Raw genomic sequence first — 144179 nt, 5'->3', positions numbered from 1 at the left:
CAACAACCATCCAAAGAGTATATATGGTGTTTGCCTTAAAAAAAAAAAAAAGTCTTTTTTTTTAAAAAATAGTAATACTAGGTTATAGAAATAAAAATTAGAGGAGAAATAGAAGACTTAACAATTAAAAAAAAGCTCGGAAAAAAAAGAAAAAAAAAGCAAAAGGCAAAAAAAAAAAAAAGAATGATTTTAAAAATATTAAAAAATTAAAAATATATCTGGCTCTTCTCTGATGTTATGGGCCGTGTGGGCTCACTTCCAAGGTGGTTCCCTCTGTTTAACTTCTTCTGTTTGCTGGTTTTTAGGCTCACTAGTTCAGTCGCGCTGTGGGGAGGGGGGATGCTGCATACAAATAGCACTGTCGTGTGTACACAGTATCTCTGCCCCGCTTGACCTGTCCTTTCTCGCGGCGCACAAACCGCTCCGGCTCTACGATGCTCAGCCGGGACCCGTCTGGGGCCGGCCCTAGGCTGCGTGCACTTCCCCGGTCCAAGCCGCTCAGGTTCGGCCCTCAGGCAGCCCTCAGAGGCACAAATGCGGCTGGGACTGCGCTTTGTGCCCTTCCCAGGTCCGAGTAGCTCAGGAGTTTGGCGAGCGCGATCGCCGGGGCTTGTCACCTTTTCCGCCGCTACCGCTCAGCTCTCTGGGTGGACCGCTGGCGCACCCCGTGAGGCAGACTGTGACTGTCCAGCACCCCCAGAAGTCTTAGCAAAGGAGCCTGCTTGCAGTTAGGTAAGTAAAGTCTCTCCGGGTCTGCAATTGCCCCTTTCCAGTCCTTATGGCTCTGGCTGCCTGTCCCCGGCGGGGAATGGTCTGCAGCCGGCTTTTTCCGCTCCGTCCTTTGTTCTGTGCTCAGTCCTGGCGGTGTCTTATGTTCGAGCTTTTCGCGTGGTAGCTATCCCACAGTCTGGTTTGCTAGCCCAAGTTAGATCGTTCTGGTTGCGCGTGGGGCGTTCCTGCCCGATTCTTACAAAGCTCTGCAGCCCGCGCCTCCCGCGCGTCCCTGCCCTGCCCCCACTTCCCAATGGCGGATGCAGGCGTCTGTGCTGCTTTTCCGCTGGGGGAGTTACTGGTGGGCTTGTAATCTCTTGGTTTTAATTATTTATCTATTTTTCCTTCCTGTTATGTTGCCCTCTGTGTTTCCAAGGCTCGCCACAGACTCGGCAGGGAGAGTGTTTCCTGGTGTTTGGAAACCTCTCTTCTTAAAAATTCCCTTCCCGGGACGGGCTTCCCTTCCCGGGACGGAGCTCCCTCCCCACCTCCTTTGTCTCCTTTTTCGTCTTTTATATTTTTTCCTACCTGTTTTTGAAGACAATGGTCTGCTTTTCTGGTTGCCTGATGTCCTCTGCCAGCCTACAGAAGTTGTTTTGTGGAGTTTGCTCGGCGTTGAAATGTTCTTTTGAGGAATTTGTGAGGGAGAACGTGATCTTCCCGTCCTATTCCTCCGCCATCTTTTTCTGTCTCTATTCCTTCTTTCTTAAACCGTCCTTTGTATTTGGCTCTCATGATACTACACTCTTCTGGTTTTCTCTCTGCTTCTTTGTCCATTCCTTCTCATTCTCTTTCATAGGCTGGTCTTCTTCAATTTCCACTTAAAGGTGCCTCAGTGTGTGAGGATACTTTGGACTACAAGCAACAGAAAACCCATGAAAAAATTTAAAAAATAAGGAGTTTCAGAATTCAGGTGATTTAAGGGTTGCTTAATTTAGTGGCTCAATTAAGTAGCTGAAGTCCCAGATTCTTTTATATATTTCTTCTTCTCTGCCATCCTTAGTTTGTTAACTTTGTCCTTGGACTAACTCCTTTCATGATTGCAAGGCAGCTGCTGCAATTCCAGATATAATGATCAAAGGAAGAGGAGGTTTCTTTTCCTGTAACTCATAGAAAGCTGTCCCAGAAATCCCAGGCAAATTTCTTATATCTTATTGGCCAGAGTTGCCCATGCCTAAACCACTCCCTGGAAAACTAACTATGATTAGCTCAGCTCAATGGTTATAAAGCTTCACTGCACATTTGGATCACCTAACAAGTTTTTAAAAATTCTAATATGCCCCAATCCAATTAAATTCCAGTCTCTGGGGATGGATCCAATAATTTATACACACACATAGATATATTCATAGTAGCTTTATGGAGATATAAAATTTAAAGTGAACAATTGAGTGATTCCTAGTAGAATATTTACAGAGTTCTGCAACCATCACCATGGTCAATTTTACAACATTTTTATCACCTCCGAAAGCTCTCATTAATAGTCATTCCCCATTTCCCCTAAGCTGTCAGTCCTAGGCAATCACTAATCTTTCTTTCTATGTAGATTTGTCTATTCTGGACATTTCATAAAAATGAAGTTATTCAACATGTGGGCTTTTGTAATTGGCTTCTTCACATAGCATAACATTTTCAAGATTCATCCATGTTGTAGCATATATCAATACTTCATTCCTTTCTACGATTGAATAATATTAACATTGTATGGAATGCTACATTTTATTTATTCATCAGTTAATGGACAGTTGGGTTGTTTCTGCTTTTTGGTTATTATGTATGATTCTATGAACATTTGTGTATGAGCTTTCATGTGGACATATTTTTCATTTCTCTTGGGTGTATACCCAGGAGTAGAATTGGTGGGTCATGTGATATCTCTAGTCCTAACCTTTTGAGGAACTTTCAGACTGTTTTCCAAAGTGCCTGAACCAGTTAGTATTTCCTCCAGCAATATACGAGTGCTCTGAATTTCTCTACCTCCTTGTCAATAATTATGTCTTTTTTATTGTAGTCATCCTGCTGCTGCTGCTAAGTCGCTTCAGTCGTGTCCGACTCTGTGAGACCCCAGAGACGGCAGCCCACCAGGCTTCCCTGTCCCTCGGATTCGCCAGACAAGAACACTGGAGTGGGTTGCCATTTCCTTCTCCAATGCGCGAAAGTGAAAGTGAAGTTGCTCAGTCGTGTCCGATTCCTAGCGGCTGTAAAGTGATATTTCTTTGTGGTTTTGTTTTGCATTTCCCCGGTGGCTAATGATATTGAGCAGCTTTTCATGTATTTATAGACCATTTTTATGTCTTCTTTGGAGAAATGTCTGTTTACATCAGATTTTTCTCATTTTAAGATTGGGTGGTTTTCTTTTCATTGAGTTGTAAAGGTTCTTTATATATTTTAGATACAAGTCTCTTATCATATATATGACTTGCAAATATTTTCTCCTATATTGTCAGTTGTCTCTTCACTTTCTTGTTGATATCCTTTGAAACATAAAGATTTTTAATCTTGATGAAGTCCAATTTGATCCATTTCTTCTGCCGCATGTGCTTTGGTGTCATATCAAAGAAAGCTTTGTAAAATCTGAGGTCATAAAGATTTATTCTTTTATTTTCTTCTAATAGTTTTTATCATTTTGGCTCTTATAATTATGTCTATGGTTCATCTTCAGTTATTTTTTACATATGGTATAAGGAAGAGGTCCAATTTAACTCTTGGCATGTGGGTATCCAGTTGTCCTGGGCCCGTTTGTTGAAGAGACTATCTTTTCCTCATTGAATTGTTTTGTCATCCTATACCAAATCAATTGACTGTAAACGAGATGATTTATTTCTGGGCTTTCAAGTCTATCCTTTTCATCTTTATGTCTGTCCTTTTACAAGTACCACACTGTCTGATTACTATAACTTTGTAGTAAGTTTTGAAATCAGGGATGTGAGTCCTCCAACTTCTTTTTTTTTTTTTTTTACATTTTGACCACACCTGGCAGCATGTGGGAATCTTAGTTCCAGACCAGGGATCAAACCCACACCTACCCTGTGGTGGAAGTGACAAGTCTTAACTACTGGGCTACCAGTGAAGTCCCCCAAGTTTTTTTTTTTAAACAAAGATTAGTGACTTCAGGTCATTATATTTCTATATGAAAATTAGGATCAACTTGTCAATTTCTGCAAAAAAAACAACTTTGATTTGACAGGGATTGTGTTGCATCTGTAGATCAGTATGAGAATAGCTTACTCTTTAAAAAAAATTGTTTTAAAAAAAATTTATTTATTTGGCTGCACTGGGTCTTTTAGTTGTGGCATGTGGAATCTTTAGTGTGGCATGGGGGATGAGCTCTTAGTTGCAACAGGTAGGATCTGGTTCCCTGACCAGAGATCGAACCCAGGCCCCTTGCACTGGGAGACCCTGGACCACCAGGGAAGTCCTGAGGGTTGCTTACTGATAACAATATTAAGCCCTCTATCCATGAACATAAGATGTTTTTCCATTTAGTCGGATCTTTAAAAAAATCTATTTTAACAGTGTTTTGTAGTTTTCAGAGTATGAGAACTAGTGCTAGGATGGTGGAGCGTAGGTTGTTGCTAGTAGTAAGATCTTTAGCTTCCCCTCATCCACATGAGTTGCATGGGGGAAAGGAGACTAACAAATGAAAATCTAGATTCTCTTCAGACAGAACAAAAGGTTATACAGTGAGGAGTAGTTCCTTAGGCTTTGACTGGTGCCGTGGGAACCCACACTGAGGAAGGGGAGGTGGGACGTGGTTTATTTTTCACTTTTTTTGCTCCTACTCTTTTGCAGTTTCTGACTTCTCCAGGACAGGGAGGGATGAATGGATGACAGGTCAGTGAGCAAAGGCTGGTGCTGTTTATAGATTTCTCTCGGCTGTGGAATGCCTTCTATAACAGCAGGTGACCAAATATTTTCTGGCACTTTTATGGGTTCTTTGGTACACCTGCGGTGGACCTCCTCACACTTTTCTGTGCCAGAGGTGATCTCTGGGTGACCTTTGGTGATCTCCCCTCACCTTTTCTGTTTTCTTGTTGTGCATCCCCTCTTTTTGGTGAGGTGGGGACTGTCACTCAGAGATCTGTCACTTCTCTCAGACAAGGTTCTTTCAGATAGCTCACACCTGGCTACCTGTACCCAGGTGTCTGTTTGGCCTGGTGAATTCCTGTATTCTTGCCATGCCACGTGGCAGAAGAGCAGTTTTTGACAAGTTCTGACTCCCCTCCCCTTGACTTTCTATCATGGTAGCTCTAGCCAGTCTCCTGCCTTCAGACCTCTCCAGACAGAGAGCAGGCATTAAGCCTAAGACTCCTGGGACACTTATCAGACTCTCCCAGGACTCCCAGGCTCTGCTCTGATAGTAAACAGCTTGGTGCAGGCCTGAGCGTTTCTGTAACTTAGCCAGTATTCATTCAGGGACTGATATGTTAGTCTCTCCTGTTGCAGGCTATCCTGACTTCTGTGAAATTCTCTTTGAACAGGCTTAGGGGAGGGTATAGAGAAGAAGGAAAAGAAATAGCACCTTTGCTAGCGCGTACGCCCTTGTGAGAATTAGGAAAAATATCTTACTCCTCAAGATACTTTACTGCCATCTGCTGGTAAACTGGTGTAGCACTACACAAATCTCCGTTGACTGTGAGGTTAACGGTGCCCCCTGTGGTTGTGCAATACACACTTAGCACAGCTGTAGGGAGTGTTCCCAAGAATAGAAACCTTTGATTCTATGAATTCCTTTCAATGACTTTTTTCTAACGAACATTTTCCCCCTCATATTTACAGTATGAGTGGATAAGGGTTTTATCTTTTCATAATCCTTCAGAGATGTATCTAGCACCTTTCCTCTCAGTGTGGGAGTATTTATTACCCCTTGTTTTCAACTTTATGCCCTTAAAGGAAATTCTGAGAAAACAGAAAAATCTCATTTTATTTCTTGTTATTGTCATTTGTTAGCCAAATGTTAGGCAGGATATGAAGGTGACTTACAAAGAATTCAGAAGATGACCGCTCTTTTGAAGTACAAATATCTATAGTAAGCTCTCTCCCACCTACAGAGTTAGTAGTAACCAGATTTATCCTGGATAATAAAGTGTCAAAGAATCTAGAAAATCTCAGTCATATTTTATAGCCAAGTATATGATAGATATTTGATGAATGAATGAATGAGAAAATGAGTGAATACAGGACCAAATGGAGGCCATCTAAGAATCTAAGAGTTATTTGTTTTCATTCATCAGGGTATTTCTGTGAGAATCTGCCTGTAATTACCTACCACAAACTGGTTTGCTTAAAACAACAGCAATTTAGCTGTCATAGTTCTTGGGCCCAAAGTCCAAAATCAAGGTATTTGCAGGGTTGGTTTCCCCTGGAACCTCTGAGGGAGAGTCTGTTCTGTGCCCCATTCCTATCTTTTATTAGCAACTCTTTATGGTGGCTGGAAATTTTGGAATTCCTTCGCCTGAGGTGTGTAACTCCAATCTCTGCTTGCATCTTCACATGGCTTTTCCCCTGTGTCTCTCTTGTGTCTCAAATCTCCTTCTCTTTTTTCTTGTAAGGACTCAGTGCTTGTATTTAGAGCTTACCCTCAATCTAGGATGATCTTACCCCAAGATTCTTAACTTAATTACATCTGCAAAGACCATATTTCCAGATAAGGTTGCTATATGGGTGTGAGCATAACTGACGGCATCTTGAGGCCCATGCAGTTTCTCCTGTTCCTCTGCTGACTCTACTCAGGACTGTACTGTGTGGTAAATCACTTCCCTGTTGTCAAGACCTTTGTAGTTAATAGATACTGTTTAATAATCATCAGGAGTAGGTGGCTTCTATGCTTCATTAGTTCCCAAACAATGATGAAAACTTGTTGACATGTTCCTGGTGCGCCTAAGACTAGTTACTCATTCAGTCATCTTGACCCTGGAATGCATTTCCTGTTTCCAAGCAGGCATCCCCATTCCCTAGGTTAACTATAAAATTGTCCCAGTGCCCTCTCCACAGTGCAGAGTGCAGCTGCCAATGTTTCAAATCGTTGTCTGGCCAGTCCCATCTTATAAGTTTGTTACTGTTGTTGTTTAGTTGATGTGTCATCTCTGACTCTTTTGCAACCCCATGGACTGTAGCCCAGCCAGGTTTCTCTGACCATGGAATTTCCCAGGCAAGAATGCTGGAGTGGGTTGCCATTTCCTACTCCTGGAGGTCTTCCCAACCCAGCGATCGAACCCAAGTCTCTTGCATCTCCTGCATTGGCAGGCGGATTCTTAACCGTGGTGTCACCTGGGAAGTCACCCTATAAATTACCCAGTGGTATATTGATCCATTCACTATATGGAGCTGTCTGCCTCCTTTTCTGTTCTCAAGACATCCTCTCAGTTTGGTGGGTACTTTTCATTCCCTCCGTCCTCCAATAATTGTATTCACAGGTACTGGGATTAGAACTTGGAAAGCTCATTTTGCAGGCTATTATCCAACACATTGCACCAGTGAAAATCACTCATACAGTGGTCCAGACTTGAGTTATGCAATGCAAGTGAATGAGCTTTTCCACACTTTACAGCAGACAGTAAGATTCTATTTGGCCAGTGCAAGTGTGTCTTTGACTTGATACCCATGTTACCATCAATCATGAGGAACACCACACCCACACTATTGAAGTCATATTAAGTGTCTGGACCTTGCATGGTAACAAGCTAAGGGAAATCACAAATAGAAAATCATCTGTCCTTAATATTCTGAGAAGTACAGTCATCAAATAAATTAAGATGTAAAAAATGACAGTTTCTTTGAGAATAGAGAGAAACAAGAAGCATACTAGAAGATTCCTTCCTTGCTGGCTCAATGGTTTTTCCTAATATTGAAAATTTTTAAGAGTATTCAAATTTCTCAAAAGCCTCTACTACAGAAGTGAAGTGAGAAAAATTCTTCAGCAGATATGTATAACCATTGCCTCTGAATTAGAATGAACCCATCATAATCCATTTTTTTCAGATATGATGCTTTTGGTGAGCATGGAGGCCTTGTTTCTTCTCACTGAATTGCGATTCTAAGCACCTGGCCACTGTTATGCCAAATGAGGATCTGCAAGGGCACCAACTGCTTACTCTACTCATTCAGGTTTGAACCGGAATCCTATTAATCCTTGCACTCCAGTAGGATTCCTCCATGAATAACAACCATTGTTCCTTACTAAATTCCTTCTTTCTGATGAATATCCTTTGTGTTTATGTGAAAATTTTGTCAAATATACACAAAGATACAGGGAACTTTCACAAAACCATCACCAAGATTCTAGAATTATCAATATTTTATTATACATAGATAACCTATCTATTCTCTCTCTATTTGCTGAGATATTTTAAAGAAAATACCCGATATCATGCCATTTTATCCCTACATACTTTGGTATGGATATCTAAACATTAGACACAGTTTCTTATATACAACAGACAATATCAGTATCATAACCAAAGTAATTCTGCAGTATCATTTAATACCCAGTCTATATTCAAATTTCCCTGAGTATTTAAAAAATGTCTCTTTGTGGTTTTGGTTTATTTAAACCAGAATTCAAAAAAGACCCAGACACTAAATTAGATTGTTGTCTCTTTAATCTCTTTAGAGACCTTCTTAGTGGTCCAGTGATTGGGAATCCACTTGCCAATGCAGGGGACACGAGATGGATCCCTCCTCTGGGAGAATCCCACGTGCCGCAGAGCAACTAAGCCTGTAGGCCTCAAATACTGAAGCCACTGCAAGGAGAAGCACATACCACAACTAGAGAGTTGCCCCCTGCTCTCTGCAACTAGAGAAATCTCTTGAGCAGCAATGCAGACCCAACACAGCCAAAATAAAATAATTAATTAATTTAAAACATCTCCTTTAGTTCAGGGTTTCTCGACAATGGCATTATTGATATTTCAGACCAGATAATTCTTATAGGGATGGGAGTGGAGGATGTGTTGTGCATTGTAAGATGTACAACAGCATACTTGATCTCTGCTTCCTAGATTCCAGTAGCATCCCTCACATTGTGACAATCAGTAATTTCTCCAGACATTGTTTACCCACACTGAGGACAAAATCATCTTTGGTTGAGAAAACTGATTTAATAAGTCATCTCCTCCTTCTTCTTCTTTTCAATATGACATTAATTTACAGAATAAATTGGATGAGTTGTTTTGTACACTGTCCCACATTCTGAGTTTGTCTGCTGGCACCTGGGATCATCTACCTTATTACTCTGTCACTTATTCCTGTCTCTGGAAACTAGGGAGGCAAAAAAAAAGTGAAAGTGTGAGTCTCTCAGTTGTGTCCAACTCATTGCAACTGAATGGCCTATAGCCTGCCAGGCTCTTCCATCCATGAAATTCTCCACGTAAGACTCTAAGAGTGGGTAGCCATTTCCTTCTCCAGGGAATCTTCCTGACCCAAGGATGGAATCCAAGTCTCCTGCATTGAAGGCAGGTTCTTTACTGTCTGAGCCATCAGGGAAGCCCAAGGGAGGCAAAGGTAGGCTCAATGTTTCTGGCAGAAATACTTCAGAATTGGTGCCATATACTGGGCTTCATATTGTATCAAATCAGGAGGCCTAACATATCTGATAACTTCCAGATGTTCAAGCTGGTTTTAGAAAAGGCAGAGGAACCAGAGATCAAATTGCCAACATTTGCTGTATCATTGAAAATGCAAGAGAGTTCCAGAAAAACATCTATTTCTGCTTTATTGACTATGCCAAAGCCTTTGACTGTGTGGATCACAATAAACTGTGGAAAATTCTGAAAGAGATGGGAATACCAGACCACCTGACCTACCTCTTGAGAAACCTGTGTGCAGGTCAGGAAGCAACAGTTAGAACTGGACATGGAACAACAGACTGGTTCCAAATAGGAAAAGGAATATGTCAAGGCTGTATATTGTCACCCTGTTTATTTAACTTATATGCAGAGTACATCATTAGAAACGCTGGGCTGGAAGAAGCACAAGCTGGAATCAAGATTGCCAGGAGAAATATCAATAACCTCAGATATGCAGATGACACCACCCTTATGGCAGAAAGTGAAGAGGAGCTAAAAAGCCTGTTGATGAAAGTGAAAGAGGAGAGTGAAAAAGTTGGCTTAAAGCTCAACATTCAGAAAACTAAGATCATGGCATCTGGTCCCATCACTTCATGGGAAATAGATGGGGAAACAGTGGAAACAGTGTCAGACTTTATTTTTTTGGGCTCCAAAATCACTGCAGATCATGACTGCAGCCATGAAATTAAAAGAACTTCTTACTTTCCTTCCTTACTCCTTGGAAGGAAAGTTATGACCAACCTAGATAGCATATTGAAAAGCAGAGACATTACTTTGCCAACAAAGGTCCATCTAGTCAAGGCTATGGTTTTTCCAGTGGTCATGTATGGATGTCAGAGTTGGACTGTGAAGAAAGCTGAGCGCTGAAGAATTGATGCTTTTGGACTGTGGTGTTGGAGAAGACTCTTGAGAGTCCCTTGGACTGCAAGGAGATCCAACCAGTCCATTCTAAAGGAGATTAGTCCTGGGTGTTCATTGGAAGGATTGATGCTGAAGCTGAAACTCCAATACTTTGGCCACCTCATGCGAACAGTTGGCTCATTGGAAAAGACCCTGATGCTGGGAGGGATTGGGGGCAGGAGGAGAAGGGGATGACAGAGGATGAGATGGCTGGATGGCATCACTGACTCAATGGACATGAGTGAGTGAACTCTGGGAGTTGATGATGGACAGGGAGGCCTGGTGTGCTGTGATTCATGGGGTTGCAGAGTCGGACACGACTGAGCAACTGAACTGAACTGAACTGAACATGTCTGATTGTATTAGTGGTGCTAAGATTGATCAGTCCTGGAGAAGGAAATGGCAACCCATTCTGGTATCCTTGTCTGGAAAATCACATGGACAGTGGAGCCTGGTGGGCTGCAGTCCATGGGGTCGCAAAGAGTCGGCCATGACTGAGCAACTAACACTAACACACTAAGACTGATCAGTAGGTTCAGAACGTGACAGTCTGATCCCTTCATTGTAAAGTTCTCCATCAACCTTCTATTTAGGGTTTCGACCATTGAGTAGCTTTGCTTGTATCAACTATTTGATTAGGTTGAAAATTGGAGAATTTTTAATTGTATTTTTGCTTTATATTTATTAACTGAAGTTTTTTGTGAAGAAATTTCTCTAATCCACTATTTGGTTATCGTGAGGCATAGCTCCTTCAGGAATGGCAGGATAAATCTTATTATTTTTAATTGCCAATTTTCAAAATAAGCATTTGTACCCTAGGTTTCTATAATGACCAATGCATGAAAATTGTGTGTGATTGCATCTCTTATTTGATTTTGATTCTGAAAAATTATGAACTTGGGTATTTTTATACATTTAGTATGTTTTAATCTAATGCAGTCAGTATTTTATTTGATGCCCATTTTTTCTCCTATCGGAGAAGGCAATGGCTCCCCACTCCAGTGGCCAAGTTTCCAAGACTTTGCCTGGAAAATCCCATGGATGGAGGAGCCTGGTAGGCTGCAGTCCATGGGGTTGCTAAGAGTTGGACACGACTGAGTGACTTCACTTTCACTTTTCACTTTCATGCATTGGAGAAGGAAATGGCAACCCACTCCAGTGTTCTTGCCTGGAGAATGCCAGGGACAGGGGAGCCTGGTGAGCTGCCATCTATGGGGTAGCACAGAGTTGGACACGACTGAAGCGACTTAGCAACAATAGTTTTCTCCTATATTTGGCCAATGTATTACATTACTATTATTTTTCCTCAGTAGTTTGAAGATATTAATCCATTGTTTTCTAAATTCTACTGTTTTGATGAAGGGTCTATTATCTCTCAGATGACATTCTCTTATAAGTATTTTCTTTTTTCTCTCTGGTAGTTTTTTTATTTTAGTAAAATACATTCTATTTTTTCAACTATTTTATATTTATAGTGGAAAGCCCAGAGTTCCCATATACCCTCTGTCCCCACACACCTATAACTTCTCCTATTGTTTACATCCTACACCATGTGGTATGTTTGTTACAATCGATGAACGACAATATTATCACCCAAAGATCAGAGTTTACATTCGGGTTCATTCTCAGTGTTGAACACTCTATTGGTTTTGGCAACTGTACCCACCATTGTAGTATCATACAGAATAGTTTCACTGTCCTAAAATCCTCTGTGCTTTATCCCTCCTTCCTGACAGGCTACAGTCCATGGGGTCACAAAGAGTTGGACACAACTGAGTGACAGCATGCACACACAGGCTCACAGCAGGATTCCTTGTTACTTCTGCTAAAGTCCATAGTACTTTAGATTTACTTCAGGGGCAGCCTCTTTTTTGCTCCTGGCATTATGTGGGGCCTTAGGTTTCGGCTCCTTTTCTTTTATTAATATTATGATCTTATTTTTAAGGTTTGTGTTTGTTTATTAAAATAATTTTTATTAAAACTTGTGGCAAAAATACACAAAATTTTACTATCTTAACTGTTGTGTACAGTTCTAAAGTTGGGTACAGTACTTAAGTGTACAGTTCAATGTCATTATGTTCACGTTGGTATGCTAACATCGCCACCTCCATCTCTAAAACTTACCTTCCCAAAGTGAAATTCCATCCCGTTAACAATAACTCCCCATTTTTCCTTCCCGTAAGCCCTTGGAAGTGATACTTTTTGTCTTCATGAGCTTGACTATTCTAAGGGATCATACAGTATTGTGTTTTGGTGATTGGTTTATTTCACTTATAATGTCCTCAAGGTTCGTCCATGTGGCAGCATTTCCTTCAGGAATTTCCTTATTTTCAAGGCTGAATAACATTCTGTGTATGTATATATCATTGTGTTTTTCCAGTCTTCCCTCAATGGACACTTGGGTTGCTTCCACTTTTGGCTATTGTGAATAACGCTGCTATGAGCACTGATTTACAATCAGGTTCCTGATCTCTATGACTTAAGATTTAGGGCCCTTTCTTCAAAGATGAACTTACTCTACCCCTTTATCCCCCCTTTGAAATTTCCAGTTTCAAAACCCCTCTAAGTGATTTAGCTTCGGCTTCCACTCATCAGGGCCACTAAGTAAAACTGTACAGATTATGTCCTATACAAGGGCACCTGGGCAAAGTGGTGTACTAGGGGAAAATCAGGCTTGAGCTCCATTCATCGAGACCTACGGCCATGTGGGTGAATCTACTCAGAGGGTGGTCCATTTTCTCATTTATGCAAAGACACCTAAACAGTTAACTGCCTTGGCTCTCACTTCTCTCTTGTCGTGGCTTTTAGTTTCTGCTTCAGTTTTAGCATCCAGAGACTTCCCTCTCTTGCTTTTGAACTTATCTATGTATGATATAGAAGGCAATGGCAGCCCACTCAAGTACTCTTACCTGGAAAATCCCGAGGGCAGAGGAACCTGGTAGGCTGCAGTCCATGGGGTCGCTAAGAGTTGGACATGACTGAGCTACTTCACTTTCACTTTTCACTTTCATGCATTGGAGGAGGAAATGGCAACCCACTCCAGTGTTCTTGCCTGGAGAGTCCCAGGGACGGGGGAGCCTGGTGGGCTGCCGTCTATGGGGTCACACAGAGTTGGACATGACTGAAGTGACTTAGCAGCAGCAGTAGCAGCATGTATGATATTTTATAAGCCTCTTATCCCTATCCATCAGAGGGCAGACAGAATGAAAACCACAATCACTGAAAACTACCAAACTGATCATATGGACACAGCCTTGTCTAACTCAATGAAAATATGAGCCATGCCATGTAGGGCCACCTAAGATGGCCATCCAAGATGGATGGGTCACAGAGGAGAGTTCTGACAAAATATGGTCCTCCAGAGAAGGGAATGACAAACCACTTTGGTTTGCTTGCCTTGAGAACCCCGTGAACAGTATGAAAAGGCAAAAAGTTATGACATTGGAAGATGAACTCCCCAGGTCGGTAGGTGCCCAATATGCTACTGGAGAAGAGACAGAGGCAAAGCAAAAACAACACCCAGTTGTGGATGTGACAGGTAATGGAAGTAAAGTCTGATGCTGTAAAGAGCAATACTGCACAGGAATCTGGAATGTTAGGCCCATGAATCAGGGCAAATTGGAAGTGGTCAAACAGGAGATGGCAAGAGTGAACATCAACATTTTAGGAATTCAGTGAACTAAAATGGACTGGAATGGGTGAATTTAACTCAGATGACCATTATATCTACTACTGTGAGCAAGAATCCCTTTGAAGAAAGGGAGTAGCCATTATAGTCAAGGAAAGAGTCCAAAATGCAGTACTTGGATGAAATCTCAAAAATGACAGAATGCTCTCTGTTTATTTCCAATGCAAACCATTCAATATTACAGTAATCCAAGTCTATGCCCTGGCCAGTAATGTTGAAGAAGCTGAAGTTGAATGGTACTATGAAGACCTACAAGACCTTCTAGAACTAATACCCCCAAAAGATGTCCTTTTCATTATAGGGGACTGGAATGCAAAAGTAGGACGTCAAGAAATATCTGGAGTAACAGGCAAATTTGGCCTTGGAGTACAGAATGAAGCAAGTCAAAGGCTAACAGAGCTTTGCAAAGAGAATGCACTGGTCAAAGCAAACACCCTCTTCCAAAAACACAAGAGAAGACTCTACAAATGGAAATCACCAGATGGTCAATACTGAAATCAGATTGATTATATTCTTTGCAGCCAAAGATGGAGAAGCTCTATACAGTCAGCAAAAACAAGACCTGGAGCTGACTGAACTCCTTACTGCCAAATTCAGACTTAAATTGAAGAAAGTAGAGAAAACCACTATACCATTCAGGTATGACCTAAATCAAATGCCATACAATTATACAGTGAAAGTGACAGAGATTCAAGGGATTAGACCTGAAGAACTATGGAAGGAGGTTCATGACATTGTATAGGAGGTAGTGATTAAGACCATCCTCAAGAAATAGAAATGCAAAATGCCAAAATGGTTGTCTGAGGAGGTCTTACAAATAGCTGAGAAAAGAAAAGAAACTAAAGACAAAGGAGAAAAGGAAAGATATACCCACTTGAATGCAGAGTTCCAAAGAGTAGCAAGGAGAGATAAGAAAGCCTTCCTCAATGATCAGTGAAAAGAAACAGAGGAAAACAACAGAATGGGAAGGACTAGAGATCTCTTCAAGAAAATTAGAGATACCAAGGGAACATTTCATGCAAAGATGAGCACAATAAAGGACAGAAATGGTGTGGACCTAACAGAAGCAGAAGATATTAGGAAGAGGTGCAATAATACGCAGAAGAATTGTACAAAAAAGATCTTCCTGACCCAGATAACCACTATAGTGTGATCACTCACCTAGAGCCAGACATCCTGGAATGCAAAGACAAATGAGATTTAGAAAGCATCACTGTGAACAAAGCTAGTAGAAGTGATGAAATTCCAGTTGAGCTATTTCAAATCCTAAAAGATGATGCTGTGAAAGTGCTGCACTCAATATGCCAGAAAATTTGGAAAATTCAGCAGTGGCAACAGGACTGGAAAAGGTCAGTTTTCATTCCTATCCCAAAGAAGGGCAATGCCAAAGAGTGCTCAAACTACCACACAACTAAACTCATCTCACATGCTAGCAAAGTAATGTTCAAAATTCTCCAAGCCAGGCTTCCATAGTATGTGAACTATGAACTTTCAGATATTCAAGCTGGATTTAGAAAAGGCAGAGGAACCAGCGATCAAATTGCCAACATCCATTGGATCATTGAAAAAGCAAGACAGTTCCAGAAAAACATCTACTTTTGTTTGATTGACTATGTCAAAGCCTTTGACTGTGTGGATTACCAAAAGCTGTGGAAAATTCTGAAAGAGATGGGAATACCAGACCACCTGACCTGCCTCCTGAGAAACCTGTATGCAGGTCAAGAACCAACAGATAGAACTTGTACATGAAACAACAGACTGGTTCCAAATCAGGAAAGGAGGAAGTCAAGGCTGTATATTGTCACCCTGCTTATTTAACTTATATGCAGAGTATATCATGAGAAATGCCGGGCTGGATGAAGCACAAGCTGGAATCAAGATTGCTGGGAGAAATGTCAATAATTTCAGATATGCAGATGACACCACCCTTATGGCAGAAAGCAGAGAAAAACTAAAGAGCCTCTTAATGAAAGTGAAAAAGGAGAGTGAAAAAGTTGGCTTAAAGCTCAACATTTAGAAAACTAAGATCATGGCATCCAATCCCATCACTTCATGGCAAATAGATGGGGAAACAATGGAAACAGTGAGAGACTTTACTTTTTGGGGGCTCCAAAATCACTACAGATGGTGACTGCAGCCATGAAATTAAAAGACGCTTACTCCTTGGAAAAAAAGCTATGAGCAACCTTGACAGCATATTTAAAAAAAGGCAGAGACCTTACTTTACCAACAAAGGGCCGTCTAGTCAAACCTATGGTTTTTCCAGTAGTCATGTATGGATGTGAGAGTTGGACTATAAAGAAAGCTGAGTGCTGAAGAATTTATGCTTTTGAACTGTGGTATTGGAGAAGACTCTTGAGAGTCCCTTAGACTGCAAGGAGATCAGCCAGTCCATCCCAAGGGAAATCAGTCCTGAATATTCATTGGAAGGACTGATGCTGAAGTTGAAACTCCAAGACTTTGGCCACCTGATACAAAGAACAGACTCATTGGAAAAGACCCTGATGCTCAGAAAGATTGAAGGTGGGTTGAGAAGGGGATGACAGAGGATGAGATGGTGGATGGCATCACCAAAGTGATGGACATCAGTTTGAGTAGTTTCCGGGAGTTGGTGATGGACAGGGAAGCCTGGTGTGCTGCAGTCCATGGGGTCGCAAAGAATCAGACACTATTGAGTGACTGAACTGAACTGAACTGATGTATTATACTTAATTTTTTTGTATTGCTATGCATGTTTTATTCCTATATGTTTGGGATAGGAGGAAAGGTGTTTTCATTGGCTGGAAGTTACAATCTTTGTTGTTATTTTAAAATAATGCATTTCTCTGTATACTCTTTATTCTTCCAAATTTAGAGGGGAAGAGGATTATAATAAAGAAACAGGAACAGTTAAATTCTAATCTATTAAATCAAGAGCAAAACGATAAAGTGTCCAGTAATGAAGTGTGGATGTAACGCTGTGAGCATATTTATACTAAGGGAACCTAATGAAATGAAACCTTGCTGCCTATTTAAAAATTCAAGGGAAATATAGTGGGCTGTATTTAGGACATGTTATTTTTTAACTGATATATACACAAAGGGTTTCCCTGGTGGCTCAGAGGTAAAGAATCCACCTGCAATACAGGAGCCACAGGAGATGCGGGTTCTATCCCTGGGTGGGACAGATCCCCTAGAGTAGGGCATGGCAACCTACTCTAGAATTCCTGTTAGGAGAATCCGAAGGACAGAGGAGCCTGGCAGGCTACAGTCCACAGGGTTGCAAAGAGTAGGACACGACTGAAAAAACTTAGCATGCACTCACACGTGTGCACAAAATAGAATTTGTTAATATTTAATTTTCACATACAAACAAAAGGATAAATCCCTCTTAACCCCATAACATAGAGGTTCACTGTGTACTGCTAAGTCACTTCAGTCGTGTCTGACTCTGTGTGACTCCATAGATGGCAGCCCACCAGTCTCCCCCATCCCTGGGATTCTCCAGGCAAGAACACTGGAGTGGGTTGCCATTTCCTTCTCCGATGCATGAACGTGAAAGTGAAAGTGAAGTCGCTCAGCCGTGTCCGACTCTTAGCGACCCCATGCACTGCAGCCTACCAGGCTCCTCCGTCCATGGGATTTTCCAGGCAAGAGTACTGGAGTGGGCTGCCATTGCCTTCTCTGTCACTGTGTACTAGTTATTCTGAATTTGAGTATTTGTAAGTGTAATATTGGCTCTCCCAAGTTTGCTTTCCAATCTCAAGAAACCAGACACTCCTGATTTATACAAAGTTACCGTCCCTGTGGCTCTCCTTGTTCGCCCTCTTGTTATAAAATCTAGCAAGTAGCAGAGGAAGATGTTCTCTGCTGTCTCACTGGCTCTATTCACAGCAAAAGTTGAAGGGTTTTGCCCTCTAGGCAAAAATTCTCTCTCTGTACTTGCTTTACACAATAATCTAGAAAAATGGAGACTTGAATGTTGCTTAACTGTTTGAATGGGATGTGAAGGTACAATCTACAGTTTTAGGATTTTGAACCTGCAAGTGAGGTCAGAAACCAGAAGTCATCAAGTGCCAGTTTTGAGGTCAATGGAGGAGCCTAGAATTTTTTTTTTTTTTTGGTGCATGTTTTCTCTTTTTGTTGGTAGCCACCCACTCCAGTATTCCTGCCTGGAGAATTCCATGAACAGAGGAGTCTTTCAGGCTATAGTCCATGGGGTCACAAAGATTTGGACCCAACTGAACAAATAACATATTTGCACAGGGTATAAGCAGATAACCTATGGCCATAAAAGCTGTCTAGAAGCCTGGTGGTAGAGGTATTTACCTGAATCATATGAGAAAAAAGCCCAGTCTCCCCAGCCAACAAAAGATGGCCTCACTTTTCACCGGCACCTTATTCAACCTTAAGATAATGCCGCTGCTGCTGCTGCTAAGTCGCTTCAGTCATGTCTGACTCTGTGCAACCCCACAGACAGCAGCCCACCAGGCTCCTCCGTCCGTGGGATTTTCCAGGCAAGAGTACTCGAGTGGGTTGCCATTGCCTTCTCTATTAGATAATGCAACTACATTCAATTTTCCATAAGATGGATAATTTCAGAGCAGCAAGGCAGGAGTGAAATTATCTTGATGAATCTCAAAACAGTACTATATGAGAAACCTATATTCATGCTCACAGTGGGGTAACAAAGGTTCGGTTTGCCTGAGATGGATGTAAGCAGAAAGAGGACCAATCAAGAAAGAAGAATGGAATGAGTCATAGGGTACTTTTGGAATATGAAACAGAAATAGTGTACCTCTGTGGTTTTCTGGGGAGTTTGAAGATGCAGAATAGAATTCTCTTAAACTTAGCTCACTATCCTGGTTGCTACCCCTTGTGTTAGTTTCTGAAATAGTCTTGGTGGGGATGGGAGATCAAGACATAAGGTAGCCTGCTACTATTGTTAGCCAGGTTCATAGAAGGACATCTTACATATGTGTCAGAAAGACTGAGGATTTGGGTGGTGATATTTCCATAGGAATTTAGGTCAGCAAATAGGCTTGTGTAGATTACAAGTTAGACTAGGTATTAGCAGTTTTATTGCTAAAGAAATTCCACTAGAAAGAGTCTAGTCCCTTATAGGATTGCTGCTCCATCTAGGCTACTCTTCTCCCTCTGTGAATCCCAGCCCATACCTTTTAGCTGTGAGTCCTCCTCCAATTCCTTCATTTTTCCAGCTCCCACACCTGGTGTCCATCAAAAGCCTGTCTTCCTACTTAGAAGTGATTGCAGAGTGCTGTTTGATTCATTAGAGGTGGGAACAGGAAGATTGTAATGTGTGTTTCTTCATCTCCTACATTCATTCTCCCTACAACATGGATAGAGTGTAAAAGCATGAGACCCAACCACGTTAAAATTTTTTTATGGAAGTATAGTTGATTTAACAATGTTGTGTTAGTTTCAGGTATACATCAAAATGATTCAATTATATATACATATATGTATATACACACACATACATATATTCATTCTTTTTTAAGATTCTTTTCTTATATAGGTTATCACAGAATAATGAGTAGAGTTCCCTGTGCTATACAGTAGGTCCTTGTTGGTTATATATTGTAGTATATGTTCATCTCAAGCTCTTGATTTATCCCACCCCCCAATGTTTCCCCTTTGGTAACCATAAGTTTGTTCTCAGTATCAGTAAGTATGTTTCACTTTTGTGAATAAGTTCGTTTGTATTGTATCATTTTTAAAAATCAGATTCCACATATGAGTGGTATTTTATGATATTTGTCTAACTTACTTCACTTAGTATGATAATCTCTAGGTTCATCCAGTTGGTGCAAATGGCATCATTTCATTCTTTTTATGCCTAAGTAATATTCCATTATGTTTATGTCCCACACCATCTTTATCCATTCTTCTGTTAATGGACATTTAGATTGCTTCCATGTCTTGGCTATTGTAAACAGTGCTGCAATGAATATTGGGGTGCATATATCCAAAATCATTGCAGATGGTGACTGCAGCCATGAAATTAAAAGACACTTACTCCTTGGAAGGAAAGTTATGACCAACCTAGACTGCATATTAAAAAGCAGAGACATTACTTTATCAACAAAGGTCCATCTACTCAAGGCTATGGTTTTTCCAGTGGTCATGTATGGATGTGAGAGTTGGACTATAAAGAAAGCTGAGCACCGAAAAATTGATGCTTTTGAACTGTGGTGTTGGAGAAGACTCTTAAGAGTCCCTTGGACTGCGAGGAGATCCAACCAGTCTATTCTAAAGGAGATCAGTCCTGAGTGTTCATTGGAGGGACGGATGCTGAAGCTGAAACTCCAATACTTTGGCCACCTGATGCAAAGAACTAAATCATTTGAAAAGACCCTGATTCTGGGAAAGATTGAGAGCAGGAGGAGAAGGTGATGACAGAGGATGAGATGGTTGGATGGCATCACCAACTCAATGGACATGAGTTTGGGTAAATTCTGGGAATTGATGATGGACAGGGAGGCCTGGCATGCTGAAGTCCATGGGGTCACAAGGAGCTGGACACGACTGAGTGACTGAACTGAACTGATATTCTTTTGAACCATGTTTTTCTCTGGATATAAGCCCAGGAGTGGAATTTCTGGACCATATGGAAGCTCTATTTTTGGTTTTTAAAGGAACCTCCATACTATTCTCCGTAGTGGCTATACCAGTTTACATTCCCACCGACAGTGTAGTAGGGTGTCCTTCTTCACACCCTCTCCAGCATTTGTATTTTTACCTGTTTTTTGATGATGGCCATCTTGACTGGTATGAAGTGATATCTCTGTAATTTTGATATGTTTTTTTGGCCATTTGTATGTCTTCTTCAGAGAAATGTCTATTTAGAGCTTCTGCCTTTTTTTTTTTTTTGGATTGGGTTGTTATTTTTATTTCTTTGACATAGAGCTGCATGAACTCTTTGTATATTTTGGAGATCAATCTCTTGTTGGTTGCTTCATTTGGAAATATGTTCTCCCATCCTGTGGGTTGTCTTTTCATTTAGTTTGTTGTTTCCTTTGCTGTACAGAAGTCAACTACATTTTAAACAAATATCTTTTCTATATTTTATTGGCCATAGATTATTTACTGGCAATACAATCTATAACAGTGATTTATATTACTTTCCAGTAATTGGTATGAATCATGTACTCTTATTAATCTATTCTCAGCAGTTTATCCTGTATCATAACTTCAGTTTATCACAGTGCCTACTGCAATGCTACCCGATACTCTTCTCCATGAGAATAATTTTCTTCTTTTGGGCTTGCTTTTCTCTTTTCTGTTCAAATTCCCTTGTTATAGTTTCATGGTTTGTTGGAATAATTCTGTCCTTCTACCTTCTTTTCCCAGCTGGGTTCAGAGGGTTGGGGGGCTGTTGAGTTCTATGCTTCCCCACTTCTGGTGGATTTTTTTCTGCTTCTTCTATTCTTCACTCCTTTCCTGCTCTTGTTATCAGTCTGTTTTTTCCTTTCTCTTTCCTCCTCTGCCCAGTCTTACAGTGCCCTCTAAGAAATATGAATAACGGGAAAGTTTCTGTTCTCTGGTATCGATTTCTTCTTTGACTGGATTTTTAGCTTTTGTGTAGTCTCTGAGATTTCTGCTACAGCAACATTCATGGAGGACAGCTGGACATTAGGGAAAGGAGAGGGGAAGGGGTGGGCAAAGAGAGGAGGGAAGGAGAGGGGTCCTGGGAGGAACCCAAACAAGCTAACATGGAGCACTTGGGAGTATATCATAAAAATAGATGGACTTGTACAATATTTTACCAATTACAAATTGCTTTTTACATTTGTTACCTGATTTATCTGGAGTATAGGTATGCTTCATATTTTGAAGAGAACCAAACTGGGGCTATAAATTAAGAATAATATAAACTGTGATGATGCAGCTTGTAATAGCAGAGTTGGAGTTTGAGGCTTCTGACTTCAGCTGTATTTCTCTGTCTATCATTCCATGATGCTAGGAAAGGTGAGTGGGGGTGTACTGACGGAGAATCCCAGTCACTTTACAAAAGGGCATGCTCTTCACCGATTAAAAAACACAGAAACTCGAGACTTAAACCTTAGATTTCCATGATTTGTTTTTCTTGGGGTAATAAGGTAAATTAAAGATTAGGGTGTGTCTGTTACAGGAAGAAGGAGCGAATTATCTTCTGAATTAGAAATAGCTTTTAATAGTCAATAGAAGAATGAGTAAAAGTAAAGAAGAGTAACTGTGCTTAAAGATAAATATAAGATCAACCTTAAAAAATTACTGAGGTATTGACAGAACGTGAGACCTAATTTCTAAGCGGGCGGAAAGCTGTCTTTCTAAAAGCTTTATTGCGGTCCCATGTAGATGCAGAGGAAGAAGGAAATGGCAGCTCACTCCAGTATTCTTGCCTGGAGAATCCTGTGGACAGAGGAGCCTGGTGGGCTGCTGTCCATGGGGTTGCACAGAATTGGACACAACTGAAGTGACTTAGCATGCATGCATGCATTGGAGAAGAAAATGCAACCCACTCTGGTATTCTTGCCTGGAGAATCCCAGGGACAAGGGAGCCTGGTGGGCTGCCATCTATGGGGTCGCACAGACTCAGACACGACTGAAACGACTTAGCTGTAGCAGAAGCAGTGGATGCAGAAAGATGGACATGGAGACCATTCAGGGTCCCTTCCAGCAAAGCAGGGATGATAGACATTAGGGAGACTTTTACCTTTTGTGATTTCGGAATCTTGCAGTCTATTATTCTCTGTCCTTGCTGTGCCTTTGTGAACCGCTTGTTCTACCTGAAAGCTCTGGAATATTCAGGGCAAACATTCTGAGCAAGGACCTCGCTGAGTGTAAGGTCTCTAGAAAACAGACTGCTGTATCATTGCCTTTGGAAAACAATCATTTTAAGATAGTTTTCAGGTAGGTGAAAGACCAGTGCAACAAACCAATAAAAGGCCTCTGTCATCTGATCTTCTGCAGTCGTTCCTGATGAGAACTGTGTTCCTGCTAGGAGTCCGAGCAGATGCTCTGGCCAGGAGGCCTCTATTTTGCTAGAATCTTGCCCCAATTTAAGGATCAGACTGCAGCTCTCCCAAAAAATTTGCTCTGTGATAGGCTGCATTACTTAGAAAATTCCAATAAAGCACCAGAATGTCTGAGACAAAAGAGCTCTTTGTAAATTAAAGAGAAAAATAAAGGACATCAGTATAATCCTATCTTTAAGCCAAATCTGGATAATGTTAAAGTACTTCCAAACATAATAACACCATTTAACTCCTTCTTTGCCGGAAATGCAACAATCTGCACTCTCTCTCTCTCAGTAAAGCAACATCTCTTGAACTTACTATTTAAACTGTGGAAAGGGGAAGAAACAAGTGAGAATAAAAAAGGTAAAGTGGAAACTTGTTCTGATCCTGGTAAAGTCTGACATCTCTGGCCTCACCAGCTCACTTTGTGTGGTGGTTTTAAGTATCAAAATGAGAATATGTATGCAGAGATACATTATCTACTTAAACAATAATTTTGTGTGTGTGTGTGTGTGTCTGTGTGTGTGTGTATCCTTAGTGCCTAGAACTGCAGTGGCACATAGTAGGTGTTCAATAAATACTTGAGCAAAAAGAAAAAGGTAAATTGGGAAGATGGCAAGGAAGTGTCCCACTCTCAAAACACCTAAAAAATGGATAAAAATTTTAATGCCAAGATTTGCCTAAAGAATTTCCTCAAGCCCACTAGGGACCTAGAATGCATTGACCCTGACACCTCTTTCATCCCCCACTCTTCTCCTTGTGTCCTTACTTTCCTCCCTACCCAACTTCCATTTATAGCCCTTGCATAAACCCCCAATTTCTTTGCCTTTTCTCTTTTCTTCCTCCTTTCTCCTTGCCTGGCAAATTCTCAACTCTAATAAAACCAGCTCAGGCTTCCCTGGTGGCTCAGATGGTAAAGAATCTGCCTGGAATGTGGGAAACTTGGGTTTGATCCCTGGGTTGGGAAGATCTCCTGGAGAAGGGAATGGTTACCCACTCCAATATTCTTGCCTGGAGAATCCCATGGACAGAGGAGCCTGGCGGGCTACAGTCCATGGGGTTGCAAAGAGTTGGACATGACTGAGTGACTAACACACACACATTGGCTACTTCACACTTAAAAGTGTTGGGGAGAAACATCAACCATGCCAACTGGACTCAATTTAAATTTGTGGTCATAGACATCCCATGGCCCTCCCTCCATGCTGCCTGCCTATTGTGTTGCATCTTCCTAGATAACTAGTTCATGCTTGCTCCTTTTTACTCTGTGGGTCACTTTGCTTACTATTTCCTTATATGCAAAATTAGAGAAAAATTCCATGTGCTCCCATTACCCTAATCCCTCCACAGCTTGTATCTGTTAAACTCTTGGAAGATGATGCTCAGCATTGAATTCATGCTCTAATTGTCGTTTACTTAAAAGCAGTTACTGGAGGTTAAAATAATCAGAGAGCATCAACATAGCACTGTTCTGGGCACATTCCCTGACAGTAGTGTCCCTTTGCCTTGTATTTCTGTGTCTCTTCTGTCTGAAGTTTCAGTAAGTGAATGCAAGCCCATGTAAACTAGGGACTGAGCATATGATCCTTGCCTGTGCGTGCTAAGTCATGTCTGACTTTTTGCGATCCTATGGACTGTAGCCCGCCAGGCTCCTCTGTCCATGGGATTCTCCAGTCAAGAATACTGACATAGGTTGCCATGCCCTCATCTAAGGGATCTTCCTGACCCAGGGATCGAAGCCGTGTCTCTTATGTCTCCTGTATTGGCAGGCAGGTTCTGTACCACTACCACCACCTGGGAAGCCCGGGGCCTTCATTTCTGTTGAACTGCAGGTAGCCTGTCTTTCTGGTCCAGCACTGGGGGGATGCTAGGGGTACAGGCTGCTTTCAATTCTCACTGGTATGAACCCTGTCCAGTTGCCACACAGAGACCTGCCTCAGGTTTGTGGGTTCATTTCCCAGGGGTGGGGTGCACACCATACAGGCCAGCCCCTGTGTAGTACTGCCCTCCTTTCTGCCACATCTGCCATGTATCCCAGATGAAGAGACAGTGGTAGGACTTAGAAACCAATCTTGGGCATTTTCAAACTAGCTCCTACTGGTTGAGTATCTGTTATGTGCCAGAAGCCTTATGCATAGTAGCTCACTTAATTTGCACAACCATACTCCAAGGTAAGTTTCATTGCCTTCACTGTCTAGATATAAACACCCTGCCCTCTCCAAGGCCCCAGTTTCAGATTTCTGGATAGTACCTTCTCCCTCAAGAATATATTTTTCCCCAGAGACAAGCAACAGGGCTGCCCTGATCCATTTAGATTCATACGAAAAGAAAAGAAGCATTGTCTCCACCTCAAAAGTGACAAAGCAGGCAGACAGAAAGCACAGGCTTGGAAGCTAACAACAATTGTGTTACCAATGAGAACACTTAGCTAGGTCCTCCACTGCGAACATCTGTGCTTAGGTTTACTCAAAGTGCTTTCCACTACCCAGGGAGCTATGAGTTTTACATTTTGTAAAGGGGTTAGTTGGGTCATTTCACCAGGTCAAAAGGTGTCAACAATGAATAGTCAAGTTTTAACCTCTTTCCAAACTCGAAAATTCTCTAGCTTTGAAGCAATAGCTCTTCTAGTTTTTTCCAGTCACCTCCCACCCTTCCCAACTTATAAGTTCTAGGCATCCTACCAAAACAAGCCCATTTAAAAGATTAGAAAACTGAGATTTATATAGACTTGATATCCTCAAGATCAGGTAAGATATATGCTCAAATTTTAGATACAAATTCATATGTTTTCCATCATAGAACACTATAAAATTAAACTGCTATAAACTCACAAAGAATTTGAGAGATATTTCTTAATAAGGTCCCAAGGTTGAACATTCCCCTATGTATTGTGTGTATGTGTGGAAAAGAAACTAGCCTCAAATTTCCATGTGACTATAGCTGGAAGAATAAATATTGATCTCATTTTTTCCTATAATTCTAAATTCTAGATCTTAGGAGTTTAAAGTTGTAAGCAAATTTTAGACATTATTTAGTCCAATCTATCATACATTTTAAGTATAAAGGAAAATCCAGAATTGTCTTATTTAGAACAAAAAAAAAGCACCTTTAGAAAAAAATGTTTTCACATAACACATTATCACCAAATGAATCTATTGAGACAAAAATAATACTAGAATAGGCTGTCTCTGAGGCCACAATATGACTTCCCCTTTTGTGTTAATGGTAAAATTACAGGTTTAAAATATATATGTTAGGATGAAGGTGAAGAAATTTATGTTACAAAGACCATCAAAGTACAATGAAAGTTTCGGCTTTCATACAAGATTTTAATTTGTTTTGTAGATTCTTCTTTGTAGTTAGATTGAAGGTTTAGATTGTCTCATGCGACTCTTTCATAAAAACAGAGGTTTTAGCCAAGCACTGACATGCAAAACAAAAAACAAAAAGTATTTCCCTCCAGGGACTAGCCTGGCTATAGTTTGAGTCGGAAGCTCAGTAATGCATCTATACATCCATGGTAATTAAATCTGACTAGTAACAAACTTAAAGTTAAATTTTAATGATCTTTTGTAGCTGGGCAGTAAATGATATGTAAATGAGTCATGGATACAGACCTTAGTCTGTAGAAAATGTCAAAAAACCCAGTACTGATTGATATATTGTAAAAAGAAATAGGCTGTGGAGATCTGTCTTCTAAATTTACCTCTGCCACCATAAGTAAAGCTCTTTTCTGTGCCTGGTTTAACTTAATTCTTTTAACTCTACAAAGTAAGAAAGACAGATACTACTATCCTCACTATACAGATGTAGAAACTGAGGCTCATAAATGCTAAAATATATGACTGAAATCACGCAGTTTGTAAACAATAGAGCTAGGGTACAGATGTAGCCCTTCAGACACAATTCTGTATAGGCAGACATCATGTCTACCACCTCTAAATGTCCGATATAATAAAGTTGTGTTTAGTCATCACTCAATTACAACCAGACTTTTAAAGCACTTTAAACACCATTCAGCAAGCACAACATGTTCTCTAGCCTGCAGGACTAAATGCTTTTATGATTCCACTGTAGGAGGATCCAATTAAGTGCTAAGTTAATAGCCAACTTTATAGCCAAGCTAATAGAAAAGCCACATTACACTGGCTCCTTCTTGTCAGACCAGCCACTTTTAAGACTTTCTGCTGATTTATATCCCCTGATATTTATTGGAATGTCTAGGTTACTGTTAAAAAAACAAACAAACAAAAAACAAACAAACAAAAAAATGCTCCCCATTGCTCTGTTACATGTTAAGTCACAATTGTAGGCAGAACATTTGTAAGTAAACAATGCAGAGTATTCAGCCAATTCAAGAAATAATGCTAGCTATGTGTCACCAAACTCTTTCCCCAGATACGTGACGCCAGGCATTTGGTAAATCCTAATAAGCCATTTCAGTTTGGTTTCTTCTTGAAGTCAAGCCAAATATTACATGTACATAGCATGTTTTCATATTTTTCAAAGGGCTTTCATGTTCATTATTTTATTTTATCCCAATATGACAGTAATGTGTAGGTTGAAGTTATTCTCTGTGGTCTCCCAAAAGAGCTATTTATTTAGTCTCGGATTTTCTGTCTGTTCTTAACCCACCATAACACTACAAGTGTTAAAGAATGAATAGAGCATGAGGGTCACAAAACTTTTTTGAAGATAATAGAATGAAGAATAGGAGTTTTCCGTAAGCCCACCTTAAGTTGGCAGTGGTTGAAACTAAGGAAGTAACAATAACAAAATAGAGCAACAAATGTTTCAAAAGTTATGAATTAATCTAAAAAATGTAACCTAGGTTCAGTCATTAAATTTGTAAATTGAAAGGATAAAGTTGGTAGGAACTGGCAAAAACACTTTCGTATCAGAAATGCCAATAGCACCTAAGAATTCAGAAGAAGCCCCAAATATAACTTTTTTAAAGATTAAATAAGAAATAATTGAACACAGCTTTACCAAAATCTATGAGTATTCAAAATAAGAGAAGAGAATGGGGAGTGAGGTTAACAGATGTCATGATTTAATCAACGGTCCTTTTTATAATAAAGATCATTTGAAAGTGCTATATTTTCTTTTTACAAAGAAACATATGCTTATATGTACTTAGGAAAAAGCATTTGGAGTGTCAAACACTTTATTAGCAGCAAGTGTCAAGAAGAGAATATTTATATGGATCTTGATCTGATCTCACACAGAGATTTCCACATGTTCTTGAAATATGTATGAAGGGTGTTCTCTTTCATAAGATAGCAAGCTCAGTCTGCTTTAAAAATTCCAGCTGGAGAGCTACTGATCTGCCTGTAAACTGTCCCTTGAGACATTTTAAGTCAGTGTGTTTCAGTCATGGGTCCATCAAAATTTGGCTTCATGCCTCTCTCATAAACTGGATGAGGGAGAAAGAAGAGAGGAGAGAAGTCACAAGATGGAGGATAAAATATTGTTGTATTTCAACTTATCCAGGAGCAGAGTGGGCAGCATTCTAAGTCTAATGTCAGTGATAGCATATTTCAGAATATCTGGGGACTCCTAACCATTTTAAACATGCAAAGTCTCCCAGAAAAAGCCTGATATTTGGTTTCCTGCCACTTTGGGACCATCCTGGCTCTGGGGCTGGAGTTGTTTTCCTCACCTCTTCCCTCTGGGTGCAGTTAAATGGTTGCCTAGTGATTGAGTTGGGAACTGCAGCTTCCCTACAGCACCCCCTCTACCTCCGACCGCAGCCCTGGGAAGTTTTTCAACTGAAACATAGAATAAGAGAAATTTGTCCATAAATCTTTCTCACAGAACCTTAAAGTGTCATATTACCTAACACTGTTACCAAGGGGATAACTGAAACTATATAAACTGAAACATATAAATATAGTTTAAAAAATTATTGTTGTTGTGTTTGTCAAACCCTTGGAATAGGTCACCAACGCAAGTCTGTCATAAAATCAGGAGTGTCAAGCTAGGCAAGACTTAAGTCAGAACCCTTCATTTCAAGAATGAGGAAACTGAGGCTCAGAGAGGTAAACAACAGGAACTTCATGGGGCTGTTATACGTTCATTCACATATTAGCAGATATTGTTCACTGAATTTCCACTTGGACCTAGGTGCTGGGGAAGCAAAGAAGTGTAAGGTCCAAAGAGCACACTGTCTAGAGGGGAGCCAGACCTGAAAGCAAGAAAAAAGTGTGGGAGTGCCATAAGGTACAAAGGACCTTCTCATGTCAAATCCACTGGGGGACACTGGTCCCATATAAGGCTTCACACTTTATTTATTTTTATTTTTTTATTTTTTTAGGCTTCACACTTTAAAAAGCACAGAGGATAAAAAGAAAAGAAAACAAATATGATATATCTGTACAGTGGAATGTTATTTCGCTTTAAAAAGGAAGGAAGTTCTGACACATGCTACAATATAGATGAATCTTGAAGACATTACGCTAAGTGAAGCAAGCCAGTCACAAAAAGACAATTACTGTATGATTCCACTTATATGAAGTACCTAGAGCAGTCATATTCAAAGAGACAAAAAGTAGAATGGTAGCAAGCTGGATTTAGAAAAGGCAGAGGTACCAAAGATCAAATTGCTAACATCCGCTGGATCATAGAAAAAGCTAAAGAGTTCCAGAAAAACATCTACTTCTGCTTTATTGATTATGTCAAAGCCTTTGACTGTGTAGATCACAACAAACTGTGGAAAATTCTTCAAGAGATGGGAATACCAGACCACCTGAACTGCTTCCTGAGAAATCTGTATGCAGGTCAAGAAGCAACAGTTAGAACCGGACATGGAACAGACTGGTTCCAAATTGGGAAAGGAGGACATCAAGGCTGCATATTGTCACCCTGCTTATTTAACTTCTGAGCAGCGTACATCATGTGAAATGCCAGGCTGGATGAAGCACAAGCTGAAATCAGGATTGCTGGGAGAAATATCAACAACCACAGATATGCAGATGATACCATTCTTATGGCAGAAAGCAAAGAAAAACTAAAGAGCCTCTTGACGAAAGTGAAAGAGGAGAGTGAAAAAGTTGGCTTAAAACTCAACATTCAGAAAACGAAGGTCATGGCATCCAGTCCCATCACTTCATGACAAATAGATGGGGAAACAATGGAAACAGTGATAGACTTTATTTTCTTGGGCCCCCAAATCACTGCAGATGGTGACTGCAGCCATGAAATTAAAAGACGCTTGCTCCCTGGAAGAAGTTATGACCAAACTTGACAGCACATTAAAAAAAGTGGCAGAGACATTACCAACAAAGGTCCATCTAGTCAAAGCTATGGTTTTTCCAATAGCCGTGTATGGATGTGAGAGTTGGACTATAAAGAAAGCTGAGCACCAAAAAATTGATGCTTTTGAACTGTGGTGTTGGAGAAGACTCTTGGACTGCAAGGAGATCTTAAAGGAAACCAGTCAATCTTAAAGGAAATCAGTCCCGAATATTCATTGGAAGGACTGAGGCTGAAGCTGAAACTTTAGTACTTCGGCCACCTGATGTGAAGAACTGACTCACTGGAAAAGACCCTGATGCTGGTGGGAAAGACTGAAGGCAGGAGGAGAAGGGGACGACAGAGGATGAGATGGTTGGATGGCATCACTGACTCGATGGACTTGAGTTTGAGCAAGCTCCAGGAGTTGGTGATGGACAGGGAAGCCTGGCTGGTGCAGTCCATGGGGTTGCAAACAGTCGGACACAACTGAGCAACTGAACTGAACTGAAGTGAGAGGAGGGGCAGATAGGGAGTTACTGTTTAATAAACACAGAGTTACAGTTCTGGGAGATGAAAAAGTTCTAGAGATGGATGGTGGTGACAGTTGCACAGTATTGTGAATATAATTAACACTGCTGAACTGTAACACTTAAAAATGGTTATCACTGTAAATTTTGTGTTATATATATTTTTTAACACACTAAAAAAAATAGTACACAGAAAGGAATGAGAGTAAATCAATGATAGATCCACACAATATGACATGAAGCTCTCAAAATGTTGAGCAAAGGAAGGCAGACACAAAAGGATGCAGAGTTTTGTGCTTCCCTCTATACAATCCATGTGTTAAAAGTCACCTCTATGGGATGCAGAGACAGGACAGCATGGGCTTCTAGGGTTCTGGTAATGCTTCTGTTTCCTCACCAAGGAGAGACTTTGCAAAAATTAACTGCACTATATACATATGTAATCTGTGCACTTTTCTGTACATATATTAAACTTCACATTTTTGTTGCTGATTTATGGGATATAGATGAACTGGAGAGGAATCAGTAGGAGAGTGAAGGGATTTAAAACTCTCATAAGAGGAAAGGGTGAACATTTTCAGGATGGTCAAAGGAGCTTGCAATCTTTAAATGCCTGAAAGAGTGGTTGCTCTACCCACATGGGTAGAACTTGGAGGTGGTGGTGGGTGGGAGGTGAAAGTGAAAGTGAAGTCGCTCAGTTGTGCCCGACTCTCTGCAACCCCATGGACCGTAGCCTACCAGGCTCTTCCATCCATGGAATTTTCCAAGCAAGTGTACTGGAGTAGGTTGCCATTTCCTTCTCCAGGGGATCTTCCTGACCCAGGGATAGAACCCAGGTCTCCCACATCGCAGGCAGATGCTTTACCATTGGAGTCTCCAGGGAGGTAGAGGAAGACAAATTCAGCTCATTGTAAAGGATGCTTCAGTGGTTAGAATGGGATCTCTCAGAAGATCACACAGTCAAGTGGAATGAACATTGACTTCCAGGATAACTGCAATGGGTATGAACCCTGGCCTTGCATTTACCTGGACTAACTATGTCATTCTGAGTCTCAGTTTCATATTTGTAAAATGGGTCTAGTACTGACTGCCTTGGAGTAGGAAATGTCAACCCACTCGAATATTCTTGCCTGGGAACGCCCACAGACCGAGGAGCCTGGTGAGCTACAGTCCGACACGACTGAGTGACTGAGCATGCACACATGCTGACTTATTTGCTGGGATATTTTCAGGATTAGTGACAATGTATACAAGCACCTAGCTCAGGGCTTGGTCCATAGGAGGTGCTCAATAACTAATACAAGTTTTTTTTTTTTTTTCAGTAAAACATTGAATAGAACATGGATAACACCTCTGTAAGGTGGTGGATTCTGTTCAGGCATTGATCCTTTTCAGCCCCAAGAATCTATGATTCTTTGCATCTTTCTTTGTAACTTCTCCGAGATCTCACAGCTACTAATTGGCAAGGCTTTCTGTCTCTGAGATCTGTTCACTCCAGTAGCTCCCCCAGGGAAGAGGGTTACTAGGCAATTAGATAACCACTGTCTGCATTAGGTCCTGAGGGATAGGGCCCAGTTCCTTTAAATTCTGAGTGTGCGCTGGAAAAGTTCAAAGAAGGGGAAATCTGGGAAGGTTTTTCACGTGGTGGGTTGTGAACAGACAGGTTGCAGCCTGAAGATATCAAGGGTCTCTGGGGCAGAGATTTTGGGAAAGAGAGAAGGGAAGGAGCAGATGTAGGGGAATTGTTTTTAAAAAGTGAATAAAAGATAAAATCTTAAAACAAGCTTAGCATGCCTAACCATTTTTCATGGTCCAGTTATTACTTGCAAAATTTATAAAGCAAAAAGCACAAATAAGAAATGCTACTTTGAAAACCAGTTTCTTCATTTGTAGGAGAAGCAATATATTCAATCCACAAAGATAAGAAAAACCTGGGTTAGTTTAGCGGTTTAAGCTAAGTTTTCCCAAAGCCTCTTTCTTATTCTGACTCCAGGCTTACTAACCTGTTACATTTCCAAAGGAAATGGCTTGCTGGAGTGGGACTTCTCAGTTTTACTCATGGCTGTCTTCCTGAGCTCTGTTGAGTATTTCTCCCTTGGATTTATGCCCTGGAAACAAGCCGAGTTTTTGTGACAAGAGACCTGAGGAAACAAACACCTAGAAACAGTCTCTCTTTGTCTTAGGTATTACACATTCTAGTCAAACTGACCCTTTGAACTTGTTTATTCTCTGTTGGTGCGCAAATGTTACATCTTGGCCCATATGACTTTCATAGTGAATGATAGATGGTATGAATTTACCTTGCTTAAGTTTTGGCCTTAGCCAAAGGAAAGAAATTCCAGCAGCTTCCTTTTGCAAGTAGCAACTTATTTTAGCGTTTTCCCTCTTCAGACTAAAGCTCTCAGCACAAACCAGCATTACAGCCCCAGCCTACACGAAAACCTCAGATTTTAGTCATATGTCTCAAAAGGATATTACATCATTTCTCAGTTTACCCGTCAGAGACATTTCCTGAAACACAGACACCCGCGGCAAGATTTTGCCCACAGGATTTTGGGGGTGACCTGTAACGAGATCTCACTACTTGGCTATCCCATCGCAGGCTTTCCTCTTTCACCTTGATCAGCAGGCCTGTGCTTTTCACAGGCAGAGGACAAAAAATCAGTTGTCTCTTTTGGATCCCGAGAAGCTCCTGTAGACAGTGTTAGGGTCCTGTAGGAAACCATGGCATACCCAAAACGAGTAATTTGAGGAGAGTATGATAAAAGGACTATTTTCAAAAGTACAGAGAGTTCGAGGGGAAACAACAAAGGACTGGACAGTATCGGTGTTAGTAGCTGTGAGCAGATAAAAAAGAGTAGTTAGTTACAGCAGTGGTTCTCAAACTGTGTATGAATTCATTACCTGGAGGGCTGTACAACGGATTGCTGGGCCTCACCCTGAATTTTCCACTGCAGTAGGTTTGGGGTAGGACTGGAGTATTTTTATTTTTCACAGATTCCTGGGTGATGGCAATGCTGCTGCTCTGGGGAGAAAACTCTGTGGAGAAGGCAGCTGGACTCCAGCTGTGACCTCCATAGAGAGATGCAGCGGACCTGAGGAGACCCAGCAGGGTCTGTGACCAAACTCAACCAGTAGCCAAAAGGCAAAGGGGCCTATTTATTGATGCAGTTCAGTCTGTGACCAAACTCAGAGAAAACTCTGTGGAGAAGGCAGCTGGACTCCAGCTGTGCCCTCCATAGAGAGATGCAGAGGACCTGAGGAGACCCAGCAGACTCTGTGACCAAACTCAACCAGTAGCCAAAAGGCAAAGGGGCCTATTTATTGATGCAGTTCAGAAAGTTCAGCCTCTAGGACACAGATTAGAGCGGAGAGTGGATCTGGAAAAGTAAGTGGAAAATACCAGCACTTCCACTCGATAGTATCTTCAAGTAACTGGTCCTCACTATGTATTTTCATATTACCTTATATTTTTATCATGCTTTCCAGTGTACATGAACATTCACATACCTGATATAAGGTGTTTCACACAGTAACTCTACAGGGTAGGTAGGAATGATATTTATGCTCATTACAAATGTGAAAACTGAGGCTCAAAATAGTAAAGGCTGCACATCTGATAAGAGCTGGGACTTCAGTACAGGTTTTCTGGATCCCAGTTCATGGCTCTTGCCACCACTTCACACCTCAGACACAAGAGGATCGCAGTGATGTCATTCTCCCCCCGGTAAGTGTCTCTGTGTCCTTGCTGTCCCATGCACAGGTCCCTCATGCTGCATTCTCTTTTGGGAAAGGTGGCTCCCTTCCTGACTGCCGAGCCCAGCTCTTGCTCAAGGGCACGTGGTGAATTTAGTCTCCTGCTAAAGTCATTTCTTTGCGTTATTCACTGGTTTTTGAACTCTTCAATGGCAGAGCTACTTAAAGTCTTAATTTGGGGGCTTTGAATATGCCAACAAACGGCATCTCTTAGCCCCTCAGTGTTCAGAACCTTATGAGAAACAGACATGTAAGTCAGACACATAGAGATAAAAATGTCAACTTTAAATAGGGGTAAGGCACAGAGGAAGAGCCCCACAGGTCAGGGCTTACAACCAGACTTCCCAACACTTGCCCCCTAGACCTTCTGAGGAGGCAGGGGTGGGTGCATGTGTGTGCAGGCTCAGGGTTGAAGACATCTGTCTGATGGACAGGCTAGTCTTAGGAGAAGACACAGAAGTGTGCTCATTCCTTCTACGCTGGCCCAGTCAGCTGAGTCCCTCCTGCCTTGGGGAGAACGGAAAGGAACTATCAGGAAGGTTAATGCTCTTCAGAATTTTGAAGAAGTGAAGTTTTTATTTTGTGGAGCTGGGAGAGGGAGAAAATGACCTCCCTTTGCAATAATGCCCTTTGAGGAATATCTTGCTTTTAGCAGAAGGAAGGAGAAGGCAATGGCAACCCACTCCAGTACTCTTGCCTGGCAAATCCCAGGGACGGAGGAGCCTGGTAGGCTGCAGCCCATGGGGTCGCTAGGAGTCGGACACAACTGAGCGACTTCACTTTCACTTTTCACTTTCATGCATTGGAGAAGGAAATGGAAACCCACTCCAGTGTTCTTGCCTGGAGAATCCCAGGGACGGGGAGCCTGGTGGGCTGCCATCTCTGGGGTCACACAGAGTTGGACACGACTGAAGCGACTTAGCAGCAGCAGCAGCAGTAGGATAAAGTGATGTAATTGATTCTTCCATATGACCTAGGTACTGTATTTTTAAAGATTCTACTCTCATTAGTATATTAGTATAGCCTCAGGTCTCAACAGTACTATCATCTCTTCAGAATGCTACTTTTCTTTCCTTGATTCATTTCTGATCTCCTGATTATTTTTTACAATGCTCTGGATCAGAGACTGCTTGAAGATTGAGAAAGTTCCCATGGTTTCCTTCTGAGAAGATCCTGCTTATCGAATCTAGAGTTTATCTCTTTTTCTTGTCCAGGATCTGGTAGACTATTGGGAAAAGATTTCCTGGGAACTGGATTTTTAAAACACGTATCTGTGGGAAAATATTCTCCAAGTACGAAGGGGCTCTGTTTTTGCCTCTACTTATTTCTCAAGCTCCTCAGGGAAAACAAAGTATTACAGGTCAAATCTTTTTACAAGTAAGCTCCACTGGATTGTCCAAATACATGGTATGGATTAGAATTTTGCTTCATTGACTATGACTTAAATTAGGTTAGACATAAACTGTGTTGTGGAGGATTCTTGGTTGAATAAAGATTTTCACTGCAAATGTATTTGTTGTAGAGGAATTTACCTGGTAAACGCAGATCTCTCCAGCTAATGTTTTCACCAGGCTGTTTCAGATTGGGGAAGAGGAGTGGGAAAACACTGCGGACACAGTCTGCTGGCTAGCAGTCAAGGCAGAGGAAAGAAAACACAGGCAGAGGTCTGTGTGAAATGCGAATCTGAGTCACAGAGGGAGAGGAAGAAAATAGTATGTGTCATTCTGAAAAAGTTCCTCTTAGAGCAGTTTCTTTTGGCTGTAACAGTTGCCTCTCCCCCGGAGAGAGTCACAGGGCCTCATCTGGCTCTTCCTGCCCCATTTTCAGACTTAGAAGGAAGCCATCTTCAGGCAAATCCTCCCTTCCTCCCAAGAAAGAAAATAAAAAGAAATTGAGAGTCCTGGTCTCTGAAGAACCTGGGTGGGGTTTTGAATGAAACCAGGAGAGTGCCTTCCCTTAGCTGGGAATGTCCGCAGTCAGGACTGGGACGTGCTCCTCTGGTGCCCCCCTTGGGCATGAGAGTGAACTGTGTACTTCAAGTTTCCCAAATCCCCACTATTGAACCAGTACTCTACCCAGAATGTTCAAGACCTTGCCTCTCAGTGTGGAGCATTTCCTGACCAATATTTGGCCATTTCCAAGGCTTCTCTTTTGAAGTTTTTCTCTGGCCACTCCCTATATGCCCTCCTCAATTATTTGTTTTTCTAACAAATTCTTTCTTTCCATTTGGCATGCATCGCTGGTAACATGCATCTCTGGTAACATGCATCGCTGGGATTCCCTGGTGGCTCAGATGGTAAAGCATCTGGCTGCAATGCGGGAGACCCGGGTTCGATCCCCGGGTCGGGAAGGTCCCCTGGACAAGGAAATGGCAACCCACTCCAGTACTTTTGCCCAGAAAATTCCTTGGATGGAGGAGTCTGGTGGGCCACAGTCCATGGGGTCGCAAAGAGTCGGACACGACTGAGCGACTTCACCTCACTTCACCTCTTCTGGTAACTAAGTCCAAAAAAGATCCTGTCAGTTCAGTTCAGTTGCTCAGTCGTGTCCGACTCTGCGACCCCATAGACTGCACCACGCCAGGCTTCCCTGTCCATCACCAACTCCTGGAGCTTGCTCAAACTCAAGTCCATTGAGTCGGTAATGGCATCCAACCATCTCATCCTCTGTCATCCCCTTCTCCTCTTGCCTTCAGTCCTTCCCAGCATCAGGGTCTTTTCCAGTGAGTCAGTTCTTCACATCAGGTGGCCGAAGTACTGAAGTTTCAGCTTCAGCCTCAGTCCTTCCAATGAATATTCGGGACTGATTTCCTTTAAGATTGACTGGTTTCCTTTAAGATCTCCTTGCAGTCCAAGAGTCTTCTCTAACACCACAGTTCAAAAGCATCAATTTTTTGGTGCTCAGCTTTCTTTATAGTCCAACTCTCACATCCATACACGGCTATTGGAAAAACCATAGCTTTGACTAGATGGACCTTTGTTGGTAATGTCTATGCTTTTTTTTAAAAAAATATGCTGTCGAACTACCTTATGACCCAGCAATCCCACTCTGGGCATACACACCGAGGAAACCAGAATTGAAAGAGACACATGTACCCCAATGTTCATCGCAGCACTGTTTATAATAGCCAGGACATGGAAACAACCTAGATGTCCATCAGCAGATGAATGGATAAGAAAGCTGTGGTACGTATACACAATGGAGTATTACTCAGCCGTTAAAAAGAATACATTTGAATCAGTTCTGATGAGATGGATGAAACTGGAGCCGATTATACAGAGTGAAGTAAGCCAGAAAGAAAAACACCAATACAGTATACTAACACATATATATGGAATTTAGGAAGATGGCAATGACGACCCTGTATGCAAGACAGGGAAAGAGACACAGATGTGTATAACGGACTTTTGGACTCAGAGGGAGAGGGAGAGGGTGGGATGATTTGGGAGAATGACATTCTAACATGTATACTATCATGTAAGAATTGAATTGCCAGTCTATATCTGACGCAGGATGCAGCATGCTTGGGGCTGGTGCATGGGGATGACCCAGAGAGAGGTTCGGGGGAGGGAGGGGGGAGGGGGGTTCATGTTTGGGAACACATGTAAGAATTAAAGATTTTAAAATTTAAAAAATAAAAAACTAAAATAAAAATATGCTGTCAAGTTTGGTCATAACTTTTCTTCCAGGGAGCAAGCGTCTTTTAATTTCATGGCTGCAGTCACCATCTGCAGTGATTTGGGGGCCCAAGAAAATAAAGTCTGTCACTGTTTCCATTGTTTCCCTGTCTATTTGCCATGAAGTGATGGGACTGGATGCCATGACCTTAGTTTTCTGAATGTTGAGTTTTAAGCCAACTTTTTCACTCTCCTCTTTCACTTTCGTCAAGAGGCTCTTTAGTTTTTCTTTGCTTTCTGCCATAAGAATGGTATTATCTGCATATATGAGGTTATTGATATTTCTCCCGGCAATCTTGATTTCAGCTTGTGCTTCATCCAGCCTGGTATTTCGCATGATGTACTCTGCATATAAGTTAGATAAGCAGGGTGACAATATACAGCCTTGATGTCCTCCTTTCCCGACTTGGAACCAGTCTGTTCTATGTCCAGTTCTAACTGTTGCTTCTTGACCTGCATACAGATTTCTCAGGAGGCAGTTCAGGTAGTCTGGTATTCCCATCTCTTGAAGAATTTTCCACAGTTTGTTGTGATCCACATAGTTAAAGGCTTTGGCGTAATCAATAAAGCAGAAGTAGATGTTTTTCTGGAACTCTTTAGCTTTTCCTATGATCCAACAGATGTTGGCAATTTGATCTCTGGCTCCTCTGCCTTTTCTAAATCCAGTTTGAACATCTGGAAATTCACGGTTCAGGTACTTAATGAAACTGTGCACCATGTTGTGTAGGGCCACCCAAGATGGATGGGTCATGGTGGAGAGTTCTGACAGGTGGAGAGTTCTGACAAAATGTGGTCCAGTGGAGAAGGGCATGGCAAACCACTTCAGTATTTTTGCCTTGAGAACCCCATGAATAGTATGAAAAGGCAAAAAAGATCCTGTAGCAAACTGTAAATCAATAAATAAATGAGCATTTCTAAAATCCATTTAAATATTTTATAGTTTTTCGTGATGTAATTTACATACTATAAAATTCACCCATTATAAGTGTACAGTCAATGATTTTTAGTAAATTTATAATGCTGTGCAACCACTGTTACAACCTAGATTTAGAACATTTCCAAAACCCTATAAAGTTCCCTCATGAGTATTTGCAGTCAATTTCATCTCCAGTTTCAGGCAACTACTAACCTGATTTTTGTTGCTGCAGATTTGCATTTTCTGATCATACATAAATGGAATCATACAATATATAGTGTTTTGTAACTGACTTCTTTTACTGAGCATGTTTTTGAGGTTCATCCATGCAGTATGGGCTTCATTTCTTTTTATATATGAAAAGTAGTCCATTGTATGGATTCCATTGTATGTTTTATTTATCTATCATCAATTTATGGACATTTGGGTTGTTTCCAGCTTTGGGCTCTTATGAATAATTTATTCATAAGAGCAATTTATCTACCAGACTATTTTGAACTGAGAATAGTACGATTCTGAATAGATTATGAAATAGAAAGCTCTTTTTAAAGGTTTAGCTGAAAAGAGAATTGGTGGTGGTTAAGCGACTAATTAGAAGTTGTTTTTTTTTAATAATCCAGGACAGAGATGAGATACTAAAACAAGATGGCAGGGGAAATGGAGCAAGAGGATGTTTTAAGCATGTTATCAGGGGTAAGTGGAGGCAATTTAGCTTGAGTGGGAAAGCAGAATTATTGGTGGGAGCTGACAAGGTCTTTTCAGGGAAAATACTGCCAAATGTGAAATACAGAGAACAAGGTGAGAAGAAAACTAAATGGAGTTTAGAAGTTGACAGGGTTGGGGACTGGATGGATGACTAAGAGTCTAGACAGGAGTCTAGCCAAGGATAGAGGGTGAGAAGTGGGCAGTGGGGGTGTGGGGTGTGTGTCCTGGAGTTCTTCTTTCAGGTATTTCCCATGCACATTCCCAGGACAGCATGGAAACCTTGGAACGGGAGATCGTGAACAACTGTTGTCTGTCTTCAACAGTCCCATTGACTGAGGGCAGAAATTTTTGGAAAAATGTTAGATGAAGGAATGATTTTCTGGAGACAAATCCTGAAAAGAAGGGGGCTGAATTGTCTGTGGGCGTGGGGGTGGAATCCAGGGCTTTCAAAGCAAAAGCTAATGTTCATGTACAAAATGTTTCTGAAGAAATAGATCATAACAGTTGCTTCTATGGAGGGGAAGTCGGTGGCTGGGAATGGGAAGTGAACAAGTCTTGTCTTAGAATAACTTTTTGTACATTATGAATTTTGAATAAAGTGAGCTTAGCATCTATTCAAAATAAAAGTTTTAAAAAAAGAAGCTGAGGAAATATACTGGAGAAAAATATTTTATCACCCCCTCACACATTTGTATATATTTTCAGGTGAGACAGCCCTGCTTAGAAAGTTTGTGGTGGGGCTGCCCATATTCTTGTGGAGAATAAACTAGTTTGCCCTCTACTGTCCTAGGACCACCTTATTAAAATGTACTGAGTCACTTCTCTGCCCTATTTTCAGCTCAATGAGAGCCACCTTCCTCCCTGACTGGAAGAAGAGACAGAGGAAATCCAGTTGTTGAGGGTTTAATTGAATAGGTTCAATCCTGTTGATGGTATGTCATTCTGAGTGAAATTACCTGGGACAGAGGTAGAGATGGGAAAAAGAGAAAGAACAACCCATATTTACAGAAAAAAAAAAAAAGTATAGTCTTAAATTACAAGCTAAAAAAGAACATCCACATCCCCTTCATTTCAGGGCAGAACTTGGAGCCAGAGCCTCGGAACAGGAAGCCACGGACAACCTCTTCACCATCAATACCAAGAGAGTACAGGAGAAATGTTCCAGGCCGAGTCTAGATTTAGGGCTGTGATTTCAGTTCTAGCTCTAAGTTTGTATGATCTTAGACAAGCGGCTTCCACAATCTAAGTATCAGTATCCTTTTCTACAAAATTAGTAATTGGATGTGCAGGTGAACTCCAAATATTCTACAGTTCCCACATCTTATAATTTTAAATCTTACGGAGCCTGCCGTATAGTTCTGCAGCTTTTCCTAACAGGCATTTCACTTGTGGGCTTGTGACGTTTGTTTCTTAGCTCTACTTTCAATTTTTAGCTTTGGGAGGTGGAAGCTAGCGGGAGCATAGCAGGAATTGGTGGATATTCAATGATCTTTATGTTTCAGCAACTACTGTTCATAACCTAGTCAACTGGAGATAATTTTGTATTTTTTTCCAAGTTTTTCTCTCTTCTGAGACCTTTTTTGTCTTTTTCCTTTGTAACCATTCACCTTACCTCTAAATTCTTTTGCTCTTCACTAGCCTATACTCATCTATTGACTGAATTATGATTGAATTATAAATATAATGATTACTTCAACAAAATGAGGACCTACTAAGTGTTACATAAGCAGTTTTCAAACATTTTGGTTTCAGGACCCCTCCACATGCTTAGTAATTATGGAGGACCCCCAAAGCTTTTGCTAATATGGGTTACATATATAGTCTTTTACTGAATTAGCAAAGCAAACAGAAAAATTCAAGCTAATAGCTGGCTTTAAAATAGAAACAATAAGGACTTCCCTGGTTATCCAGTGGTTAAGAATCCACCTTGCAATGCAGGGTTTGATCCTTTGGATCCCTGGTTGGGGAACTAAGATCCCAATGCCACGGACCAAGCTAAGCCCTTAGGCCACAACCAGAGAGTCCAGGGTCTGCTATGAAAGATCTTGAGTGACACAAGAAGATTCCCCCATGCCACAAGTAAGATCTGAACAGCCAAATAAAAAAATTAAAAAATTAAAAAATAGCAACAATAAATATATTACATGTTAGCAACATCTAAAAAAGCTATATATTCAAAATGAAAAAAGTGAGAGGAGTGGCTCTGTTTTACAAATTTGCATATCTGTTTATGTCAGGCTGAATATAAGATAGCTGGATAGTCTTATGCCTGGTACTGCATTTAATCCATCACTTTGGGGTTTGTAGTAGTTTCCTAGGGCTGCTGTAACAAATTACCTGTGGCTCAAAACAACAGAAATGCAATCCCATTTGGTTTTAGCAGAAACATTGGAAAAATGCCCTGATGCTGGGAAAGACTGAAGGCAAGAGGAGAAGGGGGTGACAGAGGATGAGATGGTTGATGGCATCACTGACTCAATGGACATGAGTCTGCACAAACTCTGGGAGATAGTGAAGGACAGGGAAGGCTGGTGTGCTGAAGTTCATGGGGTAGCAGAATCGGACGTGACTGAGCGACTGAACAACCACAATGGTTTTGGAGGCCAGAAGTTCAACATCAGTCTCACTGGACAGAAATCAAGGTGTGTGCCAGGAAGTACTCCCTCTGGAAGCTCTGGAGGAAAAGTCATTTCTTGCCTCTACCAGCTTCTTGTGGCTGCTGGTGCTCCTTAACTCATGATGATTTGTTCCAATCTCTGCTTCTATCTTTACATCAAATTTTCCTCTTTCCTGTGTAGTGGCTAATCTCTCTCTGCCTCTCTCTTATAACATTTATGATGGCACTTAGGGCCTCCTGAGATAAACCAGGATAGTTTCTTTCTTGCAAGACCCTTAATCACATCTGTGCAAGTTTTACTCTATAAGGTAGCATTCAGAAAGTCCAAAGATTAGGATATGACCATACCCTTGGCAGACAGTATCAGCCTACCACGGGTTGGTATGTTTGAAGTTTATGAAGAAATCCTAGTCTCACATAGATTATGTAGTTCAGGAAAAAAGAAAGTATTGTAATAGCCTTTTCAAATAACTGCGGATATTCTTCTTTGACACCATACCCAAACTCAACAAGCAGTAGTTTCTTCAAGGTCTGTTGCAATACGGAATTTGAAAATATGTCAGTGAACTTTTCATATAGGGTTACATTAAAATCATTGGTCTATATGCATTTTAGGTAAAATGCACTTAAATTGAATGAGACTTAAATAAAATAAAAATTCTTACTGCTTCATTAAAGATATGCTTCTACTGATGGCTGATTCATGTTGAGGTTTGACAGAAAACAGCAAAATTCTGTAAAGCCATTATCCCTCAATTAAAAAATAAATAGATTTAAAAAAAGATATTCTTTGGTGTAACTGGCTTTTTAAAAAAATATGAGTATTTAGTGGTTAAGAGTACAGTTGGGAGCCTCTGCCTTGATTTGTGCCAAGGTGCCAGCAGTTTTACCTGGTACTAATTTTACACAATTAGTGCAAATATCAGCACAATTGTTCCAGCATAAACTAGGAGATAAAAAAAATTGTATAATGCTTTATTTCAGCATCCCTTTAGTCTAATGCCAGGCATTTATATAAAAGATCTTCAAGGATTAGCTTGTGCTGACACTTGATAGGTACAAGCAAAGCAATGAGTTTAGCTACATCTATAATTACATAATTTTTATCTATCTTGACAGTATAATTCTGCAGATAGGGTATTAAATTAAAAATCTTTATGTCTGCAACTAAATTTATAAACTGCATCTTTGGAAAACATGATTTCTTTGACAGATTTTTCACCTAGCAAGCATTCATTCAGTAATGTGCAGGCTTTATTAGTCTCTCAGCTATTATATGCCCTTCTCCAGCCAGGCCAATACAATAATTTAACCTGTAAAATGCTTCAGCTGGCTATTCATTTCTGGTTTGAAAAGTGGTAACAAAAAAGCTTTGGCTTTTAAAGAGGTTGTCATTTTGATTTTACCTTTTAATTTATTATTATTATTCTTTAAAAATTTTCTCACCTTTCTCAGAAGGCTTTTTTTCTACATTAAAAAAATTATTTTTAACTGGAGGATAATTGCTCCAGAATGCTGTGTTAGTTTCCATTGTACAACAACGTGAATCAGCCATAAGTATATACATATCCCCTCTTGAGCCTCCCTCCCACCACACCGCCCATCTTACCCTAGGCTATCATAGAGCACAGAACTGAGGCCTTGCTACACAGCAGCTTCCTACTAGCTATCCACTTTACACATGGTAGCTCATATACATCAATGCCACTCTCCCAGCTTGTCCCGCCCTCTCCATCCTCCACTGTGTCCACAGGTCCATTCTTCATGAATGAGTCTCCATTCCTGCCCTGCAAATAGGTTCATTAGTATCATTTTTCTAGATTCCACATATATGTGTTAATATGTGATATTTGTTTTTCTAGAGAGGTTATCATTTTTAAAATATTCAATTTCCTTTTCTTTAAACTGAGAATGGCTGGTCTCAAAATGATGCCTCAACCTACCTGGCACCATAACAGTGTTTGAAAATATTCTGTTGACTGAGGTAAACCATTAATATCTCTAAAGTCAAGGAAAAGAAATACGCTTTGGTCACACTTTCCTTTCTTATTTAGAAAGGAAACTAACTAAACTAACTAACACTTAGATTTTTCTCTTTACCTGAGTCGGAATCCTCTGATACTGATGTATCATCTTTTTTAGCATCTATACATGTGGGAGATTGAGAAAGCAGATCTTTTAATTTCTCTCGTGTCAATGAAAGAACCTAAAATTTAAAAAATTACAAATAAAATTTTGTTTTAGAATAAAATATTAAATTCTAAAAAATTAGCTTTAGATAAAATTTAAATATTCAGAAAAGTTTTCAATAAATTAAAAATACTCTTGCAAAACAAAATGTTTTTCCTTGTGTTTTTGCATAAGCACAGTCACAATTTAGGGATTTCAAAATACCATTTATTGGATGATTAATAAGATATAAATAAATGTTGACAAAATTCTTAGAGGAAATGGAAAATGTTATTTGAGCCAACTGAGGATTAAAACCTGGAAGACAGTCTCTCAGAGAGCTCTGAGAACAGTTCTGAAGAGGTACGGGGGAGGCCGGTAGCATATGTGAGTTTGATGAAGGGGTCTGTGCAGTCAAGCACTCATCTTGGTAGAAGGTTACCACTGTTTGTGAGGAACAAATATATTAGTTAATGGTTTTAGTGCTTTTCTAAGTATTGTTGTTGTTGTTGTTCAGTTGCTCAGTTGTGTCCGACTCTTTGCCACCCCAGGGACTGCAGCATGCCAGGCTTCCCTGTCCTTCACACATCTCCTGGAGCTTGCTCAAACTCATGTCTGTTGAGTTTGTGATGTCATTCAACCATCTCATCCTCTGATGTCCCCTTCTCCTCCTGCCTTCAATCTTTCCCAGCATCAGGGTCTTTCCCAATGACTTGTCTCTTCGCATGAGGAGGTCAAAGTATTGGAGTTTCAGCTTCAGTATCAGTCTTTCCAATGAATATTCAGGATTCGTTTTCTTTAGGATTGACTGGTTTGATCTTCTTGCTGTCCAAGGGACTCTATCAAGAGTATTCTCCAGCACCACAGTTTGAAGGCATCGATTGTTCAGTGCTCAGCATTTTTCATTGTTCAGCTCTCACATCCATACATGACTACTGGAAAAACCATAGCTTCAATTATAGGGACCATTGTACGCAAAGTAATGTCTTTGAGTCGTAATATGCTGTCTAGGTTTGTCATAGCTTTTCTTCCAAGGAGCAAGTGTCTTTTAATTTCATGGCTGCCGTCACCATCTGCAGTGATTTTGGAGCCCAAGAAAATAAAGTCTGTCACTGTTTCCATTGTTTACCCATCTATTTGCCATGAAGTGATGGGTCTGGATGCCATGATCTTATTTTTTGAATGTTTTAAGCCAGCTTTCTCACTCTCCTCTTGCACCTTCATCAAGAGGCTCTTTAGTTCCTCTTCACTTGCTGCCATAAGGGTGGTGTCATTTGCATATCTGAGGTTATTGATATTTCTCCCTGCAATCTTGATTCTAGCTTGTGCTTCATTCAGCCCAGCAGCTCGCATGATGTACTTTGCATAGAAGTTAAATAAGCAGGGTGACAATATATAGTCTTGACGTACCCCTTTCCCAATTTTCTTACTTTTAAGTATAAGAAGATGTAAGAAACCAGGTTCATAAACTTTTTTTCCTACAAATATTTATCTGAGAGCTGGTTCTGTCATGTTTCCAGAGCACAGAGCGCCTCATCCTGATCTTTGCCTTGAATTCCTTTCAGGGTATATTTTAGGTCAGAATCTGCCATGGCTAATGAACCTGCTTTTTGAAGAACTGGATGGTGAGCAACATCTTTTATTTTACAATATCTTCCTTTTGTCTTAATTTTGACTAAGGTTTGGGAGTAATTTTGCGATCAATTTTTTCCATGGTGCTAGGAATGCTCATTCCCAGGTCAGGCACAGATTCCATTGATAGCCTCTCACTGTGTGCTATTGTTGGACTAGGCATTGTTCAGTTCAGTTCAGTTCAGTCGCTCAGTCATGTCCGACTCTTTGCGACCCCATGAATCGCAGCACACCAGGCCTCCCTGTCCATCACCAACTCCCGGAGTTCACTCAGACTCACGTCCATTGAGTCGGTGATGCCATCCAGCCATCTCATCCTCTGTCGTCCCCTTCTCCTCCTGCCCCCAGTCCCTCCCAGCATCAGGGCCTTTTCCAATGAGTTAACTCTTCACATGAGGTGGCCAAAGTACTGGAGTTTCAGCTTCAGCATCATTCCTTCCAAAGAACATCCAGGGTTGATCTCCTTTAGAATGGACTGGTTGGATCTCCTTGCAGTCCAAGGGACTCTCAAGAGTCTTCTCCAAAACCACAGTTCAAAAGCATCAATTCTTCCGCACTCAGCTTTCTTCACAGTCCAGCTCTCACATCCATACATGACCAATGGAAAAACCATATCCTTGACTAGACGGACCTTTGTTGGCAAAGTAATGTCTCTGCTTTTCAATATGCTATCTAGTTAACAGTAATCAAAAGCCTCTGGACTGCATGTCTTACTAGTCTGTTATGGTTCAGGAAATGGTTCCCTCTTGTTATTTCTTCCCATATCTAGAATTACACTACTAAGATGATTGATCTTATAGGACTACATATTTGACCAATTGTTTTAAATAATGTAATCATCATTCAAAAGACAAAGATCATGTCATCCGGTCCCATCACTTCATGGCAAATAGACGGTGAAAAAAATGGAAACAGTGACAGGCTTTATTTTCTTGGGCTCCAAAATCACTGCAGATGGTGACTGCAGTCATGAAATTAAATGATGCTCGCTTCCTGGAAGAAAAACTATGGCCAACCTAGATAGCATATTAAAAAGCAGAGACATTACTTTGCCTACAAAGGTCCATATAGCCAAAGCTATGGTTTTTCCAGTATTCATGCATGGATGTAAGAGTTGGACCATAAAGAAAGCTGAGGGCTGAAGAATTGATGTTTTTGACTGTGGTGTTGAAGAAGACTCTTGAGAGTCCTTCGGACAGCAAGGAGGTCAAACCAGTCAATCCTAAAGGAAATCAGTCCTGAATATTCATTGGAGGGACTGATGCTGAGGCTGAAGCTCCAATACTTTGGCCACCGGATGCAAAGAGTCAACTCACTGGAAAAGATCCTGATGCTGGGAAAGACTGTGGGCAAGAGAAGGCTATAACAGAGGACAAGATGGTTGGATGCCATCACCGACTCAATGGACATGAGTTTGAGCAAGTTCTGGGAGATGGTGAGGGACAGGGAAGCCTGGCATGCTGCAGTCTATGGGGTCGCAAAGAGTTGGACCTGACTGAGCGAGTGAACAATAACGGTTATCATGAATTTTTTCTGAGGCTTGGCCACACAGTTGATAATGCAAAAAAAGTCAATGAGAATACAATTAATATAGTTAGTACCATTCTGAATAAATATTTAAGCTAAGAAATTCTACTAGGTGTGACCCAGAATCTCCCCTAGTCATCTCACCCGTCTGTTTTACACCATCGGCTATTTGTAAGGGAAATGATACACTGGCATTGTACATAAAGTTCACTAAAGTTGTCTACTGGTACAAGGTGAATGGTGGAGCATTGTGACCCCTTACAAGATTGAGAAAGCAAGATTATCTTCTAAGAGTTACATAACTAGCGCCCCCCCAAAAAAAGAAAAGAAAAATTGATGTTTATGGTGGAGTAGGTATTTCTGCCATTGGGGAAGTCTGGTTAAGGCACAACGCAATTGCACAATGCACACTAGAGGGGAGGGACCGACCCAAATAGGCACAGAAAAATGTTAAATTTTCTGTCTAAATTGTATCTTGTCTTGCCTTAAAATATGGATTTTTATTGCATCACGAAGATAGCTTATAAGAACCCACTAGAAGTACTGAGGATAAAACGAGCTAATCTCTGAAAACACACTGATCTACCAACATATCCTAAACCGTAGCTGAATCTGTAAAATACAAGAGGAGTATTCAAACACGCATTTCACCAACAAGTAGAGGCTGTAAATCATCTACCCTCTGGAAAAAGTCTCTATACACTCTGGAGAGGATAAGCATGAAAACAGCAAATAACATTAAAGTAATGTTGTGGCTATAGTTTTGACTTCCTGGATCCTCTCTTAGGATCCTCAGAAGTCATCAAACCACATTCTCAAAACCACTGTACTGGATTCTGTTCCAAACCGAAGTTGGGAATAACAGCAATGAATAAGACATCCTCAGTACAGGGAGATAAATATTGATGTAGTGGCAGCTGTCATCCGTTTTAAAACAGAAAATAACAGAATATTGCGAGACGACAGGTCGGGGGCGGTGGTGGCGGTGGCCACCTGACCACTTCCCCTTGCTGGCTGCCTCCCCAGATCCTAGAAGAGGGGCGGAAGGATAGGGACACTGGCCAAGAGTCCCTGTACGCGGCGTGGGCTGAACCCGGCAGGATGAATCCATAGGACAGCCGCGCTGTCATTCAACTCCACCAGGGTCCCTGGCACCGGCAGGACCGGGGCGGCGCGTGATGCCGCGGTCCCTCGTCGCCCCTCAGCGTGCGGCGGCGGGAGGTGTAGGGATTGCCGGTGGTCCCCAGGCAGTGAGCGGTGGCCAAGAGAGGGCCAGGAATGTCCACCTCCCTGTGGTGTCCCAAGCAGCGCGGAGGTGCCTAAAGGGAAAGCGAGGCTTTGGCGGGCGAAGTATGAAGGAAGGACGGTGGCAGCGGTTACCTTAGGAGGAGCCAGAGATGCGCGAGACTCTGGCGTTGCCATCGAAACCGGGAGAGTCCGGCCCTTCTCAGTTCAGCTCAGTTGCTCAGTCGTGTCCGGCTGTTTGCAACCCCATGAACTGCAGCACACCAGGCTTTCCTGTCCATCACCAACTCCCGGAGTTTACTCAAATTCATGTCCATCGAGTCGGGATGCCATCCAGCCATCTCATCCTCTGTCATCCCCTTCTCCTCCTGCCTTCAACCTTTCCCAGAATTAGGGTCTTTTCCAATTAGCCATTTCTCTGCATCAGATGGCCAAAGTATTGGAGTTTCAGCTTCAGCGTCAGTCCTTCCAATGAATATTCAGGACTGATATCCTTTAGGATGGATTGGTTGGATATCCTTGTAGTCCGAGGGACTCTCAGAATCTTCTCTCAGAATCTTCTCCACCACAAGACGACAGCATCCGCGAAGGCTTGGAGCGCAGCCTTTCGCTCGCGGACTCTCGCGCCCTCTAGCGGCGACTCTCTAGAAAAACACTGTATTTGTCCGCGCGGGACGCGAATAAAGATTTCTTCTTCAAACAAACAGGAAGTGCCTACGGAGGCCGGGCCGGCGGCGGGTCAGGGGACGGGCATGAGGCCGGGCGGCGACCGGATCGCGGGCGGCGGCGATGAGCGACATAGTGGAGAAAACACTGACGGCGCTGCCGGGACTCTTCCTACAGAACCAGTCGGTTGGCGGGCCTACAGCCTCCAAAGCGTCCTTCTCCTCCCGGCTGGGCGGCCTGGTCCGCGGCATCACCGCGCTCACCTCCAAGCACGTAGGTGTCCGCCGGGCCGGGAGGTCAGGGGCGCCTGAGGGAGGCCCCCTCTCAGGGAGGCTTTGGTCCCGCGGTGGACCCCTGGAACTGGCTCTCCGGCGGATTTGTCTGTCGGTCCTGGCTTCTCTCCGGAAGCGTCACTTGGGCTGCCCGGACAGACAACTAGGAGGCCAGGTTCCACAGTTGGCCCTGACGTTGACTCATTATTATCTGGGGCGAAGTCTTTACAATTTGAGCCTCCGTGTGTTTCTCGAACGTTGAAGTGTCAAAGTACAGATACATATTTCATAGATTGTTTCGAGGGTTAGAAGAGACACCAACCAGTTGAAAATACCAGGTGCCATGGAAGTGTCAGCGTTATTCTAAAAAGTTTCTTTCTAATTCGGATTCTTGCTCTCTCCCAGTTCTTTAGTGTATGCTAGATAACATACATTAGAACAGACCCTGCCATCTGAACCTGCTGTTGAATATGTTTGGGGAGCTCGAGGTTCTTAGGTTAGACCTCTGGATTGGGGAAAGAAAAAGCGTAATTCTTCCCAATCTCAGTATTTGCTGAGTAAGTTTCTGCCTCTGATGGGCATTGAAAACGAGCATTTATAATGGAAATTTTTAAGTTCCCACAAACTTTCTGTAGTTGCATGGGTTGTGTAAGATGCTGATAAAAAGCGTCAACGATTTTGTATCTTAAAAAATCATGTGGTATAGCATAATTTATTTGTTTAGAAAATACTTATGGAACAAGCTATGTGTTAAACCCTAAGGAAATAGTCTAAAGCACATTTCCTTTTTCCAAAGAATTGGTCCTTCATCTTGGGTTTAAGCAGTATATGGTGAAATATGTGTCAGGAGAGAAGGAAGGAGAAAGACAGGAGGTTTTTCTTCAAAGTGCTCTGAGGGTTTAAAAACTGTTTTTAAACTGTTTTAAAACTGTTTTTAAACTGATATAGTGGAGAGGATCTGTTTCACATTCAGAAATCACAGAAAACAATTATTTGTGGACTTAATATTGTTTAACATTTTGTCCTTTGCTAATTTTTATGAGATGGTAAATGAAATAAAATATTTTTGGTTTTAAATTGCAGTTTGAAACTGTGTATAAGGTATCTAAATGTGGCAGTACTTCACTAGTATTTTTTGGTTAGTTACTTAATGGGCATCTGCTAGTTCATTGTGTAACTTAGAGATAGCATTGTATTGGGCAAAATTTGGACCAATTTTCAAGTGCTTAAGGAGGTGAAATACAATGCAGACAAGTAGCCATATTTGTGAATTTATTCTGTGTGTGTGAGAAAGAGATGGAAGGGTAGGGAAAGGATGCAAGCAATAAAGGGGAAAAGGTAGGGAAGAAGAATATAGTTTAAGGGAAAAGTATGGGCTTTTGTTTGTCTTCTTACCCTGTTTCTCCATTCCATGAAGAAGAAGGTGTGAGAACCTTATTCTGGGCCACTACATGAAGAATTTCTTTTCTACTTATTCTCCAGTGTTAATTAAAAAAAACAAAAAACAAAAAACCCACAACATTTTCTGCTAAACCGTCCTTAAGGGGACAGTAACTGAGTGAAGAAAAGAGGAGTGGTGAGTTAGCATGAAAATATTTATTCTTTCCAGGAATGATTCTGAGGGTTTAGGCAAATCTGAAGCACATACTTTTTATAACTCTCCTTTAAAATAATGTTTCTTTTTCATTTATAATATTGTGAGTTGTATTTTTCCCTTTTAAAAATACTGTTACAGTTTAAAAAGACAGTTATTCATGAGTCAAATATTTTCACTTTTTTAGGAAGAAGAGAAATTAATCCAGCAGGAACTGAATAATCTGAAAGCAACTGTTTCTGCTCCTACTACAACCCTGGTAAGTCTACATAGTCAATGTCAGCGTGTTTGCGATTTGAAATCTGGTCTACTATTGACTCAGTAGTGGCATTAACTGATGAGTTGCTAAAATCTAATATATCACAGTCAAAATCAGTTATGGATGATAATAAGTCAGACGTTAACTTTGGCCTTTTGTTGCTGACTGACTGCACCAGACAAAAACTTGCTTGACTGATGTCAGTTCAGTGCCAACATGATGATAGTTATGTAAATGTGGTAATACTCCTGGGACCCCATAACCCCATAAACAGTAAGATGGGACCCCATCTTACTGTTTCAATGTTGTGCACTGAAAGAAGGTTGCTGCTGCTGCTGCTGCTAAGTCACTTCAGTCGTGTCTGACTCTCTGCAACCCCATAGACGGCAGCCCACCAGGCTCCCCCATCCCTGGGATTCTCCAGGCAAGAAAACTGGAGTGGGTTGCCATTTCCTTCTCCAATGCATGAAACTGAAAAGTGAAATTGAAGTCGCTCAGTTGTGTCTGACTCTTAGTGACCCCATGGACTGCAGCCTACCAGGCTCTTCCATCCATGGGATTTTCCAGGCAAGAGTACTGGAATGGGGTGCCATTGCCTTAGGACACGTAATTTAAAATAGTATTTTAATACTATTAAAATACATAATATTTAATATATATTAAATATAAGTATAGATAATATACATTATATAATAAATAATATATAAAATATAATACTATTAAAATAATAGTTTTTTAAAAGGCTCATTTATTATTATTATTATTTTTTAATTTTACTTTACAATACTGTATTGATTTTGCCATACATTGACATGAATCCACCACGGGTGTACATGAGTTCCAATCCTGAACCTCTCTCCCACCTCTCTCCCCATATCATCTCCCTGGGTCATCCCAGTGTACAAGCCCCAAGCATCCTGTATCCTGTATCGAACCTAGACTGGCGATTCATTTCTTACATGATCGTATACATGTTTCAGTGCCATTCTCCCAAATCATCCCACCCTCTCCCTCTCCCACAGAGTCCAAAAGACTGTTTTGTACATCTGTGTCTCTTTTGCTGTCTCGCATAGAGGGTTACCATTACCATCTTTCTAAATTCCATATATATGTTTTAGTATACTGTATTGGTGTTTTTCTTTCTGGCTTACTTCACTCTGTATAATTGGCTCCAGTTTCATCCACCTCATTAGAACAGATTCAAATGTATTCTTTTTAATGGCTGAGTAATACTCCATTGTGTATATGTACTACAGCTTATATTTAATATATACTAAATATAAATATAGATAATATACATTATATAATATTAAAATAAATAATATATAAAATATAATACTATTAAAATAATAGTATTTTAATACAGACCTTATAGACCTGAACTGATACATTGTAAAACTCTCTTATTTTGCATTTCTACATCTTGGAGTATAGGTTGACTGACAAAGTAGAAAAATGATTTTCTACTGTAAAACTGAGTATATTGCATAATAGCTAAATCAAGATCTAGTTTAAAAAAAATTGATTCCCTATAATTTGATTTTCAAGCAGCATTCATTCAGCAATTAAGCAGTGGCCACTGTGAGACTGTCCCTACATAGTTAGATTAAGGCCTAGGTTTCTTTTTCTTTTAATTTTTACGTGGTTTTAGATAATGAGATTTTATAAGCAACATTTATTTAGCAAAGATTTAGTGGGTGCTTTCTTTGTGTAAGTTGCTGTGGCATACACTTCTAATAAAAATACTAGGGTGATCATTTTACGTGTACACATGATCATGTGTGTGAATAACACTTGTAAAGTCTGAGAGAATATATGTATTTCCTTTTCTGGTTATAATAATAGGACGGTGAATGCTGCTGCTGGATTCGTGGTCTCCAAAGGAGAAGATTTAACTCCAGGACCAAAGATAGTCACAGTCACTCAGAACCTTGTATAGATTTTATTTAAAGTGAAAGTGACAGAAAAAGCTTCTGACATAGACATCAGAAGGGGGCAGGAGAGTACCTGCCTCACTAGTTTAAGCAGTACTTTATATACTTCTCAACCAGCTGCTGAGACTAGACAACAAATACCTCAAGGCTGTGAGAATTTCGCCTAGACCCTTTCCAGTAACATACATCCTGGGATGACATCAGCACGAGATTAGCCAGAAGGAATAGGTTAACCCAGAGCTCAAGGCTGTGGAAGTTTTACCAAGGCCTTCTCCCATAACATTCACCCAAAGCTCAAAAAAAAGGCATGTCCTTGAACAAGAGATGCTGCTGCTTATGAAACCTACTTGTCTAAGGCAAAAGAATGTGAGAAAGAAAGAATGTTTACTTATTCCTTAAAGGGGGCTTACTTAGGTTTGGACTCTTTGTTAACCTGCCTAAGTTACTCTTCCAGGTGGACAAATGAAACTCAAAGCATAATTAATGTGATACAGTATTCAATGTCAGTCTCTCACTCGTGTCTGACTCTTTTGTGACCTCATGGACTGTAGCCCCCAAGCTTCTCTGTCTATGGGATTTCCCAGGCAAGAATACTGGAGTGGGTAGCCATTTTCTTCTCCAGGGGATCTTGCATCCAAGGATCAAACCCAAGTCTCCTGCATTGCAGACAGATTCTTTACTGCCCAAGCTATCAGGGAGGCCTCCAATGTGATATATCTGTATGTATACACGTATATATATATGTGTGTGTGTATAGATATGTATATGTTTATATGTGTATGAATAAAATCATTGTGATACTTGAAAGATATGTTAAGCAATGACTTCTGTTTTTAAGCAGTGACTTCTCTCTTTTTACTTGATTTCCATTTTCTATAGTTGGCATTATTAAGTACAATTTTTCATCTTATTCAGTATAAACCTGGTGTTCACAGAATTTAGATAAGTAGATAGAAGTTAGGGAGCCACAGTTTGAAGGAAGATTTTATAATAATTATGGCCAGTCACTCTGAGTGTACGTTATAGAATAATCTACCCTTGAGGTGGTCATGTAGAAGTTAGATTACAGTTTGTTAAAGAAATTCTGAAGTTAATTTCTACATTGGAGAATGCATTTTCTTCTCCAAAAATAAGAGAATAATAGTCTATGCAATAGAATTTTACTTAAAGTTCCTAATGACTTTTGAGAACCTATGAGATAAAATGTTACAAGATCAAGGTTGATATTTAAGGGCTTAAATGAACACTTTCACTCCTCGTTGATACAGAATTTTGCTTATATATATATATATATATATATATATATATATTTTACTGTGATGGGTCTTAGTTGCAGCATGCAGAATCTTTAGTTGTGACTTGTGGGATCTAGCTCTCTGACCAGAAACTGAAGCCAGGCCGCCTGCATTGGGAATGCAGTCTTAGCTACTGGTCCGCAAGGGAGGTCCTGATACAGAAGTTTTTGAAGAAGCTTCCAGTATCTTTTACACATGTTTTCTCAGTTGTCATTGTTCAGTTGCTCAGTCATGTCCAACTCTTTGTGACCCTAGGGACTGCAGCATGCCTGGGTTCCCTGACCTTCACCATCTCTCAGAGCTTGCACAAACTCGTCCGTTGAGTTGGTGATGCCATCTAACCATGTCATCCTCTGATATCCCCTTCTTCCTGCCTTCAATCTTTCCCAGAATTTGGGTCTTTTCCAGTGAGTTGGCTCTTCGCATCAGGTGACTGAAGTGTTGGAGCTTTGGCATCAGTCCTTCTGGTGAATATTCAGGATTGATTTCCTTTAGGATTGACTGGTTTGATCTCCCTGTAGTCCAAGGTACTTTTAAGAGTCTTCTCCAATACATCAGTTCAAAAGCATCAGTTTCTTGGCACTCAGCCTTCTTTATGGTCCAACTCTCACATCCATACAGGACTACTGGAAAAACCATAGCCTTGACTAAATGGACCTTCGTCGGCCAAGTAATATCTCTGCTTTAATTTGCTGACTGGGTCTGTCATAACTTTTCTTCCAAGGAGCGAGCATCTTTTAATTCCACGAGTGCAGTCACCATCCATAGGGATTTTGGAGCCCAAGAAAATATAGTCTGTCACTTTTCATTGTTTCCCCAGCTATTTGCCATGAAGTGATGCAACTAGATGCCATGATGTTATTTTTTTTGAATGTTGAGTTTTAAGCCAGCTTTTTCACTCTCATCTTTCACCTTCATCGAGAAGCTCTTTAGTTCCTCTTCGCTTTCTGCCATAAAGGTGGTGTTAATCTGCATATCTGAGGTTGTTAATATTTCTCCTTGTAATCTTGATTTTAGCTTCTGCATCATCCAGCCTGGCATTTTGCATGATTTCCTCTGCGTATAAGTTAAATAAGCAGGGTGACAATATATAGCATTGATGTACTCCTTTCCCAATTTGGAGCCAATTTTTCTCAGTATTTAGTAGTTAATGTGGTAATGAATTAACATTTATTACTTTAAACCCAAGTGACCTAAATTAAATCATTAAATATTATTCCCTTTAGATTTTCCTGTGATTTATTTTTAAACTTTGCATATTTAAATGTGTATGTGTATGTCTCTCTATATATAATATATATGAAATATTAAATGTTTTCCTTAGTTTAAAACATTTTATTTTACTATTTCTTCTTAAGCATTTTGTGATTTAGGAATTCTATAATTCTGTTATATATTAGGATTAATTGATGAAAGTGAAAGAGGAGAGTGAAAAAGTTGGCTTAAAGCTCAACATTCAGAAAACTAAGATCATGGCATCTGGTCCCATTACTTCATGGGAAACAGATGGGCAAACAGTGTCAGACTTTATTTTTCTGGGCTCCAAAATCACTGCAGATGGTGACTGCAGCCATGAAATTAAAAGATGCTTACTCCTTGGAAGAAAAGTTACGACCAACCTAGATAGCATATTAAAAAGCAGAGACATTACTTTGCCAACAAAGGCCTGTCTAGTCAAGGCTATGATTTTTCCAGTGGTCACGTATGGATGTGAGAGTTGGGCTGTGAAGAAAGCTGAGTGCCGAAGAATTGATGGTTTTGAACTGTGGTTTTGGAGAAGACTCTTGAGAGTCCCTTGGACTGCAAGGAGATCCAACCAGTCCATTCTGAAGGAGATCAGTCCTGGGTGTTCTTTGGAAGGAATGATGCTGAAGCTGCAATTCCAATACTTTGGCCACCTGATGCTAAGAACGGACTCGCTGGAAAAGACTCTGATGCAGGGAGGGATTGGGGGCAGGAGGAAAAGGGGACGACAGAGGATGAGATGGCTGGATGGCATCACCGACTCGATGGATGTGAGTTTGAGTGAACTCCAGGAGATGGTGATGGACAGGGAGGCCTGGCGTGCTGCGATTCATGGGGTCGCAAAGAGTCGGACATGACTGAGCGACTGAACTGAACTGAACTGAACTGAATTAAGTTTTAGATACTAAAATAGTCTGAGCTTTACATATTTTAAACACATTTATTTATATTTTTAATTTTTGATTAAAATTTGCTGTCAATATTGAGAATGCAGATATTCTCATACTAATAAATTTATAGAATCTCTTAAAACAAGTTATTAGCTTATGTTGTAAATATTGAAAGACTCAGTTAAGTTTAATATTGGAATGACTCTACCATTAATAGGGCTTCCCTGGGTGGCTCCGACGGTAAAGAATCTGCCTGCAATGCAGGAGAACTGGATTTGATTGCTTGGTTGGGAAGATCCCCTGGAGAAGGGAATAGCAACCCATTCCAGTATTCTTGCCTGGAGAATTCTGTGGCCAGAGGATCCTGGTGGGCTACAGTCTGTGGGGTCGCAAAGAGTCGGACGCAACTGAGCAACTGACACATACACATGCCATTAATAAAGTCATAATAATTGTGAGAGTTGTTGAAAAAGTAATACTTACAATAAATCATTGCATATCCCACAGCATAATAATTCTGAAGATACTCCAGATGCAATTTGGTCTTTTAAGTGTGAAAAATATTTTCATTCCAGAAATTGTTACCAACTTGTGGGGGTTTCATGGATATTTTCATTTGACAAAGTATATTAAATGATGTGCTGCAGTCTAGAAGCCAAGTTAGAGTACTATGAGAGAAATTTTTTCTGAGGACCACGCGTCTCACATTATAACCAAATTTTTCAGGAGGGGGACCTAGAATTAGAAATAGCTATAGTTGATTTATTTTATATTGTTGCCTCTAACGAAATATCGAAATAATTTTACTAAAATGAGTACTGTTGATAGTTAAATTTGGGAGAAACTTGTTTACAAAGTCTGACTTTGGGTGATAATTTACATATGTTGTTTCTTCAGTGCCAGGATTAAAGAATTCTGCTGTTAAATGATTACAAACATACTAAAAGAATCAAAGCATTCGATTTATTTATATGATTACTGGATTTTTTTTTTTCAGAAAATGATGAAGGAATGTATGGTGAGACTTATATATTGTGAAATGCTTGGATATGATGCTTCCTTTGGCTATATACATGCAATCAAGTTGGCACAACAAGGAAATCTTCTAGAAAAAAGAGTAGGTATGTATGCGTTTAAGACTTTTGCACTTTATCTTAAAGTTCTGGCCAGTATATAAAATGAATGATGACTGATACATAGTATGTTTTTAGAACACTGCCTTGTGATTTCCTTACCTTTAAAAGATAATGCTTCAAAAACTTACAACCTATAAATGAAATCAGTTTTCCTGATTCATAGCATTTTTGAGTTACATAGAAGATTAAAAGTTGCCTGTTCTTATGATGGTGGTTAGATGACTTTGTTAAGACTCACTGAACTATCCCCTTAAAAGGGTGACTTTTCTTGTATGTAAATTATACTTCAGTAAAGCTGATTTTAAAAAGTCTATTCAGTTTCAACAGTTTAATGATCAGATATGGTGTTTTATAGAATAAGACTGAAATTGCTGTGAATAATTTTAGATATCTTGCTCTTAGTTTCACAAATGTTAGCTATAAGGATTTCAGGTATCTTTTAAAAATTGTTATCTCTATAATTAGCCTTCAAGGCTATTAGTGAAAGTCCTTTCAAAGACTTAAATCTTGTTTTCTTATAGCTTCAGCTTCATATCAGAAACTTGAGGAAGCCCTTTAGAATAACATAGGAGCAGAACATAGTCTTTCTCACAGAAGCTGATACTGTTGCGTTGCTGGGGACCAGCATGCTTCTTGTGTTGTATGACCCGTGCTGTTCGACGGTGGGGAAGGGTGGAGATGTCTTGGTAAAGGCCCTGAGACTATCCTCACACAGTATTCTACTTGTTGAACCCCACTTCACCAAAAATACTCTTCTGTCTTTCGTTATATTCTTCCCTCCAAGTACAGTGGCCTCTGGCAGCCTCTCTCTCCCTGTCTGTATTTCAAACCAAGTTTTAACTCTTCTGTGATCACTCAGGTGGCTCCTACCATCTGTTTGTCTTTTCCAACCTAACTGTAAAATCTCTGAAAGCAGGAAATTTTGAAAACAATAGATAGTCAATGCTTTGTACATCTGTTGCTGTCTTTTTCTTTTTAGACTTTCATGTAATTTTTTCATTTTCAATTAAATCAATTTACTTATGACTGTGCTGTGCAACTTGCGGGATCTTAGTTCTTTGACCAGGGTTTGAATCCAGACCAGCAGTGAAAGTGCCAAGTCCTAACCACTGGACCACTAGGGAATTCTCTAAGTTTTATTTTTAAAATATGTAAAAATTACTTGTGTTACATGGTCCAAAGTTAAGACCTGATAAAAAGGTATAATCAGACAAATTTCTAATTTGTCAAATTTTTACTTTTATCTCTAGCTCCTGTATGAGGTTTGCCCCTTACTCCATGAGTAACTATTTTCACTAGTTTCTGATTAATCTTTTCATTGCTTCTTTTTGAAAATAAGCAAAAGAGTACACATTTACATATTCTCTCTTACACAAAAAATGGCTTGCTGTAGAGATTATTCTACACCTTGTTTTGATATCTTTGTATTTTTATACAGTTGCATAGTTTTCATTGGGTGGGTGGATATACCACAGTATTTTCAATCAGGTCTCTATTGGTAGATATATGAGTTTGTCTTTTGTTTTTTGCTCTCATAGCCAATGTTGCAGTGAATGACCTTATACCTGTGTTATTTCATAGTTAAAGTGGCTAAGGAGACCCCAGACTCATTGAGATTCATGGTCTTTCTTAGGAAAGTATTTTCTTGCCACCTAGAGAGACATGTATATGGGTATCAGAAGTTCTTTATGTGTGCTAATGACTGGAAGTTTTGTTTTTTAATGTGATGTGTGCTGTGAAAGTTGCTCAGCCGTGTCTGACTCTTTGCAACCCCATGGACTATACAGTCCATGGAATTCTCCAGGCCAGAATACTAGAGTGGATAGTGTTTCCCTTCTCCAGGGGATCTTCCCAACCCAGGGATCAAACCCAGGTCTCCTGCATTGCAAGCGGATTCTTTACCAGCTGAGCCACAAGGGAAGCCCTTGTTTTGTAAGGTAGCATTTAAATCTCTTATGTCTTCATTTTAGTACTTCTGCATCATCTACTCTCCTGAGATTTCTATGGCTAACTTTGGTGCTTTGTCCAATAGATAATGCCTTATTGTTTTTCACATGAATATTGTTGAATAAATAAATCTCAGTATCCACTAAGTCAAGTATTATGTTAGGTGCTTTATCTTGGGAGATGGTATTTCACTTTACAGAGGAGAAAACTGAAGCTCAGAAAGTTCAAGTCAGTTGTCGAAGGTCATAGAGCTTATTAAATGGTGAAGCCAAAATATGAACCCAAGTTTCTATGAGTCAAAGCCTGTATTCTTATCCTATAGCTAGCTCTTAATCATAGCAAGTGTACTTTATAATCATAGTTGTTGTTATTTCTTTTCCTGAAAAAGAAAGTGAAAGTGAAGTCACTCAGTTGTGTCCGATTGTTTACGACCCCATGGAGTGTAGCCTATCAGGCTCCTCTGTCCATGGGATTTTCCAGGCAATAGTACTTGAGTGGGTTGCCATTTCCTTCTCCAAGGGATCTTTCCAACCCAGGTATCAAACCTGAGTCTCCTGAATTGTAGACAGACGCTTTACCGTCTGAGTCACCAGGGAAGTCTTCTTTTCCTGAAGTCTTTTTCATTTTTTGAGTCACAGATTATCTTTTCCCCCTGTTTCTGGATTATCAAAATAGTTTCCCTGTTTTCTCTGGTTGTCAAAATAGGACATTCTTTGACACAGATTTAAGATTTTTTGTAAGGTTTCAAGGTGGTCTTTGGATTAGTTTGTTGATCTTACATTGTGGTACTAGTGACTTAAGTGTGGATAATATCTTTGCTGAACAGATGTAGTCTGATAAGATGCAATCTCTGCTTTATTTATTTTTAAAAATTTATTTATTTTAATTGAATAATTATAGTATTGTGGTGGTTCCTGCCATACAGCAACATGAATCGGCCACAGGTATACATGTGTTCCCCCCTCCTGTAATCACTGCTTTAAATGCTGTCTAGGGTCCTGGTTTGTTTTTTTTTTCTCCATCCTGATTATGGGAGTGATAGCTCTGCTCCTCTGACCTTCAGTGAAGATGCTTGGTTATGAGAATAGGAAATTTCTGACAGTTTTCCCACTTTCCACAACAGGCACAGACAGTATGAATGCTGGGTAGTAATAGGGATAGTTAACCTTAGAATCCCTAATAAAAGGGCTGGAAGAATTGAAAAGAATGAAAAACAACAGGGATGGGAAATAGGGAATCGGGTCTCAAGGGAGACTGAAGAAACAGAATAGCATAAGGGTTAGAAACGTGACCTAACTCCTACCGGCATGGTTGTAGTCCTGCCTCCGCCATTTAGGAGCTGCAGACTTTGGGCAGTTATCCTTCTGGGGCCTCATTTTTATACCGGGGATAAAAATAATATCTATCTCATAGAGTTATTGTAAAGATTCAATAAGCTTGTAATGCATTTGACTCATAAAAACTGTCTAACAAATGTTATCAATATGAAGGGTGACAGGAAAGTGAAATGGGGCATCTAGATTCCATACACATGGTATTTGTCACGGTATTAAAGTACTCAATTTTAAGATGTACTTTTTAATGTTTTGATATTATTAAAAGTGCTTAAGTCAATGAGTAATGTGGTAGTGTTTTTTTCTCAACATCTATTCACTCAATAGTTTATCTTCAAATTGAGAAAAAAAGATATTTTTTGATAGCTTAATGTATGATTTATGTCATATGGTTTGGTATTAAATAGCTCATTCAGTAATACAAATATCTGGTAACTCACTATTTATTAACTATGATAGCTGTTAGTTTTTGGATAATTGTATTTGGCTATAAGACGAAATATTTTTATTGACTGTGTAGAAATTTGCACAGAAGATAGAAGGTATGTATTCCTAATATCATTTATAGGACTTTAAGCTGGTACACATAGCCTTTTTTCCATTTTAGTTATATCCTGTGAAATACCTAATTATGAAAGACTTCAGGATGAACACCTGAAATCTTCCTTACTGAATTTTTTTGAACCTTCTTATTTTACTATTTGTTTTAATATTTACCTGTAACTGCGGTCTTTGACATTCAAACTTTGGAATGTATTATTGCTTTGTTTAGCTTCTTAAGAGTTAATTTTTGACAGGTGGTAATGAGACTTTTTCTCTCAAATTTTAAGGTTATTTGGCTGTATCTTTATTTCTACATGAAAGTCATGAACTATTGCTTCTCCTTGTGAATACAGTTGTAAAGGTACTGTATTGTATGCTGGTTAATATAAATCCTTAAGTTATTCCTTCAGGCATTTGATAGTTTGTATATTTTTGACAGAATGTAGGCTTGCAGCATGAGTTTATTGGAAAGATCTTTTAGATCAGTTTCTGTGTCTATAGAATGAGGATAATAATAGAACTTAACCAAGTTGTGAGGGTTGAGTGAAACACTCTACAAAATAACATTTGGTACTGCTGCTGTTATAGTGGTTTCATTTAAAAAAGCAGAGTTAAGGAAAATAAACTCAAAATGGTCTAAAGATCTACATGTAAGACCTGAAACTGTAAAACTCCTAGAAGAGAATGTAGGTGGAATACTCTGTGACATAAATTGTAGCAACGTTTTCTTGGATCAGTCTCCTAAGGCAGAATAAATAGAAAGCAAAAAATAAACAAATGGGACCCAATTAAACTTAAAAGGTTTTGCACAGCAAAGGAAATAACTGATAAAATGAAAAGGCAGCCTACGAAATGGGAGAAAATATTTGCAAATGATGGGACTGACAGGGCTTGATATTCAAAATATACACTCATACAACTCAATATTAAAAAAGTAAACAACACAGTCACAAAATGAGCAGAAGACTTGAATAGACATTTTTCCAAAGAAGACATGTAAATAGCTAACAGGCAATGAAAAGATGCTCAACGTCACTAATTATTAGAGAAGTAAAATCAAAACCACAGTGAGGTATCACCTCACTGAGAATGGCTATTGTCAAAAAGTTCGTGAAAAATAAATGTTGGCAAGGATGTGGAGAAAAGGGAACCCTTATACATGGTTGGTGGGAATGTAAATTGGTCAGCCACTATGGGAAACAGTATGGAGATTCCTTAAAAAACTAAAAAAGAACTACCATATGATCCGGCAGTTTCACTCCTGGGTTTCTATCTGGACAAAGCGAAGACACTGACTTAAAAAAGGTACATAACCTCAGTGTTCATAGGACTATTTATAGTAGCCAAGACATTGGAAACAACCCAAGTGCCCATCAACAGACAGTTGGATTAAAAAGACTTGGTATATATACATAATAGAATATTATTTAGGTATTAAAAACAGTGAAATACTGCCATTTGTAGCAATGTGGATGAACCTAGAGAATATTGTGCTTAGTGAAATAAGTCACAGGGAAAGACAAATACAGTATGATATCACATATGTATAGTCTAAAAAATAATACAAGTGAATGCATATGCAAAATAGAAACAGACTCACAGACAGAAAATGAACTTGGGGTTACCATAGGGAGAGAGGGGAGGAACAACTTAAGAGTATGGTACTAATAGGTAACAAATTACTGTATATAAAATAGATAAGGAAAGGGATAGCACAGGGAAATATACCCATTTATCATATAATAGCCTACAATGGAGTATAATCTGCAAAAATTTTCTAAATCACTATGCTGTACACCTGAAACTAATACTATATTGTACATCAGCTATACTTCAGTAAAAGAATAAATAAAAATAAAAAAAGCAGAGCTGGAACTAGAATTCAGATCTCCAGACTCTTAGTCAGATGCATTTTCCTTGCTGTTGTCTTTTTTTCTAGGATCTATTTTAAAGGGATATGATAAAAACTGAATAATTGAAGTCTTTTAAACTCTAAAAGTCAATTTAAAGGAGAATAGACTGTAATTGGGTAACTGAAATGTATGATAATAAAAACACAATTTAATTCACATGCAATATTTTTTTCTGTTAAACTTTTAGACAAAATTGGTAATGAAGTATAATTGAATTGTTGAGCTTTTTCATGTTTATCTTGTTTCTTCTGATATGTGAGAGAGTGTGTGTGTGTGTAGTACTTTCTGAGAGTACTCAGAAAGTACTCTAGTAACCTTCAGACAAAATTGGTAATGAAGTATAATTGAATTGTTGAGCTTTTTCATGTTTATCTTGTTTCTTCTGATATGTGAGAGAGTGTGAAGGTTACTAGTGGCTTTAAACCTTTCCAAACTTTCAAAAACGTAGTTTCAGTTTCTATTAAAATAGTTTATAAACTTTGTGCTTATATAAGTATATATAAATGCATACATTTTATAGTATATATTAAAAAGTTAACTTCCTTTTAAATTTCCACTCATATTGCTTTAACAATAAAAATTCATAAAATTTTTTTGTTACTGGTTTAGAAAAGTTTTAAAGGCTGTAATAAGGAAGACTACTTTGATCAGTGTCAGAACAGAAATACAGTTTCCTTTAGAGTGGTTACTTTTGGGCTGTCTTTATCTATTGACTCTTAAGGCAAGTGAAACACTGATATTCCTATAAAATATGAGGTATTCCTAAATGGACAAATTAGTTGAAAACTACAGTATTAAGTATATAGGACCATTGCAATGTTGAGCTCACTGTCCCTAGTTTCAGAATTTGCACTGAATGTTTTCTTTGCTTAATAATTATGTCAGGACTTGCAGAGCACTAACCTAGTAGAAGTATGTATGGCACTTACTATCGTCAGCCAGATTTTCCCTCGAGAAATGATTCCAGCTGTTCTTCCATTGATAGAAGATAAACTTCAACATTCTAAGTAAGTAAATTCTTTTTTGGATAGGTGTCTACACTGTGTATTTCAAAAGAAAAATTTATACTAAAAATTTTATTCTAACTTTGATTTAATGCTACCAGGATAAAGGATATTCTTTGACTGCCAGGTATAATACAAAAATCCCCAATAGCACTGTCTTTATTTTTATGTGAGTTTAGAAAAATGTTAGGCAGCTTTCTAAAGTTAAACTGAGACAGTGAGGCTTACCATCAGGAATCCTTGGCTCTCTTTCCACTTCTGCTGCTAACTATCAGTGGTCCTGTTTTTCCCTTGGCTATATGGGGTTGATTGAAGCTCCTTAGTTCTCACAAAGTTGTTTTATAAAGTGAAATAATGGAAAACATTTGGAAGTGGTTCAGATGCCATGAATACATAGCTTCAATATACTGGAGATGCTTTTATATCAAAACTGCAGCTTTCAAATTCTATTTTATAGCAGGATATGTACAAATGAACCTTAACTTGTAGTATTTTGCTAATTTTGAATGATTCCTTAACTCTCACCTTATTAACTTGATTATTAGTTTTTCCAAACTTGGAATTATTTTGTTTTTGCTCAAGCCCCTTGATTTCATAACCTTTATAGCTAGGAAAATGTTTAGTCACTAGCCATTTTTCCTTTGTGATTGCAGTGCTTTATTGTATGCATATTTTTGTTAAAGATTTTTTTGTTACCTATATAATCTCTTTATTTCTATGCTTTTTTAAGTCAATATTTTTAGTGTTCTAAGATGATAAAATGTTGTCTTATGGTTTGTGTTCTTTAAGAAATCTTGGGCCATGAACCTTCCAGCTAAAAATGATAGCTCTTAGTGAGAATTATGAAGTAAGTTCATAGATTTTTCAGATTTGTTTTATGTTGAATCGGTGTTTAGAACAAATGATGGGCATGGACAGTCAACTACTGGAAATAAAATATTAGCCTTTCTTTATTTAGAAGTTGATCTGATCATAGCTGAGCATACTTTTATGAAATTTTCCCACTGTTTTGTGGTAGCCATACTTACCCTTTGTATGAAATCTTTCTGAGAAAGATTTGAATTTTTTGCTTGTTGCTTCCCATTTACCCTCTCAATTTTTTCCGTATTGCTTCCCATCTACTCTCATTTCAAATCCTGGCCTTTCCTGTCTTGTACTAGTTAGAATTTAGACTTTCTGAAACTGTGCTTTTGCAGTTATGGCCATACCTACTTCTTGCTGTGGAGTAAAGAGCTAAAGACAGAGTTGTGGGCCACAGCTACAGATAGGCCAGTAGAAGTCGCAACGAAGCTGTGAGACAGGGGTTGGACTTGACTTTTGAATCCTTGGTTGTATTTTCACATACCAGACCTATAGCCCAAATCCAGGTTTTTTGATACCTTGTGTTATTGCCACCATTTTGGGCCAGACCAAGGGATTCCTAAGCCTGATGAGGGTTTGTATTCTTTTTCCTCACCTCGTTTATTTACTGTGTCCTGGAACTCATATTGGTTAATACCCAATAGCAACACTTTGGGATGTAGATTCCAGTTACCATAGTAGTAATACTAGTGGCAAATCTGTTGTTATCTGCTTTCTTTTTATGTGAAAAGGATTTTCCATCATGACGTAGTTTACCCAGGAAGATAGTGGGTTGCTTGTTAATGCAGAAGCTGGATGACCATTTGTTAGGAATATTATAAAAGGTATTCTTGAACACAGAGGATTGGATTGAGTAATCTCAATTTTGAGATTCTATGATTTTAGGTAACAGAAATACGTCTTAAGGAATCCTAAAAGTAAATACTTTACTACTGCTGTTGTGAGCACTACCAGCATAATCTGCAGATATGAGCCATGTGGAAACAGGCATGAGAGAGAAAAACAAGAATATAATTCCTTGAAAATGACATTGTGTTCATAGGATAGCAACTCTTTATTTTTGCTTCTTGTGTGCTAGACATTATCTGTTACAAATGAAGTGCACGACTTGTATATACTTTCCTCCTCATTGTAATGAGGTTTTTGAAACATGAGCTAGGCAAGGAGAGGAGTAACATCTTTTAATGTAAGTCCTCCTTATACTCCCCTGCCCCACTTAAGTATTTGGAGTATGTTTACCCATGATATAGAAAAAGAAATAAAAAGCTAAATGTTAAGGAGACTTTAATGTTAATGAAGAGACTGTTTGATATTACTAGCTGAAATTACCTCTTACTCATTTAAACTTACTATTTATTCTCTTCCCAATCTTTATAGAGATATGGCTTTCAGAAATGGAATTTGGGAATTAAGAAATTTGTTTATCTTTCTTGCTTTGTTTTGGTTTCAAAAGTAATATGTACTTGTTATCAAAAAATGTTGTAACTAAAGAAATATATAACATGGAGACTTAAAGTCTCTTGAGTTCTTACCTCCTAGAGATAGCCATATTTCATAATTTGGTAAATTAGAATAAAAATTAATAATAAATGGGTAATTCTCTCTCTTTTTTTTAGATTAAAGTAATAGCTGGTATTTTGAATCATCTGGTCCGTAATCTTTTCACCCTAAATGTCTGGTATTTCCAGATGGTTTATTTAGATTTTATTTTTTATCTTTAGGGAGATTATACGAAGAAAAGCTGTTCTGGCATTATATAAATTTTATCTCATTGCTCCTAATCAAGTACAGCATATCCATGTTAAGTTTCGGAAAGCACTTTGTGACAGAGATGTTGGGGTCATGGCTGCTTCCTTGCACATATACCTTAGGATGATTAAGGTAAGTTGATATTTTGAGAAGTTACTGAGTAGCTATCATTAGAAAAATATAACTATGTAATTAAAAGAAAACTCATATTTTTCAGTAAACTGTGTAAGTCACATTTAAGTTTGTATTATTGACTCTTTAATAGTAATTTTTGCATGTTGTTAATAGCATGAGTTGCAGACACATTATAGATTTAGTTTTCTTTTTTAAATGCCTGAAATTTTTTCATGTTATGAAAGAAGCATGGAAAAATGGTAGCTCTGGAAGGTGGTTGAAATTTGCAGATTTGTGGATTTTCAAGAAGTGGCTGCTTTTTATACAGCTTCATGGGATACTTACAACAGCTTATAAAAGTGAGGAGAGCTGGTGGGGAATGTGTAAGGCACAATCTGCAGAAGCAGTCCCTAATTGTTTTGGCACCAGAGACCAGTTTCGTGGAGGACAATTTTTGCATGGGTTGGGGAGGGGGAGGGTGATTTGGGGGATGAGTCAAGCACATTATGTTTATTTTGCTCTTTATTCCCATTATTATTACATCAGCTCTACCTCAGATCATCAGGCATTAGATCTCAGAGTTGGAGACTCCTTGTCTATTGTGTTGATTCCATACATTGATTCTGTGTTAGAGGAGGAAAGAGGATTAAATATTATAGTAAAAATTTTTTTCTAAATGGCGATATGGGTTTATACTAACTCAGCCCCAGTGTATTGCCTGAAACCTTTTGTGTCTGAAAGTATATATTTGTGAGAGATTTCATCATACCTCATAATGCTATTGAAATAAATTTAAAATTATACAAACTGAAAGTTGTCTTTACTTTTAAGCATTGCATGTTCCAAGTAGTATGGTATAAATAGATAATTGATATTAAATCTTATTTTCCTCTAACATTTATTAAACTCTGAGAGAGCTATTATTTCCCTTCTAAAATTTTGTCCCTGATACATATAAAAATTACAGTGAAGAGTCTAACATTCATTTTGAGAATATGTATTTAATTTCCCTAATTCAGGCAGATGGTTACTAGACCATAGTTGTGATCAATTTGTAATGTATATAATGTTGAATCACTGTTGTACACCTGAAACTAGTATAATATTGTGAGTCAACTATACTTCATTAAACAATATAAGATGAAAAAATTTCCCAAGTCCGAGAGAGTAGTCTGATAGATAATCAAGGCACGCTCATTCAGAATCACAGCTATGTTTAAATAATATAGAGTTAATTAATTTTTAATAAGCAGGCTTGCTGATTTGGGGAGTTTTGAATGTTCGAGTAATGTTAGTTGTGCTCTTCCACCCAGAACATAATTTAGTTCAATTACATGGGAAGTCTTTTGCAAACAAAATTGAGAGATTGCAAATAGGCCTTGATTTTCATCTAAAGTAGAAGAGATTACTTTTTTTTTCGGTATGCCAGTTCTTTTCAATTTTTAATTGCTGATACTAGCTATTAAAAGTTCTAAGATGTAATTATCGAACTTTGGAAAGGTAATTAAACTGGTGTGTGGGACAAGTAGGGAATGGTGGAAGCTTTTAGGGGCATGATTCACTTCTGAATCTGGTCACCAGAAGAGTTTCATTGTGGAAGGAATTACACAAATCAGAGGACTGTTTCATTAAATGTGAACAGGAGACTTCTAAATGAGCATATACTAAGTTAGATTCTGCATAGCATTTCAAGCAGATCTGTTTTATTTTTTGAGATATTGTTATTAACAGAAAGTTTTTTTGTTTTATTTTTTGAATATAGGAGAATTCATCTGCATATAAAGACTTGACTGGGAGTTTTGTAACGATTTTGAAGCAAGTGGTTGGAGGAAAGCTCCCAGTAGATTTCAATTACCACAGTGTACCAGCACCATGGTTACAAATTCAGTTGTTGAGAATACTAGGACTTCTAGGAAAAGATGATCAAAGGTAAACTCTTCTAAGTAAATTTGATATTTTTAGGCTTTAGTCATGTAGAGGTTCATGATAAACCAGATTCTCCCAAAGCTTAGTTGACTTAGTAGTGATAAGTAGGCCACTGTAAGAAGTGTATAAATTCAGCTTGTTGAGATAATTCTGGCTTTCTGCTTATCTAAGTCCACTCACAGAAAAAGTTACCTTTGGAGCTCCATATCTTCTGTGAAACTCTCTGAATCATTCTAGTTTGGAAGTTGGGAAGCTTTTTTATAAAAAGCTAGATTATAAATATTTTAGACTTTGTGGGCTATATGTTGTCTATTGCAACGTGTTAACTCTGCTGTGGTATATAGCTCAAAAGCAGCCATAGATAGTATGTAAATAAATGAGCACAGCTCAGTTCCAAAAAACTTTATGGATGTTAAAACTTGAATTTCATATAAACTTTATGTGTCATGAAATATTCTTTTGATTTTTTTTAACCATTTAAAAGTGTAAAAACAATTTTAGCCTATAGCCAATATAAAAATAGACATCTGGCCAGATTAGGCATGCAGACTGTAGTTTGCTGACACTTTTGCTATAGTGGAACAATTCATTTTGTCTGAATTACTTTTTTTGGGAATAATTTTATGAAACTTTTTATGCATGTCTTTCTAATTACATATATGTTTTGTAACTTTTAATTTTGCTCTAGTTTTTTAAACTTACAGAAAATTTCCAAGAATAATACAGGGAGCTCTCTACCTAGATTCATCAGTTATTTATATGCTTTATCATTCTTTCTATCTCTTCCTGTATGTGCATGTGTGCACCCATTATTTTTATTTAAATTTTTTTTCTGAGCTGTTTGAAAGCAACTCGATTTATTCCCCTCAAGAGCAAGGACCATTGGCTGAAGTCCCTGATGTGTTTCTATCTTGAGAACATATTATTAATCAGACTCTGACTGTAGAGATATGGTTTTGTTTTATACAGTAAGGTAAATGTATTTGCTAATTCTTTAGTCTTGCCATACTACCGGATTGTCCTCCAGGCTATTGCTCCTGGTAAAGCCCTCTCAGCTTCAAGTCAGAATCCATCTTTGGTGAGCTCCTAGTGAACACCAGCTGGGCTGTATCACTCTTGGTATTGCTATTTTCCTTTTTTCTATATTTATGAATCTCAACCTTGATTGAAGCCTGGGGTGAAAACCTGGAGTTGGTGGAGCAGACGCACACATTAGAAATGTTTGTCCATTGTGGAGCTCTAGTTGAAGCTCACTAGAATTGTTTTAAAACCATTAAATTCATAGTAATGCATTCAGATCTCATTGGTCCAAAAAGATTTAATGCCATCATATGTTGTCAGAAAGTTACTTTGTAGGCTTAGTGAATTTACTAAATTCGTTAACTCATTATCATCCTTTGCTTCAAGGATGAATTTGGAGAATACATACAAAAATGCATGTTTACAGACTTCAGAGAGCTCAGTTGAATAGAAATCAGGCTTAATTAAATGAGTAAAGAATATATCTCCTTTACAGTGTTATGGACATTAAAGTGTTTTCTCCTTTTTTGTCCCAACTCTAACGAGGTTTTATGTTAACATGTATTTCTTAAAACATGATATGCTCAATTTGGCAAAGTAAAAATGTTATTTTATAACAGGATTCTAATATATTTAATTGTAAGTATTAATTTAGAAAAGTCTTACATTTATGGTCTTTTATATCTATTTGAATAGTTTTTATAGCATTCTGCTTCTTAGGTTATTAACATTCAGCTCAATCATGTCTGCAAATGTTTCCACATTTTGTGTGGTTAATAATAACTCCTACATTGGCTTTTAAAATTGGGAAATTATAATGTAATGTTAAGTGTAGAATTACCAGATTTTTGGGGGGGAATATTTGTAATGTCTACTATATGATTGTTGTCTGTGGAAGAAATGCTTACATAATAAAATGAGGGATTTAAAAATATGGTTCTGAATTCTCAGTTGATATGTATACTTCAGTTAAGGTGCAGTAAAAGTACACGCACTTCAAATTGAGTTTTATAGCTGTATATTTTTTTTAAAAAAGAAGACATTTTCTCAGAAACTTGTAACATACATGATAGATACTTTGCATAGCCCAAGATTATTTTGATCTTTTTGTTTTGTAGTATAGTTTTTCTATAAGAAACTACTGTGTATTTCTTTGTTGATGGTGCTTTTTTTCTATTAGTGCTTTTTGATTTTATAAAACATACAAAAATATCAGCTGAGAAGCCATATTTTTCACCATTGGCCTTTTAGAGAGGACTTTTACCTGGAGAAAAGGCGTAGTGGCAGAGTGCTAGGGGTCTATAAGACACTGCATTTTTGTATAGTTTCTACCTCAATTCAGTTACTCTAACTGTAATCTGACCATAAAGACATAGAATGGTATTAATTTGTTAATTTCACAAAAATATAATTTCTTTAAATGAAAGTTAAAATTTTCTCTCTGAAGAACCTACTGCTGCTCAAAGAAAGAATGATACTTGAATATTTTTTTAAAAATAAGTATTTAAAATATATATAATATACTGTCTGGAATAATCTAGATATGTGAAGTGTTACTATAGTAACTTTAAACAGGTAGAAATATTATATTACAAAGAAAATGATAAAAGATAAGAGTGTTCAATCAAATGAAAACCGTATTTAAAGTAGGTACAGATTGAGGAAAGAGTTGATTGACTTTCCTCATTGGCTAGTCAGCTTTGATAAAGCAGAAGGTTAAACTCTTAAAAAAGTGAAAGTGGAATATTTAAGAAGTGAAATTCCCATAACTTCATAAAATGAATTTCTTTCACTTCTTTTCTGTAGATCCTCAGTTTTAAAGAGAGAGAAGTTTGAAAAACTATGTTTTATTGGGTTATAATACTATAATTCTACTGCAAATAAAATATCTTTTAAACAGGACAAGTGAACTAATGTATGATGTTCTTGATGAATCCTTACGAAGAGCTGAGTTAAATCACAATGTCACATATGGTAGGTAATATTTTTGTAAATGCTGCTCTAATAATGTTTTCAGTATTATAGCTAAATCTGTGTTAGAATACTGTGAATTCCAGTAAATTTTAAATGTTAATTTTTAAGGTGGTTTGGGGTTATTATTTTTCATTGAAAGTATTGAATAACTAATAAAAATAATCTGAAATTATGGCATTGTTTTAAATGTTGACATAAATTGACTATTATAATTGTCTCTCTTTTAAGACTTCATTTTTAAAGAGAATTGTCTCTTTACTGAAAATGTTCAATAGATGGTTCAACAATCAAACATCTGACAGTGAAGATAACCCAGTAGATCTATTCTGTACTTAAGAAAACAGTTTTCAAATAAAGCAATCTGTCATCTAGTCACCAAATATTTAAGGTTTTATTATTTATTAGTCCCTGTGCAAGATGCTTAGAATACAGTTGTGAACAAAACAGTCTTATCATTGAGCTCATAGCCTAGAGAGATGGAAAGGGACAGGTACTATGAATGTTACAGAGGCAAATTACAGGGTACTGTGGAGCATATAGCAGCTATTCTTAGTTGAGCAGAAGGATAAGGAAGGCTTTTCTAAAAAAGTGATAGTTAAGACAACTAAAGGTTGAATTTGAGATAGATAAGAGTATATAGACGTGGAATAATGAACTTTGTAATGAAGAGAGAGCATCTATTTATGTTAAACACAATTTTAAAAAGTCTTTTAGTGATAGGAAACAGAGTAAGATGTGGGAGGAGGGAGAACTGAGAAAAGTAACTAGTCTTAATAGCCAGAAAAAGAACTCTTAGTTCTTTATTGATCAGCTTGAGAAAGCTTATTGAAGAAAGTGGGATATTTTGAGATATTTAAGAGATAGAAGTAAAACAGTTTGAATTTTGCCTACTATGGAGATGAGCAGTAGAAGAAGTATTGAGAAATAAAACTCAAATGAGAAGTCATTTCTTAATCTGGTGAAATACCATGAAATAGGGGATAGAGAGGAGTATTTGTTCTTTCAGGCAATGATAAACTGCAAATCTTAAAGAATAATGGTTGTAGAAACGTAGAGTAGACTAGAGGGCAGAAGTTGAACTGGTTTTAACTGTAATAAAACTGAAGAAAGGATTGAAGGAAGGATTGCATCTGTAAAACTAGTATAGAAAAAGTAATGTACATGGTAGTGAATTGTGATAGTAAATTTTGAAGGATAAATTTATGTTTTGCATGTATAAATGGTAGTTAAGGTAACAAGCATGGTGTTCATTTATTCAACCAGTATTTATTGAATTCTTACAAAACAAAACCTTAATTTTTAAACTAGATACAGATTGAGGAAAGAGTTGATTTACTTACATATTCCTCCCTGCTAAATATGGGAGATTAAAGGAAAAATCAGGTAGACACAGGCCCTGCCCTTCTAAGTGTATAGTATAATGAACAGTTGATGTCATCTAGGATCTTAATGGACTTACCAGGTGGCGCTAGTGGTAAAGAACCCGCCTGTCAATGTAGGAGATGTAAGAGACTGCAGGTTCGATCTCAGGGTTGGGAAGATCCCCTGGAGGAGGGCATAGCAACCCACTCCTGGATTCTGTAGAATCCCATGGACAGAGGAGCCTGGCGGGCTACAGCACGCACACAGGATCTTATTATGTAATGAGAAGAATAAGGCATCAGAGGTAAGGATGATCCTTATTGAGGCAGGTGGTTTGGCTAGGAGCCATCGGAATAATCCAAAGTAGTGTCAGAATTTTTCCAGGCAGCTAAAGTAAATTAAAAAGTTGTTTGAGATATAATTATTTTATTGGATAGGTAATATATGCACATGGTTCAGAATCAAAAAGTACAAAAGAGTATACAGTGAACAGTAAAGTGTCCCTTCAACCCTTATCACCCACTCCTGTAGATAACTGCTGTTACCTGTTCCTTTCGATTTAGAGAATATTGTATACCTGAGGAAATAGTTTTAATGTTCTCCATTAGGACATCCTTCTTTTATTAAGATTGACGAGACCAATGCTAAGGACGAGACCAATGCTAACAATTTGTTTCTTTGTAGTCTGCCAGTCCAGTGTTTAACCTTGCCAGAAAAACTTAGTTTCTGTTTTCTTTTTTCCTTTATTTACTTCTCTTTGTTCTGCATTTCCCCCCATATTTGTACCAATACAGGTTATAGCTTACATTTATCAGTGGTAGAGTATTCTCTGCTAAGTCACTTCAGTCGTGTCCGACTCTGTGCGACCCCATAGACGGCAGCCCACCAGGCTCCCCCGTCCCTGGGATTCTCCAGGCAAGAACACTGGAGTGGATTGCCATTTCCTTCTCCAATGCATGGAAGTGAAAAGTGAAAGCGAAGTCGCTCAGTCGTGTCTGACCCTCAGCGACCCCATGGACTGCAACATACCAGGCTCCTCCGTCCATGGGATTTTCCAGGCAATGGTACTGTAGTGGGGTGCCATTGCTGTCTCTTAACATAAATATTTTATATTAATATAAACTTAATATACATATTTTATTGCTTAAACATATGAATATTAAATTATAAACTTCATAAGGTCCGGGACTATCTCTGTCTTATTGGCTAGCATATCCCAGTATCTGGCACTGGGTTAATCAGTAATACATTTTAATTGAATTAATAGAAGAGAGAGTTATTTTACTTTTGATCAATTATCTCATTGGGTTTCAGTCTTAATACTTTCCAAACCATATTTTAATTAAAGTTTCATTATTATAACTTACCTTAGTGTCAAATCAAGAAATAAGTTCTATCAGAGCCATTTACTGCTATGTGCCAGGCATTGTAAAGTGATATAGAGGATATGAAGAAGTATAAAATATAAGCTTTGCCTTCAAGGAGTTTACAGTATAATGGAGGAGATAACTTGTTTATGAAGGCATAATAGCAGTATAAGGCAGAATGTAAAGGGGGAGGTAAAGGGAATAAATATTACAGGATTCCAGAGGTGGTTAAGATCACACTGGGCTTCAGGGCACCTAATGATTTATTGATGTAATAGGACCTTGAAAGATAGGATTGAGATAGCCCGAAAGGAGGTTAAAAGCAGTTTTAGGCAAAGGGAACATGAAAGAAGGTGCAGAAGTAGGGGTGTTTAAAACCCACCCCCCCACCCAGTTTCAGAAAACAGTGACTTGCCAGCTTGATTGGACAGTTAACAGTGGGAGCAGTGGGGAGGGTGTATTGTGGACGTTTATGGCAGCCACAGGAGTTTGGATTTTATACTGTATAAATATGGAGATATGGAATAGTTTTGGGCAGGAAACTGGTAAGATGAGAAGGACATTTTTAGTAAACTATTTAGTAAACTGGAAGATAATATAAAATGAAATATAAGGGATAGAACCATTGAAAGTAGATAGAAGTACTTTAGGTGTACTCTACCCACTAAGTACACCTAAAAACTCTGAACATTATATGTAAAATAAACACATGAGACTCTGAAACATGGATAAATGAAGGTAGACTGATGAGGGACATTGGCATGTAAGGAATGACTCCAAGGTTAGTACCCTGGGTTTTCTTTTTGCCTTGTATACCCCAGACTGGGTTCTGGAGAGCCAGCAGTCTGAAAATGCCAACAGGTGTAGACAAAAATGCCCTGAAAAAAGCCTACACTCTAGCCAGAGGACTCAGGCCAAAAGGATGGGCTGCAGTCCACGGGGTTGCTAAGAGTCAGACACGACTTCACTTTCACTTTTATGCATTGGAGAAGGAAATGGCAACCCACTCCAGTGTTCTTGCCTGGAGAATCCCAGGAACGGAGGAGCCTGGTGGGCTGCCATCTATGGGGTCGCACAGAGTCAGACATGACTGAAGCGACTTAGCAGCAGCAGCAGCAGCAGCAGCAGCAAGGTGGAAAACTTTTAGACAATAGTTTTTCTATTGCAGTCAAGCACCACATAGAAAAAACTATGGACTACCCAGAGCAGCAAAGGCTGAATGAAGAATCAAGATTTCCATCCTCATCAGGTGTAATGAGGTACCCCAACCCATGGAGCTGGTGGTGAAGACCAAGAGGGCAGCTGCAGTTTGATCCCTGCCGTATGTCAAGAGGGACCCTCCCTGGCATTGCCAGTGGAGATGATGTGGGAAGCCTGGGTTTTACATCATCAAGGAACAGAGAACAATGAGGTACCCCTCCCATCTTTCCTGGGGTGGTGGTAGAGGAAACTTGTCCTCAGTACAGGTCACATCGGGAGCAGTACCGGGTGCCCCTTCCTCTCCCAGACAGGGTACCCTCATCCCCCATCCAGAAGGATCCAGCATCCCCTGCCATTCCAAGTATTAAAGGAGGCAGAATGGAGAAACTGGACTACCACCCTCATTGGCTGGTACCCCCATCTCCTTGCCAGAGTGGTGACAGTAGATAACTTATTTAAAATTAAGTAAAGTCTAGTCTGAAGTATAATCAGTAGAATTCCTCTAATTTTGTACATAATCTACCCAAAATATCTATGATAAAGCCACAGTGTGTCACAAATGTTAGAACATTATTAATTTGGTAATTTTTACTTAATGGTATTTTGGTTATGACCTAGGTTGCTCTGGAGGAGTAAGCGAAACTCCACATTGCATTTTTTCCTTTAGAAGTCCTCAGAGGCACTTTTGTTTTAACCACTGCAGTGAGGAGACAGTGGAGTGACTGCTTTTTGTCTTTGGACTTAGACTTTTGTAGAGTTGGAGTATAAACAGTCTTAACCTCTAAATTATTTTAAAATAATTAAAAAACCTATATTTATTTGAGGTCATTTATGTCTAAGTTGACAAGTGTATTTTTTGAACTATTAATTTTATTCTATATCTAAACTAGCAGTTCTTTTAGGTTTTGTGTAGGTTGTATAGGTTTCTGTCATATATTCTTCTTTTTTTTAACCTTTAAAAATGTAATTGTACATTTAAAACTAATAATTTTATATATCAGTTATATCTCAGAAAATATAAAAATCATCCTTAGTTCACAGTTTACAAAGATAGGCTGAAGGCTAGGTTTAATGGTATTTTGCCTACTCCTGCCTTAGTTGATTAATTAATTGACCAAGGCTTTCCTTGTTTACTTCATGAAGTCATAAAGTCAACTTAAAAAAAAATTTTCTTTGAAAACAAATCTATTAAAAAAAAAGAATTTTATTTATTATTTTGGCTATGCTGGGTCTTTATTGCTGTGAGGGCTTTTATCCAGTTGCTGGGAGTAAGGGCTGCTCTTCAGTTGCGGTCGGAGGGCTTATGATTGTGGTGGCTTCCCTTGTTGGGGAGCGCAGGCTCTAGGGTGCATGGGCTTCAGTAGTTGGGGCATGTGGGCTCAGTAGTTGCAGTTCCTGGGCTCTGGAGCACAGGCTCAATAGTTGTGGTGCAGGGGCTTAGTTGTTCTGCAGCATGTAGTCTTCCTGGGCCAGGGGTTTGGTAGGCAAATTCTTTACCACTGAGCCACTGGGGAGGTCCAAAGTCAACTGTTTTTCATAGCACAGAGTAAAGACTTTACAGCATAATATCTGTAAAGATCTTTTTAGGTTCAGTTGACTTTATAGGTTTTCCTTTAATAAAAGTTGATTCACTTCTTAAAGAGATGTTTATTTCTTAAAAATGCTTATTTCTAATCTCTCCTCTTTCCTTATTTATAAAGTATTTATTTTAGTAAAACTTTTTACCCAAAATGTTTATGTGTATCAGTTGTTAGGCAACTTAGCAGTGTAAAAACATAGCTAGTTGAATATTCAGGCTCTATTTTATATCTTGTACACGAATAAATGTTTGATTGTTGTGTTTTAAACTTTTGGAAAAAGAGCAGAAGTGATTCAAAGATATGATATGCTTCAACCGTGTGTGTTAGTTGCTCAGTTGTGTCTGACTCTTTGTGACCCAGTGGACTGTAGCCTGTCAGGCTCCTCTGTCCATGGGATGAATTCTCCAGGGCAAGAATACTGGAGTTGGTTGCCATTCCCTTCTCAAGGGGATCTTCCTGAGCCAGGGGTTGAACTGGGGTCTCCTGCATTGCAGGCAGATTCTTTACCATCTAAGCAACCAGGGAAGCGCTCAACTGTGTAGTTGAACTGTTTTTTAAGTCTGCTTATTTTGTTTAATGGTGCCTAAATGATTCTTCTTTACCATGACCAAGCTCCAGCTCTTTGACTCTTGATCTGTAAGAGAGTTTGAAAAATATTTTAGTGTCCATTTTGATCATCTGTTATAGTTATCAGATCTTTGATGAGACTAGAAAATCAAATTTGAGCACTATCAAGATGTTCAGTAGATTTTCTGTAACCTTAGAGGTTAATTTTTAAGTTAATTTTTAAAAAGTGACTCACGTTTTGAGTACAAAATTTTTGAAATAAATGCTATAGGACCCTAAAATGATTATACTGAACTAAACCACATTGAAATAAACTACATACCAGCTTCTGTGTAAAAGTGTTAGAAACTGCCTGAGAATAACTTATTTTGAAGCATTCAAGGGGTGTTGGAAGTATCTATTTATATAGGAATAATGAATATATTATTTATGTGCCCATTAGAATGTGAGTTCCTTGAGGGTAAGGGTTTTTGTCTCTGCTGTATCCATACTAGTAGAACAATGTCTGACTCATAGGAGGTTTCAGAAAATACTTGTTGTGTGGATGAATATATCATTCTTATCTTTTTTTTTTTTAAAGAAATTATGAACAATTTAAGTAACTAAAACGTTTCCCATTGAAACATAAAAACATGATTTCCAAATTGATTCAACTTGTAATATGTCTCTTAGAAGAAGCTGTTTTAGTTCTATGGACTGTTGAATTGCCCTTTTCATATAAATACTTCCTCCATCTTCAAATAACATTCTTATCTTTTAATATATATAGTTCTCTCTAAATCGTACTGTGGCAACATAATCCTAACAACTGTATAAAGCCTGAAAATAGTAAAATTCTTATCTTTGAAAAATTTCCATGAGATTTTTGACTGAAACTGACCTTCTGATTAGTTTGTTTTGTTAGGAGTTCTACACAGATATATTTTTTATTATGGCTTAATATGATCTTTGAAGTTATAATATTTTATTTTTCTAGCTATTCTGTTTGAATGTGTACATACAGTCTATTCTATTTATCCTAAATCGGAATTGCTTGAGAAGGCTGCCAAATGCATTGGAAAGTTTGTTCTGTCACCTAAAATAAATCTCAAATATTTAGGTAAGATGATTGGTTCTTTTGATCGAAATTACCAAGAGAGCTTTTTGAAATTTGCTGAATATTTGTTTTAAGTCACTTTATGTTATTTAATCTTTGTTTCTAGGACTGAAGGCTCTTACTTATGTTATCCAACAGGATTCCACTCTGGCTCTTCAACATCAGATGACAATAATTGAATGCTTAGATCATCCTGATCCTATTATTAAAAGAGAGGTAAACTGGTATTTTGAGTAGTGTAGGTGAAATGTTAAAATTTTTAAACATTTTGTAGGTCTTATGGAGAGAGATGAAAATTATGGGCATGTGCACACGTGTGTATTTTAACTTTTGAATGCATTTTATTTTTTCTACTGAAGTTTAAGGGACTTTTCTAAAAAGTACTTGTATCAATAACCACAAGAATGGTTTTAAATTGTGAGTTGGAGAAGTTAGGAAGGTGTAACTAGGTGGTGCTAATGGTAAAGAACCCCCGCTGCCAATGCAGGAGACAGAAGAGACATGAGTTTGATCCTGGGTCAGGAAGATCCCCCAGAGGAGGGCATGGCAGCCCACTCCAGTATTCTTACCTGGAGAATCCCATGGACAGAAGAGTCTGGTGGGCTACAGTCCATAGGGTTGCAAAGAGTTGGATGCAACTGAAGTGACAGTATGCATGCATGCACACACCTGTATAGGATTCCTTATTAAGGAATCTTGTTGGTCTAAGGATTGTATCAATAGAAGACCAGAATTCTGTTTCCAGTTCTTCCTATTAGTATAATTTTGACATAATTTATGATAATTAATTTTTTCATTATTTTCCTTAACATCTACTCTATTCCTTATTGAATCTGTAAGAATGTTGATAGAATTAATAAAGATAGGGACTTCCCTGGTGTTTCAGTGGTTGGGACTCCATGCTTCTGCTGCAGGGGCACACGTTCAATCTCTGCTCAGGAAGTTAAGATCCTACATGCTGCATGGTGTGGCCAAAAAAATAAAAAGAATTAGTAAAGATATCCCTAAACTGTTTTGAACTTCTTGGAAGGAAAGGTGTATAAATCTACTTTTTTCAACTTTTTCCATTTATAAAATTGCTTCAGTATCTGCTTGGGTGTTCTAGATAGATCTGGTAATTCTCATGTAGAGACATGATTCTATGCCTTCATTTAAAACGGTTTATGGGACCTAATTAAGAAGAGTGATTGTTTTATTTCTGATTTTAAAAATAATGAAAATAAAAAGATAAATTCTGGTAAACATCTAAATTATTTAAAAGCAATAAATTAAAAGTTTATTGAAAGAACATTATTACATTGAATAACTATAATTTTACAAAAATAAGATTATGAATGTTGAATTCTAAAGGTACTATTTTTGAAATACTATTTCTGAGAAATTGCCATCTACATATATGTAATATATATGCATATATATTTTGGATTCATAGTTTTGATCTTCTAAAAAATTGTTACCTGCCTTGAATGAATCCAGAAAGTTTATGGATGATTTCTATGTGTAGACATTGTAGAAAAATGCGAAGATGCCAAGGGACAGTAACAAATAATTATATGACTCTTCTGCTTTGAATGGATAGAGAGCATGCATTTTCTTTGTGTGGTTAAGTTGTATGTTGAACAGGGTTGACTTGGGTACAGTTTTCTTAGTTCCGTGCTTAATTATTGGGATTCAATCTAAAAATGAGAGTTAAAGAGAAACAGACAACTTCTAAAATTATCAGGTCTGGTCTGCAGTGAGAAAAGTAGTTTGAATTCTTTGGGGAGGATACTGAGCATCAGTGGTGCCCAAAGAAGGCACTGTAGTACTGTTTCCTCAATTCCACTGTCATTTCTAACCTCCATCAGTAATTATGTGGCAAGAACTTTGGTCCTAGGGTATGGAGTGACCTGTTACTTGGGTCTGGGATTCTCTTTTACCTGACTGTATTACCTTTCTTTCATAACAAGAAAAAAGAAAGCTTGAAGGAGTTAATAGAAAAGACCTTCTGCCATGCAGTTCCTAATACCATGCCCCGTTCTGTCCTGAAAATGCTAAGTTTCATGGTCTTAGAGTAGGAGTTAAATTTGGTGTAGATTATCTTAAAATACATGGCTTACAGAGCCTACAGGAAGGATGTCTGAAGCAGGTTTATAAGTGGAAAGCTAGTGATGGGGGATCTGTGTATTTATAGATTTTAAATGGTGTTAAGGATTAACTGGAACAGTTTAAAAAATTCAAGATCTGTTATCCTTTGTACTTGAAATCCTGGGTATAAGGATTGAAAAATTAGGAAGAACCCTAAAGAAATCTGAACAGATTTAACAAGTAGGGTATATAGAAATTCTTTTACAACTAATATTGTTGATCCTGAAATGCTAGTAAAGGATGCTTTCTTATTGTTGCCCTTTGTTTCATACTGATTTCTGGGAACTGTGATATTTGTGGAACCTTAATGTAGGGCCTCAGAAAGCCAGGTAAATGGGAGTTTACTCTGGTACTGGTTTTCCTTCATCTTAGTTGAGGCAGCAAGAGGTGTATTCCTCAGCACTGAGAAAGCCGTAAAACAGTTCTTCCTTGGTATCTGAGATTCTGAAAGTAAGCCTTGCTGCACTTTGAAGTGCTTGTGCTACCTTATCCATCCATGAGAGACCATTTGCCTTTAGCTGACAGATACACTCAAGTGCACTTTTCTGTTTGGGAAGTATGGAAAAGCACTTTGGAATACTGGATTTTTGTATATGTATGTATGTATACACAAACACACACACATGCATAGTATGCAGGCATATGTAATGTAGGCTTAGACGCTTACTCCTTGGAAGGAAAGTTATGACCAACCTAGACGGCATATTAAAAAGCAGAGACATTACTTTGCCAACAAAGGTCTGTCTAGTCAAGGCTCTGGTTTTTCCAGTAGTCATGTATGGATGTGAGAGGTGGACTATAAAGAAAGCTGAGCACCGAAGAATTGATGCTTTTGAATTGTGGTGTTGGAGAAGACTCTTGAAAGTCCCTTGGATTGCAAGGAGATCCAGCCAGTCCATCCTAAAGGAGATCAGTCCTGGGTGTTCATTGGAAGGACTGATGTTGAAGCTGAAACTCCAATACTTTGGCCACCTCATGCGAAGAGCTGACTTATTTGAAAAGACCCTGATGCTAGGAAAGATTGAAGGCAGGAGAAGGGGATGACAGAGGATGAGATGGCTGGATGACATCACTGACTCTATGGACATGAGTTTGGGTAACCTTCAGGAGCTGGTGATGGACAGGGAGGCCTGCCTTGCTGCAGTCCACGGGGTTGCAAAGAGTTGGACATGACTGAGCGACTGAACTGAACTGAACTGAAGAAGCTGTTACATTTTTAGAAAATAGATTATAAACCTTTTAACTTTTCGGTGTTTGCATGGCCTGTCAATGTAGAGATGTCAGATCATAATTATCTATATCAGTCGAAGGGTTTTTCTCAACAATGGTTTTACCTTTCTTAAGTTCTATTCTGGTTAAAATGTTTATTTCTTGAGTGCCTGTTAACTGCCCAGTAAAGCTACATAAAAGTGGAAGAATCAACTATTATAAACCTTTGAAAGTGAAAGTTGCTCAGTCGTGTCCAACTTTTTGTAACCCTATGGACTGTACTGTCAATGGATTCTCTAGGCCAGAATACTGGAGTGGGCAGCCTTTCTCTTTTTCCAGAGGATCTTTTGAACCCAGGTCTTTGGCATTGCAGATGGATTCTTTACCAGCTGAACCACCAGGGAAGCCTAAGAATACTGGAGTGGGTAGCCTATCCCTTTTCCAGGGGATCTTCCCAACCCAGGAATCAAAGCGGGGTATAAACCTTTATGTTACAGTATTTATTGGCATTATTATGCATAGTTTTATAATACTGCTTTTGTTTTTCTTTCTTAAATAGACTCTGGAACTTCTTTACAGAATTACTAATGCTCAGAATATAACAGTGATTGTCCAGAAAATGCTTGAATATTTACATCAGAGCAAAGAAGAATATATTATCGTCAATTTGGTTGGAAAAATAGCTGAGCTGGCTGAGAAATATCTTTTGGGCCCTGAGTCATAAAACACTTTTTAGTTACACAATGACTTTATTTATTTTTCAAAAAGAAAATGTTTTTCCTTTTTTTTAACTGAATTTTTTTTTATCACCGAAAGCATTTTGTATTGAGGTAGAGCCGATTAACAATGTTGTGATAGTTTCAGGTGAACAGTGAAGGGACTCAGCCATATATATACATGTATCCATTCTCCCTCAAACCCCCGTCCCATCCAGGCTGGCACATAACATTGAGCAGAGTTCCATGTGCTATAAAATAGTTTTTTGTTTGTTATCTATTTTAAATATAGCAGTGTGTTACACAGTGACTTTAAATTGATTGGTATAGACATAGTCACTTGTAGGGGTGAAGTTCAGAGGCCCAGCAATAACTTCCATTCCTGATGTTCGAGCCTTTCTTATTGTTAACAACAAAAAGTTGTGTAGACTTCCTGGGGGATGACTTTTTTCCTGGTTCTTTTTATTCTACTGGGCCGTATTATCAACAGGAGTATACAGGAATCTCTTTGATTCTTCTTTTATCCCTCCTTGTCTTTGACTTTACTTCCTACTCAGTCCCTGAGTAAAAGTTCTTATTGTTTGGGGGAGACTGGTGAGGATATCAGTATGCTAAAATTTGCTTATTTGGGAATAAGCATAATTGCTTATACTGGGAATGGTCACAAACTCCACATGTTACTTTTCTTCACATTTGTTTTTAAAAAGTCAGATGAACTTTACAGGCCCCAAGGTTACTCAGCATTCTTTTTAAGATGTTTGTTGTTTAAATCTAATATTGAATGAATGAGTGAGTAACGTCAGTCAAATTGTCTTGGAATGCTTAAATATAGTTTTGTCCTCGCCAGTGCTATAGCCCTGGCTAGCAGAATGGTAGAATTTTAGAACTGAAGAGGAACAGATTAGAAAAGAGGGCAAACAATTGTTCAGAAAGACATATCACAACACTTAACCTCTCTGAAGTGCATATCATTTTCCATTATGTGTTAGTCCACAGTCAGCTGGATTATTTCTTTCAGTTATTTCACATTTAACTGAGTGCCTATTATGTCCAAGATATGGTGCTAGATAAAGCAACATGAACTGGTTTACTAAGTTTACTGAATAAGCTTTACTGAACACCTATTTTACACAAAGCTAGAGTATAGAAAAATTTTTTGGTAGAAGTTAAAATTATAAATGCCAAACTGGGATGAATTGAGGGTTATTTTTGTAAAGATTGATTCAGAAAGGGTAATTTTAATAAGTGGCATTTGGAAGTGTACTTGTTCTTAACACTGTGGACACATATGCTCCTGATAATGCGTGGTTTATTCAGACAATGAATGCTGTATTTTCAGTGGGAGGAGATGTGATGCATCCTGATATTCCCAATAACTTTTTGAGACTGCTAGCAGAAGGTTAGTAAACTATTGCATTCTGCAAAGATTTTAAAATTAAATGTTTTTATTACAGAGTCCTTGGAGAATTTAATGGAAATTAAAATGGTATATCAATTCCTTTGTAGGTTTTGATGATGAAACAGAAAATCAACAATTAAGACTTTATGCAGTTCAGTCTTATCTTACTTTACTAGATATGGAAAATGTGTTCTATCCACAGAGATTTCTTCAAGTTATGAGTTGGGTAAGCAAAGTACATTGACTCACAAATGTTTATAATAATTTTTATAATGACAAATACTAATAATGTATTTCTTCAGAAATCATTTATTTCAGATCTGTTAACTCCTTCAGCTGCTGGTTTTCTTTCCCAGTGGCTATGTTCTATCACTTACCTATTTACTTGTGTATTCATTCTCTCTGCCATCTTACTTGAATAGTCTTTTAAATATGGGTGTTTATTTAGATGCCTGTCTGTGTACAGTGCATTTGTTGTGAATCTATATATGAATATGTGAATACTCATGAAGCTGTGGTATGCTACCTTTCTATTGTTGCATTATCATGTTACCACAAACTTAAAACAATATACATTTTGTTGTCTCACAGTTTCTGTGGGTTAGGAGTTCAGGTATGGCTTAGCTGGGTTTTCTGCTTAAGGCTTTTTAAGGTTGCAATCTAGGTGTCCCTTGGGGCTGCTGTTTCATCTGAAACTTGATTAGTAAAGGATCTGCTTCCAGGTTCACGTGTGGTTGTTGGCAGAAATCAGTTTCTTGTAGCTCTAAGGCTGAAGGTTTGATGTTCAGACTGTTGACTGTTGGCTGCCCTTGGCTCCAAGAGTTGTCCTCAGTTTCTTGCCATGTGGGCCTCCCAACATGGTGGCTTGCTTCATCAAAGTCTGCAAGGGAGATCATCTCTTTGCAAAGTGAGGTTACAATTTTGTAAAGTATAAATTTACATAATCATATACATCCTGTCACCTTCGTATATTCTTTCCTGTGCATGTGAATGAGCATTTCTCTAGGGGGAGATTTGGAGAAGTGCATCTCTGGGTCATAGGATGTTCACACTTTAATATTTTATGGTTTTGTCAAATGTTAGTATGTTAAATTTTACCCAGACTTTTATTTAAGAATTCTTTTCTCATCTATTAGAAAGGTGAAAAGTGGCATAATAAATACCCCTGTACTGTTCATCTAGATTCCCAGTGAATGTTTTTAACCACCTTGCTTTATCTACGTCTCTATATATAGCTGGATCTATGTATATACAGTTTGTTTTGTTGAGCCAGTTTAAATTGAGTTGCAGACATCATAACGCTTCCCCTATAAAAGAATTCAATATAAATCTCCCAAGAGTCACATTCTGCTGCTGCTGCTGCTAAGTCGCTTCAGTTGTGTCTGACTCTGTGCGACCCCATAGACGGCCTCCCACCAGGCTCCCCTGTCCCTGGGATTCTTCAGGCAAGAACATTGGAGTGGGTTGCCATTTCCTTCTCCAATGCAGAAAAGTGAAAGTGGAGTTGCTCAGTCGTGTCTGACTGTTAGCAACCCCATGGACTGCAGCCTACGAGGCTCCTCTGTCCATGGGATTTTCCAGGCAAGAGTACATATTCATATTAATCCAGTTGTCCAAAATAATGTCTCCTATGACTATTTTTCTATTCCTCCTTACCCCATATCCAGTCAAGGTTCACAAATTGCATTTAGTTTTTCTTTTAGCCTCTTTATTTTACAGTGATCCTCAGTTTTTGTTTGTTTGTTTTCATGACATTGTTATTTTTTTTGGATGAATACTGTTGACTTATAGAAAGTTCAGCATTCTGAATTGGACTATATCTGGTTCAGGTAAACATTTTAGCAAAAATACAACATTGCCAATATGTACTTCCCACTACATCGTATCAGGATGTATATAATATCAGTTCCTCCAATTATTGGTGCTTGTTAATTTCTTTGGTTAAGATAGCAATCTTCGTATTCTCTCCATTGTAGAGGTGCAATTTCTTATTACTAATTTAGAACTAATCTGTGAGGTGATTCTGTGAGACTGTGTGAACATCTGTTCTTCAGCTGTCTTTCATCAGTGGTTTTAGCATTGATAATCTTTTCCTAAATTGATTGCTGTATTTGGTAGCCATTTGTATATGTTCATATATTTAGAGTGTTTCTTTTTCTACAGGATACAAATCCTGTACGTGTTTTGTTAGATTTATACTTAGATACAGATGGTCCCTGATTTAAGATAGTTCAGGTTAGGGTTAGGGTTAGGGTTCGGGTTCTGGTGATGCGAAAGTGATACAAATTTAGGAGAAACTTCAAATTCTTTTTTTTAATTGAAGTATAGTTGATTTACAGTATTAATGTTAGTTTCAAGTGTACAGCATATTGATTCTTTTTTTTGCAAATTATATTCCATTAAGGTTATTATAAGATTATGGGTCTAATTTCCTGTACTGTTCAGTACATCCTTGTTGCTTATCTATTTTATACATAGCAGTTTGTATCTCTGAATCCCTTATGCCTAACTTGCTCCTCCCCCCTTCCCTCGTTCCACTGGTAACCACTGGTTTGTTTTTTTTTTTAATTTTTATTTATTGAATATAGTTGATTTACAGTGTGTGTTAATTTCTAGCATACAGCAAAGTGATTCAGTTATACATATACATACATATTCTTTTCCATTTTGATTTATTATAAGATTTTGAATATAGTTCCCAGTGCTATACAGTAGGACATTGTTATTTATCTATTTTATATATAGTAGTTTGTATAGGCTAATCCCAAATTCCTAATTTATATCTCCCCTATCCCCTTCCCTCTTTGATAACCATAAGTTTGTTTTCTCTGTGAGTCTGTTTCTTAGATAAATTGGTTTTTGTCACATTTTAGATTCCACATATAAGTTATATCATATGGTATTTGTCTTTTTCTTTCTCACTTGGTTCACCTAGTATGATAATTTCTAGTTCCATCCATGTTGCTTCAAATAGCATTATTTTATTCTTTTTTATGGCTGAGCAGTATTCCATTGTGTGTGTGTGTGTGTGTGTGTGTGTATGTGTGTGTATACATACACATACACACACACCATATCTTCTTTATCCTTTCAGTATGTTGATGGACATTTAGGTGGCTTCCATATCTTGACTATTGTAAATAGTGCTGCACTGAACATTGGGATGCATGTATCTTTTCAAATTATGGTTTCCTCTGGATATATATGCCCAGGAGTTAAGTTGCTAGATTATATTGGCAGCTCTTTTGTATTTTTTAAAGAAACATCCATACTGTTTTCTATAGTGGCTTCACCAATTTAAATTCCCACCAATCATGTAGAAGAGTTCCCTTGTCTCCACATTCTCTCCAGCATTTGTTTTTTGTAGACTTTTTGAGAATAGTCATTCTCACAGGTGTGAGGTAATATCTCACTGAGGTTTTTGATTTGCTTTTCTCTAATAATTAGTGATGCTGAGCATCTTTTCTTGTGCCTGTTAGCCAGCTTTATGTCTTCTTTGGAAAAATGTCTATTCAGGTCTTCTGCTCATTTTTTCACTGAGTTGTCTTGTTGATACTGAGTTGTATGGATTGTTTGTATATTTTGGAAATTAAGTCCTTGTTGGTTTCATTGTTTGCAAATACTTTCTCCCATTCTGTAGGTTGTCTTTTCATTTTGTTGATGGTTTCCTTTAGTGTGCAAAAGCTTTTAAGTTTAATTAGGTCCCATTTGTTTATTTTTGCCTTAGTAGACAGATCCAAGAAAATATTGTTACAATTTATGTTAAAGAATGTTCTTTTCTAGGAGTTGTATGATTCAGGTCTTACAATTAGATCATTAATCCATTTTGAGTTTATTTTTGTATGTGATGTGAGGAAATGTTATAGTCTTATTGTTTCACATGCAGCAGTCTAGTTTTCCTAGCACCACTTATTGAAGAGACTGTTCCTTTCTCTATCTTAGTCTTGCCTCCTTTTTCATAGATTAGTGGTTTATTTCTGTATTTTGATGTTATACTCTACAGTGTTGCTAAATTCACTTATTAATCTATAATTTTTTTTTTTGTAGATTTCTTGAGACTATGTTAAGAATTTTTGCATTTCTGTTTATGGGGGATGTTCTTTTTTCTTTCCTTTTTTTTGTTTTGTTTTTCTTTTCCTACTCTATTTGGTTTTAGTATCAAGGTCATACTGGCTTCATAGACTGTTAGGGAGTGTTCTTTCCTCTTTTATTTAATGGAAAGATAGGGTGTTGTTTTGTCTTCAAGTGTCTTGAAAATTTCCTGTTGTCCTTCCTGTTACTGATTTTAGTTTGTTGTCAGAGAAAATACTCTTAAGATTTCAGTTCTTTTAAGTCTCTTGAGGTTTATTTTATGGCCTAAGATATAGTCTGTCTTGTTAACTGTTCTATGGGTGCTCGAAAAGTATTCTGCTTATAGTTGGGTGGTGTGTTCTATAGATGTTGATTAAATTCTTTTGGTGATGGTATTGAGACCTGAATAAGTTAGATGTAGAAAAGAGACTGTGTAACATAGATCTTTGTTCCTCAAAGTCTCTGTGTGGATCATCTGTATCAGAATCAGATAGTATTTGTTCAGAATGTGTATTGTAGATCCCCACCACAGACATACTAAATCATATTATCTGGGAGTAGAGTCAGAAATCTGTATTTTTGTGAAACATTTCAGGTGGCTCTTACGCATGCTAGTGTGTGGTAACCACTTATTAAATGGTTATTGGAAAATAGTAACAGAATGTGAAAGTGCTTGTAAAAACCAACATCCAAACTGGAAGTTCAGAAGAAAGCTAACTTGTAAAGATATGATGCTTTATATATTGTTAATAATAAAAATGTGAAAGTCCTTTTTGTATTCACTTCCAGTTCATGTTGTTATTGTTCAGTTGCTTAGTTATATCTGACTCTTTGTGAGCCTATGGACTGTAGCTTGCCAGGCTCCTCTGTCCATGGAATATTCCATGCAAGAATACTGGAGTGGGTTGCCATTTCCTCCTCCCCAATTCATGGTGTAATTTTGACCTAAAATATGCAATTTTATTTTTAATAATTTTTGTACTGTGAGAATATGCTTGCTGCTGCTGCTAAGTCACTTCAGTCGTGTCCGACTCTATGCGACCCCGCAGACGGCAGCCCATTAGGCTTCCCCATCCCTGGGATTCTCCAGGCAAGAATACTGGAGTGGGTTGCCACTTCCTTCTCCAGTGCATGAAAGGAAAAAGTGAAAGTGAAGTCGCTCAGTCGTGTCCGACTCTTAGCGACCTCATGGACTGCAGCCTACCAGGCTCCTTAGTCCATGGATTTTCCAGGTAAGAGTACTGGAGTGGGGTGCCATTGCCTTCTCCAGAGAATATGCTTAGTATAGATTAAATTTACTCTGCAGACACTTTGTTTAGATTTCTGAGTATAATTGCTATCTAACTTGATGTTTGCATATATTCATTACTTTGTTTTACTTACAGGTGTTAGGGGAGTATTCCTATCTCTTAAATAAGGAAACACCAGAGGAAGTTATAACCAAGCTCTACAAGTTACTTATGAATGACTCCATTTCTTCAGAAACAAAAGCCTGGATAATAGCTGCTGTGACCAAGTTGACACCCCAAGCACACTCTTCTAATATAGTTGAGAGATTAATCCAGGAATTTACCACATCTTTGGATACTTGCTTGAGACAGCATGCATTTGAATTAAAACACTTGCATGAGAATGTAAAATTGATGAAGAGCTTACTTCCACTTGATAAGAGTTGTGAAGACATGGTGGTAAGACATCTGCATTCTGTCTTTTTAAGGGTTGCATTGTGTTTAAAAAGAATAATTCTTGCATTTGAGATATATCGATAATGTACCAAAATGTAATTTCTGTAGCACTTAAGATGAAGGTTGGCATTTTTCTCATGTTAGTGTGAGAGAGCATTTGAGAGCTTCTATTCAGTTGTTGTTGTTCAGTCGCTAAGTTGTGTCTGACTCTGCGACCCCATGAACTGCAGCACTCCAGGCTTCCTTGTCCTTCACTGTCTCCCTGAATTTGCTCAAACTCATGTCTATTGAGTGAGTGATGCCATCCAACCATCTCATCCTCTGTTGCCCCCTTCTCCTCTAGTTCAGTAGTGATCCTAAATAGTAAGGAAGACTAATCTGTTCTGGAGAACTGCCGTGGAAGGAGTTTATATTCTGTGACAATCTCTTTTAACATGTAATAATTTGAGAAATTAAAAATTTTATCTCCTTCGAACTTCTCTAATATATCATTTTATTATTACTCTCTTTGAGAATGTAAGAAAAGTTTTTCTCCATTTTATTTTATGGATCTACCATCTAAATCTTTACTACTTTGGAAACTGATCACTCACCTTTCCTTCTCCTACCTGCTTTCAGCACCTGCCCCTTTTAGGCAAAGCACTTAGTTACATTTCACCTAGAGTTCTCCTTCAGATTGGTGTGAATCTGAAAACTTCAAGGAGAAAGTCAGATTTTTCAGATTTTTATGTTAGATGTCATATTCTAGAGGAGAGGATGGGCATTCCCACTAATTACGATTCAGATGGAGATGCAGGTTTGATCTCTGGTGAGGGATATCCCCTGGAGGAGGAAATGTCATTCCCGTATTCTTACCTGAAGAATCCCATGGACAGAGAAACCTGGCTATAGTGGATAGGGTTGCAAAGAGTCGGGCATGACTGAAGTGACTAAGCACATTCATGGCTTGTATTCATTTTGAACCTTTGTTCATTAATTTTTTTCATTAGCTCCTCATGGGCAGAGGCCTTGGTTTAACATTCCTGAGACTGTATGAATACATATGCTATTAAGCTAGTCAGTAACTCTACTTCTCTTTCTATCAGTGAAAGAGAAGGATGATGACATAGCTTCATCTATTTAAGAATCTTATCAAAACAAAACTTTTCCAAATTCAGAGTGTGAATGCCAATTAAATTTTTGAGAATTACCTGCATTTCTAAATTATCTGAGCTGATTGTATATACTTAGCTAAATCAGGAGAAGCAGATTTGTGGTTTCTGAGGTGGTTATTGCTGTATCCTCTTGTGTATCTTGTTTTCCTTTCTCACTTAATTTTCTCTTTTTCTCCTTTTCTTCTTATTCTTTTTTCATCTTTTTATTTCTTTTCATTTAACCTGTCTATTCTTGTACTTTGTTGAAATTAAGTTAATTTTCCACAGATTTGTGAAGAAACATTTCTAGGTAGAAAGGAATCAGTTCAGTTCAGTTTAGTTGTTCAGTTGTGTCTGACGCTTTGTGACCCCATGAACCGCAAACGCCAGGCCTCCCTGTCCATCACCAACTCCTGGAGTCTACCCAAACCCATGTCCATTGAGTCGATGATGCCACCCAACCATCTCGTCCTCTGTTGTCCGTTTCTCCTCCTGCCCTCAATCTTTCCCAGCATCAGGGTCTTTTCCAATGAGTCAGCTCTTCACATCAGGTGGCCAGAGTATTGGAGTTTCAGCTTCAACATCAGTCCTTCCAATGAACACCCAGGACTGATCTCCTTTAGGATGGACTGGTTGGATCTCCTTGCAATCCAAGGGACTTTCAAGAGTCTTCTCCAACATCACAGTTCAAAAGCATCAATTCTTCGGCGCTAAGCTTTCTTTATAGTCCAACTCACATCTATACATGACCACTGGAAAAACCGTAGCCTCGACTAGACAGACCTTTGTTGGCAAAGTAATATCTCTGCTTTTTAATATGCTGTCTAAGTTGGTCGTAACTTTCCTTCCAAGGAGTAAGCGTCTTTTAATTTCATGGCTGCAGTCACCATCTGCAGTGATTTTTAAGCCCAGAAAAATAAAGTCAGCCATTGTTTCTACTGTTTCCCCATCTATTTGCCATAAAGTGATGAGACTGGATGCCATGATCTTAGTTTTCTAAATGTTGAGTTTTAAGCCAACTTTTTCACTCTCCTCTTTCACTTTCATGAAGAGACTCTTTAGTTCTTTTTCACTTTCTACCATAAGGGTGGTGTCATCTGCATATCTGAGGTTATTGATATTTTTCCCTTCAGTCTTGATTCCAGCTTGTGCTTCTTCCAGCCCAGCATTTCTCATGATGTACTCTGCATATAAGTTAAATAAGCAGGGTGACAATATACAGCCTTGATGTACTCCTTTTCCTATTTGGAACCAGTCTGTTGTTCCATGTCCAGTTCTGTTGCTATTGAACTGTTGCCGTTGAAAGGAATAAGATAGTGAAATCAGTGTGGGAGGCTGGATAACAGCCCTCCGCAAGACATTCACATCTCAATCCCTGGAGCCTGTACGTATGTGTGTGTGTGCTAAGTCACTTCAGTTGTGTCTGACTCTGCAACCTCATGGACTGTAGCCCACCAGGCTCCTCTGTCCATGGAATTCTCCAGGCAAGAATTCTGGAGTGGGTTGTCATGCCCTACTCCAGGGCATCTTCCTGACCCAGGGATCAAACCCATGTCCCTTACAACTCCATTCTCAGATGGGTTCTTTACCACTAGTGCCACCTGAGAAGCCCAGAGCCTGTGCATATGTTACTTTATGTGCTAAAAGGGACTTTGTAGGTTTGATTAAGAATTTTGTAATGGGGAGATTAACGTGGATTATCTGAGTAGGCATGATACAATCATGAAGAGAGGAGAAGGCAAAGTAACAATAGAAGCAGAGATTGGAGTGATATACCCGTAAGCCGAGGAATGCCTCTATAAAGAGACAAGGAACCTGTTCTCTCCTGGAGCCTCCAGAAGGAGCTAGCCTTTTCCACCACCTTGTTTTTAGCCCCCAGCAGGAGGAAACTAATGAAGACAGTATAGTGCATAGTGTATATGTCTTCTCCTCTAGTAAGTTACAAGTCTCATGAGGGCAGGTCTTGTGTCTTCCCTTTTCTGAATAATTAGCATCCAACATGATTCTTTAATATATTGGATGCTCAAAAATGTATTCTGTAGTGCAGTGAATTAATAATAAGTACAAATGACTTATATTGTTAGATTCTTAGAGCTGAGGGATTTGATGTTTTAAAAAGCTAGAGAGTTGAGTAGCAATTTAGAATTGAAGTTCTATTTTTCACTTAAAAATTATTTTTAGGAAATGTGGGCTAAAATTACTTATATGATTGTGCAGTTTACTATGTAGGCTCGGTGTTTTAATTCCTAATTTTTGCTTTACTTAGGTAGATGCTTCCTTATCTTTTCTGGATGGTTTTGTGGCTGAAGAACTAACACAGGGGGCAGCGCCTTACAAACCTCACCACCAACGGCAGGAGGAAAAGCTTTCTCAGGAAAAAGGTAATTTTTCATGAGTTTATAATAAGTTACATTGTAGGGACATCACTTTTTCATGCAGTTGATATCATAGTCATGTAAGTATATAACTGAGAAGATTTATTATTCCGCTTTAAATCTGCTTGTGACTTGTTCACCCTGGCCTTATTTGGGGTAAACAGAAAAAAAAAAAAAAGAGGGGTTCCAAAAGTCATAGGTTTCATGTACATAAGTGCCTCAGATCATCCTATAATTTTAAGAACTTGAAGGTAGAATTATCATTTTGGTCACTGTACTAAAGGGCTGACAGATGTTCCTGTGAGCATACCTGCAGAAAAGCTTCAGAAAAAAAATGGTTACTGGTTACTATGGACTAGTGAGTTTCATTTTCATTCTGAACAATCTTGTATATCTAATCAGTGAGTTTAGTAATAGCTAAGAAAGGAAATAATAACTTTATATTTTAAAAATGTAGGATATCAGGGAAAGACCTCTCATGATTTTAGTCAAGAGGAGATTATAGAAATATTTGATGGTAGATGGGATATGAATAAAGGGAGACCATTGACATATATATAGGAATTCAGAATGTTAATACTAAAAAGTTTAATGCTAAAAGGTCCTTTTTTGTTCTACTGCTGCTGCTGCTAAGTTACTTCAGTCGTGTCCGACTCTGTGCAACCCCATAGATGGCAGCCCACCAGCCTCCCCTGTCCCTGGGATTTTCCAGGCAAGAACACTGGAGTGAGTTGCCCTTTCCTTCTCCAGTGCGTGAAAGTGAAAAGTGAAGGTGAAGTTGCTTAGCCGTGTCCAACTCTTAGCAACCCCATGGACTGCAGCCTACCAGGCGCCTCCATCCATGGGATTTTCCAGGCAAGAGTAGGGGTGGAGTGGGGTGTCTTTGCCTTCTATTCATTCTTTAATGATTTTTTTGAGTACTTATTAATTCAGGCTCTGTGCTAGGCATATAAGTTCAAGTAAATGGATGATCCTACGATAAAACCAAAAAGTATAAACATCTATATAATCGACTTGATGGTATTTTTTTGCAGAAGTAGAAATATTTTCTCTTTTAAGGTTTCAGTTCAGTTCAGTTGCTCAGTCGTGTCCGACTCTTTGTGACCCCATGAACCGCAGCACGCCAGGCCTCCCTGTCCATCACCAACTCCTGGAGTCTACCCAAACCCATGTCCATTGAGTTGGTGATGCCATCCAACCATCTCGTCCTCTGTCGTCCCCTTCTCTTCCTGCCCCCAATCCCTCCCAGCATCAGAGTGTTTTCCAGTGAGTCAGCTCTTCGCATCAGGTGGCCAAAGTATTGGAATTTCAGCTTCAACATCAGTCCTTCCAATGAACACCCAGGACTGATCTCCTTTAGGATGGACTGGTTGGATCTCCTTGCAGTCCAGGGGTCTCTCAAGAGTCTTCTCCAACACCACAGTTCAAAACCATCAATTCTTCAGTGCTCAGCTCTCTTTATAGTTTAATACATTATTTTGTACAGTGATACCTAATAGTGTAGAAAGTTCAATTTTCCGTCAAAGGATAATCAGTTTCCTTCTTATTTAACCCTCATATATTGATAGAATATATAGAGGGGGAAATTAAAATTTTAAATTATAATTCCCCAACCTCTGACTCTAGTGTATGTCTTATGATATCCAAGGTACAGAGTGAAAAATGCAGAGTTCCAGAGTGGGAGACATGGTCCAGTTGCCATATTTCCTTATTTTCAAATGTTTGGGGGTTATAAGTTGCTCTTTTTTTTTTTTTTTGGCTGTGCCTTATGGCATAGGGGATCATAGTTCCCCATCAGGAATTGAATTTGTGCTCCCTGCAGCAGAAGCGCACAGCCCTAGCCACTGGACCACCAGGAATTCCCCATCAGTTGCTGTTATTACTGCAATTCAAGGCTAGAATAGGGAAGGGAAGGTAGGACAAGGGGCCTAATTTCTGGCACTCCCTGACTTCTTTCTTAAAATAAGTTAAGTGGCTGAGACAAATATAATAGCCCTGAAACTCCTCAAGCTAGTATATTAATTTGCCAAGTAACATTTTTAGTCATAGATTCATTATTATAAATGGAGTTAAACTGTCAAATTAGGCTCTTCCTCTCTCCTTCCAAATCTATTTCTTACAAGTTCCCTAAGGTAGAATTGAAATTTCATGAGCCTAGACTGTCTGTTCCATCATGGAAAGGGAATCAGTTACAAGACAGGACATAGTAAGTGCTTTAGTAAGTACTTGAAGGTAAGTTATAAAATCATGCATCTTAATGATTTGATGGCAATGACAGGAAGTAAAAAGCTGGTGAAAAATAGGTATTTTCAGCCTAAAAAGTTGTTAATTCTGGAATCTTTCAAGTGTCAGTTGGTTCTGATACTGATCTTGTTTGAAATTTTTATAAATAATTTATAGTTAAATGTCACTTTTATGAGGGATACAGTACTTCACTCTCTGGGGTAGAAAAATGCCAAGCATGTTAACAACAAATTTCAGGAAAATATTGTAAGATACTAAGAATTGGCAAAAATAGGTGGGATAGTGAGGAACAAACTTACTACCAGTTTATACCCAAGAGAAACATTGAAGAATCAGTGTGGATTATTCTGTTAAAAAAAAAAAAAGATAATGGCATCCAGTCCTATCACTTCATAGCAAATAGATGGGAAAAAAAGTGGAAGCAGTGATTTTATTTTCTTGAACTCCAAAATCACTGTGGACAGTGACTGCAGCCATGAAATTAAAAGACACTTGCTCCTTGGAAGGAAAGCTATGATAAACCTACATGACATATTAAAAAGCAGAGATATCACTTTGCCAACAAAGGTCCATGTAGTCAAAGCTATGGTTTTTCCAGTAGTCCTGTACAGATATAAGAGTTGGACCTTAAAGAAAGCTGAGCACTGAAGAATTGATGGTTTTGAATTGTGCTGGAGAAGACTCTTGAGAGTCCCCTGGACAGCAAGGAGATCAAACCAGTCAATCCTAAAAGAATTCTACCCTGAATATTCATTGGAAGGACTGATGCTGAAGCTCCAATACTTTGACCATCTGGTGTGAAAAGCTGAGTCATTGGAAAAGACTCTGATGCTGGAAAAGATTGATGATAAAAGGAGAAGGGGGCAGGAGAAGATGTGCTGGTTAGAGAGCATCGCCGACTCAAGAGTTTGAGCAAACTCCAGGAGATAGTGGAGGACAAGGAAGCCTGTGTGCTGCATGCGGTCCGTGGGGTCAGAAAGAGTTGGACACCACTTAATAACTGAACAGCAGCAGCAACAACTCCTGTCTACAAACTTAAGGATTTTTGAAAACCACATCAAGTTGAGACTGTTGGTCTCTCAAAAAATAAAATTAATAAGAGCTGGGGGTAGTCAGAGAAGTATAGCCAAATGATCAAGGTATAAAAGAACTGTAGTACAAGATTAGATAAAGAAGAAATGTGCATATAGTCAAGGCCTCTAAAGTTGTGAAGGATACAAACAAGTTAAATACTGAATTACTTATGCCCAGGATAGTTTATATTTTAATTTCTCACCTGGATTTTTCTTGGTAGCTCCCAACTCCCAAGGACTCTCTCTGCTTCTGGCTCATGCTTTGTCTTCTGTATGAATTGCCCTTCATCTGGCTAACTTCTACATATCCGTTAACTTTCAGATCAGCCATCTTCTGTCTTCTCCTGACTCTCTGTATAGCATTATTCTCTTCCTGCTCCTCAGTTTGCACATATTCATCTAGTTAACTCTCTCCAATTTTTGTCTCTCTAGTCATTTATCTCTGTAAGAATCTTGAGAAATTTCACTTAGTGAAAATAATGTGGTTTGAATGTTATTCTCAATGTTAAGCCTTTCTCAGCCTTTCTTAGATGACAGTCTTTAATTCTTCTGTATCACAATCAGAATTTTATCTCACTATTCTCCAGATATTGTCCTCTTTCATGTCTAGTCTTTTCTGCCTCTAATTTTGAATTCTTTCTGGTCTTTGCTTAAACTTCTTATCTTGATGTGCTCTTTGTCTTAAACTCTTGAAACATTTCTTGAGATCTATTACTGAAGTGTCAGTGCAGAGGCTGGATGGCTGACTGTCACAGATGCTATTTAAAAGAGGCCAATATGGGATAGAAGGTTAAACCAAATGATTTGAAAGCTTAAAATGAGAGGATATTATAGCTGAAAAGGACCTTAGAATGACTTAGACAAGTGGTTTCCAAACGTGATTAAGAATCAGAATCACAGAGTTCTGAAAAAATGATACAGATTTTTGAGTCTTACTCCTATATCTTTTGTATCTGTGTCTCTGAAAGCCTGGTTGTGGGTATAAAAAGATTTGTAAATTCTGTGAAGTCAGCTTATTCTTGGTTATCTTGGAAACTGCTGATGTTCACTTTACAGACAAAAGAAAGTTCTATTTCACAATCTATTTAACACCCAACCTACATCAAGAACTGGTTATTATTAATAAGCCCATTATTTTTTTCTACTGAGAAGTAGTTCTCTTCTATATCTTTCATTTAGCTAACAAACAGGCTGATTTATTTATTAGACTTTAGGTGGTGTTCCTTTGAAGGAGACAGTGTGTAATATGATTGAGGGTGTAGTTCTGGAACCAGAGTATCTGATGTTGTCTGCCTCTTCCATTTCTTGTCTTGGTACTCTTGGGTGTCTTCATTGTAGGCTCTTGACTACAGTTTCCTCATTTGTAAAAGAGGATAATAATTGCAGAAGTTTACATTTTATTTTCTGAGATACTTTTTATTATTTAAGAAAGTCTTTAATGGCAAACCACTCTGGTATTCTTGCCTGGAAAATCCGATGGATGGAGGAGCTTGGCAGTCTACAGACCATGGATCGCAAAGAGTCAGACACAACTGAGCAACTTCACTTTGTATTGTAAATAGTCAATCCAAAGAGATAATGTGCCATTTAGGATTAAATTTAGTTAAATAGCATATTAGAAAACGGGGCCTTATGCAAGGCACAGGGTATTGCTTTTTCCCATTAAAGAAATCTGGAAGTAGGCAGCCTAGTATCGATGATGGCTTTATGAACATAAAAGAGGAAGGAAGAGAGGAAGTTTTTTTTCTTCCAGGAGGATTCCTTCCAGAAGTTGTGCACAAAATGTGCACATAATTTCATTGGTCAGAATTCAGTCACATGGTAGAAGAGTCTGGAAATGTTATCTCTTTTCTGGGTGGCTATTTACCTAGTTAAGAATGGGAGGTTCTAGAACTTACAAAGAAGAGGAGAGTGGATATCAATATGTGCTCTACCACAATCACAATATGAATTTTGTGGCTCTGGATGAATCATTTGGGTATACAGACTCAAAGAAATCTGAACCTGGGTAAACCTTGTTCTTTGTCAGTAAGGGAGATTTTACATTGAGGGTCCCATCAGATCAGTTGGTACAGGAATGTGCCTAAGAGCATTTTGTGAAACAAAAACACAGTGAGATCTTCGTTCATAGTTCATTAAACATTTTTGCATGAGAAGAGCAACTTTTCAGTAGACCTGACTTATCAGTTGTCTTTCCTGGTTGAATTGTTTTTAGCTTTGAAGGGAGGTAAAAAAATGAAAGACTGTTTGTCTTTGATAAATTAATTGTGTGAAAACTGTAGTAGAGATTCAATAAATAATAGCTGCTTTGTTATTATTACTATAAATATTTGATTAGATTATTTCCCAAGCCTTTTCCAGTTTAAAAATTGTCACTGAATCCTAGCATTGTTATTTTATTTCAGTATTAAATGGTGCCTTTGATAATTTTTGCCTTTTTTTCATAATTTTTGCTTTGTTTTAAATATGAACCTCTGTTTTTGTTTTAAAATTCTAGTTCTCAATTTTGAACCATATGGACTCTCTTTTTCTTCATCTGGCTTCACTGGACGACAGTCTCCTGCTGGCATTTCTCTTGGTTCAGATGTATCTGGGAATAGTACAGAGACTGGACTAAAAGAGTAAGTCCCTTTCTTATTAAAATTGAGAACATGGGCGTGTTTAAATGTCTTTAAATGTTGAAGGATTCCTGAAAGCTAAATTCTGCATGGGTTGTTGTTTCTATTTATTGCTTTCAAAGTACTGATAGTGTACAGCTTGTCGTTATACTTTAAGAGAGCTTGCTTCCAAGACAGTATAGAAAGTATACATACTTTGTGTGTGTTATTACTATATATTGTGTATGCACACACACATTTTTAAAGTGGTGTATCAGAACTTATATACCCAGGTGAGTATTCAACATATCATTCCACATTCCTCATAATCTACTTCTTAAAACCATCTCATTGGAAATTGACAAATACATAGATGAACGTAAAATCAGGTGACAGACTTTACTTGAGAAAGCTGTATATTTTGTTCAGAATGCTTTCAGAGCCTCTTTACAGCCACCTTGAAATTTGGTGATATATTTGTCTAAACATCTAAACATGGAACCAGATCTCCATCCTTTTAGGTAATTTTTATTTTTGAAATATGAATAAATTAGAAATTATGATCAAGTTAATAAAATGAGATAATGTATGCAAAGTGCCTTGTACAACCCAATACATAATAAGTGATTGATAAATGGTAGCTAATATAATTAATAATTGTCATTGCTGTCAGTATTGTTATTAACTAAAAGCTGAATTTACTACATAAAAGTAGTAGTCAATCTGGATAACTGATCAGTATACTAATGTGACATAAAATAATGAAAATAGCATTCTTGTTTGTGAAGGAGCGTCTTCTAAAAGAATTCGGAAATATTTTGTATAATGGCAGCATTGTTGAAATAAATGATAAAATCTCATATGAACAATGACATTTGAACTGACTCAGTGACCTTATTTTATGTTCATCTTTTTATTTGTCAGCCTTCCGTGAGATGGTTATAAGAAGGATTTATCAGAAGAATGACAGAATATGAGAAACATAGAATGATACACTGAGTGAAATGGCATACGTTCAAAACCTCTTTCCTAGCCTTTTTTTCCCCTGCTCTGTTGACACCCTTTTCCTTCCCAGACATTTAATGTCAGCATTACAAGCATGGGGTGCAGATACGGTCCATGAACATATAATGGTGGTGGTGGTGATAGCATTTAAGTACTTTAGACAGGGAATAGAGAGGCAAGGCAAGGAGAAACAGAAAACCCAAACCCTCCCAATCCAGGGAGGAAACGTAGTCCCTTTATTGAACAACAGATGATAGCATCTGCTTTTTTAGTATTGGAACTAGGCTCTGGGGGACTTGATAGGACCTTGTGAATCCTATATGTGTACATGTACCACACTCAGAGAAAAGACATTTGGGAAAGCTGCTAAGGAGTTATACATATGCCATATTATCATGAAATGCAGTGTGAGGGATGAATTTAAAATTTCTATCTAAAAAGGACCACAGCTCACACATTATTTCAGATTAGGAACCTGTGTGGTAATTGGCAAGGTGCATCAGCTTTAGAGAGGAGATGATGGTTCTTTTTCAGTCTCTGGCAAGCTGAGAATAAAGTGAAGTGAAAGTGAAGTTGCTCAGTTGTGTCCGACTCTTTGCGACCCCATGGACTGTAGCCCACCAGGTTCCACTGTCCATGGGATTTTCCAGGCAAGAATACTGGAGTGGGGTGCCATTTCCTTCTCCATGAGATCTTCCCGACCCAGGGATTGAACCCGGGTCTCCTGCATTGTAGGCAGACGCTTTACCGTCTGAACCAGAATAAAGTATAGCAAGCCAATTTAGAATTTCTTACCTTAAGTCCTATTGTAAAGCAGCACCCTAGCTCGAATGGGAATTTCTGGAGCTCAAAGTATATTCCCAGTCTTTGAATGTTGAGTGAGTGAGTGAAAGTCGCTCAGTTGTGTCCAGCTCTTTTTGACCCCATGAACTCTACAGTCCATGGAATTCTCCAGGCCAGAATACTGGAGTGGGTAGCCTTTCCCTTCTCCAGGGGATCTTCCCACACCAAGGATCGAACCCAGGTCTTCTACTTTGCAGGTGTATTCATTACCAGCTGAGCCACCAGGGAAGCCCAAGAATACTGGAGTGGGTAGCCTATTCCTTCTTCTGAGGATCTTTCTGACCCAGGAATCAAACCAGGGTCTCCTGCATTGCAGGCAGATTCTTTACCAGCTGAGGTACCAGGGAAGCCCCTTTTGAGGATTGCTTCATTGGGCTTCACTGGTGGCTCAGATTGTAAAGGATCCAGCTGCAGTGTGAGAGACCTGGATTTGATCCCTGGGTTGAGAAGATCACCTGAAGAAGGCAACAGCTACCCACTCCGGTATTCTTGCCTGGAGAATTCCATGGACAGAGGAGCCTGGCAGGCAGCAGTTTTGAAGATTGTTTGGCCATAATTTACATCTGTGTTTGCATGGCCTGATTAAAAATAGCACAAAGGTATACCATGTATTATATTAACATTATTATTGTCAAAGTCCAGGCAAAGATGACTCATGTTTAAAATTTTTTTACAATGTTTCATGTCAGAAAGAAGCATATTTTGTGTGTGAAATGGCTTTGTGCTGCTCTCATATGCTTCCTATTTAGACTTTCTATATGTAATGTGTGATAGTGAAAATTTCTGTGGCTCAGATCATGAACTCCTTATTGCCAAATTCAGACTTAAATTGAAGAAATAGGGAAAACCACTAGATCATTCAGGTATGACCTAAATCAAATCCCTTATGATTATATAGTGTAAATGAGAAATAGATTTAAGGGACTTGATCTGATCGATAGAGTGCCTGATGAACTAAGGACAGAGGTTTGTGACATTGTACAGGAGACAGGGATCAAGACCATCCCCATGGAAAAGGAATGTAAAAAAGCAAAATGGCTGTCTGGGGAGGCCTTACAAATAGCTGTGAAAAGAAGAGAGGCGAAAAGCAAAGGAGAAAAGGAAAGATAAGCATCTGAATGCAGAGTCCCAAAGAATAACAAGGAGAGATAAGAAAGCCTTCCTCAGTGATCAGTGCAAAGAAATAGAGGAAGACAACAGAATGGGAAAGACTAGATATCTCTTCAAGAAAATTAGAGATACCAAGGGAACATTTCATGCAAAGAGGGGCTCGATAAAGGACAGAAATGGTATGGACCTAACAGAAGCAGAAGATATTAAGAAGAGGTGGCAAGAATACAAAGAAGAACAGTACAAAAAAGATCTTCACGACCCAGATAATCACGATGGTGTGATCACTCACCTAGAGCCAGACATCTTGGAATGTGAAGTCAAGTGGGCCTTAGGAAGCATCACTACAAACAAAGCTAGTGGAGGTGATGGAATTCCAGTTGAGCTGTTTCAAATCCTGAAAGATGATGCTGTGAAAGTGCTGTACTCAATATGTCAGCAAATTTGGAAAACTCAGCAGTGGCCACAGGACTGGAAAAGGTCAGTTTTCATTCCAATCCCAAAGAAAGGCAATACCAAAGAATGCTCAAACTACCACACAATCGCAGTTATCTCACACGCTAGTAAAGTAATGCTCAAAATTCTCCAAGCCAGGCTTCAGCAATACGTGAACCATGAACTTCCTGATGTTCAAGCTGGTTTTAGAAAACCAAAGATCAAATTGCCATCTGCTGGATCATCGAAAATGCAAGAGAGTTCTAGAAAAACATTTATTTCTGCTTTATTGATTATGCTAAAGCCTTTGACTGGGTGGATCACAATAAACTGTGGAAAATTCTGAAAGAGATGGGAATACCAGACCACCTGACCTTCCTCTTGAGAGATCTGTATCCAGGTCAGGAAGCAACAGTTAGAACTGAACATGGAACAACAGACTGGTTCCAAATAGGAAAAGGAGTACGTCAAGGCTGTATATTGTCACCCTGCTTATATAACTTATATGCAGAGTACATCATGAGAAATGCTGGGCTGGAAGAAGCACAAGCTGGAATCAAGACTGCCGGGAAAAATATCAATCATCTTAGATATGCAGATGACACCACCCTCATGGCAGAAAGTGAAGAGGAGCTAAAAAGCCTCTAAATGAAAGTGAAAGAGGAGAGTGAAAAAGTTGTCTTAAAGCTCAACATTCAGAAAATGAAGATCATGGCATCTGGTCCCATCACTTCATGGGAAATAGATGGGGAAACAGTGGGAACAGTGTCAGACTTTATCTTTTTGGGCTCCAAAATCACTGCAGATGGTGACTGCAGCCATGAAATTAAAAGACGCTTACCCCTTGGAAGGATAGTTACGACCAACCTGGATAGCATATTAAAAAGCAGAGACATTACTTTGCTAACAAAGGTCCGTCTAGTCAAGGCTATGGTTTTTCCAGTAGTCATGTATGGATGTGAGAATTGGACTGTGAAGAAAGCTGAGTGCAGAAGAATTGATGCTTTTGAACTGTGGTGTTGGAGAAGACTCTTGAGGGTCCCTTGGACTGCAAGGAGATCCAACCAGTCCATTCTAAAGGAGATCAGCCCTGAGTGTTCTTTGGAAGGAATGATGCTCAAGCTGAAACTCCAATACTTTGGCCACCTTATGTGAAGAGTTGACTCAATGGAAAAGACTCTGATGCTGGGAGGGATTGGGGGCAGGAGGAGAAGGGGACGACAGAGGATGAGATGGCTGGATGGCATCACCGACTCGATGGACATGAGTTTGAGTGAACTCTGGGAGTTGGTGACGGACAGGGAGGCCTGGCGTGCTGTGATTCATGGGGTCGCAAAGAGTCAGACACGACTGAGCGACTGAACTGAACTGAACTGATAGACGTGTGTGCCTGTTACAGAGGATGAGATAATTGGATGGCATCAGTGACTCAATGGACATGAGTTTGATCAGACTACAGAAGATAATGAAGCACAGGAAAGCCTAGCATGCTGCAGTTCATGGGGCCACAAAGAGTTGGACACAACTTAGCTACTCAACGACAACAATGCAGGCTCCATCTTCCTTCTCTTTCTCTTTTGCTGGTTATTGTGAGTTGAATTCCCTGGGAAGTGTGTTTGGAGATGGAATTTAATGCAAAATATTAAGGAGAGTCCTTGGCATCATCAACTGTGGAAGGGAGGGAAAAGAAGAGGGTTGGGCAGAAGAAGAAGTCTGCAATCAGTGTTGTTGTTGCTAACAACAGTGTCTGCCTACTCCCTTGGAAGCTCTGGAGCTAGAATGGCGCATCAGAGCTGTCCTGAGTTGGGTGAAATGGGTGGCCAGGACTCTATATGTCTGTTCCCTAATTATTGGATGTGGGTGGCCTGGGAAAAGGGCATGTTCTGCAACTCATGTGACTCTGCAACTGAGGCAAATCCCTAAGGGTTCTACACTCCCAGCAGCTGCACCAGTGACTCCTTCATTGAAGGGGGATCTGGATGGAACATCCCAGGATCTACTACACTTACTTTTCTTTTTTTTTATTAAACTAATATTTGAATCATTTGGAGAGTTGCTCTTTTTTTTTTTTTTAACTATCCCTTAATAATTAAAGGATATATTTTGGTAAACAAGGTTACAGAAACACTGTCATTCTCCTGGGGGATTCATGAATCCCTTGTTGTTGCTGTTGAGCATCCTAGAGATGCTAGGGTCATTTTAGTGGCTCCCGTGATGACTTTTTTATCTGCTCACACAAGATTAACCAGTTTTCTTCTGAAAGGTTTGATAGATAAATAACAGGATTTTGTTTGTCTTTTAACTTTTAAGAAAACTCTTGGATACCTGAAAGAGAGAAATGAAGATATTTATAAAGGAACATTTAACAATAAAATTTGTTGAATGGACTGATTTCCTGTAGGGCGTTCTTTATTACCATTAGACTTTCTTTTAGACAATTGGTACTTAATAGCATTAGTTTTCCACTCAGTATGAAGTATAATGATCTTTTTTTGTTTCTGGCGTATTACAGAAAATCAAACTGACCGTGATTCCAACAAATCATGAAGTAGAATAACAATCAGTACAGATATTTCTGAAATCTTATTTTAGAGTCATTTCATGATCTGCCTATCTTGTAGCACAAATTTTAAAAATGCAGTTTTAGATCATGGCAGAGATACTTACATGAGTCAGTGCCAAGGACACATGGTTCTTAAATGAAAACAATAGAGGCAGTCTTTGGTTGTTTGAGCCTGCACTTATGTATGATATGCAGCTGTAGCTTTTGGGACAACAGTAGATGAGTCTTAATCCTAATCACTGCTTTATTCTTCTTCACCTCAGGTATCAACTCCTAACATTCATGCTTTTTCCAAAAGTATCATTAATACTTTTTTCTTTTATAGATCAAACCTCATTCATTTTTATTAATATACATTATAGTAGTTAATGGGGCTTTTCTGGTGGTTCAGTGGTAAAGAATCTGCCTGCCAATGCAGGAATGTGGGTTCAATCTGTGGGTCAGGAAGAACCCTGGAGAAGGAAATGGCAACCACTCCATTGTTCTTACCTGAGAAATCCCTTGGACGGAGGAGCTGGGCAGGCTACAGTCCACCGGGTCTCAAAAGAGCTGGACATGACTTAGTGACTAAACAACAGCAATAATAGGTGAAAATGTAGATTGTGTTCACATTAAGAAAACCTTTTGGATTAACGGTAAATTTACACATAGGAGTAGATTTGAATGAATTTTTTTTTCCTTTCCACAGGATTTTATGTAGTGAATTTATAGAGTGTTAATTCCTTTACTAAGTGATTATAGCTATGGAACTATGTCATTTCTGATCTCTAACCCATCAGAAATAAGGATAATTTTGAAAAGTCCATACATTGAAAGGAACTGATTTATAGTATTTCTGTTTTTGGACATCTTACTCAAGCAATTAAATGAAAATTAAATGATCTGAAATTTTAAACTAAGCCTTGAGTTCTGTTGCATTAAATATTTTGGCTGGAGGGTTGGGGAAGGTTGGCTTTAACTAAAATAAAAACTGCAGATCTCAATTTTATTTCTGGCATATAGAATATAATCTGAAAGCTATTTCTAAAAGATAACAACAAAGATGTGTTTTTTAAAAAATGCCTCGTGAAGGTAACTGTTTAGCAGCTATTTAAACTGACTTGATTTCATTATCAATCTCCTTAGGACAAATGGCTTGAAGCTGGAAGGTATAAAGAAACTGTGGGGGAAAGAGGGCTATCTTCCCAAAAAGGAAAGCAAAACTGGTGATGAAACAGAAGCTCCGCCAGTTCCTCAGGAGAGTATAATGATGGAGAATGTAGATCAAACTGTAGCAAAAAAGGATCCGTCTCAAGTCCCTATGCAATCTAAAGAGGAGAAAGAAAAGCAGCTGCTGGCATCATCATTGTTTGTTGGGCTAGGATCAGAAAGTACAATAAATTTGGTAAGTAGTCAGTTATATTCCTCTGAGAATCTTATGTCCCCTGTTTTGAACAAAAAAACTGGCTCTACAAAAGCTCATGACTGTTAATCTACACACATTGTGGGAATGCCTCCCGCAGCTCCAGAGCCACCTTTTATATTCCTGAAGGAGAAAATCTTACTGGTTCAGCTTTAGTCAGGTGTTCTCTTTAGTCAGTGAAAGGGTCAGAGTCCAGATTAAGTTGCAAATATGACCATGTGTATTATCACCCCCATTGGTGGAAAGGACAGGCCTCACTGGAAAGGGGACTTGATGGAAATTAAAAATGGTAATAGTTCAACAATATTGATGTGTCTATGGAAAAAGTACTTCTTAAAATAGTTATTTTTAATAGTGAAAAATAGGAATCAATTTAGATGTCTTAAGAGAATGGGTACATAAATTATATTAGCACTGAATATGACTTTGTCATTAAAAATGATAAATACTACATTGTAAAATTAAAAAATACATATATCAAGCAAAAAACCCTAGAATATTAATTTTTTATATTGCTTGTAACTGTTAAAAGTGTATTGAGTTTGAAAGGACTTACACAAAAGTGATAATTATATTCAGAAATTTTGATTATGATGATTTACAAAACTTCTTATGATGATATATTATTCTCTTAGTAAAAGAATAAACTGTGGAGTGAAGGACAGGTGCTATTTTTGACTGTCTGTGTATTCCATATGTAATTTTCCATCACCTAGTGAAAAATTATGATTAGAGCTATATTTTCTTCAGTTTTATATTGCAGTTTTTTCATCCTTCATCTCCCTTGGAATTTTCCCTCCATCTCTGTCAACACTAGTCAAGTCTCTAGGCTACCTTCTTTGCCTGTATCTCTTTCTTTTCCAGAGATTATTTTTGTCAGACTTGATAATCAGAAAAAGTGAATTGAATTCATCCTAAAAGTATTAATAGGTAATTAATGTACCTTAATGTTGTCTCAGCATGTATAGTTCAGCAGCAGAGTCACTGATCTTGAGTCCGTGAGCTGTTCCAGCAGGCTGTGGTGAAGTTTCCATTGAATGATCTGTCACTAATAGGGCAAGTTCTCAGTGGTCAGAGAACATCAGGGTCAGGGTGCTCCAAGGCTCATGAAGCCCTGATTGGTGAGCCTTTTTCCTGGTGTTGAAGGATTTCTACCTTCTCAACAAAGTGCATAGCTTTCAGAGTATTTCTCAGAAGAACATTCAGGGTGATAAATTAATTAGACTTTTCTTTTTTATTTGGTGGGCTCGAAATAAGAAATTTAAGTAGGGTGTTTTTCTGTTTAAGTTAGGTTAAATCCTTTCTGCATTACCCCTCACACTTTTCTTTTTTCTTCAACTGTCACTAGATTAGTTGGAAAAAAAGAGTGTAAAAAGAGTGTATTTCCTTGTTTCGGGGGGCCCTGAATTATGTGAAGAACTATGTTATAACTCAGATGGCATCATGCAGAAAGGAGGGAAGCAAATTAGCATGTATTATTTTTTAATAATACATGTAATAATGTTGTTCAGTTGCTCAGTTGTGTCTGACTCTTTGCAACCCCATGGACTATAGCATTCTAGGCCTCTCTGTCCCTCACCATCTTGCAAAGTTTGCCCAAATTTATGTGCATTGCATTGGTGATGCCATCCAGTCATCTCTTTGTGAAGCAAGAGGGCGCTTGAGCCATCACTCTTCTTGCATGAATTCGCAGCCATTTCCTTGGGAGGCTTAGCTCAAGAATAGCAAATTTGCTGTTCCCATCCCCTGAGTCTGTAACATATTTCACTAGTTACTTTTAGAATTCTTTCCTTCTGTGAGTTCTAGTTAGCCAGTGCTAGTTGATTATTAAGGTAAAGTCAGTTTTTCTTCCCTGTTTATTGACTCACAGGTCATAAAAATAGGGCTATTATAGATTACTGAACCAAAGTTTGAGCCATCCCCATGTTTAAGGGTATTTTAGCTTCTACAGGACAACTCTGGAAACAAAAAAATTGCTAATTTTCTCACTGTTTTTAATTTGTGCAATTCTGTACTCTAGCATTCTGAAGTCTAACAAGATTTAGAATTGTTCGTTGTTGACTTTTTGACCTTATTTCTTTTTCTGATTTTATGTGTTTTTAATGAGAAGTAGATTTAGCCTAATAGTTCAGAGTTATGTAGCTGTCAGAATTTTAGGGCTTAACATTTTATCCATCTCCAATAGGTAGAACCTTAGCTAGTTAGTACATTGTTCATTTGAAATGATTTTAAAAAAGTTTGACTCATGACGTAGTAGAATGGTTTATTTTTGTATTATTATGTTTTATCTTTGCAGCTCGGAAAAGCAGATACCATTTCTCACAAGTTTAGAAGGAAATCAAAAATCAAAGAAACCAAAAGTGAGGAAACAACCACTGATCAAAATATAATCCGTTCTTCCTTTAGTTCTTCATCAAATGTGACTTATGAAGAAGATTATTGTTTGGATAATTTGCAGGATAGAGGAGACAAAGAATTAAAGAAATTTTCTCTCAGTTCAGAACTTTTGGATTCTGAGTCGCTGACAGAACTGCCCTTGGTTGAGAAAATCTCAAATTGCAAGCTGTCTACACCCTCTTTGTTTGCTGATAACAACATGGAAGTTTTTCACCCTCCTCAAGCCACTCCAGCCTCAGTTGCCAATGAAATCTCTTTAGCTGCTTCTTTGTTGGAAGAAACTACTGAACACATACATTCAGATCTTATGGAGGTCTGTAATAATGAAGCCATATCTGTGTCTTCTTACAAAATTTGGAAAGATGATTGTTTGTTGGTCGTCTGGTCAGTTTTTAATAAGAGTGGTTTGGAACTGAAAAGTGCTAACTTAGAAATTCCTCCTGCAGAAAATTTCAAGGTAAGACAATCAATGGTTTATTATTTATGCCTTAAATGGACAGTGCTTCCTTAGTGTTTCTACTGTTGACTCTTCTGATGGCTTATAAATTTCTCCCACATCCTTTTTTCTTCTTTAGCAAAAACAGTGAAAGGTGTGACAGATTTAAGTGGGACAAATCATTCAAAAGAGACAGGGAACATAATAAAGATTGTATTGGAGAAGACTGAGAAAACTGATCCAGTTTCTTTTATGAGTTAGAATGCACTGAGTGGGATATTACCCGGGCCTGACCTGGCAGAAATTCCTAACAGTAGATGTGTGCATTGTGTTGCTGTGCTATGTTAAGACGCTTCAGTTGTGTCTGACTCTTTGCGACCCTATGGACTGTTGCCTGCCCTCCTCCCCTGTCCCTGGGATTCTCCAGGCAAGAATACTGAAGTGGGTTGCCATGCCCTTCTCCAGGGCATCTTCCTGACCTAGAGATCAAACCCACGTCTCCTGCAGCTCCCTCATTGTAGGTGGATTCTTTACTGCTGAGCCACCAGAGAAGCCCATAGGTATGCATTAGAATCACCTAATTCTAAAAACCTAAAAACACAAACCAAAACCCAGTTCAGTTGTCTGAGCTTTACCACCAGAACTTGATTTGAGTAAGGGTAGAGAATGAGAGGGAAAGATAAACCTGTTTTGCTTTTTTTTTTTCCTTTAAATTCTCCTAGCTTTAAAAACCTGCTGCTAGTTAGTATTGAGAGCCACAGGACTGTTTTGTTTTGTTTTGTTTTTTTGGTTGTTAAACCACACAGACATTTTCATTGTAATGCTGTTTGTTACATAATTCTGACCTATGTGTTATTATTTCTTAATTATCTATGCTAGTGAATTTTTCTCAAGTGAAGTTGTCAGTTATCCTTGTGTTGTGGCTTGTTATTAATATCTCACTATAGTATGCTTTTGTACCACTTCAGTTAAATAGAATATTGGTATTCATTTGAAAGTCTATATTGATACCTTCTTCAGTACTTACTTTACTTTTATTTACAGATCACTGAGAAACCTGGATGCTGTTTGCCCATAATAGAAGCAGAAGGCACCAAAAATTTTCAATACAGTGTACAGATGGAAAAACCTTTTACAGAAGGAAATCTGTCTGGTTTTATAACTTATCAAGTGATGGATACTCACTCTGTTCAGCTTGAATTTTCAGTAAACTTATCACTGTTAGATTTCATTAGGTAAATATTTTTTTGAATATTAATTCAAGTTGTTCATTCATTCAGCAAGTATTACTAGGCTCTTCTCTGGACAGAGCACTGTACTAGGTGCTAGGGAGTATAACAGCACAAAGGGAGGAGAGGGTTCATTCTAGGAAGAGATATTGAACAGTCATACAAATGCATGTATAACTGAATTGTGCTATGAACAGGAAGTAAATGGTGTGATAGATGATTATAGTGTGGGCGACCCTGTATAGGTTGGGGTTGGCCAACCTATGGAAAACTTCTGAGAGAAACTAATGTTAATGTTTCAGTTCAATTCAGTCGCTCAGTCATGTCCAACTCTTTGCGACCACATGGACTGCCGCACACCAGGCCTCCCTGTTCATCACCAGCTCCTGGAGTTTACTCAAACTCATACCCATTGAGTCAGTGATGCCATCCAACCATCTCATCCTCTGTTGTCCCTTTACTCGCCTTCAATCTTTCTCAGCATCACGGTCTTTTCAAATGAGTTAGTTTTTTGCATCAGATGGCCAAAGTATTGGAGTTTCAGCTTCATCAGTCCTTCCAGTGAACACCCAGGACTGATCTCCTTTAGGATGGACTGGTTGGATCTCCTTGCTTTCCAAGGGACTCTCAAGAGTTTTGTCCAACACCACAGTTGAAAAGCATCAATTCTTCGGCGCTCAGCTTTCTTTATAGTCCAACTCTCACATCCGTATGTGACTATTGGAAAAATCATAGCTTTGACTAGATGGACCTTTGTTGGCAAAGTAATGTCTCTGCTTTTTAATATGCTGTCTAGGTTGGTCATAACTTTCCTTCCAAGGAGTATGCGTCTTTTAATTTCATGGCTGCAGTCACCATTTGCAGTGATTTTGGAGCCCAAAAAGATAAAGTCTGACACTGTTTCCACTGTTTCCCCATCTATTTCCCATGAAGTGATGGGACTGGATGCTATGATGTTAGTTTTCTGAGTGTTGAGCTTTAACCCAACTTTTTCACTCTCCTCTTTTACTTTCATCAAGAGGCTCGTTAGTTCTTCTTCACTTTCTGCCATAAGTGTCATCTGCATATCTGCATATCTGAGGTTGTTGATATTTCTCCCGGCAATCTTCATCCAGCCCAGCATTTCTCATGATGTATTCTCCATATAAGTTAAATAAGCAGGGTGACAATTTACAGCCTTGATGTACTCCTTTCCCAATTTGGAACCAGTCTGTTGTTTCATGTTCAGTTCTAACTGTTGCTTCCTGACCTGGATACAGATCTCTCAAGAGGAAGGTCAGGTGGTCTGGTATTCCCATCTCTTTCCGAATTTTCCACAGTTTATTGTGATCCACCCAGTCAAAGGCTTTAGCATAATCAATAAAGCAGAAATAAATGTTTTTCTAGAACTCTCTTGCTTTTTCAATCATCCAGTGGATGTTGGCAATTTGATCTCTGGTTCCTCTGCCTTTTCTAAAACCAGCTTGAACATCTGGAAGTTCACGGTTCATGTATTGCTGAAGTCTGGCTTGGAGAATTTTGAGCATTACTTTACTAGCGTGTGAGATAAGTGCAATTGTGTGGTAGTTTAAGCATTCTTTGGCATTGCCTTTCTTTGGGATTGGAATGAAAAGTGACCTTTTCCAGTACTGTGGCCACTGCTGAGTTTTCCAAATTTGCTGACATATTGAGTACAGCACTTTCACAGCATCATCTTTTAGGATTTGAAATAGCTCAACTGGAATTCCATTACTCCACTAACTTTGTTCATAGTGATGCTTCCTAAGGCCCACTTGACTTCACATTCCCGGATGTCTGGCTCTAGGTGAGTGATCATACCATTGTGATTATCTGGGTCGTGAAGATCTTTTTTGTACAGTTCTTCTGTGTATTCTTGCCACCTCTTCTTAATATCTTCTGCTTCTGTTAGGTCCATACCATTTCTGTCCTTTATTGAGCCCATCTTTGCATGAAATGTTCCCTTGGTACCTCTAATCACCTTGAAGAGATCTCTAGTCTTTCCCATTCTGTTGTCTTCCTCTATTTCTTTGCACTGATCGCAAAGGAAGGCTTCCTTCTCTCTCCTTGCTGTTCTTTGGAACTCTGCATTGAAATGGGTATATCTTTCCTTCTCGTCTTTGCTTTTTGCTTCTCTTCTTTTCGCAGCTATTTGTAAGGCCTCCTCAGACAGCCACTTTGCTTTTTTGCATTTCTTTTTCTTGGGAATGGTCTTGATCCCTGTCTCCTGTACAGTGTCATGAACCTCCGTCCATAGTTCATCAGGCACTCTGTCTATCAGATCTAGTCCCTTTAATCTATTTCTCACTTCCACTGTATAATGATAAGGGATTTGATTTAGATCAGACCTGAATGGTCTAGTGGTTTTCCTCACTTTCTTCAATTTCAGTCTGAATTTGGCAATAAGGAGTTTATGATCTGAGCCACAGTCAGCTCCTGGTCTTGTTTTTGTTGACTGTATAGAGCTTCTTCATCTTTGGCTGCGAAGAGTATGATCAGTCTGATTTCGGTGTTGGCCGTCTGGTGATGTCCATGTGTAGATTCTCCTCTTGTGTTGTTGGAAGAGAGTGTTTGCTATGACCAGTAAAGTTATTAAGCTTTTATTAGACATACAGTATTTAGTTATTGCACTAGCATTGTGCAGTGCTACCCACATAGTTGATAACAATCTTTTAACCCTTCTGCTCTCATTTAGTATTATGAATATATTGTACTTTGTTCAAACAGTTTTTAAAATGAAGCCTGCCTAAAGCAAGAATGTAGAATACCAATGAATATCTGTAAAAAAATTTTTTAACCTTCCGTATCCATCTATAATTTTTGCCTATTCTTCAAAGTCTTTTAGTAAGAACATGTTTATCAGTCTGTCAAAGAGTATGTATTTATACCTGTGGTGCTGAAAAGATAAAATCCAGCCTTCAGAAAACTTTCATTCTGTGACTATCAAAGTTATGTCCCATGGTGAACATTAGTAACTTGAAGAAGCACAGCATATGTGCCAGAAACAATTCTGTTCTTATGAGTAAAATCCTATGTATCTTAAAATTTTTTTTAAATTATAAAATCAGTACTTATTGTAAGAATTTAAATGTTATAGAAAAATGTAAGTAGAATATAAAAATTTCCCATTCCCCCCAGAGATATCCTAGTGTTATCTGGGATAGCTATTTGATCTTTAGCTGCTTGAACCATTTAAAAACTGGATTGATTAAAATTCTTTCTCTTGGTCCACTTTGCTTAAGGTGATGGATCTTTGTATTCATACTTTTGTACATGACTTTGATGGAGTATCTCGTCCCCAAATCTAAAGTATGTGTGCTCAGTTGCTTCATGTTTGACTCTTTGTGACCCCATGGTCTGAAGCACGCCAGACTCCTCTGTCCATGGAATTCTCCAGGCCAGAATACTGCAGTGGGTTGCCGTGCTCTTCTCTGGGGGATCTTCCCGACCCAGGAATCAAACCCATATCTCTGGCATCTCTGGCATTGCAGACAGGTTCTTTACCCACTGAGCCACCTGGGAATCCCCAATCTAAAGTATACATGAAAGAAAAGTTTTGTATTTGAATGATTCATGAAATTATTTGGTGAAATTTTATTGTAATGACTAATGCGCAGAAAAAGAACTGGGTGATTTATTGAAAAGACATTTGTTCTGTAATAACATCTGTTTTCAGCATTGTCTTCAAGTTAGAGGATGTTGGTAAGCATTCTGATCATATCTGGTTTAAAAAACATAGATTTCATAGGATTTAGATTTGTAATGATTTTTTTTTAAAATTCCCATGAATCAGTTGAAATGTATTTGTTTAGAATCATTTCATTCTTATGGACATAAATCTAATTTTCACAATTATTTTCAGGCCATTAAAAATCTCAACTGAAGACTTTGGTAAACTCTGGTTATCCTTTGCAAATGATGTGAAACAAAATGTAAAGATGTCAGAATCTCAAGCTCCTCTGCATTCTACCTTAAAGGCCCTGCAACAGGAACTAAGACTTCATGTTGTTGACATTATAGGTTTGTAGAGTTTTTGAGAATGCAGTCTTATGTTTATGGGGCCTTTCTTACAATCAGAAGGCAAACTCTTAAAAGTATCTGATTTCTTAGCGATGTATATCCTGTTATGAGCATCTTTTTGATAAGTGTGTTGTACAGACTTTATTTAAAGAAATTTTTTTCTGTGGTAAGGTATACATAGCATAATTTTACCATTTTGATCATTAAGTGTATTGGTGAGTGGCACTAAATATATTTCATTTTGTTGTACAGCTATTACCAACTATCATTTTCAGAACCTTTTCCTCTTTCCTAACTGAAACTGTACCCACTAACTTTCCATTGCCTCTCCTCTGCAGCCCTTGGCAGCCACCATCCTATTTTCTGTCTCTATGAATTTGATTACACTAGGTACCTCATCTAAGTAGACTCATACAGTATTCGTCCTTTTGTGACTGGCTTCTTTCACTTTTAATGTCTTCAAGGTTCATCCATGTTATGTGTCAAAATTTCCTTCCTTTTTTAAGCCTAAATATAGTCACATTGTATGAATATACCATATTTTATTTGTCAGTTAATCTTTTGATGGACATTTTATTTGCTTCCACCTTTTGGCTGTTCTGAATAATGCTGCTTTGAATATGGATATATAAATAATCTGTGTTTGAGCCCCTGCTTTCAGGTCTTTTAGTTATATGCCCCAAAGTAGAATTTTGATAATTGCTGTTTTAACGGGTATGAAGTAGTGTGTCATTTTAGTTTTGATTTGTATTTCCTTAATGATCAGTGATGTTGAGTATCTTTTCACATGCTTATTGGATATTTGTATATCTTCTTTGTAGAACTGTCTCTTGAAATCTTTTTGTATTAAAGAATTTCTGATTTTGTTTTGTTGTAGGTAATGAAGGGCTCTTGGCCTGTCAACTGCTCCCATCCATCCCCTGCTTGCTGCATTTCCGAGTTCATGGTGACATGTTAGCCCTGTGGTTCAGATCCTCCTGTTCTACTCTTCCTGACTATTTACTTTATCAGTGTCAAAAAGTGATGGAGGGATCCTAGCAAAAGCTCTGCTTATATTTTACTCCATCAAAATAAATGGTTTACATAGATAAACTTATCTACCAAAGTAAAAAGGATTAATGGTACTTCTAATGAAAATGGGGATTATTATAGGTTGTGGTTTTATGTGTTTTCTTTATGGTTCATGATCAAGAAAGATCCCCAAGAAACTGTACCCCTAACCTTTTACTCAGGATTGTACAGTAGGTTTGGGTCCTAAAAAAGTGGCCTAAGCTAATGTTATAAACTGCTAATGATTTATATATATCACTTACTGTAGAGGGTCTGAAAATAATTTATTTTGTTATAAATAATTTTATAGCAGATTTACTCTAGTGTTAAAGCTGATTTATAGTAAAGCCAGGTCTCAGTTTTCTGCATTGATGGAGAGGAGACATGGACTTAATCCCGAATCGAATTCATACTTGGCTTTGGAATGCAGTATATGCTTTTTGGTCAGCAAGTCATTACTTTCAATAATGTTTGCTTAGATCAGTACTGAGCTAAGTTGGCACAGCACATACTAATACTTCAGGAGACCCATGAGCACGTTGGATTTTGGGGGAATCCAATCTATGGTAGATGGACTTCCCTCACAGCTCAGTCAGTAAAGAATCTACCTGCAATGCAGGAGACCTGGGTTTGATTCCTGGGTTGGGAAGATCCCCTGGAGAAGGAAATGGCAACCCACTCCAGTATTCTTGCCTGGAAAATCCCATGGACAGAGGAGCCTGGTGGGCTACAGTCCATGGGGTCGCAAAGAGTTCGACATGACTTAGCGACTAAACCACCACCAATCTATGGCAGAGTTTTTATTATAACTTGATACACATCATTGCAAACAATTTGGCTACAAAATTTGTTTTCCACTTGCATTAATTTTTAAAATTCAAAAAGTAAATCATCGTATTCTTGTTTTCAAAACTCAGAGCCATTTACATAATATTACCATTTAGAAACAAAACCTGTTAAGAGCACACAGTACTAAAGTAAACAGGTATAAAAGGACTTTTCAGTTATGGCAAATATCTTAGTTACCACTTAGATTTTTTGGCACATTAAAATATGTGAATAGAGTACAAATGGCAAAACCATCTTTCCTGGCCTTTGAATCCACTAGTACTCAATGGATGCAATGAGAAGAGTGATAGTCTTAAGTTTACCATACAGATTCTTCAGTAAAATATATGATTTTCATGTTACAGTTGTGCCTATATGACCTCTGTCAGAACTGTTATCAGTAAAAGAGGTTAAGCCTAATATGAATGATAGCCCAGAATCTTATGATTATACATTTATGTTAAAAACGGAGTATTTTATAAAACCTTATGGTGCTGTGGAAAATATTTATTATTTCACTTTTTCTGATACTTCATGGTAGAAACTATTCAGGTAATATAGTTTTAAGTCATTGTAGTTAATACTCTGGTTAATTGGTACTGTTTATCATCTGGGTGTGAAATTGTGGTTTTAGGTTATCTTATTAGTCATAACTGATAGGGAATTCCCCAAAGCTGATAGACTTCACCAGTTATTTGTGTTTAGCATATCTCTCCCTAAAAACAAAAGCCACATTAAGAAATTGATTTTTAAGTTACTCATTAAAATACCTTGTTAATTTCATACTTCTAAAAAGCATGCAGTAAAATCTTGCTAAAAGAGCAATGAGAAGTGGTTAGAATTTCCTGAGTAGGTTTCTCATGTTGAATAGAATATCAGATTCATCCTCAAGCTCCCAGCAGTGTCATGATGACAGGAATATGAATGTTGGGATAGTGTGGACACTGTTGGCTTTCTCTTTATTGCTGCCTCTGTCAGCAGCACCCTCCCACCCCACCTAGTTCTGCTGATACTCTGACAAAGAGATAGGAAGTGCCCTCTCACTTTGCGAAGGAATGTTGAGTATAGCAAAAGAGGTGCTTCATATTTTGGTGTCCCTGCTTCCATTTGTTTGTGTGGTCATCACTGCTGGGTGGAGTGTGGAGCAGTGGATGTAAGGTTCCCAACAAGCAGGTGGACAGCTAGCTGGGAGAGATTACAGTGAGCTGTTGTGCTGCTTTGTTACAGGGTGTTCATGGGTGGCAGCAGCAGTTGTCATGAGAGACGCTTGGCCTACAGTGCTAATGGTAAATGTGTAATGGTAGGTTAGGGCTGGGAGTATGATTTTGGGTCTGTCAGAGGGAACATGGTGTCACTTTTGTTCTTTCTGAAACCCACTGCATAAAGTAGGATACAAGGATTTCTGCTGAATGTTTAATAGAATGTTTACATTTTTGCATTTTCATGGTTTTTAAAAACAATAATAGGAAGGAGTAGATTTTAAAGAACTTCAGAGCAGTGTATATTCTGCCTAAACTAATGAATGTTTTAAGTTCTAGATGAGGCATCGCCAGCCTTTTCTGCATTGTAGGAGATGTGACAGTGAAGTAGGAGAACAAACTTTTTGTTGGGCAAGATCGTCTCTTTATTTTACAGTTCAGTCAAGTAAAAGGGCGACATCCGGAGTGAGAGCTCTTACGGAGGGGAGATGCAGTTGGTGAATTCTCTGCTGGGCATCTTTGCTGAGAACACAGGTGGCAATGAGTGTGAATCTGGGGAGAAGAAAGGGAAGACAGGAAAGCCTTAAGAGACAGTGGAGGAAGAAGGAGCAGGCTTCCACCAGAGGAGTAAATTAGTCACAGGGGAGTGTGGGCCCTGAGAATGGGTCCTGAAAAAAAACTGCAGATGGAAGCTGAACAGTTACCAAGTGCTAATGTGCCAAGCATGCCAAGCACAGCATGTGCTCTGCAGAGGAGCAGTATTTTAAAAAAATATTCTATAATCTACGGAAACAATTTTGGTTAAAATGCAGTGTTTTATTTTTTCCTTTATTTTAGTTCATGTCATTTGTGTTTTAAAATATCAAGCAATTTTTTTTTAATGGATTAATGTGGTCTTTGTCTCATGTTTGTGAGCCACTGAAAGTGCACTGAACCTATTCACATGTCTTTTAAGGTGTTGTTTTCATTTGTTTTAAAATTTTAGGAGGGAAAAATGCAAGTGAATAACAGCTTACCAGGCATTAGTTGCCTTATTTTGGAGTTGAATTCTGTAATTTGAAAAAATTCAGTTAAACATGTAATAAATGCAAAGTGATCTATGTTGTTGTTCTTCAGTCTGTATATTCTTTATCATCTAAAAGTAATATTATTCAGTAATTTGATAGGCATTAGCTAAAAAGAGCAGAAGCAATTGGAATAGGATGAAAAGAGTGATTTACTTATTATAGCCCCAAAGCATGTCATATAATTGGTTAAAAGTAAAGACACTGCTCTTTCTGTATGATGTTCAGAGAAAACTTTCTGGGCTTCTGACAGGTTAGAGCATGGATTGATCCTCAGGAACTTGTCCATATCCCCTGCTTTCATCCTAGCCTGACCAGAGCATTCAAAGCAATGTTTTGTTTTTACATTGCCCCTCCTCAAGATGCAAGAAGCACGGTAAGTCAGGTGGTGACTTCTTATTTAAAAACTCTGAATCTCCTGGCCATCTCTGCATTGTGTATCCTAAGACACAAAGAAATGATATTTAAATCACACTTACAGATACCTCTTGTTGGCTATAATGCATAGCAGGAAAAATGTTCTGGGGCTTGAAACTGATATTTGGGGCACAGAAGGTAAAGGAGGTTTAAATGCCTCACACCCATTGCAATAATTAAAAAGAAGGGTGGGTGCTCGCTTCGGCAGCACATATACTAAAATTGGAACGATACAGAGAAGATTAGCATGGCCCCTGCGCAAGGATGACACACAAATTCGTGAAGCGTTCCATATTTTTATGTTTGGGAATGCATGTAAGAATTAAAGATTTTAAAATTTAAAAAATAAAAAACTAAAAATTAAAAAATAAATAAATAAAAAGAAGGGTGGCCTGCAGCCAAATGGGCCAGGGGTAATGATTATATGAAATTTACTTGTTATGTCTGTGCATAATAAGAGGCTGTGAGCTTTTTAGAGCTAGGAACCAGGTATATATTTTTATGTCCCTTTTTCCTGGTACCTAACAGTGTATTGAATGAATGACTAAAAAGACCTGTTCCCTAAAAATAAGTAATCTGAAGTGAAAGTTGCTCAGTGTGTCCAACTCTTTGCAACCCCATGGACTGTATAGAATTCTCCAGGCCAGAATACTGGAGTGGGTAGCCTTTCCCTTTTCTAGGGGATCTTCTGAACTCAGGGATCAAACCCAGGTCTCTTGCATTGCAGGGGAGTTCTTTACCAGCTGAGCCACAAGGGAAGCCCAAGAATACTGGAGTGGGTAGCCTATCCCTTCTCCAGGGTGTCTTCCTGACCCAGGAATTGAACTGGGGTCTCCTGCATTGCAGACAGATTCTTTACCAACTGAGATATCTGAGACCAGGTAATATCCAGGGCTTGATTATAGTAATCCTGTGGCTGTCCCAGAAATAAAGAAAAGGGAACTGATCTGGCTTATAGATAGAAGTCAGCAGAAAAGGGTTCCAATGGAAATAACTTGTGCCATTTTGTACCAGGTAGGAGAGGAGAAGTATGATCACTTGAAGAGACCCTTACCAGCCTCAGTCCCATGAGAATGTGCCATGTCATTTAAGAGATCTGTCTGCGAAGGAAATGTGATTACAGATAGAAATTATGACTTGGAGAATGGGAACTTTTCTATAATATGTTAGATGTTCATGAGTTCTTACTGGTCTAGAAGAACTTTTTCTAGGATGGAAAATGGTAGACATTTGGTCAGTGACATTAAATATAGGGAGGTAATGAATATAAGGCAGATTTACCAGCTAAATTAGTATCACCTATTTCTTTAGAAAAGTGAGAACTACGGAGAAGGCAATGGCACCCCACTCCAGTACTCTTGCCTGGAAAATCCCATGGACGGAGGAGCCTGGTAGGCTGCAGTCCATGGAGTCGCAAAGAGTCGGACACAACTGAGCGACTTTACTTTCACTGTTCACTTTCATGCATTGGAGAAGGAAATGACACTCTAGTGTTCTTGCCTGGAGAATCCCAGGGATGGCAGAGCCTGGTGGGCTGCCGTCTATGGAGTCCCACAGAGTCGGACATGACTGAAGCTACTTAGCAGCAGCAGCAGCAGCATGGTAAGGGGAGAGTTTAATATAGTTTATTAATGGGGGAGTTAATATAGTTTAATATCAACTATATTGATATTAAAAAGGTCAGTAGCATCAGGAAAGTTGGGAAAGAACAGGCCGCCTGGGATAGGGCACAAGAAAAGGAAATGTTCATTTGCATCACACAGGAAATGTTATGGTAGGTACATGGATCCAAGATAAGAGGATACCCCTGGAAATGAGTCCCAGAGAACCATGAGCACTTAAAGACTGTGGCCTGGATGCAGAGAGGATGGGCCTGTGTGTGTGGAAAGTCAAAACAAGTTTACTGGAACACCTATAACTCTGGAAAACTAGTGGGTCCTCATAACTGATTGTGGCTAGATTGTGGGCTTTTCTCCAAGAGAAGGACTCAATTTCCTTTAGTTATTTTAAACTATTTTCCTAAGTGGATGAGTACTTTTTCTTTCTTAAACTTTAAGTTGCCTTTGTGACTAAATGGCTGACCTCAGGAAGTTTTTTCCCTGATGGAGTCTGACAGGACTTAGGCCAAATGGATAGAGACTGGAGCCTAGAGATTATTCATGCTTCCATGAGAGAAAAGTAATTAGTTTAATTGCAGATCTCCACACTTTAAGTGTGTGCATACTTAGTGGCTGACTCTGCTCTTTATATTATATGACAAATAGGAACAGAGGCAAGGCGTATACATTCTTAGGGAGAGGCATTTAGTCTAATTTGCTGCCTTGTGATTTAATGAAGGTAACGGCAGTATCTGTGACTAGAACAAACTGGTCCTCATTGATCATGGATATCAATGTGTAAGAATTTAGTTTTTTCATCTTAGTTGATGGTTAGTGGGGTTAAGTAGAAGAGTTTTGAGCCTTGAAGGGAAAGGTGAAATTATTTGAACCCAAATGTTGGACCAGTCTTCACTTCCAGAAGCGATAGGAGTGTCTTTTCTTATTTATACGAAGCCTTTTTGAACACACTTGAGTTAATGCTAATGAAAACACTTTGGCCTGTGGCTCACCCATATCCTCAGAAAGGAGCTGGTCACCAGAGAGACCAAGTACTTAGAGTTAGAACTTTCAACCCTACCCACTGACCTCAAGGAAGGGAAAGATTTGAGGGCTGGAGATAAAGCTCAAAAATTTTTTTACTGAACAAAGGGATTTGATGAGCTTCTGTGTTTGTGAATGCATCACATTCTGGGAGGGGACACACCCCAGTTCCAGTGAGGACAGAAATTCCTGTGCTTGGGACCCTTCTGTTGCTCACCCTCTATACCTCTTCTGTATTCTTTATAATAAACTGGTAAACATAAGTAAATGTTTCTCTGGATTCTGTGAGCCACTCTTCCAAATTAATTGAACCTGAGAAGTGGGTTGTGGGACCTTCCAGTTTACAGTCATTGGATCAGCATTGTAGTTGACAACCTGGACTTGTGGTTGGTGTCTAAAGTGGAACAGTCTTGTGGAACTGAGCCTTTAACTTACAAGATTTGATTCTGTCTCCAGGTATATAGTGACAGAATTGAGTTAATTTGTAGGACAAGCCAGTGTGCCTCCACTCAGAATTGCTTGGTGGCATGGGGGAAAAATGCATCAATTGACAAAAAAATTTAGATGGTGCAATGTGATTTTTTTCCAAGTTGTCCAGTTTGATGAATTAATATATATTGTGAAAGGATTACCACAGTCAAATTAATTAAAATGCATCCATCACTTCACACCATCACTTTTGTGTATGTGGTGAGAACACTTAGGGTCTTAGCAGATTTCAGATATACCAGGGAAGAATATACGGTATTCTTCCCTGGTGGCTCAAATGGTAAAGAATCTGCCTGCAATGCAGGAGACCCAGGTTTGATCCCTGGGTCCGGAAGATTCCTTGGAGAAAGGTATGGCAACCCATTCCACTATTCTTTCCTGGAGAATTCCATGGACAGAGGAGCCTGGTGGGCTATAGTCCATGGGGTCACAAAGAGTCGGACATGACTGAGAGACTAATACACAACACAACACAAATAATCACTGTGCAATCCACGAAACTGGGATCATTTTAAAATCCCACACCCTAGACCATAATCAGATTCTTTGAGGGATCAGACATAGGCTCCTGCTATTATTAAACTCCATAGATAATTACAACATGCAGTCAAGTTTGAGAACCACTGTTCTAAATGCTGTCTGTCTCACCCTACTTTTCCTCAATGGGATTATTTTTGGTGATGTTTTCCCCACAGTCCTTCCTGCAATAGAGACTAATTAAGAGTGGCTATAGAGTATTTGGAAGGTAAGTAATGGCATTATTTGGAAATCCTGGGGTAGGTACAGAGGAGGAATCTTGTGTGAATATATAAAAAGTTGTAGGTTCTATGACAGTAGCAGCTTAGTGTTTGAATTTAGCAAGCTTAGGCTTGCTCTTAAAATGGTAGCATGGTAGGATTTGAGAAATGAGGGTCCCTCACATCCAAGCAGGAAAGTACTGTAGAAATTGTTAGGTAATGTGAATTAAAGTTGGATAGTCAAATTTTAATTCTTGGCTTCACTAATTACTAACTTGTGCTTTTGGGTATAATACTTAAACACTCTGTTCCCCAGTTTCTTTTCTGTATAGGGGGATAACAATACCTACCTTATAGGATTACTGTGAGATGATGTAAGGCACATAGTGGTTCATGTTATAATCTGTCAGTGTCTTAAAGTATGAGTTTATTAACATCATTATGGAAAAAAGAGGGAGCAGTAAAGATGAAAGAGTTCAGATAAAAGTGAAGAATTTAGCAGAATCAGGAAGCATCAGAAGATGAATTGCCAAATTTTTTTAACATAATTAAAAAAACAGAAAAAGGAAAGCTTCATGAAGTTAGAAAAGCTGTTTTCAACAATGTCCTTAAATATTTAGGAAAATAATCGTATAGAAATGTAGGCAACAGAAAAATAATATGGTCAAATCCCATATAAACTTGTTATGAGAGAGGGGGATATTAAGAGGTGGGATAATATCCCTATAGAAAATAAGAGTACACTAGTATAACACACTCACAAAATAGATCAAAACTGTTAACCTACTGTTTCAAAACAAGCTAGATGAAATTTAAAAAGATGTGAGAAAACAACATATATTAGTGCTGTAGAAATTCTGAAATGAAGTGATAAATTAGGGAAGAAATAAAATTTTTAAAAACTCAGAACTAAAAGCAACCAGAAGAATCACAAGTGTGAATAAACACAAAAATGCTTTAGGGAAATACTGTATGAAGATGATATATTTTTTAAATAAATGAAATATGGTGGGTATTCAAGAGAAAGCAACAAATATTGAAGATAGGTAAAGAAGATTATCTTCCTTGGTGGCTCAGAGGTTAAAGCATCTGCCTCCAATGCAGGAGACCCAGATTCAATCCCTGGGTCAGGAAGATCCCCTGGAGAAGGAAATGGTAACCTGCTCCAGTATTCTTGCCTGGAGAATCCCATGGATGCAGAAGCCTGGTAGGCTACAGTCCACAGGGTCACAAAGAGTCAGACACGACTGAGCAACTTCACTTACTTACTTAAAGAAGATTCAATATGTGGATTATAGGAGCTCCTGAAGAAGAAATTCCAAAACACAAGACCAAAACAAATCCTGAACATGGTAACTCAAAGGAACATTCCTGAAAGTACAATTTAAAAAATTTGAAACGAGGGAGAGTACACTGTACCTGGGACTCTCAACTGATAAATACCAAGACAAGACGTTCTAGTAAGATTACTAAACTCATAAAAATTGGAAAAATTCCTTGACCATCTAAGAAAAAATAGCAAGTGACTTATAAAGAAAATAGATTATCATCAAACGTTGACAAATGCTATATGCCAGAAGAAAATAGGATAATATATTTTAGATACTCGAAGATGTGAACCAAGAATTTTATGCTCAGTAAACCTAATCCCCAAGTTTAACAAGCACAAACTGCCGTCAACATATAAGTAGTCAAGGAATATTGTTCCTATGAACCCTATGGAATCCTATAGGAATCCTATAGGTTTCCTATGAACCCTTCCTGAGGAAGCTACTAGAAATGAGATTCATGAGGGCTGGTTGTAAGCATTACATATATGGGCTGTTTGTAGAACTAGGAATAAGTGAAAAGGAGAAGATAAGAGTATGTAAGGGCTGTGTGCACTGACAATGCAGATACAGTACAGCTGAAAGAAGCAGGGGAAATAGAAAAAGCATATGCAAAATCAAAAATATTTTTGTAATTGTATCAGTGGTGGTAGTATTATCTGATACCATGTAGAATAAAACAAAAGATTAATGATGGGATATTCCAATTTTACCATGGTCTGTATTCTTGACACCAGGAGTCTCGGAGTGGAAGAAAGTAAGTACAGAAATAATATAGAAGATGGTGAATAACTTCTGTAGTTCTCATTTTGTGTTGAGGATACACACATACACATAGGCCCCTGCCGCCTAGAATGTGGTCCTGGAATGTTGTTATACTGTGGTGGTTTGGTGGTTTAGTTGCTCAGCTGGATTTTCCCCTAAAAGAAACCAAGGCTTCTTGGAGAAATTATTGATTCCAGGTCTGGGAAGAAATTATACAAGATGAACCTGAAATATTTTTTTATACCAGATAGCAAAGAATCTATCAAAGACCACTAAAGTCACAACAAAGGACACAGTAGCTAACTTGTGTCTCCTGATGAAAGAGTACAGATCACCTACAGTCTTAACCAAAGTGATAGAATAATCTGAGTTTGTTCAAGTCTTTGGATGAAGTTGCCAGCTTGCAACTGAAAATACAAAGGAGAGAGAAATAAGCTAAACTGCATCACATGTTTGCAGTCAGCAAAATTCAGACTGGAAAACTCTAGAGACCTTCAACAAATAAGGAAAAGAAAGGGATAGGATGGAGTTTTCACATTAAAAGAAACATGTCAAGTTTCTTAAAAATGGGCTAGACTAAACTGTAGTGTCTAGAGATGCACAGTTGGGTATTTAAAAGAAAGGCAAGGAAGTGATTGTACTGAATGTAAGGTAATGTTACTCCAAGGCAGGGGGAAGATTGTGATTGGAATTGGGGCAACTGAGGGATGTTTTTTGGGGGGAGGGTGTCTTCCCAGGTGGTGCTAGTGGTAAGGAGCGTGCCTCACAATGCCACTGCAGGAGACCCAAGAGATGTGGGTTCAGTCCCTGGGCTGGGAAGATCCCCTGGAGGAGGGCGTGGCAACCCACTCCAGTATTCTTGCCTGGAGAATCCTATGGACAGAGGAGCCTGGTGGGCTACAGTCCATAGGGTTGCAAAGAATCAGGAGCCTGGTGGGCTACAGTCCATAGTGTCGCAAAGAATCAGACACTACTGAAGTGAGTTAGCATGCATGCATGCAGGGGCTTTTTGGGGTGGTTGGCAAAGTATTGTTTCTTGACCTGGGTGGTATTATAACAGTTTCCCTGTTATTGTTAATCATTTTTTTAAAAGTTAAAAGCAAAAATAAATGGGACCTTATCAAACTTAAAAGCTTGTGTACTGCAAAGGAAACCATGAAAAAAAACAAAAAAGGAAATGACAACTTATGAACCTGGAGAAAATAGTTGCAAATGATGTGACTGACAAGGGCTTAATTTCCAAAATATGCAAACAGCTCATACCATTCAGTAACAAAGAACAAACAACCCAACTGACTAGATGATCAGAAGACCTAAATAGATATTTCTCCAAAAAAGATATGCAAAAAAATGCCAATAGGTACGTGAAAAGACACTCATATCTCTAATTATTAGAGAAATGTTAATCAAAACTACAATCAGAATGGCCATCATTAAAAAGTCTATTAATAACTAATGCTGGAGAGGATGTGGAGAAAAGAGGAACCCTCTTAACACTGTTGGTGGGAGTATAAATTGGTGCACCTACTATGGAAAACAGTATGGAGGTTCCTCAAAAAACTAGAAACAGAGTTGCCATATGATCCAGCAGTCCCACTCCTGGATATATACCCAGACAAAACCATAATTCGTGAACATTGAAAGCAATGGTTCTGCTGGCTCATTGCAGAGTCTGACCCCAGACTCCAAAGTCCCCTCCTGCACAAAAGTGAGTGACTTCTTTGTCTTACCAAGGCCGTGACTGAAACAGTCCTTAGACTTTGGGAATGACTTGTTTGAGGGAGCCGTGTTCCCCATCCGGGAAGGGGAAAGAGTCTGCTTTCCCTTGTTTCAACCCAAGAGCAGGAAACTTGGCTCAGTGGTCCCTTCACTGCAGACACAGGGAGTGGCCTATAAGCCTCTGTGAACAGGATGCTCTTCCAGAGAGATCACTAGCCTGAAGATTGTTTTGAATGTGGGCCTCGTACTTGGCACTAGTGATAGTCCTTCATGGATGTTTTCTCTGAGAACAAGCAGGAGGTGTCAACCCCAGAGGAAGCTGAAGAAGGTCCAAGGCTTGGCCGACTCTGCCTGCCCATGTGAGGCTCACTGAGTGCTTTGAAGAAGTGATATCAGTTGGTCAAGAGTCTGAGAAGACACACCACTGTGAAAGACCCTCTGGATTTTTACCCATCCCATTTCAATGCATGAGGAAGTTATGAAAATTGATCTATCTAGCAATAGAGAACAAGCAAGGAAACCTGGTATGAAAAAAAAAAACCACTATAATTTAAAAAGATACATGCACCCTAGTGTTCATAGCAGCACTGTTTACAGTAACCAAGACATGGAAGCAACCTATATGTCCATTGACAGATGAATGGATAAAGATGTGGTATATATACACATAATAGAATACTACTCAGCTATGAAAAATAACGAAACAGTGTCATTTGCAGCAACATGGATAGACATAGAAATGATCATATTACAGTAAGTCAGAGAAAGACAAATACCATATAATATCACTTATACATGGAATCCAAAATATGATACAAATGAACCTATCTGTGAAATAGACTCCTAGACACAGAAAACAGACTTGTGGCTGCCAAAGAGGAGGGGGCTGGGGAAGGGAAGGATTGGGATTGGGATTAGCAGATGCAAGCTATTTATATGTAGAATGGATAAACAAGGTCCTATTGTATAGAACAGGTAACTATATTCCATATCCTGTGATAAACCTTAATGGAAAAGAATATGAATATATATATATATATATATGTATAACTGAATCACTTCTGCTTTATATAGCAGAAATTAACACAACATTGTAAATGAACTATACTTCAATAAAATTTGAAAAAATAATGTATGAAATTATCCATATGTATAGTATGGTTTTCTGTGTCTGTGTTTTATTTTACAGTTTAAAACGGGGTTTTCTAACAAAGGTAGATCATTAAGAGGCCCCTAGTAATGCAGTCTGAGCCATTTTCTGTAATGATCCATATTTTCACACCATATTTTTGCTTATTATTAGTGTATGCTATATCTTAGAGAATATGGGAGCAGCAAGGCTACCATAACCAGTGGGGAGGGAAACACATCAGTTGCTCAGTTTTAATTTCTCCTCTTCCAGAGGCTTTTCAAATTGAACCGTCCACATTGTGATAGATCTTTGTTCAGCCTATTTCATTCCCCTACTCTTTTCTCCTTCCATTTTTGTTGGTGTGGCCAACTGAATGTTAGCACATGTAATACAAATGGAGGTCTTAAGTGTAAATGTGTTGTATGATGGTGTATGATGGTGATTTGCTGTGGGGAGAGTTTGCACCCATAGCTGCTACTGCTTTAGTGGGATGCCCTTACTCTTTGCTTTTTAGGTGACTGGATAAAGAGAATCCAGTGAGTCTCCAGAAAGGAAACGGTGGTGCCACTGGCTGTAAGAAACTTGAGTCCCTGAAGGTAGAGTTCTTTTCCTTCTTAACTTCCTTGGACTGTAACCTGAATTGAAAATAAGTCTTGGATTGTGTTAAGCCATTGAGATTTTTGAGTTTGTTACTAATGCAACTGCTTAGACTTATGCAGTCCAGTATAGTAGCCACTAGCCACATGTGGTAACTGCACCCTTGAAATGTGGCTAGTCAGGACTGAGATGTATTTTAAGTATAAAATGGGCATTGGATTTTAAAGATTTAATACAACAAATACAGTATTAAAATTGTTTATTAATAATATTGAAATAATATTTGAATATATTAGGCTAACTAAAATATATTACTAAAATTAATTTTACATGTTTCTTTTTAATGTGGCTACTAGAGAATTTAAACTTACATATGTGACTGTATTATATGTCTATAGGACAGTGTTGTCTTGGAAGTAACATTCAACCAAGATCTCAATTTATAGACCTAAAAAGGTCTAATCTAGAAAAAACAATCTGTGATAGTTCCTTCCTTGCTGCTAATCCTAACATTAAATCTGTTATTCTTAATCTTTGATGGCAATTCCGAGGGAATTATGTCTTTTTAAAAGGAAGAATTTTCCTCAACTTCTAGAAGAATTTGGTATCTATTTGTTTGTGTCTCTGTCTCCTTCCTATATCTAGCTTACCTTTGTCTAAAATGTTACTAATGTGTTTTTAAATTCAGACATAATATTTTTCTTCTCTATAGAAGTGCCAGTTGGGTCTTTTTTATATCTTCAAGTATTTTTTCATCATGCTCAGGTTTCCTTCTTCTAGAACATATGGAGTATATTTTTAATAGTGTTGTAATGTCTTTGTCAGATAATTTTGGCATCTGTCATTTCTGTGTCTGTTTCAGAGTCCAGAGTGCTAACCAATGTATATGGAGCCTGTGTCTGTTTCTATTGATTGCATTTTCTTCTGTTGTTGGTCATATTTTGTCTGCTTTTTTGCATGTCTGGTGTGTATATATATATATATATATATATATATATATATATATATATGTATTTTAAACTAGATGCTAGACATTGTTAAGTGCTAGATTTTACTGTATTCTTGTACATGGTGTTGGGATGTGTTTTGTTAAGGCACTTGGAATCAGATTGATCTTTTCATGCTCTTCCTTAAAGACTTATTATGCTTGGTCCAGAACAGTTTTTAGCCTAGGGTTAAATTATCCTCCCCTAAAGTGACACCTTGCTGAGGATTGTACTTCTGTATCACGCGAGCACTTTGGCTGGTGGAAACATAAACTCTTTCCATCCCCAAATCTAGCCCTCCTGGCCTCCCTGAGCTATTAGAACTTTTCCTCCCTGTCCTGTGCCTTGAAAACTGCTTCCAGATAGTAAGGTGGAACAATTACGGGGCTTGCTTTGCTTTTCTTTCCCTTCTCTCAGGGAAATTTGCCTTGTGCTGGTTGTTTTCAATGTCTCAACAAATAACAATTTTATATAATTTCTCCAGCTTCCTAGTTATTTAAGGCAAGAGGGTAAATTTAGTTCTTGTAAAAGAGGTAATGCCCTAACCAGATTTTGATTTCATGAAGGACACACTTATGCTAGGAATTCCTGAGGCATTTGATCAAATTCAGTATTAAATTTGGAGTGAAGAGGCATGTGTCACTCTTTGTAGACATGGAACCCTCCTCTGTATGTTTTAGGTCTGGCCAGGTTATTAAAGATAATGACCCTACAGTTAGGCAGTGCAATTAGCATCAAAAGGAAGAGCCCCTTATTGTGGCAGCTAAGTGTTGATTAAGAGGGGAGTAGAAGAGGACTTTTTAAATCTTCCCATCAGAATGAAGCTCTGAAGTCTTTCATCAGCAGACATTGCTCAACAGGCCAGAGGGGCATAAGCAGAGGCCTTTGCTGGAGCAGCTTCAGGCTAAAAACTCCTTGGTAGGCTGGTCTGAGCTGAACTTGCCCCAGTATTGGCAGTTATAGCTGGAAATTTTCCTTTGTTAAAAACAAAACCAAAATTATTTATATTTATTTGGCTGTGTTGGGTCTTAGCCCTGGCATGCCAGATCTTAGTTGCATTATTTGGGATCTTTCATTGCGGCATGCAAGACCAGTTGCCCACAGCATGCAGAATCCCAGTTCCCCAAACAGGGATCAAACCCAGGTCCCCTGCATTGCAAAGCAGACTCTGAACCACTGAGCCACAAGGGAAGTCCCAGGAAGAGTACTGTGGACTTCGAACTACTGATTTGTCTGTAAATCGTAGGGTTTTGGTCAGAGTGAGGGAGGAGGGGAGAGGATTTTTGTTTCTTCCAAGGACAAGAAACGTATGGATGTTTAAAGTGTGTCAGGTCCTGGGCTGTCCAACAGGACAGGAAGAAGGCTGCCCTCTTCCTCAAGTTTCAAGGGCAGAAGTCAGAAAAGTAGGATTTCCCTGAAGAGCTGTCCCTGTAATACCATAGATCTTATCAGTATTGGCATTTTTGTTAGTTTCTTCTTAAGTAAATTGTTTCTCAACTAAAATATTTGTTGGTTTAAGAGGTACTATTGTATTACTCGTCTGAGTTTCTCTAGTGAAGTTGGCTGCCAGTGTCACTGCAGGTTTGTCCCTTGTGCATAGAAGATCAGGAATGGCATGTGCCATTACTTCCTCTTCTGAGATCAGGGCAAACATCGGAAGCTATCACATCCCTTCTGCCCTTGGATTCAGGATTCACCTTCAGAATTCTTTCTGCCATAGCGCTTCGGGCATTCACTGCTAGTTAGTCTGAGTTGCCACTCAAAATGAAATTTATTTGTCCTCTCTATATTAGAGTATGAAGTTGGTTTAAAATATCAGCCTCCCAAGAATATACAATGGAGTAAAGACAATCTCTTTAACAAATGGTGCTGGGAAAACTGGTCAACCACTTGTAAAAGAATGAAACTAGATCACTTTCTAACACCATACACAAAAATAAACTCAAAATGGATTAAAGATCTAAATGTAAGAACAGAAACTATAAAACTCCTAGAGGAGAACACAGGCAAAACACTCTCCGACATAAATCACAGCAGGATCCTCTATGATCCACCTCCCAGAATACTGGAAAGCAAAAATAAACAAATGGGATCTAATTAACATTAAAAGCTTCTGCACAACAAAGGAAACTATAAGCAAGGTGAAAAGACAGCCTTCGAAATGGGAGAAAATAATAGCAAATGAAGCAACTGACAAACAACTAATCTCAAAAATATACAAGCAACTTATGTAGCTCAATTCCAGAAAAATAAATGACCCAATCAAAAAATGGGCCAAAGAACTAAATAGACATTTCTCCAAAGAAGACATACGGATGGCTAACAAACACATGAAAAGATGCTCAACATCACTCATTATCAGAGAAATGCAAATCAAGACCACAATGAGGTACCACTTCACACCAGTCAGAATGGTTGCGATCCAAAAGTCTGCAAGCAATAAATGCTGGAGAGGATGAGGAGAAAAGGGAACCCTCTTACACTGTTGGTGGGAATGCAAACTAGTACAAACACTATGGAGAACAGTGTGGAGATTCCTTAAAAAATTGCAAATAGAACTCCCTTATGACCCAGCAATCCCACTGCTGGGCATACACACCAAGGAAACCAGAATTGAAAGAGACACATGTACCCCAATGTTCATCACAGCACTGTTTATAATAGACAGGACATGGAAACAACCTAGATGTCCATCAGCAGATGAATGGATAAGAAAGCTGTGGTACATATACACAATGGAGTATTACTCAGACATGAAAAATCAGCCATGAAAAAGAATACATTTGAATCAGTTCTGATAAGATGGATGAAACTGGAGTCAATTATACAGAGTGAAGTAAGCCAGAAAGAAAACCACCAATACCGTATACTAACACATATATATAGAATGTAGAAAGATGGTAATGATGACCCTGTATGCGAGACAGCATGAGACACAGATGTATAGAATGGACTTTTGGACTCTGTGGGAGAGGGCGAGGGTGGGATGGTTTGGGAGAATGGCATTGAAACATGTATACTATCATGTAAGAAACAAATCGCCAGTCTATGTTCGATGCAGGATACAGGATGCTTGGGGCTGGTGCATGGGGATGATCCAGAGAGATGATATGGGGTGGGAGGTGGGAGGGGGGTTCATGTTTGGGAACTCATGTACACTCGTGGCAGATTCATGTCAATGTATGGCAAAACCAATACAGTATTGTAAAGTAAAATAAAGTAAAAAAAAAAAACAAAAAAAACAAAAAAACAGCCTCCAAGACTTCCCCAGAGGCCTAGTGGTTAAGATTCTGTGCTTCCACTGCAGGGGGCCTGAGATTGGTCCGTGTTTGGAGAACTAAGATCCTGCTTGCCACGTGGTGTGGCTAAAAAGCTAGTAATAAAATAATAAAATATCAACTTTCCTCACATTAGGGGATTCCCAACTTGTATTCTGCAAAGGCCTTTATATAATTTTTCTGCTGTCTATAATGACTTTCTATCCCTAATTAAATCAAAAAGCCCTTCAAAGAAAAGCATTTTGTCATCTTAACAACTAGGAGACATTTATTGAGTGCCTCTAGGTCAGAGGCTTATTCCAAATACTATCAGGGGCTTAATCTTCCTGAAGACAGATATTATTTTCCTATTTTATTGATGAGGAAACTGAGTCTCAGTTTAAGTGACTTGCCTAGGGTCACACACATCTCGCAGTAGAGTTAGAACCTAGATTGGGATTTTATGATCATCCTTGAATATCCTCTGCCTGTTTTCTTGTTTCCTTTTTTGTTTCTTTGACACCTTTTGGCTTTGGTGAGGAGCAGCTGGTCCTTCAGAAGTTCTGCCAATGAGAAAGTGCCATAACTTCTGTGAGCAGATTGACAAGCCTGTCACCAGGAGGGTTTTTCTTTTTCTACTGAAGAGAGACACATTTTGCTTTTTCTTTTCTTGGTTACTTTCGGATTGGAGGCCATTCTGAATGACAAAAGTCCAGCTAGGCTAAAGAAAATAGAGAAATTATAATAGTTTCTTTTTATTTTAGATTAATTTGGCAGTTGTGTCAGGAAGTTATATTATACTGTGGTTATTTTATTTAATTGAAGAAGGTATTTGTAAAGCAGAGGAAAACTATAGCAAGTTAATCATTGATAATTGATTATTCATTGTTTTTTTGTTGGAGGGGGGAAGGTTGCTTTGTCTTATAAGAACAATCATCAAATAAATGAGTGATTTTTTTTTAATGCAGCATAGATCCAGAGAAAAAACACACAGAAGTACATATGGAATTATTTAATGAAATAAATAATTACTTAAGCCACAACAACTGAAACCCTGTGCCTATTAGCAGTGAGTACCAGTTTCACCTTCTCCCCAGCCTCTGGCAATCACTGTTATTTCGTCTCTGTGGATTTGCCTATCCTGGACATTTTATAGAAATGGAATCATACCATATGTAGTCTTTTGTGTCTGGCTACTTTCACTTAGCATAAAGCTCAGCCATGTTGTAGCATTTAACAATACTTTATTATTGTTAGTATTTCTTTATATGGATATACCTCATTTGTTCAGTCTAGTTGATGGACATTTTAACTGTTTCCACTTTTTGGGTATTGTGAATAATGCTACTATGAACACTTGTGTATAAATGTTTACATGAATATGTGTTTTCAGTGCTCCTAGTTACATATACCTAGGAGTATAATTGCTGCATCACATGGTAACTCTACACTGAACTTTTTGAGGAACCATCACATGGTTTCCCACAGTGCCTGCACCATTTTACATTCCCATCAGCAGTGTGTGAGGCTTCAGATTTCTCCACATCTTCATCAGCAATTGTTACCACCTGTTGTTTCTGTTATGTCTAGTGTGTGAAGATATAACAGGTACCTTTATAAACAGTGATATATCATTGTGGTTTTGATTTGAGTTTTTAATTTTGATGTATCCAGTTTATCTGTTGGCTTGTTTCCCTAATTCTAATGATGTTGAGCATCTTTTCATATGTCTTTTCTGGAGAAATGTCTTTTAAAATTTTGCCCATTTTGAAATTGGATTATTTGTTGTTTTGTTGTCTAGTTATGCATTTTTTATATATTGGGGATGCAAGATCCTTATCAGATGACTTGTAGATACTTTCCCCATTCCCTGAATTTTTCACTTTCTTAATAGTGTCTTTTGAAAGCACAAAAGTTTTAAATTTTGATGAATCCAGTTTATCTCTTATTTTGTTTGATTGCCTTGTGCATTTGGTGTCATTTCTAGGAAATCATTGCCTCATCTAAGATCATGCAGGTTTTTCATCTATATCTCCTTCTAAGAGTTTAATAGTTTTACCTCTTAATAATACTTCATTAAAAGATGAAAATTCCAGGACATATGCTAAAAAGATGTGATGCCAGGACAAATGTGTGTTGAGGTTGTCCTTAGCAAACCAAGGGTATCTGGTCATCCTACCTCTGATGGACTGGGAATGAGAGCCAGCTGGTGTAGGGGAGGGTAAGGGCAAGGGTTGATCAAATTAATTTCTCTCCTGTTTATTTAAAGACCAGAGAGGACTCAACCTTTCTTTGATGCCTGAGGGTTCTAGACTGAGTTCACTGGGATACAGTGGCTTTCCTTAATCTTTTATGTAATCTATAAAATCTTCACCCCCAGGCTTGGAGTCCTGAAGAAGGGTGTTATGTGGAAATGGAAATGGGAACATACCTAAAATCTACTTCAAATTTTTATTCAAACTGGATACCCTAGCTCCTGAGAGTTCATGGCATTGCCTCCTTTAATGGCCCCTTCAGACTTAGAGACTGGTGGCATTTTGGGTTCATGTTATTGCTGATCTCTGGGGTGCACTAATGTACCTTGTTAGGCTTTCCAGCCTTCACCAACTTGATAATCAATTCCCTGTACCAGATTCTCTCTGTTTGAAATGTCTGGAGTGCTTTCTATTTTTTGACTGAATCTTGGTTGATTCAGAGCTTGCCTCTATTTTCTTTTTGCCCTAATTCTTAGGTGCTTAATATTGTCCACTTCATTCCATGATGGTGATCTACTTATTGTGCTCTCCCTTTCTGAGTTTTCTGTGTTTTATATACCCCATCCTCTATCTCCTATCAAAACTTGCCACATTTGTATCTCATTACATTGTTTTCCAAGAAAATAGCTAGCTATTTGACAGACAGCTATGCCAAGGTGTTGGGGCATGATAATGGATTATTGTGTTAGCTTTCTCAGAAATGTATGGCAATATGATGCTTTACTCAAAAGAAAGAGTTCCAGTGTTAGAATTTTAGACTTTTCCTAGGAACTCTTAAAATTTTACCAAGTATGTGGTGCTTTCATTAAGTTTGTCCTTTCTGCTGAGAGATTATAATTTTCTCAAATGGATCAGAGTTTGGGAAGCCAAAAATAAAACAAGATACGCTCAGAGAGACCATTAGATTGGAAACAGCCGGAAGTTTTCTGTTACTTGCTTTTCTAAAGTGGGCTTCCAAGCAAAGTCTGCTGATCAATAGAATAGCTAAGTTCAATTCTCTAGGGGTAAAATTGTAGTATGGAGGAGGAATTTGGGTTAATGACTTGGGAGAGAGCAGGGATGGTTGGATGGAGAAATGACAGGGCAAGTCACTGTGTTTGAACACCAAGACAATCAGGTTCTGGTTCTTATAGTGAACACGGATAGAAACCAAGGAAGCATAGGGGCAGCAGAAGCAGAGGTGCAGCTTTGTGAATCCTCAGGGCAGCCCATGATAGGACTTGCTACAACCTGAGAACAACATGAACTACTCTTTCCCTGGGCAGGTGACAATGACCACACCCTTTTCTGTGCAGCCTTGGCTACCTCCCTCTAGTATCAGTCTCCCCTTAAACAGTCACCCAGAAATTCCCCAGAGAAAGGAGGAAGGTCAAACAAAGTGACCTACAGTGAGGGAGTCTTCCAAAGCTCTAAAAGAGTTTACCCAAGATAGGCGTCCAGCATAGTTATTTATGACTTGTCATAAATACCAGCACTAGCAGTATTATCTTCATATGAGGAGTTGACTTCACAGTGCTTTAGAATTGCGGCATCATAAATATCTACGAATAGTTGTTTTGTCTGCTGTCATAATTTGTCGGCTCCAACAGAGTTCTGACCAATTTTAGAAGTATCCATGTGAATGAATGAATATAATGATAACAAGATAATGAAAACAGAACAAAATAAGGTCAAGTATCACATTTACTCTGCAAATATTATGATAGAATGAAATTGTTTAAGAGGAGGCTAAAGTAAATTTTGTGTGTGTTTGTGTGTGTGTGTGTGTGCAGAGATGGGATGGGGCAGGGGTGGGGGGGGGGGGATGATGTGTGTTATAGCCACCAGGCTAAAAAGAGAGAAAGGATGCCTAAATAGGGAATCACTTCCCCTGCTCTTGTTAATGGCGTTCATCTTTAGAAATGATTTGGTGGTGACCTAATAGACTAGACTCAGCACATTTATGTACATATAATTTAAACTGGCACTTTAATAGCAACAAAAAATATTACTTTATAACACTCAATACTCTGTGACATGTCTGGAAGTGTGCCATTAAAGGAAGTTAATTCTGAAATGGAGTTAGTTCCCGCCTATTTTCACTAAAAGTCATTTAGATGGAAATGAATAGTTTGAGGTTGACTCTGTGAGGTGTTATTTAAGGGAGCAAATAAAGAAATGGGAAACAATTATTGCTCACTCCAGTTTTATGAAAATAAAAAAAAATTGCCAGGGGTCTGATCTATGATTCTCTCTTCTTTCTTTGAATTTGGAATCCTGTCTTGCTCCCAGTTACTTTTTCAGCTGTTTGACACTTTCTGGGAATGTAGATGGCTTTGGTTCCCAGGTGTGTTGAAGGCATATACAAGGGTTCAGCTGCTGTTTGAATGTCCATATTATATAGGTAAACTAGTGACAGAATAAAAAATTACTGCTAGGTGGTTTGCTTGCAACTGATTTCCTCCAGACTTCCTCTCAAAGGCTCAAAGTGAACTCAATAATATTATTTCTAGGGAAGTGTTGAAGTGAAGGTGGTAAGGGTATTAATTTGAGACTAGGAGAGACACCTAGGCGTGGAAAACTGGGTTCTTCCGTCTCTTGTTTCATCGCTAAGTCGTGTCTGACTCTTTTGTCACCCCATGGACTGTAGCCCACCAGGCTCCTCTGTCCATGGGTCCACCTCTTGAGACTTCTATATATAAGGCCTTGAGATGTGATTTTAGAGAGCAGGTGTCTGCCATATAATCTACTTTGGAAATAAGCAGCAACAGAGAGGGAATGAAAAAAAAAAAAGTCTAATGTACCATTTAGTCTGAAAGAAAAAAAAGAAAACTACACCTTATAGCTCATCAATTCTTTAAATTTATTTTTATTCTTTGTAATGTGGTAGCTCCAGGACCACTTTGGATAGTGAATACCAGTGACCAACACCTTTTATATGCTTCCTGCTTGAGAATTTGTTTTCTCTCGTCCCAGTTTCAGTGGAAACTCAGTAACCTCTGGGCCCTTTTACAAAGCACAGCTGGGGGCTTACAAAGAAAGAAGATGGAGTTAAGAACATTCACAAGTAAACCCACCCAACAACTGCTGTAAGGGGTGGAGGTAAACACTCACCAGAAATTCAGGAAGGTTTGAAAGCTGAAGTAAAGTGCGTTGAGCTTATTATAGAACCTGGTGGAGCTCAAGGCACCATTTCTGAAATAAACATCCTTATTCACATGCCACAGACACACTGTTTCCCTCAACAGAGAGACTTGAGGCCCAGCACTTTTTATGCTAGAGCAAAAGATTTGGGTCAGAATCAAAGTTTTAAAGACTTTTTATTGAAGAAGTTAAAAGATTCATTGGCCAGCAGCCAAATGTAGTCTGATTTGTTTGCATTTCCTCTGGGAACTCACAGGCAAGTGAGCAATTGGCTGGCCACAACTGTGAGGGTGACCCACTCCCCTGTGGGCCTTTTCTCCCTGGACAATTACAAGGTGGGGGAGGAGAGCCAGGGAGACCCTTTCCTTACAAAGGCCCAGTTCAGCAGTCCAGTCAAGCTGTAGTTCTCTTCAGGGTAAAGAGGCCTACAATCTCCCTTTCCTACAGCCCAGTGTTTACTAGTCCACAAGTGAGACCAGCCTCACTCAGAGAGTGAATGGCAGCAAGGGGAGAAATGGGAGGTGAAATGTCACCACTTCTTCTTTCCACTAGTTACGGTCAGGGGACCTGCTTCAGGCTCAGAGGCATCAGACATGCATGCTCAATGGGCTGGTTTTCCTTGTTTAAGATCTTGAAGATGTTGAGTTTTACAGAAAGAATTTTTTAAATAATCCTGTTGTCTGTAGTTAATTCAGAGAGCTTGGGGGAAATTTGTCAACAGAATTTAACTTTAAAAAACAAAAAAACAAAAAGCAAAAAAACCCAACAAACTTGGTATGGTTTTGGAAGTTAGAAAAGAAGGTATGTACACATAAACACAGAGCATGAAAATCCCTCTCTCTTAGGAATTTGATCATTTTGGTAGAAAATTGGGCAAAAATGTAAAAGGGTACATTATTACAAGAAGGTAAGGAGGAAGAGTTGAGAGATTTAAAGAGGTGGGTCCCTGGTTCTCTGGGACTGATGAATCCTGAAATGTGGCTGATGCCCCTTGGTGAGCAGAATTCATGACCTCTTTAATAGTCTGAACACCCAAGTAGGGGATGGAAATGGAAAACGAGAGGTAATACGGATATAGATGTGTTAGGGCATGGGGTGAGTAGGCAGGAAACCCAAGAGTGAATGTGCCAAGGAGGATTCTGGGAAGATGGAATAAGAAGCAATCAGAAATCTCCCCATCTAGGACAACAATTGCACTGGCAGAATTTGTCTTGTGTAACTATTTTGAAACTCTGGAATTTATTGAATAAAGCTTGTAATTTCCAGGGGAAGACTTTAGGAGACTAGTATTGCTTGTAAGGTCTGAGGTGGAGTTGGGAGGTGATAATTAAAGGGTACCAGGTTTCTTTTTGAAGTGATGAAAATATTGTAAAATTGACTGTGGTTATGGTTGCACATATCTGTGAGTATATCCAAAGCCACTGAATTGTATGTTATGTGAATTATATCTCAATAAAGCTGTTTTTTAAAAGGTGAGTTCATGACATGGGGGTGCATGGAATACATCATGTAGAGATATGTATTAAAGATGATTCAAACAGGGACATGAGGGGAGGTATTGGGAGTTCTGTATAATGTCCCATTTGTTGGGGGAATGGCTTCATCAATATATTTAAAAATAATTCTGATAGTTTCCTGTATTTGGCTCAAATCAGTAATGACTTACTCATGAATTTGCTTACTACCCTGTTATCTCTACAGAGATATCGATACATTACTGGAGTTGGACATGTGACCTTGAAATGTGTGTCTCAGTAGAGGATCAGTCCTAACATTGAATCCCAGTGGGCCCCTGGTGACTGGCTGACTACCTGGTCCCACATTGTGCAGTTCACTGGTCTTTGTAGTTTTTACTTGCATTTTCTGACTTAAAGCCATTCCCTTCTGTAATCATGAACTTAGATCTACACTCAAAAATCTTTTTAAAAAAACACTTAAATATAGTTGATTTATAGAATTTTGTTAGTTTCAGGTGTACAGCATAGTGATTCAGGTTTTTTTTTCTTTTTGCAAATTATACATATTCAATTATAGGTTATTATAAGATTGAATATAATTACCTGTGCTATATGGTATGTTCTTGTTGCTTATCTGTTTTATGTATAGTAGTTTATATCTCTTAAATCCATACCCCTAATTTGTCCCTCTTGCCCTCTCTCTCCTCTTTGGTAATCATAAATTTATTTTCTATGTCTATGAGTCTGTTTCTGTTTTATTTATACATTCATTTGTATTATACTTTAGATTCCATGTATGAGTGATACAGTATTTGTCAGGGGCGGTCCTGAGGTGGTGGAAGACTAGGATGGGGAGACCATTTTCTCCTCCACAAATTCACTGAAAGAACATTTGAACGCTGAGCAAATTCCACAAAACAACTTCTGAATGCTGGCAGAGGACATCAGGCACCCAGAAAGGCAGCCCATTGTCTTCGAAAGGAGGTAGGAAAAAATATAAAAGATAAAAAGAGAGACAAAAGAGAGAGGGATGGAGATCCATCCCAGGAAGGGAGTCTTAAAAAAAAAGAAGTTTCCAAATACCAGGAAACACTCTCACCGGTGACTCTGTGGCGAGCCTTGGAACCTCAGAGGGCAACATAACTGGGAGGAAAAATAAATAAATAATTAAAACCCACAGATTACATGCCTAAAGGCAACTCCCAGCGGAGAAGCAGCTCAGACACTTGCATCTGCCACTAGCAAGCAGGGACTAGACAGGAAGGTGGGGGCTGCATTGCTTAGGGTAAGGACCGGGCCTGAATGCCCCAAGGGCAATCTGAGGGAACTAACAACTAGAGATAGCAACCCAGATTTCCCCTCCCCCCCCCACCCCTCCTCCCCCAAAAGCCCTAACCTAATACACGGCCAGGCCTGCTCACAGAACAAAGGACTGAGCAGAGCTAGCTGGCTGCAGAATGGGCCCATCCCCCGCTGGAGACAGGCAGGTGAGGGCAGCCAGAGCTGGAAGGGGGCAATCGCAGCCCCAGAGAGGCATCATCTACCAAACTGCAAGCAGGCTTCGTTCCTAACCAAGACTTCTTGGGATTCTGGATGGTTGACATCCGCCGGGAGGGTCGCAGCCAGAGATAATCTCCCCAGAGGAGACACATGGCACATAAGAGAAGGCATGCCTGTTGTACACCTAGAAAACCAAGCGGCAGGGACAGGGGAGGTGATAAGTTGCAGCCCCAACTGGGGGCGACCATGCTTGCCAAGCACCTGGTCACCTGAGCTGCTCCGACTGGCAAAGGGCACAAAATGCAGGCCCAATCAAGTCTGCGCCTTTGTGGAGTACCTGAGAACATGAACTTGAGTGGCTTAGACCTGGGAAGTGCATTCAACCCAGGGCCCACCTCAGACAGTTCCCGGCAGAGCAACCTAGAGCCTGAGCAGTGTAGACTGGGAAAGCACACACACCAGTGAGCGGGGGCAAACCCAGTGTGGCCGAGACACTGGGAGCACTCCCCACAGACACCAGTGATATTTGTTTGCAGTGTTCCTTCCTCCCCACAGCACGACTGAACAAGTGAGCCTAAAAAAAGTGACCACCACCACCCCGCTGTGTCAGGGTGGAAATTAGACACTGAAGAGGCCCGCAAACAAGCTGAAATAAACAGAGGGAACCGTTTTGGAAGTGACAGGTGAAATAGATTAAAACCCTGCAGTCAGCACTGACTGTATAGGAATGGGCCTATCGATCTTGAGAAGTGTAAGCTGGATCAAGGAACTATCTGAAAATGAACTGACCCCACACTGTCCACAACAACACCAGAGAAAGTCCTAGATATATTTTTACTATTATCATTTTTAAAATTTCTTTAAATTTTAAAAAAATTTTAAGTCCTCTATTACTCCTTTAATTTTCATTTTATTTTTTTAAATAATTTAAAAATCTTTAATTCTTACATGCGTTCCCAAACATGAACCCCCCTCCCACCTCCCTCCCCATAACATCTCTCTAACCTACTATTACTTTGCCAAAAAAAGACCCTATTTTTAAAGCAAACTTCATATATATATATATATTATTTTTTTTTATAATTTTTGTGACTTTGTTTTTTTCTTTAATATTGTATTTTTGAGAATCTAACCTCTACTCTAGATGTTTTAACCTTTGGTTTTTGGTATTTGTTATCAATTTTGTACCTTTAAGAACCCAATCTTCAGTACCCATTTTTACTTGGGAGCGAGATTACTGGCTGGATTGCTCTCTCCCCCTTTGGACACTCCTTTTTCTCCACCAGGTTGCCTCTATCTCCTCCCTTCCCCTTCTCTTCTCTACCCAACTCTGTGAGTCTCTTTGTGTGTTCCAAACTGTGAAGAACACTTAGGGAACTGATTATTGGCTGGATCAGTCTCTCTCCTTTTGATTTCCCCCTTTATCCTCCTGGCCACCTCTGTCTCCTTCCTCCCTCTTCTCTTTTCTGTATAACTCTGTGAACATCTATGAGGGATCCAGACTGTGGAGAGCACATAGGGAAGTGATTACTGACTAGCTTGCTGTCTCCCCTTTTGATTCCCCTTCTTCTTCTCCTGGCCTCTATCTCCTTCCTCCCTCTTCTCTTCTCCATGTAACTCTGTGTACCTCTCCAGGTCTCTCTCACTGTGGAGAAACTTTACATCACTAACCTAGATGTTTTATCATCGGTGCTGTATAGATGGAGAAGTCTTGAGGCTACTGTAAGAATAAGACTGAAAACCAAAGGCAGGAGGCTTAAGTCCAAATCCTGAGAACACCAGAGAACT

At 38.7% G+C, this 144179-nt stretch overlaps 1 protein-coding gene and 1 non-coding gene across 2 annotated transcripts; both read left to right on the top strand.

Annotated features, from left to right (window-relative positions):
- The first annotated feature begins 49613 nt into the window (after window positions 1-49613).
- AP4E1 (adaptor related protein complex 4 subunit epsilon 1) lies at window positions 49614-120026 on the top strand. The gene is made up of 21 exons (XM_069596534.1): window positions 49614-49874; window positions 51655-51726; window positions 58088-58211; window positions 62338-62411; window positions 64849-64970; window positions 67550-67709; window positions 69454-69620; window positions 72538-72611; window positions 79664-79786; window positions 79890-79999; window positions 83679-83818; window positions 85122-85234; window positions 85342-85460; window positions 90691-90993; window positions 94390-94504; window positions 100313-100436; window positions 107494-107752; window positions 110067-110624; window positions 111648-111838; window positions 115692-115849; window positions 116727-120026. The coding sequence occupies exons 1-21, from the start codon at window positions 49725-49727 to the stop codon at window positions 116885-116887; spliced, it is 3417 nt and encodes a 1138-aa protein (XP_069452635.1). The 5' UTR covers window positions 49614-49724; the 3' UTR covers window positions 116888-120026.
- A 573-nt stretch (window positions 120027-120599) lies between these two features.
- On the top strand, window positions 120600-120706 carry LOC138444510 (U6 spliceosomal RNA). Its single transcript, XR_011258527.1, has one exon. It is a non-coding gene; the product is annotated as a U6 spliceosomal RNA (small nuclear RNA).
- Window positions 120707-144179: the final 23473 nt, after the last annotated feature.

Source organism: Ovis canadensis, chromosome 7, assembly GCF_042477335.2.
Source record: "Ovis canadensis isolate MfBH-ARS-UI-01 breed Bighorn chromosome 7, ARS-UI_OviCan_v2, whole genome shotgun sequence".
NCBI classification, from domain to species: domain Eukaryota; kingdom Metazoa; phylum Chordata; class Mammalia; order Artiodactyla; family Bovidae; genus Ovis; species Ovis canadensis.
Note: the sequence above shows the minus strand (reverse complement) of the source record. Positions and strands in the feature narration are given on the sequence as shown.

Bases quoted from the DNA above. Each gene is read 5' to 3' on its own strand.
- AP4E1 (XM_069596534.1), top strand. From the start codon at position 49,725: ATGAGCGACATAGTGGAGAAAACACTGACGGCGCTGCCGGGACTCTTC. The intron at 85,461-90,690 runs GTAAGCAAAGTA...TTTTACTTACAG, and splicing joins TTCTTCAAGTTATGAGTTGG to GTGTTAGGGGAGTATTCCTA. The intron at 90,994-94,389 runs GTAAGACATCTG...TGCTTTACTTAG, and splicing joins AGAGTTGTGAAGACATGGTG to GTAGATGCTTCCTTATCTTT.